Source organism: Mustela erminea, chromosome X, assembly GCF_009829155.1.
Source record: "Mustela erminea isolate mMusErm1 chromosome X, mMusErm1.Pri, whole genome shotgun sequence".
NCBI lineage: Eukaryota > Metazoa > Chordata > Mammalia > Carnivora > Mustelidae > Mustela > Mustela erminea.
Genome location: NC_045635.1, coordinates 18,876,381 through 19,020,559, shown reverse-complemented (window position 1 = coordinate 19,020,559; position 144,179 = coordinate 18,876,381). Strand labels below are relative to the sequence as shown.

Here is a 144,179-nt window from a genome sequence, read left to right as displayed (position 1 = left end):
GGGATGATACAGGTTTGTAGTTAAGAGTTGTAGACTCTCAGGGGCACCTGGGTGGCTCAGTCAGTTAAGCATTTGCCTTCTGCTCAGGTCATGATCCTGGGGTCCTGAGTTTGAGCCCTGTGTTGAACGTTGCTCAGTGGAGAGCCTGTCTCTCTCTCTCCCTCTGCCTGCTGCTCCCTCTGCTTGTGTGCTACACATTAGAATCACCCGAGGAGGGCAGGATCAAACCCCTCACTGGACTCCGTGCTCAGAGGGAAGCCTGCCTCTCCATCTCCCACTTCTCCTGCTTGTGTTCCCTCTTTTGCTGTGTCTTACTCTGTCAAATAAATAAATAAAATCTTAAAAAAGAATCACCTGAGGAGTGTTAGGAATAGTCCTTGCCTAAGATCTATGCCAGAGGTACTTGATTGTGTTGGGGCCTGGGCAATGGAATTTTTAAAAAGCTCTCCAGGAATTCTGGTGTGTAGCTAGGAGTGAAGAGCACTAACAGAAACCAACTATAACTTTTCTGAAATGTAGAGTTGTTAAAATGGATTTCCTTTTTTTTTAAAAAAATATTTTATTTATTTGACGAGAGATCACAAATAGGCAGAGAAGCATGCAGGTGTGGGGGGGGGGCAGGGAAGGAGGCTTCCTGCTAGCAGAGAGCCTGATGCAGGGCTCAGTCCCAGGACCCTGAGATCATGACCCGAGCTGAGGCAGAGGCTTAACCCACTGAGCCACCCAGGCGCCCCTAAAATGAATTCCCTAAGGGTATGCAGCTAATAAGTGGTGATGCTCGTACTAAGCCTAGTGCTTTTTCTATTACCCATCCTTTCCTGCTTCATTACCTTGGCAAATTCTCTGTCTCTCTTACCCTCCACCCTCATTCACAATCCTCCCATTTGACAAGGTAAATAGTCTTCTTGTAGTGAAATGGTGTGTTTGGCTCCAAGAGGTAAATTACTTCTTATAGGCAAGCACTTTTTCTCCAAGGGGAGCATATTTTCCTTGCCCTACTTTACAGCATCATGGGGTTCCACAGAGATGTTTAGCAACAGGAATTCTTTAGGGGATAAAGAAGGTATTGTATTAAGAGGGCATGACAGCTCTTTGGAAATACAAAGAGAAAACAAGTTTAGGAGCCTCCTAAATCTTGTACATTTTAGTCCAGAAATGAATTCTGAGTTGTTGGGGTTTTTTTCTGGACAATATGAGTTATTTCTAAGATAAAAGTCAAAACACTCAACTTTGCAGGACTTCTAGGCCTCTGATGAGATTTTAAAGAGTGGTATTGCAGAAATATTTCTGAGACTAGTAAGGGTTACATGGGGAAGATGTGGAATTTTCTTTCTAATGAATATTTAAAATAAAGATTTTATTTATTTATTTGACAGAGAAAGATCACAAGTAGGCAGAGAGGCAGGCAGAGAGAGAGAGAGGAGGAAGCAGGCTCCCTGCTGAGCAGAGAGCCTGATGCGGGGCTTGAACCCAGGACCCTGGGATCATGACCTGAGCCAAAGGTAGAGCCTTTTAACCCACTGAGCCACCCAGCCGCCCCTGAATATTTTTTTTAATTAAACAATATTTCACACATACAGAAAAAAGTAGAAGAAAACATAATGAATAACAGTCTACATGCCTCTACCTTTTTAAAATCTATATAATATAAAATAATTATAATATAATACAGTGTAATATATAATTTGGTAAAAAACCCTTTTTACTATAAAAAATTTCAAAAATATACTAATATAAAATACATAGTGCATCATATAGTATAGTACACTGTACATTATGATGAATGCTCATTGCCAACATTTTGTCAATCTGTTTTTATCTGTTCCCCTCCTTTTTTCTTTTTTGCTAGACTATTTTAAAGAAAATCTTTGAGGGGCATCTGGGTGGCTCAGTCATTGTCTGCCTTCGGCTCAGGTCCTGATTCCACGGTCCTGAGATTGAGCCCTGCATCAGGCTCCCTGCTTGGCGGGAAGCCTGCTTCTCCCTCTCCCACTCCCTCTGCTTGTATTCCCTCTCTCACTGTGTCTCTCTCTGTCAAATTAAAAAAAATCTTTGACATCAGTTAATTTTAGTTGTATGTATTTTGGTATGGATCACTGAGAAGGTAATTTTTTTACATGACCACCATACAATTATTATATCTAAGAGACTTAGTGAAAATTTCTTAATATTATCTAATGCTTTTAGTCCATAATCAAATTTCCCCAGTTGTCTTTAAAAGTTTTTTAAAATTTTTTTTATTTTTTAAAGTATTAGTTCAAGTGACTTTTTAAAAAAAATTAAATTTATTTATTTTCAGCATAACAGTATTCATTATTTTTTCACCACACCCAGTTGCTCCATGCAATCCGAGCCCTCTATAATACCCACCACCTGGTACCCCAACCTCCCACCCCCCCCGCCACTTCAAACCCCTCAGATTGTTTTTCAGAGTCCATAGTCTTTCATGATTCACCTCCCCTTCCAATTTCCCCCAACTCCCTTCTCCTCTCTAACTCCCCATGTCCTCCATGCTATTTGTTATGCTCCACAAATAAGTGAAACCATATGATAATTGACTCTCTCTGCTTGACTTATTTCGCTCAGCATAATCAAGTGAGTTTTTTATTTTTTTATTTTTTATTTTTTTTAAAGATTCCATTCATTCATTTGACAGACAGAGATCACAAGTAGGCAGAGAGGCAGGCAGAGAGAGAGGGGGAAGCAGGCTCCCCACTGAGCAGAGAGCCCGATGTGGGGCTTGATCCCAGAACCCTGGGATCATGACCTGAGCCGAAGGCAGAGGCTTTAACCTACTGAGCCACCCAGGTGCCCCTCAAGTGACTTTTTAAAAAAAATATTTTATTTATTTATTTGACATACAGAGATCACAAGTAGGCAGAGAGACAGGCAGAGAGAGAGAGGGGGAATCAGGCTCCCCGCCAAGTAGAGAGCCCAATGTTGGGCTCGATCCCAGGACCCTGGGATCATGACTGGAGACGATGGCAGAGGCTTTAACCCACTGAGCCATGCAGGCACCCCTAAAACTTTTTTTAAAAAAGATTTCTTTATTTATTTGAGAGAGAAAGAGAGAGAGAGGAGGGGCAGAGGGAGAGGGAGAGAGAGTCTTAAGCAGACTTCCTGCTGAGTGCAGGTCCTGTTGCAGGATACTATCTCACAACTCTGAGGTAATGCCCTGAGCTGAAACCAAGTCAGACACTTAATCAGCTGTGCCGACTAGGTGTCCCCAAACTTTTTTTGACCACTTGTTTGGTATAGTAACTTTTTATCCTCAACATTTTCAAATGTAAGCCAAAATGAAGAGAATAGTATAATGTACTCACTATGCCATTGCCAAACTTCAACAATCAAACACATACAGTTTTTAAAGAGCTAAAATATTATCATACTCTTCTGCTGTATTAGGTGTGTTTCATTTTTGAGAATGCTTTTAATTTATTTCATGTAGGTCCTGTATGGTGCAAACAATATATTGTGTTTGCGTACTTTGAGCCTTACTTGAATATTATACGTGTTCTTTGGTAATATGTCTTTTTCATTTGGTATTGTATATTTTTAGATTTATTTTTTAATGCTTTTTCTGTGGTTCAGCAATTTTGCCTTGGCTCAGGCTTTTCTGCATCAATTGAGATAATCATATATATTTTCCCCTTCATTCAGTTAATGTGGTATATTACATTGATTAATTTTTGTATGTTGAATTGTGTTGCCTTCCAGGAATAAATCTCACTTAGTCATGATGTATAATCCTTTTAATATGCCACTAAATTCAGTTTGCTAGTATTTTCTTGAGGATTTTTACATCAGTATTCATAAGGGATATTGGTCTGTACTTTTATTTTCTTGTAATGTCTTTGTCTTGCTTTAGTATCAGGGCAATTCTGGCCTCAAGGAATGAGTTAAAAGTATTCCCACATCTCCAGTTTTATAGAAGATTTTGAGAGACTGGTGTTTGTCCTTTAGAATATTGGTGTTAATTCACCAGTGAAACCATCAGGTGTAGGTTTTTCTTGGGAGATTTTTTTTTATTCCTGATTCAGTCTCCTTACTAGTTATAGTTTTATTTGGATTTTATGTTCCTTTGTGATTCAGTTTTCATAGATTTTGTCCCTCTAGGAACTTTTCTGTTTTGTTTGGGTTGTCTAGTTTATTGGCTTACAGTTGTTCATAATATTTTCTTATAATTCTCTTAATTCTGTAAGGTTAGTAGTAATGTCCCCACTTTAATTTTTTATTCTTTTTATTTGTGTCTTCTTTCCTTTTCTTTGTCAGTCTAACTAATGGTTTGTCCTTTCTGTTCATCTCTTGAAAGATCAAACTTTTTTTTTTAAAGTAGGGTCCATGCCAAGCATAGGGCCCAATGTGGGACTTGAACTCAGTACCCTGAGATCAAGACCTGAACTGAAATCAAGAGTTGGATGCTTAACTGACTGAGCCAGCTGGGTGCCACAAAGATCAAACTTTTGGTTTCATTTAATTTCTGTTTTAAAAATTTTCTATTTTATTTTTCTCTCCCTAATACTTACTATTTTCTTCATTTTATTAGCTTTGGGTTTATTTTGCCCATCCTTTTCTAGTTCTTTAAGCTTAAATTTAGATTTTGATTTGAGATCTTTCTTCTTTTTTAATATATGCATTTATAGCTATAAATATGCATATATGGCTATAGCCATATAGGTTCCCTGTATGACTTTCTGTCTCCCATAATCTGTGGAGCTCAGTTGGAAACTTGAACCATCCTCAGAGGCCTCCATAACTACTCAGACTTTTAGAAAATGTGTATGAATCACCTTCCTAACATGGATTATATTTCTCTTACAAGGCCACCAATCATAATAGAAAGGAAAACATCAGATTAAATGTCTCCAATGAAATCAACTCATGTGAAAAATCGTCCAAGACTCCAGATATGACTGGAGTCATTTATCCTTAAAAAATAAGCAGTTACCTTCTGTGGTTTTCATTTAGCCAAATTCAAAGACTGGTAGAAATTTGATCATATCTTTAGAACATGTATATCCCTCCTTTCCTTATATTGGAATATCAGTGGAAAGGCTCTGTATGACATGATATTAGGTGCATCTTAGGCGAGCTTGTTCCAAAAAGAGTACAACTGTATTTACTCAAAGGAAGCATGTAAAAGCACATATGAAGGGAGACAACTGCCTCCTCATAGGATATCAGAGACAGAAAGCAAAATAGGCGGTAAGTCAGATAGTTGTTCTGTTTGTTTTTTGAGTATAAGAGGGAAATGTGTTTAGAGCAGCTGTATAATACTGAGAGTGAGTAATTATACTGTCTACAAAGCCTCTGCTAGTGCTGTTATAAGAAGCTTCTAAAATGAATGAGACACTAGATCTAGTCTGCCTGCTTCCATGCTGAGTCAAAAAAATGGAAAATCCCTTAGGGAGATTTGAGCACTTGGTTGGTTCTAACGGAAGTGCTACTGATTGAAAAGTGGCAAGTGTCAGTGGCATGTTCTCATTGGGACAAATGCCTTTTGAGTCCACCGGCAGGCCTTCGGGACCCATGTTTTAATCAATGTGAAGGGACCCAAGTGGCATATTGCTCTTTCCTTATTACAAGTATAGGTAAATAACTGGAGTAGTATTTCTCAATCATCTTTTTCAACCTGTTTCACTTTTTAACAAGCATAAAAATCTCATGTTTTCCATTAATGTTATTTGAAATTTCTAAATAAATTAAAATGTTATTTAAACTAGATCAGTGTAATGACATAAAGGACTAATTTATTTTCAAACATGGACTAATCCTTTTAATGTCATGAAAAAACTCCTTCCAAATTTCCTCTTGTGATTCAGTTCAAGTTTCAAAGCATTCTGGTCTGAACACATGTAGGGAATAATCCCAATCTTATGGTACCTGTTGAGACCAGATTTGTGACCCAATATGTTATCTCTTCTGGAAAATGTTCCATGTGCACTCAAGAAGAATGTGTATTCTGTTGCTTTAGGATGGAATGTTCTGTATATAGTTGTGAAGTCCATCTGGTCCACTGTATCCTGCAAAGCCCTTGTTTCCTTGCTGATCTTCTGCTCGGATGATCCGTTCATTGCTGGGAGCAATGTTGAGGTCCCCTACTATTATTGTATTATTATCAGTGTGATTCTTTAATTTTGTTATTAATTGGTTTATGTAACTGGCTGCTCTCAAGTTAGGAGCATAAATATTTAGAATTGTTAGATCTTCTTGTTGGATAGACCCTTTAAGTATGATATAGTGTCCTTCTTCATCCCTTACTACAGTCTTTGCTTTAAACTCAGTTGTTGCAGAAAAAACATTTGACCATATACAACATTCTTTCTTGATTGAAACTCTCCACAGTGTAGGGATAGAGGGAACATACCTGAATATCATGAAAGCCATCTAGAAAAAGTCCACAATGAATATCATTCTCAGTGAGGAAACACTGAAAGCTTCTCCTCAAAGGTCAGGAACACGACAGGGATGCCCATTCTCACCACTGTTGTTCAACAGAGTACTAGAAGTCCTAGCCTCAGCAGTCAGACCACAAAAAGAAATAAAGGGCATTCAAATTGAAAAAGAAGAAGTCAAACTCTCACTCTTTGCAGATGACATGGTACTTTTTCTGGAAAACCCAAAAGACTCCACCCCCAAATTGCTAGAACTCATATAGGAATTCAGCAACATGGCAGGATATAAAACCAAGGCACAGAAATCAGTTGCATTTCTGTACACCAACAATGAGACAGAAGAAAGAGAAGTTAAGGAATCAGTCCTGTTAGCAATTAAACTGAAAACCATAAGATACCCAAGAATAAACCTAACCAAAGAGGTAAAGGATCTGTAATCTAAAAATTATAGAACACTAATGAAAGAAATTGAGGAGGTACAAAGAAATGGAAAAACATTCTATGTTTGTGGATTGGAAGAATGAATATTGTTAAAATGTCTATGCTGCCCAGAGCAATCTACATATTCAGTGCAATCCTTATCAAAGTACCATGGACATTTTTCACAGAGCTAGGATAAAATAAAATAAATAAAATTTGTATGGAACCAGAAAAGACCCTGAATAGCCAGAGGAATGTTGAAAAAGAAAACCAAAGCTAGTTGTATCACAATGCCAGACTTAATTTCTATTACAAAACTGTAATCATCAAGACAATATGGTAATGGAACAAAAACAGGCACACTGATCAATGAAACAGAATAGGGAACCCAGAAATGGACCCTCAACTTTATGGGCAACTAGTCTTTGACAAAGCAGGAAAGAATATCCAATGGAAAAAAGACAGTGTCTTCAATAAATGGTGCTGGGGGAATTGGACAGCCACATGTAGAGGAATGAAACTGGACCATTCTCTTATACTATATACAAAGATAAACTCAAACTGGATGAAAGACCTGAATGTGAGACAGGAATTCATCAAAAGCCTAGAGAAGAACACAGCAGCAACCTCTGACCTTGGCCACAGCAACATCTTGCTAGACACGTCTCCAAAAGGAAGGGAAACAAAAGCAAAAATGAACTATTGAGACTTCATCAAGATAAAAGCTTCTGCACAGCAAAGGATACATCAACAAAACTAAAAAGCAACGTACGGAATGGGAGAAGATACTTGCACATGACTTCTCAGATAAAGGACCACTATCCAAGATCTATAAAGGACTTCTCAAACTCAGCACCCAAAACTCAAATAATTCAATCAAGAAATGGGCAGAAGACATGAACAGACCATTTCTCCAAAGAAGACATCTATTGGTGAACAGACACATGAAGAAATGCTCCACATCACTTGGCATCAGGGAAATACAAATTAAAACCATGATGAGATAGCACCTCACACCAGTCAAAATGGCTAAAATTAGGAAGTCAGGAAACAACAGATATTGCTGAGGATGTGGAGAATGGGGAATCGAATCCTTTGAAGTGAGTTGGGAGAATTCGGAGGGGGAGACAAACCATGAGAGACTGTGGACTCTGGGAAACAAACTGAGGGTTTTGGAAGAGAGGGTGGTGGGGGGTTGGGAGAGCCTGGTAGTGAGTATTGAGGGCATGTATTATATGGCACACTCGGTGTGGTGTATAAACAATGAAACTCGGGACACTGAAAACATTAAATTAAAAAAAAATTAAAATAAATAAATAAATAACGTCACTAAATAGGATAACAAAATTACTAAGTTTCAGTTTGAACATGAATGTCATTATCAAGTTACTTAAGGTTCTTGAATGCCTTAGACATATTCTGTAGCCTTCATGTTTATTTATCTCTTGTGCCCCTCTATATATAGAGAGACAGACATAGAGATAGAAAACTATATTACATCTCTCTCTATATTGTATATATCTACAAAGACTTATCTCTTTATCTATCACATATATATTTCTCTGTATCTCTCTACTGAGAGAGAAAAAGAGTTATAAAGGAACACAAAATAATTGTTAATACATTTGTGAGATCAGACTTTCACATCTAGGTTAGCTCTCATTACAGAGTTATGAGTCTATGTTGAATCATAGAAAAGATGATGTAAGTATCAGAAAAAAATGCTTATTATATGCACTGTTGGGAGGGGAAAATAATTATAAGTTGTTTAGGCCAGAAAAGCTGTCTCAAAGATGGCTCAGAGTTGTCCTGGCCTTGAAAAATGAATAAAAATTAGATAGGGAAAGAATAGGGTGAAGTTTTTCAGTCTTGTAGTATCTTGTGGTTTTTTTTTTTTCCCCAGAGAATGCGGTGACTCTGAAAACCTTATGCTGAATAACTACTCACTCTAGTGAGTGAGTATGAGAGAGAGTAGTGAGAGAGTATGAGAGAGTATGAGAGAGAGAGTAGTGAGTATGAGAGAGAGTAGTGAGAAAGAATGCGGTGACTCTGAAAACCTTGTGCTGAATAGCTACTCACTCTAAAACTTTATTGTGATCCTTGTAAAACACTCTCTTAAATGTCAGTTGGCAGTGTTGGGGACTCACAGGAGGACACATAATTTTTTCACTTTGGCCAAGACACAGCCAGTGACATATTTAAAAGAATGTGGAAAGAGTGATGGCAAAGTTGATACATGGTGAGCATTGTTCCAAAGAGGGGAGAATTCTCTAGCGCAAGTGGTAATTAGCCTGTCGTTGAACTTCATTATAGTCTGTGTTGATTCTGGGCAGCCAAGTTGAAGTCCTCTCTTGCTATTACACAGAAAGCCTATGTAATGTGCCTTCTAACATGGTTTGTAGAATCTTTCTCTCACCAAGATACTGTCTTCTAAGTAGTATGGATAGACATTTTAAGAAAGTTTCAGCTTTTCAAATATAATTACTATCTAATATGCCAAGAAAACCCAACAAGATGTCTCAATTCAGTGGGCAAAACTTGGTGAGAATAGACAGTTTTAAAGACTCAGATTATTTTTTTTAAAGAAATAAAATAGAACAAGAAAAGAAAAGAACAAGAAAAGAAAGAACTGTTAAGGCCTGGCATGCAGAACAAGCTTCTTTTTACTGAGCCTGTCAGCCACTTTACTCTTTTCCCATCCTGCCCTGTATTTATTTTCTTCCTTTGCTCTGTATTCAGAGCTAAGTCTGGATGTTTTGAAAGATCATTGTGTACCCTGGAGCTCTTCTCTCTGGAAATGGTATAATACTGGCCACTTAGTATTGTTATCCTCAACTGTTTTTCTCTTTTGACCTGAGTTAAGTGTCCTACAAGTCTTTTTGGGCTCCATTTCCACCTCCATTATTCTATAGGTATGTCACTTATCCCCCTCTCAGTTTAAGAGGTTCTAATTTTGAGGGAACAAAAACCCCTTTAGATGTTTCCTTTGTAACATTCAGTTGACTTTGACCTGATTTTGGCTGCAGACTAAATCATTCAAACATGATCAATGTTGGCTTGCTCTCTTGCTCTCCCCCTTGTCCCACCTCTAATCCCAGGACCCCATGGAGTTATCTCTGTCCATGCTAGTCATTCCCTACAGAATTACATATAAAAGCATCAAAAGATAACCAAGGCTTTATGTTTAGAATCCTTAAAAACTCTTCCATGGCTCTTAAAATGCAGCAGGGTAAAATTTGTACTATTTGGCATGACCAATATGTCTATAATTTTTGACTGTAGAGTACCTTTTACGATCCATTGTAGTGGGTAACTAAGATATCCTATATACTTTCACACCACCAGGTCTTTGTTCACAGCAGTACTTCTTCCCTGAAAATCCTTTTCTTTACCTATTCCTATAGCCTTCAAGGATTAATTGAATATGTCACTTCCTCTATACATTTGACTTATACCCACCCCCCAATTAATTTATTTTTAACAGTAGTTTCAATTAAGATAGGCCAGGTTATACTACAGTAACAAATGGCTCCAAACTTCAGTGACTTAAGGTTATTTCTCATTTACTTTACATATCTGTCTCATGTCAGCTGTGCCTCTGCCTCTCCTTCACCCTGGGGCCCAGGTTGGCAGAGCAGTCTTTATCTGGAATACTGCTGGTCAGCAGGCATTGGGTAAAGAACATACAGTGAAACCAAACAATGGCTCTTACCTCAGAAAAGGAACGTGTCAATTCTGTTTATATTTCATTGGCCACAAGAAATCCTGTCATTAGTCAATGGGATGAGGAGATATAATATACACCCAGATAGGAGCAACTGGTATTTTGCAGTCAAATGCTCTACCCCTGAGCTATATATACCCCCAGGTATTTTGTATATTAATACAATTAACCCTACAATACTTTGACCGTGTCATTGTTGTGTTTATTATATAGTATTACTGTTTATATATCTTGTCCATCTGAACCATTAATTCATTAACAGCAGGTAATGCATTTTATTCATCTCTTTATTTCTGCAGTTTGCACTTGTACCATCAAGACATATAAAAACTACTTAATAATTGTTTGTTGACTAGCTGAGTAGGTAAATGAATAAATAATTTTTGGTTTGACTCCAGTTGAGACCTTTGTAAAAAAACAAAACAAAGCAAAAACAAAACAAACCAAAACAAAACCCTACTCTATTTAAAATTGCTCAGCGTCTTAGAAAAATATATTTTTTGGTGAAATATCCTTATGGTGTCTTTTGGACCTTATGCCTCTGAATTATTTTCACAAAATATGAAATTTTTGGGAGCCAGTTGGCATCACCATTAGTCACTGGAAATCATCCATTTGACACCATCAAAAACACAGGCATGCTGCATTTCTCACAAGGGCTCTAAGTTAGTGAAACACCCACAGTGAGAATATATCATTGTCCTTTCTTTTCGAGATGACACAGATGATGCTCGACCCTTCAGTTTGGTTGCAGAGGAGCAGTCTTATACAAATGAACCTTGGAGTACTAAATCAAATTTATTCATAGGACAGGGCTAGCCTCACACAAGTGACTGTGTAAATGATGTTGCTTCAAGTGATTCAAAAAGTTTTCCCTACTCCCAAATGATCTTTCCTGCAGTGTATCAGGGTCCTGAATTTCCCCATAAGAACTACTACCCTATTTGATTCAGTGTTCTGTAGGTCCACCTTGCTTTTGCTTCTTTCTCTGTGCCCCTACTTAAAGGCAGCAGTTACTGGTTGGCTCTTTTTTGCCATTATGAAATGCAGACATCTTCCATTTGTATAATTTAATTTTGGCTGCAAAATGTAATCTATGCAACAAAAATGTATCAAGTGTGTACTGGGTTGGTATTGTGCCTTCTAATAAGTTCACAGTCTAGTGGGGATGATAGATGAGTAAACTAAAAATTACGATGTGGTGTGATAAATGCTATGACAGAGGTCTCCTGGAGTGCACAGAAACAGACCACCTATACGGTAGAGTGGTCAGAAGATGATAATGTGTGAGTTTTAAAGGATAAATGGATATTGTGTAACTTGGCAATATATGTTTGAGACTGAAGAAACACTAGGTATCTCCATGTGATATGTAACATGGAGGTGAGGAAAATTACTTGAACCTTTCATGAGCTGGCTGGAGCCTAGGGTGATAATTCTAGAAAATAATACTGGAGAAGTGAGTGGGGCCAGTTCATGGAGGGCCTTATTTAAGACATTATTGGAGGCACTGGGGTTTTAGATTTGAGTTTTAGTGTGTTTATTTCAGGTAGAAGAATAAAAGAATGAATGTAAGTGGGCAGGGGGCATCCCTAATGGTGAAAACGATGAGGACTACAACCTTAACAATTAACAATTAGAAGTCAGTGTAATAGGAGGAAGTAGAAATAGTAGGATGTGACTGCAAGCATGTAGTGGGGGGGGCTGAATGGAAGGAAGGAAATACGAGAGTGTAGGAAACTTAGCAGGTTTTGCATTTGGATAAGTAACTGGACGGTAGTGTCATCTATCCAGATAAAGCAGAGTACCTGGTTAAGGAGCTGAAGAGGAAGGGAGATTAAGATGGGAGATAAAAAGACAGGTTTTAAAATATTGAATTTAAGGAGCTCATATGACACTTAAATGGTGATATGATGATGTCTAATAGGTAATTGAGCTAACAGGAAACTTATAGTAGAGAAAACGATTTGGTAAGTATCAGTGCATAGATTTCAGTTACATTCAGTGGAGGTGGGGAAGGGGAATATGAATAAAACTATGATCTGAGAAAAGAAAACAAGAGAGCTGTATCAGTCAGGGCTTTAGTTCCAAATAATAGAATTTGAGACTGAACACTGGTTGATTTAACTAGATCTCCAGGAAGGCAGGAGAACCAAGCATGGAGGTTATACAGTTAGGGTAAGTGCTCCCAATCATGCCAAGTCCTGGAGTGCTGCAGATCCCATTGCTGGTGGTAGTATAGATTGCACCAATCCTGTGCTACTTTTTTTTTTTTTTTAACTAGGATGGATTTAGCAAGGTTCTTGCTTCTATCTGTTAGTAATTTCTGTATTAGGCATGGTTCTGACAGGAAATAGATGGCACATTCAAATGGGTCGCCAAAATGAATTCAAATAAGAGACTTTTCTTTTTCACAAATTTTTAAAAAAAGAGTTTATTGATTTATTTGACACACAAAGAGAGATCACAAGTATGCAGAGAGGCAGGCAGAGAAAGAGGGGGAAGCAGGCTCCCTGCCAAGCAGAGATCCCTGATGTGGGGCTTGAGCCCAGGACTCTGAGACCATGACCCAAGCCAAAGGCAGAGGTTTAACACACTGAGCCACCAGCGCCCTTAAATAAGAGACTTTTCAAAGGAACAAGAGAGGATGATGAATCATACAGAAGCTAGCTACAGAGGGGAGACTTTACCACTCCTAGGTCTGAATGGGCAGGGAAAGGAGCAATTACAGGAACACATCAAGATCTAGTACCATAGGAGAGAGGCTGTGGCCTTACCTAAAGGGATATAACCATTGCCAAATTGCCCCCTAGCAAGGAGGAAGCAAGGAGAATAAATAACATCAGCCTCACTCTCTCCTGGTTCTCTGATTTCTGCTTGTGTCTGCCATTGTCCAAACACAATGCAAAGGCATCTGGTAAAGGAAACCCAGGAGATGTTCTGTCTAGAGGTCAGGTTTTTAGTTACAGAGCACTCTGGGAAAGGGTACAAAATGGATCCAGAAGGGGTAAATGGGAATATCCAGCACAACTTCCAATTTAAATCATATTTAACAGAGCCTAGATTATATGACCATGGCTGGGTTTCCAGATAACTTGGGGGAAGCAAGCCACTGGCATTTTCAGAATGCATACTGGAAAGCAGGCTATGTTTGAATGATAGGGGAGAAAGTTCAGCCATAAAGAATGACAAGTATGTCCTCAATGTTCAAGGGTAGGACTCTTAGAAAAATCAACATTTAAGATAGAGGCATATAGAGAGCCCTCTTTTCCTTTCCTTTTTTTAGTTGAAGTATTATTAATATACAACATTAAATTCATTTCAGATGTATAATATAATGATTCAGCAATTCTGTACATTGCTTTTTGCTCATCAAGACAAGTATACTTTTGATCCCCTTTATCTATTTCCCACCTCCCACCACCTACCTCCCTTCTGGCAACCACCAGTTTGTTCTCTGTATTTAAGAGTGTGTTTTTTTGTTTGTCCCCATTTTTCTTGGTTAGTTCATTTGTTTTGTTTCTTAAATTTCACCTAATGAATGAAATCATATGGTATTTGTCTTTCTCTGATTGACTTACTTCTCTTAGCATAATACTCTTGGGGGTCCATCATATTGTTGCAAATGGCAAGATCTCATTCTTTCTTATGGCTGAATAATATTCCATTGTATATATTGACCACATCTTTTTATACATTTGTCCATCAATGAACATTTGAATTGCTTCCTTATCTTGGCTATTGGAAATAATGCTATAATAAATCTAGGAGTGTATGGATCTTTTGAATTAGAGTTTTTTATTTTCTTTGGATAAATACTCAGTAGTGGAATTCCTAGATCATATGGTATTTCTATTTTTTAATTTTTAAAATTTTTTTTTTTTTAAAGATTTTATTTATTTTTCAGAGACAGAGGGAGAGAGCGCGAGCGAGCACAGGCAGACAGAGAGGCAGGCAGAGGCAGAGGGAGAAGCAGGCTCCCTGCCGAGCAAGGAGCCCGATGTGGGACTCGATCCCAGGACCCTGGGATCATGACCTGAGCCGAAGGCATCATGCTGTTTTTCACAATGGCTTCACCAATTTACATTCTCACCAACAGTGCATAAGGGTTCCTTTTCTTCCACATTCTCGTCAAAATTTGTTATTTCATGTGTTTTTGATACTAGCTATTCTGACAGGTGTAAGGTGTTATCTTATTGTGTTTTTGATTGGCATTTCCCTCAGTATTAGTGGAGTTGAGCATCTCTTCATATGTATGTTTTCCATCTGCATATCTTCTTTGGAAAAATGTTTATTCAGTCTCACATTAAGTTTTCAACCCATTTTGGATTAATTTTTTTGAGTAGTATAAGATAGGTATTCTATTTCATTCTTTTACATATAAATATCCAGTTTTCCCAGTACCATTTATTAAAGAGACTGTCCTTTTCCTACTGTATGTTCTTGGTGCACTTGTCAAAATCAGTTGACAGTATATGCATGGGTTTATTTCTGGGCTCTCTATTCTGTTCCATTGGTTTCCATGTCTGTTTTTATGTTCCTACTATACTGTTTTGATCACCATAGCTTTATAATCTAGTTTTTAATCAGGAAGTTTGGTCCTGCAAATGAGTATGAACATTAGTACTGGGTAGATCTGTGACTTTTCTGATCGAGATCTTTATTGTTTCATTGTGGTTGACCTAAACTTGGGGAGGAAGTGAATGAAGTAGGAATGGGGGTGGGTAAGGTATTATTTAATAAAGTTTAAAATATTATTAAAATGAAGAGACATGACAGCTCTTATCCAGAAGTTAGTGTATGTGGGTAGATTAAAGTGGTCTCTAATTCTATGAATTTCCAGTCAAGAGTTGGGGTCTGTGAATCTTGAATCTAGGCAGTTTTTATGATTGATAGACAAATAGGATATGGCCTCAGTGACACTGTGCTAGTTTCAGTTCCAGGCTTTAGAAGCCTATCTTTTGGAGCACTCTCCCTGGGAGCTCTGAGCCACCTTGTATGAAGTCCACCCACGATATGACCGCCAGGCTAGAAAAGTTGCATGTGGGCACTCTAGTTGACAGCTCCTACTGAACCCAGCCTTCAGGGCATCCCTGCCAGAGTGCCATGTATGTGAGTGAAGGTAGCTTGGACTCTCTAGACCAGCACATTTGCCAGTTGCATATCACCATGTGACCCAAGATGACATCGAGTAAGGCAGAAGATTTCCAGGTGAACCTGAGTTGAAAATTTGGAGACCCAGAAAATTTGGAGACATGAAAAAAAGTTACTGTTTTAGACAGCTAAATTTTTAGGTAATTTGTCATACAGCAATAGCAACTGATTTTGACAAGTGCACCAAGAACATACAGTAGGAAAAGGACAGTCTCTTTAATAAATGGTACTGGGGAAACTGGATATTTATATGTAAAAGTATTTCAGTGGACTGAAATACTGTGTATCAGACTTCGGTGAAACTCTTTTTTCAAAATTTTAATTCCAGTACAGTTAACATACAGTGCTATATTTGTTTCAGGTATACCATATAGTGATTGAAAAGTTTTGTGTATTACTTATTCCTCATCAAAATAAGTGTACTTCTAATTCCTATCACCTATTTCACCCATTCCCCCACGCATCTCTCTGGTAACCATCAGTTTGTTTTCTGGAGTTAAGAGTCTATTTTTTGGTTTGTCTCTTTTTTTCCCTTTGCTCATTTGTTTGTTTCTTAAATTCCATATATCAATAAAGATATGTCTTCTGAGACAAGGGAAGCAACATTAAAGATAAAGTATTGGGACTACATCAAAATAAAAAGCTTTTGCACAACAGTGGAAACAACCAACAAAGCTAAAAGGTAACCTACTGAATGGGAGAAGATGTTTGCAAACGACATACCTGTTAAAGGGTTAGTATCCAAAATATATAAAGAACTTACACAACTCAACACAAAATAACCCAAATAATCCAATTTAAAAATGGGGGGAAGATATGAAGAGATAGTTCTCCAAAGAAGATATCCAGGTGGCCAAAAGACACATGAAAAGATGCTCATCATCACTTACCATTAGGAAAATGCAAACCAAAATCACAATGAGTGAAACTCATTTTTAAAATATATTAACACTTTTGGGGCACCTGGGTGGCTCAGTGGGTTGAGCCGCTGCCTTCGGCTCAGGTCATGATCTCAGGGTCCTGGGATCGAGTCCCGCATCGGGCTCTCTGCTCAGCAGGGAGCCTGCTTCCTCCTCTCTCTCTCTGCCTGCCTCTCTGCCTACTTGTGATCTCTCTCTGTCAAATAAATAAATAAAATCTTAAAATATATTAACACTTTCAACATTAAAAAACCATTTTAATCTATTAATTAAAAAATTTCTAATGCTCAAAACTACCACAATTTCACAATTGCTCTAAAATGAATATGAATTTTATTAATGAAACAGTATCTACATATATCTGAAAAAATAGTAGTATCTATATATATAAGACATATGAAAGTATTTGGATTTGTGAAGCCTCATACTTATTCCCCAGAACATCAGAGATCTATGGCCCATTGTTCTTAGAGACCAAAATAATCTATTTGTAATAATAGATCTAAAAAAATTTTGATATGATTCAGGAGCTAGTGAAACCACTTTTCTGAAACCCATTACTGATTTGTCATTGAAAGAGTTTCTTGTAGGCCTGAGTTCATAAACTGACTGAAGATTGGTATTTAGGGTTGCTAGGATGGTTCAATTGGTTAAGTGTCCAACTCTTGATTTTGTCTTAGGTTATGATCTCAGGGTTGTGACACTGAGATTCCTTTCTGGCTCTGTGTTGGGCATGGAGGCTGCTTAAGATTCTCTCTCTCTCTCCCTCTTTCTCTATCCCTCTCCCCCTCTATAAAAAAAATTGGTATGGAATAAATAAATAAATAACTCATATATACAGATATTTCATGGTGGTCAAAAATTAGTATTGTGATCATTTTCATTTTTGTATATTTTTGGGAATTATTTTCTAAAATATCCTACTTGACCACTGAATACATGAATAGGTATCTATAGATTCTTATAGTTTCATCTGGCGTTTGACACTTGCTCTGATCAAATATTGCTTTAAATGTCTTATACTGGAGAATGGAAAGCCTTCTCTAGAAAAGTAGGTAAGGGAAAAATATTAGTTTTTTTCCCCCTTAAAGGTAGAATGTCTGATTTTAAGCTAGTTCAACATTGCAATTGCATCCACTATCAATGTAATTTCTTTCATATTACTTGGTATTATGTGCCTGCTATATTTTCAGAGTAGTTTGAGAACCAATTGAATAGACTATGTAAGTGTTCTTTCTCCTGAGTATTAGGGCCCAGATTACCTGGTACAAATGGATTATATAATAAGACCGATTACCTGTGGAATTTGGTGGAACTGTGGAATTCATTTAGATGTACTAAATTTACTCCTGGCCTCCCACAGCCCGAAGGGTATAAGCCTAAAACTAGCAAAAAAAAAAAAAAAAACAAAAAACCCAAACAAACCCAAAAAACAAATATCTGAGATTAAATCCACTGATGTTGAATGTTGAATATTTACTTATATGATGAATGTAGCTAAACATATGAACCTATCTGAAACTAAAAGGATAATTCATAAAATAATGTTGGTACATTTGAATATTTATATGGAAAGGAAAAAGTTGTTTTCTTTCCCATACTACTAACAAAAATAAGTTCCAGAAGGATAAATATTTGCATGTGAAAAATAATAATCATACAATTATTAAAGGAAAAGGAGGAAAACCATTTTGAATTTTTAGAGAAGGTGAAAGGATTTCTTAGCTTGGCCTTAAGGTTTTATCATATTAAAGAAAAACTGGATCAGTTTGACTATACAGAAATCATCATCATCATTGACATGACAAAACGCAAACAAATTTTAAAAGCATATAACAAATAAAGATGCCATAGGGTAGGAACATAGCCTTATAATGTAACGATATTTTTTTTTACAAATTAATAAAACAGATAAACACTTACACAGAAAAATGGACAGACAATTTTCAGAAAAGGAAATTCATATAAAGTCCAGTAAGCAAGAGAAGATGCATAATTTTACAATAATTAGAGAAGTATAAATTAAAATGACAACATGGTGGTTTTTTTTCTTTTTTTTTTAAGCTACCGTACTGTCAAAGATGAAAAACATAGCTAATAGCCAGAGGGTATTCAAGGAATAGGCCGTCTCCTGTGCTGTTTAAATCAGTTGACCTCTGCAGTCTAAATCAACTTACCTTTCTGGAAAGCAAAGTTGGATTAAAATGTGTTTACCATTTTTAATCCAAGAATTTACTTCTATTTAATTAGTCTAAAGAAGTAATAATGTAAGTATCTGAAGGGTGTTTTATTTCAGTGTTGTATATAATGGCGAAACTAGCATGAACCCAGAAGTTCATCCATACAGTAGAAAAAAATAGGTATTTATTTTTAAAAAACAGACTAAATATCCAATAATGGATGAGTGCATAAAGAAATTGTGGTTTAGGGTGCCTCGGTGGCTCAGTGGGTTAAGCTTCTGCCTTCAACTCAGGTCATGATCCCAGCGTCCTGGAATTGAGGCCCGCATGGGGCTCTCTGCTCGGCGGGGAGCCTGCTTCCCCCCTCTCTCTGCCAGCCTCTCTGCCTGCTTGTAATCTCTCTTTCTGTCAAATAAATAAAAATAAAATCTTTAATAAAAAAAAGAAATTGTGGTATGTGCATACAAGGGATTATTATTCAGCCTTTTAAAAGCAGTTCCTGCCATTGATGACAACATGGATGAGCCGGCAGGACATCATGCTAAATGAAATAAACCAGATACAGGTAGAAAATACCTCATGATCTCACTGATATGTGGAATCTAAAAAAAAGTCAAATACACGGAACTAGAGAGTAGAAAGGTGGTCACCAGGAGTTGAGAGGTGGAGGAAATGGAGAGATGTTGGTTAAAGGCTACAAAGCTAAGGTTATATAGGATGAGTAAGTCTAGAGATCTGATGTATGGCATGATGACCATAGTTGATAATCCTACATTGAAGACTAGAGATCGGCTAAGAGAGGTTTCAGGTGCTCTCATACATATACAAAATGGGTAACAGTGCGGGGTGATTATATGGTAATTAGCTTGACTGTAGTAATCATTTCACTGTGTATATACATCAAACCTTCACATTGTGCACCTTAAATATATTCAATTTTATTAAAAAATAAAAGATTAAAAATATAGTTGTATGAAAGTGTTGAATCACTACATTGTACTCCTGAAACTAATATTACACTATAGGCTAACTAAGTAGAATTCAAATAAAAACTTAAAAAAGGGCAGGCTATATTTAGAGTCATTGACACAGGCATCCTTACCACAGTCTAAAAACTTTTTTAGAAGGCCACAAAATGGTATGTATGGAGCAAGCACATTTAGTTTACATGCATATTAAAGTTAGTAAGACTAACACCAGATAAATAGCAGAGAGGTTTCTCTTGGAGGTGAGTGGGACTTTGCTTTCATTTGTTAAAAAATACTTTTGGGACTGGGAGGGAGACAAACCATAAGTGACTCTTAATCTCACAAAACAAACTGAGAGTTGCTAGGGGGAGGGGGTTTGGGAGAAGGGGGTGGGATTATGGACACTGGGGAGGGTATGTGCTTTGGTGAGTGCTGTGAAGTGTGTAAACCTGGTGATTCACAGACCTGTACCCCTGGGGATAAAAACATATGTTTATAAAAAATAAAAAAATTAAAAAAAAATACTTTGTGTTTTGAAAAAAATACTTTGTGTTGTTTAATTTTTTTCACAGTGAATTTGTATTACTTTGAACTATGAAAAGACTGAAGGTTTGCATTTTGAATAAAATTGAAAATTAATGGTGACTTTTCAATGAAGTACCAGAATTTCATATAGTCATCTCTGATCCCTTGGCATTTGTTTAAATTACTGTCCAATAACTGAGGTAGATAAGAAATCCTTGGCCTAAAGAGTCTTCACAGAGAGCAAAAATGGGGAAGATAAAAACCTGTCTTTTCAAAGACATTCATAGCTTTTCTCCAGATTAGATTGGAATGTTGTACAAAACACCTCAACAGTGGCCATTTTGGGGGGTGGGAGTGTAATTTAATTCTTCCTTCCTTACTTCCTCCCTACCCCCCCATTTTTCCACTTCTTTCTTTGTCCCCTGTTAAACAGTAACATTATAACAAGAACAGATCCTTGATACCTTCCTCTCAAGGACCTCTGGACAATACCTGTTTTGTGTATTCAGAGGACCCAAATTGACTATCCACACTAACTTTAGTTTAAGACAGTTGTAATGATAACAGGCCTCACCCAAAATATTAGTGGGTGGAGGGCTTTAGCAAGTTAGCTTCAGGGAGGATCTGCAAATAGCTGCCTTTAGAGAAGGGAATCACCAAAATGTTGGTTTTGCCAAGTTCCTCTGTCTTTCTTTCCTTCTCTTCTCAATAAGTAATCACAACGCTGCTTTTGCTTACAGATATAAGTTCTGTGCATTTCTAAATCAGGGTTGTGTATCAGAACTTTGGGAAGATTTTTATAAATAAAAATGCCTTGGAAGTACCTCTAACTGATGTGGTTATGTGGCCAAAATCCATTTCCTTTTATATTTTCCTTCAGTGATTCTCAGGATCAGCTGACATTGGAGATCATTGGAAACATAGTTCATTGCATAAATCTGCAAATCTTTGAAGACCTGGAGACTCAGTAGGCCTTTAGAGGTGTCTTTCAGGACTCATTTCTTTATAAATTATCTTATGAAAGTATGTTTTTGGTCTTTTCTCCAATAAGCATTGGGCTCTGCCTTCTCTGAATACTTGCAATTCTTGTATGTACTACATTACCCAAATGGTAAAACTAATCAGGCATTATGTCACTAATTCACGTATTTAACGAATACTTATTTAGCATCTACCCATTCCAGGTTCTATTATAGGGTTTGGTTGGTATTTACTGTTTCTGATTATGTGTTGTATTCATCCCTGTAGGTACTGGGTTCATCTCAAGCCATTGTAATGAGTTTACATGTCTGTCTGCCCATCCCACTATTGCTGAGTTCAGGAATTGTGTCTTACTTATATTTGTGTTCCTAGTGCTTAGCACCTTCCCTGGCATTTAGTTAGGACTCAATGAATATGTGTTTATGCTCTTGTCTTTGAGGGAGTGGAGGGAGGGACACTTGGTATGTGTTCTGGGACTTACAGGTCAGTGATGACTATTCAAGATGGTTAGTACATAGTAGGCATGGGAGGCAGAGGTGGGAGTTGAGGTTCAACAGGCGGGCAAGGCCTGACTGTGAAGAGCTTAGGAGCTATACTGAGGAGTTTGATTTTATATGATGGCGAATGCTATGGTCTGAATGTTTGTGTCCCTGCCAAAATTCATATGTTTAAAACCTGCTGCTCAAAGTAGTGGTATCAGGAGGTGGAGTCTGTGGGAGGTGATTAGGTCATGAGGGCAGAACTGTCACAAATGGGGTTAGTTCCCTTATAAAAGAGACCTGAGAGAGATCACTTGCCCCCTTCCAGAACTGTGAGCAGACAGTGAGAAGTCAACAAATTGGAATGAGGCCTTCACTAGAACCCAATCATGCTGGCACTCTGATCTCAGACTTCTAGCCTCCAGGACTATTACAAATAAATTTCTGTTGTTTATAAGCTACCCCTTCTATGGCATTTTGTTATGACTAGCCAAACAGACTAAAACAGTGAGTCACTCAAAATTTTATCTATAGAATGAGCATGATGGGAGTATAGCTGGCAGGGTATTAGGAGAAGAGCCAGGAATCAGCCATCGTTGGCCAATTGGGATTTATTGCAATAATCTAGATGGTATAGGCTTAAACACAGCCTTTGGTAGAGGGATAAGGAAGAGAGGATAAAACAATTCATGAGGCATTTCCAGTGGTTTCCTGGAGCTGGCTTTTACCAGTTTGTGAGAGCTGATTCTATACCTCGCTTCCCAACTCCATGTTCAGTGATGTCACATTAGTACCTTAAAATTGGCCATAGTGACAGTACTTAATACTACAAAAATTAGCAAACACTGCAAATCAGGGTTTTTTTTTCCCAAAGATTTTATTTATTTATTTGACAGAGATCACAAGTAGACAGAGAGGTTGGCAGAGAGAGAGGGGGAAGCAGGCTCCCCGCTGAGCAGAGCCCGATGTGGGACCCAATCCCAGGACCCTGGGATCATGACCCGAGCTGAAGGCAGAGGCTTTAACCCACTGAGCCACCCAGGCGCCCCCAAATCAGGGTTTTGCTTGTTTCCTGCAAAGGTATTTTACCAGCACATCAATGCATTTACCTTAGTTTGAACGTCATTTCGCCTAGAATGCCTTATCTTATTGCCATGCCTGGATAAGGTTCATCCTCTGTGTGTTTTCATAGAATCTTGTTCTGTCCACATTACAATACTCAACACTCTGTATTTTAAAAATCTGTTTACTTGTTTGCATATCATGCCGAGTTGTAAGCAGCAATGTGTCTGCCATGTTCACAGCTGTATCCATGCTTACCATATATAGAAGTGTTGAAAGATATTTAATGACTCTGTGAATGAATAATGTTTTATTCCAGTAGTTTGTGTGGCAGATATATTTCTGCTAGAATTCCAGAAGTAATGTATGTATGCGGATTGTAGTTTTTATTCTTTAGGATAAATTGAGTGAATCAAAATTATAATGCAATTATCAGAAAGCCGTATGTCCTCAGCTCTTAAAAGAGAATAGAAAGAATAGATAATTCTGTGATCAGAACATAAAAGAAATATTTTAAGAAATTATTTCTTGTTTTGTTTTAATTTTTCCTCCTTGCAGATATAAAGACTGCAATTTTCTTTGCATTTTAAGTGTAGCATGAGAGGAAAGAGACTAAGCAAGCATCTTATAATAGCTGGAAAGTACCTTTTCAGTATTTTGATTTAAAGAAGAAACAAAAGGTATTAGGGGGAAAAAATGAGACATTAACTTTTTTATGTTGTTGACATTACACCTGTCAAAATAGATAACTTCCTGTACAAATTGATATGTATACCTACATGTACCTGTAAAACATATATAAGGCACAGTTATTAAAATAGTGTCTGTGAAAAATTAAATAACAGAGGACACCTGGGTGGCTCAGTGGGTTAAGCCTCTGCCTTCAGCTCAGGTCATGATCCCAAGGTCCTGGGATTGAGCCCCGCATCGGGCTCTCTGCTCAGCAGGGAGCCTGCTTCCTCCTCTCTCTCTTTGCCTGCCTCTCTGCCTGCTTGTGATCTCTGTCTGTCAAATAAATAAATAAAATCTTTAAAGAAATCTATAACACAGCTGTGTTCATTATCTACGGCTGAATAACAGAACGCTCTAAAACTTAGTGTCTTAAGCCAGTGCACATTTATTGTTGGATCCAGTTTCTGGGGCCAGAAATCTGGCAGCATCATAGCTGGGTACTTCTGACTTAGGGTCTGTCTTGAGGTTGAAGTCAATATACTGGCCTGGGCTACCATCATCTAAAGACCTGAAAGGTGCTAGAGGATGTGCTTTGAAAAGAGTTCACTTGCATGCCTGGCAAGTTAATGCTGGCTGTTTTAAAAATTCATTTATTGAATTAAGTATAATCAATATATTGTGTTATGTTAGTTGTAAGTGTACAGTATAGTTATCCATTCTATACATTACTCAGTGCTTAAGTACTCTCTTATTCCTGTTTACCTATTTCACTATCCCCCTACCCCAGCAACCACCAGTTTATTCTCTATTGCTAAGAATCTGGGTTTTTTGCCCCTTATTTTTATTTTATTCATTTGTTTTGTTTCCTAATTTTCACATGTAGATGAAGTCATATGGTATTTATCTTTCTCTGATGTATTTTACTTAGCATTATACCCTCTAGATCTATGCATGTTGTGGCAAATGGCAAGATTTCATTCTTGAATTATGGCAGAGCAGTATTCCATTGTGTGTGCATGTATAAATATACATATATATGTACCACACCTTCTTTATCCATTCATTTATTGATGGACAGGTTGCTTCAATATTTTGGATATTGTAATTAATGCTGAAAAATATATGTAAAGGCATGTATCTTTTTAAATTAGTATTCTTATTTTCTTTGGGTAAATACTTAGTGTTTTCTACAATGGCTACACAAATTTACATTTCCACCAATATACACCAAGGGTTCCTTTTTCCCCACATCCTTCACAACATTTGCTATTTCTTGTGTTTTTTACTCCAGCTTTTCTGACAGGTGTGAGGTGACATCTCATTGTGGCTTTGATTTGCATTCCCCTGATGATTAGTGATGATGAGCATCTTTTCACATGTCTGCTGACCATCTGGATGTCTTCTTTGGAAAAATGTCTATTCATGTCTTTTCCCCATTTTTAATTGGATTATTTGGGGGGGTTGACGTTGAGTTGTATAAGTTCTTTATATATTTTGGATATTAACCCCTTATTGGATGTACCATATGCAAATATGTTCTCTCATGTTGTAGGTTGTAAGTTAGTGCTGGTTATTGTCAGTAGACTTCTCCATTGCGCTACTTCAGTGGCTTTAAGACATGGCAGTTGACTCTTTCCAGAGCAAGTAATGTAAAAGAATGAGCAAAGAGGAAGTCACAATGCCTTTTATTGACCTAGTCTGAGAAGTCATGTGCCTTTTTGGTGGTGGCGAGACCATGCTCTATTCCTTGGAGGCAAGTCCATGAGTATAACCTCTACTCTAGAGAGGTGGGTGGTTAGGCTATACCCTTTGAATGAAATATTATCAAAGAATTTGTGCACATACTTTAAAACCATCATAATGGCAAAATGCTTACATTATAATTCTGAGTGAAAAACATTAAGAGCACATATTGCATGGAACTAGGTGTTATACGCAAACAATGAATCATGGAACGCTACATCAAAAACGAATGAGGTACTGTACGGTGACTAACATAACATAATAAACAATTATTTTAAAAAGTTAAATTCGAAATTACTTATTTAATATGACTAAAATTGGGTTGGGGAAATAGCAGAACAAGGTTAAAGAGAAGAAAATATAGAAAATATGGATGGATCAATAAACACATAAGAGGTTTTTGAAAAGAGAATCAAAAACTGACTAAGAACGCAAAATAATTGAAGCACAGGAATTTATAAATAGTTCTTACCAAAAAAGTAAAGAAGAATTTAACAGTGACTTTGAATAGCAATCAGGGAATGGAGAATGAACAGGATCCAGAGAAGGAGGCAAGCAAGGTGTCAAGACTGAAACTTCAAACTATGGTAAGGAGATCGTAAAACGAAGGCATATTTTGCCCTGGCCAGAAACCTGTATGTTCTTTCTTAAAGGAAAAAGCCAGTTTTAGGGCAAACCAAATGAGGTTCTGTAGGAGAAAACCAGGTGAGTTAATTAGCATGGCAGAAGGACCCTGAGTGAGACAGGAGGAAGCTTGGAATACCGGTGTTAATGGCTTGTCATTGAACAAGATATCTTTCTTCCATGTTTGACCTGCCTTATCCACTCTATCTTTATATTTATGAGTATTTATTTATTTATTTTTAAAGATTTTATTTATTTATTTGACAGACAGAGATCACAAGTAGACAGAGAGGCAGGCAGAGAGAGAGGAGGAAGCAGGCTCCCTGCTGAGCAGAGAGCCTGATGTGGGGCTTGATCCCAGAACCCTGGGATCACGACCTGAACCAAAGGCAGAGGCTTTAACCCACTGAGCCACCCATGGGCCCCTATTTTGTGAGTATTTATTGCATCATATTTCCATCTGTTCTTCTGCTATACTGAGTGTTGATTTTCTGCTTTAACCACTTGGTAATTAAGTCTCTAGTTTTTCTTTTTTTTTTTTTTTTGAGAAATATTTATTTATTTTTTTTTCCAGCATAACAGTATTCATTATTTTTGCACCACACCCTGTGCTCCATGCAATCCGTGCCCTCTATAATACCCACCACCTGGTACCCCAACCTCCCACCCCCCGTCCCTTCAAAACCCTCAGATTGTTTTTCAGAGTCCATAGTCTCTCATGGTTCACCTCCCCTTCCAATTTCCCCCAACTCCCTTCTCCACTATAAGTCCCCATGTCCTCCATGCTATTTGTTATGCTCCACAAATAAGTGAAACCATATGATAATTGACTCTCTCTGCTTGACTTATTTCACTCAGCATAATCTCTTCCAGTCCCGTCCATGTTGCTACAAAAGTTGGGTATTCATCCTTTCTGATGGAGGCATAATACTCTATCCCCAGGGGTACAGGTCTGTGAATCACCAGGTTTACACACTTCACAGCACTCACCAAAGCACATACCCTCCCCAATGTCCATAATCCCACCCCCTTCTCCCAAACCCCCTCCCCCCAGCAACCCTCAGTTTGTTTTGTGAGATTAAAAGTCACTTATGGTTTGTCTCCCTCCCAATCCCATCTTGTTTCATTTATTCTTCTCCTACCCACTTAAGCCCCCATGTTGCATCACCACTTCCTCATATCAAGGAGATCATATGATAGTTGTCTTTCTCTGCTTGACTTATTTCGCTAAGCATGATACTCTCTAGTTCCATCCATGTTGTCGCAAATGGCAAGATTTCATTTCTTTTGATGGCTGCATAGTATTCCATTGTGTATACATACCACTTCTCCTTTATCCATTCATCTGTTGATGGACATCTAGGTTCTTTCCATAGTTTGGCTATTGTGGACATTGCTGCTATAAACATTCGGGTGCATGTGCCCCTTTGGATCACTACGTTTGTATCCTTAGGGTAAATACCCAATAGTGCAATTGCTGGGTCATAGGGCAGTTCTATTTTCAACATTTTGAGGAACCTCCATGCTGTTTTCCAGAGTGGCTGCACCAGCTTGCATTCCCACCAACAGTGTAGGAGGGTTCCCCTTTCTCCGCATCCTCGCCAGCATCTGTCATTTCCTGACTTGTTTATTTTAGCCATTCTGACTGGTGTGAGGTGATATCTCATTGTGGTTTTGATTTGTATTTCCCTGATGCCGAGTGATATGGAGCACTTTTTCATGTGTCTGTTGGCCATCTGGATGTCTTCTTTGCAGAAATGTCTGTTCATGTCCTCTGCCCATTTCTTGATTGGATTATTTGTTCTTTGGGTGTTGAGTTTGCTAAGTTCTTTATAGATTCTGGACACTAGTCCTTTATCTGATATGTCATTTGCAAATATCTTCTCCCATTCTGTCAGTTGTCTTTTGATTTTGTTAACTGTTTCCTTTGCTGTGCAAAAGCTTTTGATCTTGATGAAATCCCAATAGTTCATTTTTGCCCTTGCTTCCCTTGCCTTTTGCGTTGTTCCTAGGAAGATGTTGCTGCGGTTGAGGTCAAAGAGGTTGCTGCCTGTGTTCTCCTCAAGGATTTTGATGGATTCCTTTCGCACATTGAGGTCCTTCATCCATTTTGAGTCTATTTTTGTGTGTGGTGTAAGGAAATGGTCCAATTTCATTTTTCTGCATGTGGCTGTCCAATTTTCCCAGCACCATTTATTGAAGAGGCTGTCTTTTTGCCATTGGACATTCTTTCCTGCTTTGTCGAAGATTAGTTGACCATAGAGTTGAGGGTCTATTTCTGGGCTCTCTATTCTGTTCCATTGATCTATGTGTCTGTTTTTGTGCCAGTACCATGCTGTCTTGATGACGACAGCTTTGTAATAGAGCTTGAAGTCCGGAATTGTGATGCCACCAACGTTGGCTTTCTTTTTCAATATACCTTTGGCTATTCGAGGTCTTTTCTGGTTCCATATAAATTTTAGCATTATTTGTTCCATTTCTTTGAAAAAGATGGATGGTACTTTGATAGGAATTGCATTAAATGTGTAGATTGCTTTAGGTAGCATAGACATTTTCACAATATTTATTCTTCCAATCCAGGAGCATGGAACATTTTTCCATTTCTTTGTGTCTTCCTCAATTTCTTTCATGAGTACTTTATAGTTTTCTGAGTATAGATTCTGTGTCTCTTTGGTTAGGTTTATTCCTAGGTATCTTATGGTTTTGGGTGCAATTGTAAATAGGATTGACTCCTTAATTTCTCTTTCTTCTGTCTTGCTGTTGGTGTAGAGAAATGCAACTGATTTCTGTGCATTGATTTTATATCCTGACACTTTACTGAATTCCTGTATAAGTTCTAGCAGTTTTGGAGTGGAGTCTTTTGGGTTTTCCACATATAGCATCATATCATCTGCAAAGAGTGATAATTTGACTTCTTCTTTGCCGATTTGGATGCCTTTAATTTCCTTTTGTTGTCTGATTGCTGAGGCTAGGACCTCTAGTACTATGTTGAATAGCAGTGGTGATAATGGACATCCCTGCCGTGTTCCTGACCTTAGCGGAAAAGCTTTCAGTTTTTCTCCATTGAGAATGATATTTGCGGTGGGTTTTTCATAGATGGCTTTGATGATATTGAGGTATGTGCCCTCTATCCCTACACTTTGAAGAGTTTTGATCAGGAAGGGATGCTGTACTTTGTCAAATGCTTTTTCAGCATCTATTGAGAGTATCATATGGTTCTTGTTCTTTCTTTTATTGATGTGTTGTATCACATTGACTGATTTGCGGATGTTGAACCAACCTTGCAGCCCTGGAATAAATCCCACTTGGTCGTGGTGAATAATCTTTTTAATGTACTGTTGAATCCTATTGGCTAGTATTTTGTTGAGTATTTTCGCATCTGTGTTCATCAAGGATATCGGTCTATAGCTCTCTTTTTTGGTGGGATCCTTGTCTGGTTTTAGGATCAAGGTGATGCTGGCCTCATAAAATGAGTTTGGAAGTTTTCCTTCCATTTCTATTTTTTGGAACAGTTTCAGGAGAATAGGAATTAGTTCTTCTTTAAATGTTTGGTAGAATTCCCCCGGGAAGCCATCTGGCCCTGGGCTTTTGTTTGTTTGGAGATTTTTAATGACTGTTTCAATCTCCTTACTGGTTATGGGTCTGTTCAGGCTTTCTATTTCTTCCTGGTTGAGTTGTGGTAGTTTATATGTTTCTAGGAATGCATCCATTTCTTCCAGATTGTCAAATTTATTGGCGTAGAGTTGCTCATAGTATGTTCTTATAATAGTTTGTATTTCTTTGGTGTTAGTTGTGATCTCTCCTCTTTCATTCATGATTTTATTTATTTGGGTCCTTTCTCTTTTCTTTTTGATAAGTCGGGCCAGGGGTTTATCAATTTTATTAATTCTTTCAAAGAACCAGCTCCTAGTTTCGTTGATTTGTTCTATTGTTTTTTTGGTTTCTATTTCATTGATTTCTGCTCTGATCTTTATGATTTCTCTTCTCCTGCTGGGCTTAGGGCTTCTTTCTTGTTCTTTCTCCAGCTCCTTTAGGTGTAGGGTTAGGTTGTGTACCTGAGACCTTTCTTGTTTCTTGAGAAAGGCTTGTACCGCTATATATTTTCCTCTCAGGACTGCCTTTGTTGTGTCCCACAGATTTTGAACCGTTGTATTTTCATTATCATTTGTTTCCATGATTTTTTTCAATTCTTCTTTAATTTCCCGGTTGACCCATTCATTCTTTAGAAGGATGCTGTTTAGTCTCCATGTATTTGGGTTCTTTCCAAACTTCCTTTTGTGGTTGAGTTCTAGCTTTAGAGCATTGTGGTCTGAAAATATGCAGGGAATGATCCCAATCTTTTGATACCGGTTGAGTCCTGATTTAGGACCGAGGATGTGATCTATTCTGGAGAATGTTCCATGTGCACTAGAGAAGAATGTGTATTCTGTTGCTTTGGGATGAAATATTCTGAATATATCTGTGATGTCCATCTGGTCCAGTGTGTCGTTTAAGGCCTTTATTTCCTTGCTGATCTTTTGCTTGGATGATCTGTCCATTTCAGTGAGGGGAGTGTTAAAGTCCCCTACTATTATTGTATTATTGTTGATGTGTTTCTTTGATTTTGTTATTAATTGGTTTATATAGTTGGCTGCTCCCACGTTGGGGGCATAGATATTTAAAATTGTTAAATCTTCTTGTTGGACAGACCCTTTGAGTATGATATAGTGTCCTTCCTCATCTCTTATTATAGTCTTTGGCTTAAAATCTAATTGATCTGATATAAGGATTGCCACTCCTGCTTTCTTCTGATGTCCATTAGCATGGTAAATTCTTTTCCACCCCCTCACTTTAAATCTGGAGGTGTCTTTGGGTTTAAAATGAGTTTCTTGTAGGCACCATATAGACCTTTTTTTTGTTTTGTTTTGTTTTTTATCCATTCTGATACCCTGTGTCTTTTGACAGGGGCATTTAGCCCATTAAATTTCCGGGTAACTATTGAGAGATATGAATTTCGTGCCATTGTATTGCCTGTAAGGTGCTGTTACTGTATATGGTCTCTGTTCCTTTCTGATCTACCACTTGTAGGCTCTCTCTTTGCTTAGAGGACCCCTTTCAATATTTCCTGTAGAGCTGGTTTGGTGTTTGCAAATTCTTTCAGTTTTTGTTTGTCCTGGAAGCTTTTAATCTCTCCTTCTATTTTCAATGATAGCCTAGCTGGATATAGTATTCTTGGCTGCATGTTTTTCTCGTTTAGTGCTCTGAAAATATCATGCCAGCTCTTTCTGGCCTGCCAGGTCTCTGTGGATAAGTCAGCTGCCAATCTAATATTTTTACCATTGTATGTTACAGACTTCTTTTCCCGGGCTGCTTTCAGGATTTTCTCTTTGTCACTGAGACTTGTAAATTTTACTATTAGGTGACGGGGTGTGGGCCTATTCCTATTGATTTTGAGGGGCGTTCTCTGAACCTCCTGAATTTTGATGCTCGTTCCCTTTGCCATATTGGGGAAATTCTCCCCAATAATTCTCTCCAGTATACCTTCTGCTCCCCTCTCTCTTTCTTCTTCTTCTGGAATCCCAATTATTCTAATGTTGTTTCGTCTTATGGTGTCACTTATCTCTCGAATTCTCCCCTCGTGGTCCAGTAGCTGTTTGTCCCTCTTTTGCTCAGCTTCTTTATTCTCTGTCATTTGGTCTTCTATATCACTAATTCTTTCTTCTGCTTCATTTATCCTAGCAGTGAGAGCCTCCATTTTTGATTGCACTTCATTAATAGCTTTTTTTATTTCAACTTGGTTAGATTTTAGTTCTTTTATTTCTCCAGAAAGGGCTTTTATATCTCTCGAGAGGGTTTCTCTAATATCTTCCATGCCTTTTTCGAGCCCAGCTAGAACCTTGAGAATTGTCATTCTGAACTCTAGATCTGACATATTACCAATGTCTGTATTGATTAGGTCCCTAGCCTTCGGTACTGCCTCTTGTTCTTTTTTTTGTGTTGAATTTTTCCGTCTTGTCATTTTGTCCAGATAAGAGTATATGAAGGGGCAAGTAAAATACTAAAAGGGTGGCAACAACCCCAGGAAAAAATGCTTTAACCAAATTAGAAGAGATCCAAAATCGTGAGGGGGGAGAAAGGGGATAAAAAGAGGTTCAAAACGGAAGAAAGAAAAAAAAGGAAAAAAGAAAAAAAAAAAAGAAAAAGAAAAAAGAAAAGAAAAGAATTAAAAAAAAAGGAAAACACCTAAGAAAAATGTAAAAAAGAAAAAATATATATATTAGATAAACTAGTAAAAAATCGTTAAAAAAGAAAAAGGTAACAGTTAAAAAAAAAAAATTTTACCCGAAGGCGAGGAAAAAAAAAAAAAAATGAAAAAGAAAAAAATTAAATTAACTGCAAGACTAAAAAAAAAATCACAGGGAAAAAGCCATGAGTTCCGTGCTTGGCTTTCTCCTCCTCTGGAATTCTGCTGCTCTCCTTGGTATTGAAACCGCACTCCTTGGTAGGTGAACTTGGTCTCGGCTGGATTTCTTGTTGATCTTCTGGGGGAGGGGCCTGTTGTAGTGATTCTCAAGTGTCTTTGCCCCAGGCGGAATGACATCGCCCTTACCCGGGGCCGGGCTGAGTAATCCGCTCGGGTTTGCTTTCAGGAGCTTTTGTTCCCTGAGCGCTTTCCGTAGAGTTCCGGAGGACGGGAATACAAATGGCGGCCTCCTGGTCTCCGGCCCGGAGGAGCCGCGAACCCAGGGCCGCACTCCTCAGTGCGCCCTCAGAGAACAGCGCCCAGTTACTCCCGTCTGCCTGACCTCCGGCCGCGCTCCGAGCTCTCCGAGCCTGCGACCAGTTCAAGGTAACACCGAGCTGTGAGCTTACTGTCGGCTCTGTCTCTGTAGCCGGCTTTCCCGTTCCAATACCCGCAAGGTCTGCGACACTCAGACACCCCTGATCCTTCTGTGACCCTGCGGGACCTGAGGCCACGCTGAACCCACGTGGGCTTCGCCCTGGTTTAGCCTCTGGAGCGATGTCCCTCAGCGGAACAGACTTTTAAAAGTCCTGATTTTGTGCGCCGTTGCTCCGCCGCTTGCCGGGAGCCGGCCCCTCCCCCCGGGGTCTATCTTCCCGTCGCTTTGGATTCACTTCTCCGCCGGTCCTACCTTTCAGAAAGTGGTTGTTTTTCTGTTTCCAGAATTGCTGTTCTTCTTCTCTTCGATCTGCCGATGGATTTTCAGGTGTTTGCAATCTTTAGATAAGCTATCTAGCTGATCTCCGGCTAGCTGAAGCAGTCTCAGCCTGCTACTTCTCCGCCATCTTGACTCCTCCCCCAAGTCTCTAGTTTTTCAAAGCTGGACATTCCAGGTGAAAACATGCAAATATTGCAGGTGAAGGTAAAAGATAATTGTCCCACAAGGACCCAAATGAAATTAGAGACCACCTTCCCAAGGTGTAAATTGGACACTGATGGAAAACTGGAATAAAATGACTTGGGGAAATTAGAAATCAGTGCTCCTCAACAGTCAAAACATAGGTCCCAAACATAGACAATGACTCTTGATGCTCTTTCTGATAAATTGTTTTTCAGGTTTGAACATTTAGTGTGAGTCTACTTTTGTCAAGTCATACACAGAATGTGGCACATTCTTAACATGTGCAGACTCATCTAAGCCCCCTTAGGAAAAGAGAGAAAAAGAGTCTCTAAAAAGACAAGTTGAGTGGTATCTTTCCCAGTAATGCTTATATTGGAAAGTAACTTTTCAGTGTAGAAAGTGGCAGTATCTCAATGGAATGGATGCAAAATATCGCCCCGTCCCCCCACCCTGTGAATTGGTAGTCCTAAAATATTTCCTTCCTAGATACTGCAATAATGTATTTTAGTTCACTCTGTACCGTTCTGATGTAGCAAAGATGCCCTTCAGAATTGTCTTCCCTCTATAACCATGGTTTCTTACTTTGTCAGTATCCCTCCAAATATGATGTACTCCATCCTCTGCTTTTGGGCCTTGTCTCATCCCACCACGTCTTTCTGTTATCTCACAACCTGGCCAGAAACTTACCTCTTCAGAAAGTCTACCAGGATTAATCCCTTCTCTCTTCTATCACTGCCAAACCTAGAGTTGTCCTAAGTCTCAAATCTTTAGTTGATGGTATATTATTGATAAATGGTTATTTGTAACATTTCCCAAGCCATGCCTTTTCTATTGTCCAGTGTGGCCTGAATAAAAAGAGGTTCTTTTGTCCATGAGCCTGAATCTGATGGCTCAGGATCAAATCCCAGCTCTACCTCTCATTCGCTGTGTGAGTGAGTGAGTAAGTTAACTTCTGAGTGTTTCAATTCTCAGTTATTTCATCTTTAAGATGAGAATAATATTAGTGCCTACCTTACAGGGTTTTTGCGAGTATTAGAACACAATATATATCAAGTGCTCAGAAAATATTCAGTAAGTGTTAGTTACTGGTAGTAAGATAAGCCTTGTTAGCAAGACTAGTATGTGTATAAGAAAATATATGATTTTGTTGCAACCAGATCTGTAATTTGGTAGCATAATGACTTTGGGCATATTGTTTAAACTTTCTGAGCCTTAATTTCCTTATAGTAAATGGAGGGGGAGATAATAAATATACCAACTTTTAGGATGAACTGCTTATGGAAGGAATGCAAGGCTGGTGCATGGAGTTGTTGACAAAAGTTTGCCTCCTTCCTCCGTAACTTGTCAGCAAAAAACAGGTATTACTTATTTTAATCAAGTTAATACCATCTTTCCTTATCACCTTCTTACTCCTGTTAATCAGTTAATTTAGTGTAACTTAGCTAAAGAAAAAAATTAATCAATTTGTATATTCAGTATCTTGGAGATTGAACACACAGCTGGTTGAATTTTTCATGCTGTAAACACCTGGGTTCACTTTGCTTGCATTATTGTCTAAATTTGTTTACTTCTTCCTAGGGACCATTCACATTCTCAGGTAATATTCTGGTGTCTACAGAATTTTCTGCCCTAATTTAAAGAATAGGTATTTGTGGGACACCTAGGTGGCTCAGTTGGTTGAGCATCCCAACTCTTGATTTTGGCTCAGGTCATGATCTCAGGGCCCTAGAATTGAGCCCTATGCCTGTCTCAGTGCTCATTGGGGAGTCTGTCCTTCTCCGTCTCCCTCTGCCCTTCCCCTGCTCATTCTCTCTCTCTCTCTCTCTCTCTCTCAAATAAATAAATATGTCTTTAAAGTAAAATGAAAAGAACAGGTGTTTGTGAATTGGAGGCAGAAAAGTAGGTAGTCAAAATTGATCAGAACAAAATGATCAACTATTTCATGGGACTATGGCATTAACCTAAATGGCTGATTATGGAACCTGGTTTTACTTTTGTCTTGGTTCTTTCATCTTTAGTGTGGTATGGTCATTGTGTCTAGCTGCATCCCAATAAATCTCATGATAATGATGATGCCGAGTCCAAATACTGAGATTGCTTTTTTAGTCCTTATTATATCCCATGAAAAAAGGTAAGGAGTTTGGATATTTATCTTTGCCTCATAATGTAGACCTCTGGTTTATGAACAATCCTTTGCTGAAAGTTTGTGATCCATGCACTGTCTGCAGCAACATCAACTGGGAGGTTATTAGAAATGCAGATTCCTGCTCTCTACCCCAGACCTACTAAAGAATCTCTGGGGGTAAGGCCAACTCATCTGTGTTTTCCTGAACCCTCTGGGTGATTCTTGTGGCAAAGTTTGAGAGGCCCAATCCTCTAGAATCTTGTCAAAGGATGACTTATTTAAAAAAAAAAAAAAGCTTTAAGAAAAGAGGAAAGCACTTTTTTTTAGCCATGGAAACTTAAAGAATGTTGGCTTAGTCTAACTTTGTATTGTTTAATTCTTAAAACCCTGGATCATTGATTCTTTACTTGAGATTTTATTGCAGCCCTGGAACTATCTTTCGGTGACCTCGAAGGTTGTCATGGGATTCTAAAGAAGATAAAACCCTCAAAACAAAATAAATTTTAATATAATTAAAAATAAACACTCTTGGACAGAATACGGAAGCATTAGAGACAGACAAAAGGATGCCATAACTGTGTAAGCCTGAGAATCACTCTCCTCAATATTGGCCAGATGTATTTTATGATTATATCACTAATTGTACTAATAAGCATAACTTGGGCTGTTGTTTTCTCTTTAAATACATGTTTAGTTATAATCTGGAAATTATAGTTCTTCATGTAAAAATGTTTCCTCATATACTGGAAACGATAAATAAGTTCAAGGGATACCAAATGAATACACTGTGTGCTGGACTTCCAAGGTGCATATCCCTTTTGAATTAACTTTCACTCCTTTGTTGGAATATGTAATGTCAGGGCAGCCTTCCGTAATGCAGCCAAAACAAAACAACACATCAGCTGCCAAGCACACCTCTGTTGCAGAGGTGAATGATTCAGGCAGACTTCAGCATTTAATGAAGCCTGTTGTTTCTTATAAATAAACTGAATGCTATTATATTTTGCTGATAGCAATAACTATTTTGATCCTGAGCCCCTCCATTTATCAAATTTGAAAGGAGAGCTAGGATCTGGAGTGACACAGACAAGTAAACATAGGGGGAAAAAATCCCCTAAAGATAGTCATCTTTTATGACCTTGTAACATGTTGTCCTCCACATAGAAAGATACTCTTGGTGATCCACTCAGTGCCCCAGGACAGGACATTTGAGTAGTTTTCACAGTGTTAGGGCACAGAGTTAAAGGCACAGATATGGCTTAGACATTCACTACCAACTGGCTTAACTCCTTTTAGAGGGAAGTGTTTCAGAAGCAAGGCCTGGTATGTGTTGTGAGACCTGGAAAAAATGACAGAGCAGAAACCACAAGAGATTCACCCCTCTTGCTAATGAGATACTCCTATGACTGTTTTATAGCTTCTTGCTCCTTAGTCACTTCATTGGTCAGTAAAGTAGGACACCTGGAGGTCCTTCATTTTTCCTTAAAAATAAGTACTAGGAATAAAAATCTAGAGTAGAGCCATGCCTGATGAGAGAGCAGAGGAACAGTAGGGAGATGTAAATTCTGTTGATGTGGGTGCTCTTTTCCTCCTTGCTGCTGAAAGGTAAAGCCTAAGGAGCAGGAAGAAGTGAGGATGAAAGGGAAATGGAGAAAGATCAAGGTCACAGAGGAAAGTGTGGGGTTCCTAGACAAGCAATGCATTTTGCCAGTTAATTCTCAAGGGTGTTCTTTTCTGTCCTTGACTATGATCCTTGATTATAGTAGTCCTTGACCACTATATGTTGGCTAACTGAACATAATAAAAAAAAAGAAAAAGAAAAGAACTAACTATCCTATGTTTGAGTCCTTTGATGGCCCATTTTATTGGTCAGCTCCTTTCTGTGTACTGATACTCTCCAAATCACTGGTGTGTAGAATTGTCTGGTGTGTGTGGGATGTGTCAGTTGTACTCCTGTTGTAGCTACAGCCCCTGCTGACACTGTCTGGTCTGTGGCCCACTGTTGGCGAGAATCATCCAGCTTTAAAAGTGGCTCATTTTTTAAGAGGAAAAGAGCATTTCTGAACTCGGGCATAGATGTGCCATGTCCTCATGTATTTCTTATCTCTCTAAACAGAGAACACCTAGTCTGGGCTTCCCTGATGCTTAGGGTATGAGGAAAGCAACGAGGAGGGACAGGATATGGATGGCAGCTTATCCTTGTAGGGAAAGATTGCTTCTCTTCAGTCCTCTCTAGCCCAGTAACCTAGTAAGATCATTTCTGCATAGCTTTTCCTCAACCTGGAGAATTTTGGTTCATTTACTTCAATTGCTTTTGGGGAAACACTACCCTTGGCACTAGAGGTGAGATCTCTCACTTAGGCCTGGACTCTTCAGAGTAATTCCATTCCTTAGCCACAGATACTGGTTCAGGGATGGATTTGTGACACAGTACTACAAATTCCTGGGTAAGAAGCTCTTAGGTTCTTTAGAGCTAGATCAGTTGTCTCCCTGTCTTAAAAAGAATGTAGCTCTGGAAGTCACTAGAGCTATTTTGAGACCACATAGGGGACACAGCCTGAGAATAATGTTGATACATAAAGGAATGAATCTAGGGCTTCAATCTCACTGTTGAACTGCTGAATCAGACATGCTCTGAAACCTGCATAACCCGGACAGTGGACTTTCAAATTACATAAGTCTTTTATTGTTTGAGCTATTTTGAGTTAGCTTTTCAATTACTTGCAGCCTAAATCATCCTAATAATACAGTGAGTGGAAATAGTATTTGAGCAGTATGGTTAAATTAAGTTAAATTTCCACTATGTTTCCCAATTAGCAGAGGTGAGTCGGAGTGGTAGAATTCAGAGGTGGATGTAAGATACCTCAGAGAAAGAATAAATCTCTTGGGTGTTAGAATTGATGTGCATATCTTCTTTTTCTATCTAGGTATAGGTTCCCCTGAAGGCTAAGCTTCTCCCAAAGCTGCCTATAATTGAGCAGATGTTCAATGACTGTCAGATACAGTGAAAGGAAACCAGTGCTGTGCTGCTGAGAAAGCGAGTACACCTCCTCCATTCGCTTCTTGGTTAATTTAGTAGGGCCATAAGGAGGTCATAGTTCCACAGTCCATCAGATCCTGAGTCATTTGGGCTTTTTGGTGAAGAGTGGATCTTTGGGATTATGGGTGATGACCCCTTGCAGGACACAGAAAACAGATAGTGCCATAGAGCAGAGGAAGGGCAGGCAGCACAAATTAAGCCTTCATTCTTGCTGCAGTTGCCTCCAAAATGTTTTGTCACTCTCTTGCCCTCTTTAATTCTTTTCTAAGCTATACTGACCCCTGCATCTTTCAGTGTCAGTTGTAGTATATACTCATTATTCCTGAATGAGTGTGTGTCAGGGAACTTTCACTTTCTGTAAAAGCAGTCAAGAACCAAAGACATACTGTTCAGTCCTATATGCTGACAGTACATACTTGCTGCCATGAAGGGGACTGGGATGTGTTTATCATGGTGAAGGTGGTCCTATGTTACCCTTTATGCCCTCTTGTTCTCAGCATGGGTCCCATCAAAATTCATGCCCATCACAAGGGAAGGCCATCAGTTGATCTTAGAACACTTACCTGTTAAAATACTCTATGTAGTATCTGTTTTATGGAATTATCAGGTTAGATGTAATCAGTTATTTTAAGACTTTCATTATATAGGTATCCAAAAAAATCTCTTTGTGGTTTGAATTTTTAATATATTTACTTCTGGGGCACCTGGGTAGCTCAGTGGGTTAGAGTCTCTGCCTTCAGCTCAGGTCATGATCCCAGGGTCCTGGGATGGAGCCCCACATTGGGCTCTCTGCTCCGCAGGGGGCCTGCTTCCCCCTCTTGCTCTCTGCCTGCCTATCTGCCTACTTGTGATCTCTGTCAAATAAATAAGTAAAATCTTTTAAAAAATTTAATATATTTACTTCTATATAAGACAAATGATTTTCAAAATGTAACAGAGAAAGGGTTTACATAGGATTTAAATAAAATTGTTAATGATTCATTTGTCTTAACATTTATTTTGATTTCTTGTGTTAGATTCATAGGTATATACAAATGGGTTAAAAATGATGGCAGAGGTGCCATCACCAGAGGTGCCTGGGTGGCTCAGTGGGTTAAGCCTCTGCCTTTGGCTCAGGTCCTGGGAGCCACGTCGGGCTCTCTGCTCAGCAGGGAACCTGTTTACCCCTCTCTCTGCCTGCCTCTCTGCCTGCTTGTGATCTCTCTATCTGTCAAATAAATAAAATCTTCCAAAAAAAAATGATGGGAAACATGAAAGCTAACCTATTGCAATTAAATGAGCTAAATCTCAAGTTTTCCAGCAGTGGCAAAAATTTACAAATATCTATTTTCAGGAGATACCGAAATTCCTTTGATTTCAAAGAATTATTTCTCACTTTTCATCATCTGAAGTACCTTATTACCTTAGCAGTGAATTAGAAGCGAGTATGGGCAAGAGAAGTATTTAAATCCCCTGTTGCGTTTCTCCACCTATGTCATAGATTCTGAGCATGCTCTGTGTTTTCTTTGTAGGTGATCTGAGGGAAATTTAGGTGACTATTATGTAGGAGGTAGGAATATTTGATGGGTGAGTGGATGCGAAGAGTTTAAGAAGAGTTTTAAATAATAGTAGTAGAAAATTATGGTTCATGTGTAACAACTAATAATTATTTTCATTCCTAACAATGGACCACTTTGCCAGAGATGTCATTTTTCACATGGACCATTTAAGTATATAAAACTTATAATAAGATCAACAAATTATTTATTTACTTATTTATTCAATCAAGCTCTGATTGGGGGAATTAACCTTACTCTATAGGTCTTCTCTTATGGTGTTACATATTGGTTTCATTTAACCAAGAGGTTCTTTGATACAGCAGTTTCCTTCGTTCATTAAGGAATTTGTTTGGCACTTACTACTTGAAAGGCTGGTAGGCAGAACAATTCAAACCCAAGAGTAACTTAATTGAAAATTAATTTGTAGTTAAGAAAAAAAATTTCTGGAATGATAACATAAATCATCAGGGTTACAAAAGAAAAATCCATTTAGATATATTTTTATAATAGTATGATTTTTTTTTTAAAAAGGCATGCTTCCAGCATTGACCAGTTCTAGGATAGCAAGAAAAGAGCTCCAAATAGCCAAGCACTGATAAGAATAAATACTCTAAAAAATACTGTGTTAAGGAAATGAATTTTATTTAAATACAGATGAGGCTCTCCACTCTCCCTCTTGCCCCTCCCACCCTGTATGTCATAGTACTTTGCATATCCAGGTCTTTAAGCCAGTGGTGCTTCCTAAGTGACAGCCTGCCATCTTGAATCCTGTCACTGTCACTGGAACTCAGTTTAGTTTTGAGATGAAGCTGAGAATTTAGAAATGTTGCCTTGGGACTTAAGATGCTGGTATAGGTTAAAGCTGACACATTCTTGCTACCAGGAATGAAGAGTAAGTACTTGGAAAAACACATATCAGGCAGTATTCCTAATTGTTCAATGGCCAGTTGTTCTTGTCTGATTATTTCTTCCACTAATAAGAAGTACCATCTGGCTGCTGTAGATAGAAGGATGGGAGAGATGTGGTAGAAAATGAAATATTTTGTAGATCACAATTTCTCCAAAGGAAAATCTGCCAGAGAACAGTAAAGAAATGTCTCTATTTGAATAGAAATACTGGAAATATTTGAACTATATTGAAAAACTTTGTTACTCACATTGCTATTTTCCGCAGCTAGGCATCAGATGGGAGCAGAAAATTATAAAAGGGGCTTGAAAATCATAGCCTTGTTTAGACCCTAGAGGCAGCTACCATGAAAAAAAACCCTAGAAAGAGAGAATTGTGAGCTTCTGGTTAGTTCCTTCCTTTAGATGCCTTTTGGACACTAGAACATGCAGAGCAGCCAGGTACAAATAATCGGAACTTTGTATTCTTTTATCCTCTGATACTCCAATGGACATAATTAAGAGGGGTTTTTATGCCATAAAACATGGGAACAAAAGAATTCGACTTCAGTTTGGCACATTAGCAGCAAAGAGGTATAGGGAGAATTTACTGAAATGCAGAGAAATCTAAAGAGTACATGAGAGGTGTCTTAGTAACTTTGAACTTATGTAAGACCAGAGAAAGAGAGGGAAGGGGAATATTTACTTTGAAAATAGATCTGTATTTCTTTTTGAACACAGAAGAAACAACCAAGAAATTGGGACACAATTCAGCATGAATCCAGAGTAGAACTTGTGTAGCTATCAGGGAGTTTATAAAAATGTAGAACTTAATAGTTAAAGACACACAGGGTTTAGGTGATATAAATCACTTGGGAGGCAGTAATTATTTTAAAAATAGGAAGGTTATGGTGAATGCCAGGTAGTTGAGTGCAGCTATTTGAGCCATTTCTTATAGAAAAGAGGTGGCTTCTGATAGGTTTGGTTGACAGTGACTTCTGTTAGGATGTGATGGGGAAAGGGATCCCTGAACTCTGGGTGGGAGAAAGCTACATATTGTATGAACTGAACATGCTTCTCTATTTAATTGCATGTGTAACTTTTTGTTCATGGTTGAGGCAAACAAAGTCTGCATTAAATATAGTATCTATGGGCTTGAGCCACAGGGCTTTGCTACAATGAATATTCATTAACTTCAGTACTCATGACATTTCCAGGTTCTGCTTTTGGGTACGAGTATACTTTGATTTTACTTGTATGTACTGCGAATATTAGTTGGAAAGACATGGAATGGAATAGACACATTATAGAGGTATGCCAATGTGCAAGTACAAGTAAAGGACTGACAAAGTCTGACGCAGAGGCACTTCTGCCAGAATCACCAGTCCAGACACAAAGGGCTTCAAAGGCTCTAAAGAAGATGACAATGAAGGAGAATCAGAGGGTCTCAAAAGGCCATAGCCTCTACTGAGTATCCCCAAGACCCAAATCAACAACATCATCCACCCATACATGTACTGAGATCATTTCAGGCATAACCCCCAACATCAAGAACTAGATATATTTGAGTGGTTAGCCATTAGCCCTTTGAACCTCAAAAACGTGACTGAATGTTGGGTGGAGAGCTACTGGCAGTGGTATGCTGGAGTCAGCTCATGCCATTTTGTGAGAGAAAATTATTAATTTTTTAGGAATTCTGTTAACCAGTTATTAAACTGTGAATAGTTTGGAATTGGCTATGCCTCCTGTTCCCAAGAAAGCTAGTTGTTAAGGTTTATGAGCACAGCATTGGATACAAAGCTTCTTCTATATATGAAGATAAACCTGGGTGGCTCAGTTGGTTAAGTATCTGACTCTTGGTTTTAGCTCAGGTCATGATCTCAAGGTCATGAGATGGAGCCCTGTTTTGGGCTCCATGCTCAGTGCAGAGTCTGCTTGAGATTCTCTCTCTCCCTCTGCCTCCTCTCCTGTTCTCTCTCTCTCTAACAAAATAAATAAAATCTTTTTAAAAACCCCAAAACCCACAAAGATAAACCTAGAATTGGAACTCTTCTTGGTTCTAACACTAGATCTGATTTTTCTGGAATCATTTGGTTTCTTAATCCTGTTCATATCTCAGAAAGACCTAGCTTCCAGAGCACCTGATTGGCCATCATCTTTATCTGTACTGAGCACACCTAGAACCTTCATTCTTCTGTATCCTTCATCAGTTTTTAGTTTTCCCTTGGTGGTGTTTCTCTACTAGAGACCTTCACCTTAATTTTCTTCAGTTCTAGCATGGTCCTGAAACTCCAACATCCATGATCTCTCAAAGAATTAAATAAGATTCTGTTCATTATCTGTACATATCTTGAAGAATATTTCTAATTGCAGCAGACACTGCTGGTGCTCTGTCCATATCCTTTGACACTCACCATTTTAGCATATGCCAAAGCACCTACAGAACACCTGCAGTTTGCTCCTAAAGGCTGTTTATTCCTCAGGTCACAGATGGAGCAAGCTGGAGGGGCTAGTAAGTTAATGCCCCATAAGAAACCCTTATCCAATGTCTGATGGAAGTTGGAAGTTAAATACCCCAAATTTCTCATTCCTAATGTGGACCAGCTCTGAAGCATTTCCCACAGTTATTTCCCAGAAGTCTCCAAGGGGATTGGGCCCTGGTTGTCCAGAGGTAACCTGTTTATCAATACCCACTCCCCTGTCTTCCTTCTTGTCCATGTTCACTTTTCCTGTGCTCCTGGAGTCACCTCCTAAATAAACTACTTACACATGTAATCCTTGTCTCTGGGTCTGATTCTGGGGGAGACCCAGCCAAAGATATTCATCACTGTCATTTTTAAATTTTTTTTATTTTTTATAAACATATAATGTATTTTTATTTCATGGGTACAGGTCTGTGAATCACCAGGTTTACACACTTCACAGCACTCACCATAGCACATACCCTTCCAATGTCCAAACCCTACCCCCCCTCTCCCAAACCCCCTCCCCCCAGCAACCCTCAGTTTGTTTTGTGAGATTAAGAGTCACTTAAGGTTTGTCTCCCTCCCAATCCCATCTTGTTTCATTGATTCTTCTCCTACCCCCTTAACCCCCCCATGTTGCATCTCCACTTCCTCATATCAGGGAGATCATATGATAGTTGTCTTTCTCCGATTGACTTATTTCACTAAGCATGATACCCTCTAGTTCCATACACATCGTCACAAATGGCAAGATTTCATTTCTTTTGATGGCTGCATAGTATTCCATTGTGTATATATACCACTTCTTCTTTATCCATTCATCTGTTGATGGACATCTAGGTTCTTTCCATAGTTTGGCTATTGTAGACATTGCTGCTATAAACATTCGGGTGCACATGCCCCTTCGGATCACTACATTTGTATCTTTAGGGTAAATACCCAGTAGTGCAATTGCTGGGTCGTAGGGTAGTTCTATTTTCAACATTTTGAGGAACCTCCAAGCTGTTTTCCAGAGTGGTTGCACCAGCTTGCGTTCCTACCAACAGTGTAGGAGGGTTTCCTTTCTCCACATCCTCACCAGCATCTGTCATTTCCTGACTTGTTAATATTAGCCATTCTGACTGGTGTGAGGTGATATTTCATTGTGGTTTTGATTTGTATTTCCGTGATGCCGAGTGATGTGGAGCACTTTCCCATGTGTCTGTTGGCCATCTGGATGTCTTCTTTGCAGAAATGTCTGTTCATGTCTTTTGCCCATTTCTTGATTGGATTATTTGTTCTTTGGGGGTTGAGTTTGCTAAGTTCTTTATAGATTTTGAACACTAGCCCTTTATCTGATATGTCGTTTGCAAATATCTTCTCCCATTCTGTCAGTTGTCTTTTGGTTTTGTTAACTGTTTCCTTTGCTGTGCAAAAGCTTTTGATCTTGATGAAATCCCAATAGTTCATTTTTGCCCTTGCTTCCCTTGCCTTTGGAGATGTTCCTAGGAAGATGTTGCTTTGGCTGAGGTCGAAGAGGTTGCTGCCTGTGTTCTCCTCAAGGATTTTGATGGATTCCTTTCTCACATTGAGGTCCTTTATCCATTTTGAGTCTATTTTCTTTCTTTCTTTCTTTCTTTTTTTTAAGATTCCATTTATTTATTTGACAGATAGATATCACAAGTAGGCAGAGAGGCAGGCAGAGAGAGAGGAGAAAGCAGGCTCCCTGCTGAGCAAAGAGCCTGATGTGGGGCTTGATCCCAGGACCCTGGGATCATGACCTGAGCCGAAGGCAGAGGCCTTAACCCACTGAGCCACCCAGGTGCCCTGAGTCTATTTTCTTGTGTGGTGTAAGGAAATGATCCAATTTCATTTTTCTGCATGTGGCCGTCCAATTTTCCCAACACCATTTATTGAAGAGGCTGTCTTTTTACAATTGGACATTCTTTTTTGCTTTGTCGAAGATTATTTGACCACAGAGTTGAGGGTATATTTCCTGGGCTCTCTATTCTGTTCCATTGATCTATTTGTCTGTTTTTGTGCCAGTATCATGCTGTCTTGATGATGACAGTTTGTAATAGAGCTTGAAGTCCGGAATTGTGATACCACCAACTTTGGCTTTCCTTTTCAATATTTCTTTGGCTATTCGAGGTCTTTTATGGTTCCATATAAATTTTAGGGTTATTTGTTCCATTTCTTTGAAAAAGAATGGATGGTATTTTGATAGGAATTGCATTAAATGTGTAGATTCCTTTAGGTAGCATAGACATTTTCACAATGTTTGTTCTTCCAATCCAGGAGCATGGAAAATTTTTCCATTTCTTTGTGTCTTCCTCAATTTCTTTTATGAGTACTTTATAGTTTTCTGAGTATAGATTCTTAGCCTCTTTGGTTAGGTTTATTCCTAGGTATCTTATAGTTTTGGGTGCAATTGTAAATGGGATTGACTCCTTAATTTCTCTTTCTTCTGTCTTGTTGGTGTAGAGAAATGCAACTGATTTCTGTGCATTGATTTTATATCCTGACACTTAACTGAATTCCTTTATAAGTTCTAGCAGTTTTGGAGTGGAGTCTTTTGGGTTTTCCACATATAGTATAATCTCATCTGTGAAGAGTGATAGTTTGACTTCTTCTTTGCCGATTTGGATGCCTTTAATTTCCTTTTGTTGTCTGGTTGCTGAGGCTAGGACTTCTAGTACTATGTTGAATAGCAGTGGTGATAATGGTCATCCCTGCCGTGTTCCTGACCTTAGCGGAAAAGCTTTCAGTTCTTCTCCATTGAGAATGATATTTGCAGTGGGTTTTTCATAGATGGCTTTGATAATATTGAGGTATGTGCCCTCTATCCCTACACTTTGAAGAGTTTTGATCAGGAAGGGATGCTGTACTTTGTCAAATGCTTTTTCAGCATCTACTGAGAGTATCATTTGGTTCTTGTTCTTTCTTTTATTAATGTATTGTATCACATTGATTGATTTGCAGATGTTGAACCAACCTTGCAGCCCTGGAATAAATCCCACTTAGTCTTGGTGAATAATCCTTTTAATGTAGTGTTGAATACTATTGGCTAGTATTTTGGTGAGAATTTTCGCATCTGTTCATCAAGGATATTGGTCTGTGTTCTCTTTTTTGATGGGATCCTTGTCTGGTTTTGGGATCAAAGTGATGCTGGCCTCATAAAATGAGTTTGGAAGTTTTCCTTCCATTTCTATTTTTTGGAACAGTTTCAGGAGAATAGGAATTAGTTCTTCTTTAAACTTTTTGTAGAATTCCCCCGGGAAGCCGTCTGGCCCTGGGCTTTTGTTTGTTTGGAGATTTTTGATGACTGTTTCAATCTCCTTACTGGCTATGGGTCTGTTCAGGTTTTCTATTTCTTCCTGGTTCAGTTGTGGTAGTTTATATGTCTCTAGGAATGCATCCATTTCTTCCAGATTGTCAAACTTGTTGGCGTAGAGTTGCTCATAGTATGTTCTTATAATTGTTTCTATTTCTTTGGTGTTAGTTTTGATCTCTCCTCTTCATTCATGATTTTATTTATTTGGGTCCTTTCTCTTTTCTTTTTGGTAAGTTTGGCCAGGGGTTTATCAATCTTATTAATTCTTTCAAAGAACCAGCTCCTAGTTTCGTTGATTTGTTCTATTGTTTTTTGGGTTTCTATTTCATTGATTTCTGCTCTGGTCTTTATGATTTCTCTTCTCTTGCTGGGTTTAGGCTTTCTTTCTTGTTCTTTCTCCAGCTCCTTTAGGTGTAGGGTTAGGTTGTGTATTTGAGACCTTTCTTGTTTCTTGAGAAAGGCTTGTACCACTATATATTTTTATCTCAGGACTGCCTTTGCTGTGTCCCACAGATTTTGAACCATTATGTTTTCATTATCATTTGTTTCCATGAATTTTTTCAATTCTTCTTTAATATCCTGGTTGACCCATTCATTCTTTAGAAGGATGCTGTTTAGTCTCCATGTATTTGGGTTCTTTCTAAATTTCCTCTTGTGATTTGAGTTCTAGCTTCAGAGCATTGTGGTCTGAAAATATGCAGGGAATGATCCCAATGTTTTGATACCAGTTGAGACCTGATTTAGGACCAAGGATGTGATCTATTCTGGAGAATGTTCCATGTGCACCAGAGAAGAATGTGTATTCTGTTGCTTTGGGATGAAATGTTCTGAATATATCTGTGATGTCCATCTGGTCCAGTGTGTCATTTAAGGCCTTTATTTCCTTGTTGATCTTTTGCTTGGATGATCTGTCCATTTCCGTGAGGGGAGTGTTAAAGTCCCCTACTATTATTGTATTATTGTTGATGTGTTTCTTTGATTTTGTTATTAATTGTTTTATATAGTTGGCTGCTCCCATATTGGGGGCATAGATATTTAAAATTGTTAGATCTTCTTGTTGGACAGACCCTTTGAGTATGATATAGTGTCCTTCCTCATCTCTTATTATAGTCTTTGGCTTAAAATCTAATTTATCTGATATAAGGATTGCCACCCCAGCTTTCTTCTGATGTCCATTAGCATGGTAAATTGTTTTCCACCCCCTTACTTTAAATCTGGAGATGTCTTTGGGTCTAAAATGAGTTTCTTGGAGGCAACATATAGATGGATTTTGTTTTTCTATCCATTCTGAGTGGGGCATTTAGCCCATTAACATTCAGGGTAACTATTGAGAGATATAAATTTAGTGCCATTGTATTGCCTGTAAGGTGACTGTTACTGTATATTGTCTCTGTTTTTTTCTGATCTATTACTTTTAGGCTCTCTCTTTGCTTAGAGGACCCCTTTCAATATTTCCTGTAGAGCTGGTTTGGTGTTTGCAAATTCTTTCAGTTTTTGTTTGTCCTAGAAGCTTTTTAACTCTCTTTCTATTTTCAATGATAGCCTAGCTGGATATGGTATTTGTGGCTGCATGTTTTCCCTTGTTTAGTGCTCTGAATATATCATGCCAGCTCTTTCTGGCCTGCCAGGTCTCTGTGGATAAGTCCGCTGCCAATCTAATATTTTTACCATTGTATGTTACAGACTTCTTTTCCTGGGCTGCTTTCAGGATTTTCTCTTTGTCACTAAGACTTGTAAATTTTACTATTAGGTGACGGGGTGTGGACCTATTCTTGTTGATTTTGAGGGGTGTTCTCTGCGCCTCCTGGATTTTGATGCTTTTCCCCTTTGCCATATTAGGGAAATTCTATCCAATAAATCTCTCCAATATACCTTCTGCTCCCCTCTCTTTTTCTTCTTCTGGAATCCCAATTATTCTAATGTTGTTTCATCTTATGGTGTCACTTATCTCTCGACTTCTCCCCTCATGGTCCAGTAGCTGTTTGTCCCTCTTTTGCTCAGCTCCTTTATTCTCTGTCATTTGGTCTTCTATATCACTAATTCTTTCTTCTGCCTCATTTATCCTAGCAGTGAGAGCCTCCATTTTTTGTTGCATTTCATTAATAGCTTTTTTTATTTCAACTTGGTTAGATTTTAGTTCTTTTATTTCTCCAGAAAGGGTTTTTATATCTCCTGAGAGGGTTTCTCTAATATCTTCCATGCCTTTTTTGAGCCTGGCTAGAACCTTGAGAATCGTCATTCTGAACTCTATATCTGACATATTACCAATGTCTGTATTGATTAGGTCCCTAGCCTTCAGTACTGCCTCTTGTTCTTTTTTTTGTGGTGAATTTTTCCATCTTGTCATTTTGTCCAGATAAGAGTATATGAAGGAGCAAGTAAAATACTAAAAGGGTGGCAAAGACGCCAGGAAAATATGCTTTAACCAAATCAGAAGAGACCCCAAGTCGTGGGGGGGAGAAAGAGGATAAAAAGAGGTTCAGAAAAAAAAAGAAACAATTAAAAAAAGAAAACGAATAAAGAAAAAAATATAAAAAAGAAAAAATATATATATATTAGATAAACTAGTTAAAAAAACGTTAAAAAAGAAAAGGGTAAAAGTTAAAAAATTAGCAGAAGAAGAAAAAAAAATTGAAGAAGAAGAACAACAACAACAAATTAAATTAACTGCAAGACTAATGAATCATGGGGAGAAAGCCATGAGTTCAGTGCTTTGCTTTCTCCTCCTCTGGAATTCTGTTGCTCTCCTTGGTATTGAACCTGCACTCCTTGGTAGGTGAACTTGGTCCTGGCTGGATTTCTTGTTGATCTTCTGGGGGAGGGGCCTTGTTGTAGTGATTCTCAAGTGTCTTTGCCACAGGTGGAATTGCAGTGCCCTTACCAGGGTCTGCACTGAGTAATCCGCTAGGGTTCACTTTTAGGAGCTTTTGTTCCCTGAATGCTTTCTGCAGAGTTCCAGAGGACGGGAATGAAAATGGCAGCCTCCCAGTCTCCGGCCTAGAGGAGCCGAGAGCTCGGGGCCCCACTCCTCAGTGCGCCCTCAGAGAAAAGCGCTAAATCACTCACTCCCGTCTCCCTGGCCTCCAGCCATGCTCCGAGCTCACCGAGCCTGTGACGGGTTCAAGGTAACTCCAAGCTGAGAGCTTGCTCCTCAGCTCTGTCTGTAGCCGGCTTCCCCACTCTAATACCTGTAAGCTCTGCGACACTCAGACACCTCCGATCCTTCTGTGACCCTGCGGGACTTGGGGCCACGCTGACCCCGTATGGGCTTCACCCCGGTTTAGCCTCTGGAGCGATGTCCGTCAGTGGAACAGACTTTTAAAAGTCCCAATTTTGTCCTCCCATTGCTCTGCCGCTTGCCGGGAGCCGGCCCCTCCCCCTGTGGTCTATCTTCCTGTTACTTTGGATTTACTTCTCTGCCAGTACTACCTTTTAGAAAGTGGTTGATTTTCTGTTTCTAGAATTGCTATTGTTCTTCTCTTCAATCTCCTGTTGGATTTGTAGGTGTTTGCAATGTTTAGATAAGCTATCTAGCTGATCTCCTACCACCTGATGTAGCCTCAGCCTGCTACTTCTCTGCCATCTTGACCCAGCCCCCCATCACTGTCATTTTTATGCCAGTAACAAACTGGAAGACATGAGCCATATTCTAAAAAACACTTGAATTCTAAAACCTGAATAGAAGGATTCTTGGTTGGCAGCCCACATACTAATAAATGTTCAGCTTGGCATCTACTTTACTTTTTTTTTATTTTTTTAAAATTTTTTATTTTTTATAAACCTTGCCATTTGCGACAACATGGATGGAACTAGAGCGTATCATGCTTAGCGAAATAAGTCAAGCAGAGAAAGACAACTATCATATGATCTCCCTGATATGAGGAAGTGGTGATGCAACATGGGGGCTTAAGTGGGTAGGAGAAGAATAAATGAAACAAGATGGGATTGGGAGGGAGACAAACCATAAGTGACTCTTAATCTCTACTTTACTTTTAATGCTGTGTGAGGGTCATACATTTTGTAGTGGTGCTTGTTGTGTTTTCCCTTTACCATTATAAGAGTAATGCAAAAGGGACACATATATATTTGTTTTTAGTCCTGTGCTTTATTTTTAATTCTGTATAAACAAATACAAAATGACAAAAATGTATGTTTACTAAACATTGCGTTTGATTGTATGACATCACACAATGTGTCACAGTATTTTAGTTTGTAACTGTGTCCTTTAGTTGTTGGTACTTATTTCTATAACTTTTAAGATACAGATCATCAAGAATCTGTATCAGCCACCCTTTTGTAGAACCCCTGCATGCTTACACTTGAAAAAGTTTGTTTGGAGAGCTTCTGAGCCACTCTATCTGAAGTCTAGGGATATTTTTGGAAACATCTAAAATAGTAAAAGTATAAGGGATGAAGAGGATTTTCTTTTTCACATTCATAAAAGGCATGCAGGGATACAAATCTCAGAATGCCATAACTATAGTTATTTCAAGTTTAAGCATTGGACTCAGTATGTATTTTTATAAAAATTACTCAACAGCACTGATTCTAAAATTTACTTTTTAACCATGGAATGTCAGTTGTCATGGCCTGACAACATTCAGTACTACTTCTAGGGTTTTGGGGTGTTTTTTTAAATCACTTTCTACAATACAAGGTCAATTGAAGTGAAAAAAGGTACACACTTTACAACCTAACATTTTTTAATTCATGTAAGTGCAGACAGGATAGGATCTTTTGTTTGATGGTCTCAAGTTCGTGAGACTCAACATTCTTACAGATTCAATATCTATATTCCTGTTCAAGCTGTTGTGGTGGGTATTTATTACACATTTTTAGGGCTCCCTCTCCTAAATGATGTTTTTGATTTGTGTGACTTAAGTCCTGTGACTCAAGGGAATTTTTTGTTTTCATGTTCTTGTGAACCAGTGATGCTCCCTGAAGAAATGAGGATTTTCATGTAGATGATGAAATGTCATCTTGATGTAATACCCTTGGGAAGATAAAATAACACTTGAACCTGAGAGGGAGAAGCCTGGCATCTTGAACCATGCCTTTGTGATAAGAAATTTTGGTTTTGAAAAGTCCACAATGAATATCTTTCTCTATGGGGAAAAACTGAGAACTTTTCCCTTAAGGTAAGGAATATGACAGAGATGCCCACTCTTACCACTGTTGTTCAACATAGTTCTAGAAGTCCTAGCCTCAGCAGTTAGACCACAGAAAGAAATGAAGGGCATTCAAAATGAAAAAGAAGAAGTGAAACTCTACTCTTTGCAGATGACATGGTACTTTTTCTGGAGAACCAAAAGACTCCACCCCAAAATTGCTAGAACTCATACAGGAATTTAGCAACATCGTATAAAATCAACACACAGAAATCACTTGCATTTCTATACACTAAAAATGAGACAGAAGAAAGAGAAACTAAGGAGTCAGTCCCATTTGCAATTGAACCAAAACCATAAGACACCTAGGAATAAACCCAACCAAAAAGGTAAAGGATCTGTACTCTGAAAACTACAGAAAGCTTATGAAAGAAATTGAGGAAGACATAAAGAAATGGAAAATTATTCCATGCTCATGGATTAGAAGAATGAATATTGTTAAAATGTGTGTGTTACCCAGAGCAATCTACACATTCAGTGCAATCCATACCAAAGTACCATGGACATTTTTCACAGAGCTAGAATAAGTAACCCTAAAATTGTATGGAACCAGAAAAGACCCCGAATATCCAGAGGAATGTTGAAAAAGAAAACCAAAACTGGTTGTATCACAATGCCGGAGTTCAATTTCTATTACAAAACTGTAATCATCAAGACAATATGGTAATGGCACAAAAACAGGCACACTGATCAATGGAACAGAATAGAAAACCCAGAAATGGACCCTCAACTTTATGGGCAACTAGTCTTCAACAAAGCAGGAAAGAATATCCAATGGAAAAAAGACAGTGTCTTCAATAAATGGTGCTGGGGGAATTGGACAGCCACTGTAGAGGAATGAAACTGGACCATTCTCTTACACCATATACAAAGATAAACTCAAAATGGATGAACGACCTCCATCTGAGAGGAATTCATCAAAATCCTGGAGGAGAACATAGGCAGCAACCTCTGACCTCGGCTGCAGCAACTTGTTGCTAGACATGTCTCCAAAGGCAAGGGAAGCAAGGGCAAAAATGTACTGGTGGGACCTCATCAAGATAAAAACTTCTGCACAGTGAAGGACACAGTCAACAAAACTAAAAGGCAACCTATGGAATGGGAGAAGATACTTGCACATGACTTCTCAGATAAAGGACTAATATCCAAGATCTATAAAGAACTTCTCAAATTCAGCAGCCAAAACTCAAATAATCCAATCAAGAAATGGGCAGAAGACATTTACAGAGCATTTCCCCAAAGAAGACATCTAAATGGCGAACAGACACATGAAGAAATGCTCCACATCACTTGGCATCAGGGAAATACAAATCATGATGTGATAGCACCTCACACCAGTCAGAATGGCTAAAATTAGGAAGTCAGGAATCAAAAGATGTTGACAAAGATGCAGAGAAAGGAGATCCTCTTACTGTGTTGGTGGAAATGCAAGCTGGTGCAGCCGCTCTGGAAAACAGTATGGAGGTTCTTCAAGATGTTAAAAATAGTGCTACCCTACCACCCAGCAATTGCATTAGTAGGTATTCACCCCAGAGATAGAAATGTTATGATCTAAAGGACCACCTGCACCCCAATGTTTATAGCAGCATTGTCCACAGTAGCCAAAGTGTGGAAAGAGCCGAGATGTCCATTAATAGATGAATGGATAAAGAAGATATGGTATATATGTATGATGGAATATTACTCAGCTATCAGAAAGGAGGAATACATCAGTCTGGATGGAACTGGAAGGTACTGTGCTAAGTAAAATAAGTCAATCAGAGAAAGACAATTATCATATGGTTTCACTCATATGTGGACTAAAAGAAACGGTGCAGAGGATCATAAGGGAAGGGAGGGAAAACTGAATGGGATGTCATTAGAAGGGAGACAAACCATGAGAGTCACTTAACTATAGGAAACAAACTGAAGGTTGCTGGAGGGGGAAGTAGGTGGGAGCTGAGTAATTGGATGATGGGTATTAAGGAGAGCACATGATATGGTGAGCACTGAGTGTTGTATCCAACTGATGAACTGTTGAAAATAATGATGTACTAAATGTTGGCAAATTTTATTTAAATAAAAGGAATTTTGTTTTTTCCACCCCTTACTCTTCGTCCTTATTTTTTTAATGCTAAGAAGTGACTTTTCCATTTTATCAAGTAAAATTATTGCCCTTCCCCAGGTGTTGAATACAGACTGTACCCTTGTAAGCCTACCCATCCAAGTATGAAGCACAAATGAGAATATGTTGCAGCAATGTTTAAAACAAAAATCTCATGTTTAAGATCAAACATGAGTTTTGTCCTGTTGCCCTGTTGATCTTTGCCAGCTGAAATGTATAGCTCGTCATTCTGTTTTGGATTCTAGCAAAAGCTAAATACTTCATGAGTTGCAAAACTCACCAACATTGCTGAAGAGTATGGTAAGAGAATCTAATTTAAGATCCAAAATCATCATCTACTATTCATTCTAAAATGAAATTCTTTGAAAAGAAATCCCATTTTATCTTTTCTTATCTTTTCTTGTGGAAAAAAGGAACAGAAATAGAAAGTAAAGTATTTCCCCCATCAAAAACTGTCCGTGTATAGAAGGAAGGAAGTTGCCTGATGACATCATTCAAGAAATATGGAGGTGGGCAGTATTCATTCTTTTTCAAAGCTTACTATAGGTTTTAGCAGTGCCCTTTAATAGGTAGTAATTTGAATGCTGATCTATCTTCAAGGCAGTTGTGGACAATAATGGAATAATAGACTAAATATCTCTATAAGTCTGGAACATGTGCATATTATTTTGCCATAAGATTGGAAACTTAACCAAGTATATGTTGAAATATTAAAATGAACCCATTCATTTTCTCTTTTCCTTGGCCCTTATTTTTCTGGGCTATTTAGGGAAATGTCAAATGCTTGAGAGTAAAGCAAAGTGGGCAAAAGTCCAAGGGATTAAATTTAGTTCCTGCGGATGACTTTCTACCATAAAATATTCCTGAGTTAGTTAACTAAATTAAATGAACATGCAGTTACAAAATGGAATTCTCCACGGAATTGGTAAGAAAGGCTTGGGTGTGATATGCTTATTTTTCTGACCTGGGATTTTTATCTACATTACAGATTGGCTTCTGAAAAAGGAAGTCAGTCTGGCCTTTCTTCCACTGCTGGCATTTCTTCCATTTATGGAAAAGTTACCAAGGATGAGAGAATATCCCCACAGAAATTCTCCTGTGGATGCTTACATGGGCGCACACACACACAGACACAGACACATGTGTGCACACACCAAACTATATACAGGTTTCTCTCTCTCTCTCTCTCTCTCTCTGTGTGTGTGTGTGTGTGTGTGTGTGTGTGAGCGAGAGAGGGAGAGAGAGAGAGAGAGAGAGATCTGATTTCAGTTTCCATGGAAATGGGCTAAATAAGGATTTTAACAGACAGGAGTATAAGTGCAACTTCTTTGCTATTCCCAGCTCAGAACTATTGAGATAAAATCTGAAACCATTCCAATCCTTTACATTAGGAAGTCAATAGCATAATTTGGTACCTGTGACATGTAATTTTGGATTCAGACTTTGTCATAGTGATGACCATGGATCCATTTAGTTAGCCCTGTGAAATAAACTAAAAAATGAAAACCCACTTGCTACTCCCGCCAACAATTGATTTGACACCCCGTTCATATATACTGCTTGTTACCCCTGTCTCAGGCTTTTCTCATCCCTCTATGCACCAGTGTTGATGTACAACTATTACATACAGCATTTCCTCTCTCCTCAACCCCAAATGCCTGTAGTAGACCAGAATACTTCAGAAGGGAAAGGCTGAACATATTTTCTTAGGCCTCTACTGACATCCTTTAAGCTCAGGCATGTAGGTATATAGAATGCTTCCTGCTATGAGTTTTGTGTCCTGTTTATGATCATATATTAAACTAAGACCAGGAAATGGACTTTTCTTTCTCTAGAGACAGAGGTGTAACATGTGAACTTTAAACCAATATGCAAAGTTGTTTAAAAAGATATCTGCTGGCTAAACAAACCAAAAAAACAAATCTTTATCTCCTTTATCTGTAAGACATTAAGTTATATAAATGTTTTGACTGTTCATTTGAAAAAAAAATGATAAAACAAGAAAGAACACATACTAGTTGCTATCAAAGAGTATTGAAATAATCGGGATCTAAAAAAGAAAGAAAAGGAAAAAAGCAAAAGTGAAAATATTCCCCTGGCTCATTGCCATTTCATTCTTTGGTGTGTGTCTATCAGAGAATTAAAAACACGTATGAAAAAGTGAAAGCAATAAATATGAAATCTTCTTTACACTTGGAATTGGAGATCAAGATTAGAAACAAGATGCTTCATTGGCAGTTGGGAGTTTAATATGAAAGGACAGTCAACTAAGAACTCCAGTGATTTGGCATGAGCCTTTTTCAAGGTTTAATATGCTAAGTAGCTTAGGGCCTTTGGCAGTCTATGCTTTCCATGTGTAAGCCTGAAATATTGCCCTCTGGTGAAAGCTGGTCAGATGGAGAGGAGCTGTGGGATTGCCAATCATCAGAGGGACAGTTTTCCCTGCTGATTTTGTTTTTGTGTAGCTGTGGGATGATGTAAATACACATTTTAGGCATCAGAGAGACTCAAGTTATACAAAATAGAGGATATCATTTTTTTTTTCCAGGAAGAGCTGGTCACTTGTTACATTGACTTTCCTTAAACATCTTTAGAATATCTTGACTTTAAGTAAAAAGTACAGTTTATTAATGTTTCTTATTAGACAAGTGTTTTAACTCTTTGTGGGAAATTTTTCTATGCAAGTTTTCAATTGATTCCACCCAAGCGGGTGTGCCTGTCATGGATCAGAGGTGGTGTGACCCATGTTTTGTCAAGGTGGGGATGCCACTGTGCTATTTTCCCCAGTAGGTTTTGATGCTGATCTCTCTCAAAACGGACCAACCTGAACTGATTGTGTACTCTAGGATTTGGATATGCTTTCTTAGTTTAAAAACAGGTTACTAGGGGCACCTAGGTGGCTCAGTTGGTTAAGCTGCTGCCTTCAGCTCAGCTCATGGTCTCAGAGTCCTGGGATAGAGCCCAGCATTGGGATCCCTGCTCAGTGGCGAGTCTGCTTCTCCCTGTGCCCCTCACCCTACTCTTGCATTCTCTCTCACTCTCTGTCTCAAATAAATAAAATCTTTTTAAAAACAGGTTATTACTTCCCAAATCACCTACTTGCTCTATATGAAGAAACACAGCTAGAAAACTGGGAAACATAACATAATGCTGGGGGGTTGCTTTTGGAGAAAAAGATCAGATTACCAAATGCTGTATTAGTGATTAATCTGACAAGATGTGATCTTATGCCTAATCACCATGGATACAGCTTAAAAGTTCATTGTGATTTAGCTCAAAACTGTACAAAATAATACGCAATTTCAGGAACTTCTTTCATCAGTGATGACAATAAGAGAAGGACCACATTTTGCTACTTAAACTATTTTATATCTAAAGTGAGGATCTTTTCTAACATCACTAGATATTTTATAGGGACTCGCTTCCTTGTTGTCACTCACTAAAATTGGACTAAAGGAAATTTAACTGTTATGACTATGTCATTGTTAATAATTATTGGGAGGGGATATCTTTGATGTTAAAAAAGTTAAATGCATTGGGTGTCTAGACACAAGTTTTTACAGCTTTGAAACATTTGCACATTCAGAGAAGTGAGAGAGATTTGACCAAGGAGCTATTAAACCAAAGCTGTAACTTTCCTTGTTTGGGCCTAGCATTCAATAATTCTGCTCACAGGCTCTACGCTGGAGTGTGAATACACAAGCAGGAGTGGGTGGTTGAACATAGGATCATAGACAATAGAAATAGAACCTGAATGTGTCCTTACCAAGTTACTAAAGAGAAATTATGGGCTGTGAATGCAAAAGAAAATGTGGAGTCCTTTGACTTTATTCAAAAAGTACAGATTCAGGCTCCATATTTTTATCTTACAGAGATTCCTGAACAACTCCATGATTTGCAGCTTATATTCTCAGTCCTTCTGCACAGATTTGATTTGTTTCATATTCCCAATCACTACTTTTTTCCTTCTACATTCTGTATAAATTTTAGGAACTCTGCTAGGGTTCCGCTCCCCAGCTCTTCTTAATGTCCACTTCCCAAGTGTGTGCATATGTGCACTGTAAGTCTTGGATAGTTTTGTTACTTTGGTGACTTTTCTCCCAAACTGAAGTTTCCTACTACCAGGTTTCCCTGGATGGCACCTTCTTTCCTTGAAGTGGATGAAAGGTACTGGCTTTCCTATCAAACTAATGGTAGGGATAAATGTAAAATTCCTAGTCCTTCTTAAGTTTGGGAATTGCTAAGATGGGGAGACCACCTGGTATGTCCTTCCTCTTTCCTCCCAAGTCCTTTTCCCCTTGTCTTGATTACAAAGAAAAATTTTAGATATATTTCCACAATTCTAGACATTGGGAGTAATTTCTGTGGTTTTGGGTCTCTGCTGTTCTCACCTATGACTTAGGGAATTCCATCAGCAGTTTCCTGCTATAGAACTGTAATTTGTAAATTCTAAGAAACATTCACTTCCCTGGATTTCTTTTTTTAAGTGTACTGTATGGCTGGTCTCAAACATACTCATGCACAGGAAACCGAGAATGGGAAGATAATTTTTTTTATGGTTTCCTGCAGATAGCTGAAGACCTTGGCTTGCCAAGCCCCACAGAACCACAGGGCTGGGGCTGCTAAAGCATTTTAATGTATCTTAAGATGTGTCAGGTATGTTGTAAAAGGCAGTGTGCATGCATTATGTGTGTGCATGAATGTATGTGTGTTTATGTTGTACATGTGTTATGGGTGTGTTGAGTGTACACATACTGTGTGTGTGTGTGTGTGTGTGTGTGTGTGTGTGTACGAAGCAGACCTAACAGGTGATTATCAGTTTCGAGTAGTTATCCATGGTCCTAGGAGGCATCATGGGATCTGACTTGGTGATTTTGGATAGGATGCAAAGTCAATTTTGGCAGGATGTTAAAGAATAAAGATCTGAAATTCCGAGTTAAACATGTTGAAGGCTCACCCTGGAAATTAAGTACATTGTTTGGCCAAAGAGAATCCTGGTTTCCCAATGATGAACTGGGATGGGAAATGGAAATGGGCTGAGTCGTTGCCATTTTGTAGAAAGTAAACAAAGCACTTTAGATGTCTCAATGAATGAAGTTTTCTAACTTCACATCAGATGCTACAAAGTGGAATGAATATTCTTCCATCTTCCTAGAAGGCTTCCCTTGTCATGGCTGGGCAGGGTGTCATATAAATGGACTGTTTGGCTGCCTTCTATGTGCTTCAGGGAAGACCAAGTGGTGATTCCCCAAGCAATGCCATTAGGACAACCCAGGTATGTTCCACTGTGCCCAAAGTTATACCAGAGAAAGCACAACCAACAGGTACAAATAGAGTCATTTCTTTTCCAGCTTCCTCCATCAATGTGCACTATATCTAGCTTATGGCTAGGAGTCAAGAAAACTGGGCTTCTATTTGCCTATCTGTGTCCAAGACACACCTGTCCTTAAATGTAACCATATGTCCATGGCCATGATTTCCTATTGGCCTGCTACAGATAATCATGATGAATGAGACACATGCTCTCCCTGTTTGTTGGTGAGGCAGCTGCTCCAAGTGTGTGCATGCATGCCTCGTGTAGACATCTCAGAATTGCCTGGGAGCAGCCCTTCTAAGTATGTGGTATATTGCTGCCCCACAGCTGGTACCTATATAACTTGGAAGTAGGTTCTTCTGACCCTGGTTCGTTGACAGGACCTACTTTCATATGGTGGTTTCGTTGGATGCCCCCTCTGTATATGTATGCATGTGGGCTGTGCTTACTGTAATTTTGAGGCTACATATACGTTGTTGCAATAGTGAGAATGTAGTAGCAACCTGATATTCTTTCTGTCAAGAAGAGCAGAGGCAGAAGGGTCCTTTCCCCAGTTCTTCCCTGGAGAGTACATTTAGCTGCTGCTGGAACATAAATATGCAAAATAAATAAACAGATGAATGAATGAAGAATAAATGAATGGAAGTAGGCACTTGGATGGGCATGAAGGTACCAATATTTGAAGAAGTTTTGGCTTCTTGGAGAAAAAGTGGTTGAGGAACTCTTGATTGCCCATTAGCCAAAATGAGGACACCAGAATCACACTCCCATTGAGGTCTTTATTAATTTAGGACAGTGGTTCTTCACCCTTTTTGGGTCACGGACATCTTTTAGAATCTGATGACAACTATGAACTCTCCTTTTAAGAAAATGCACATATTAAACATATACACACATTTTTGCATATAATTTAATTTTAGGGAGTTCAGAGTCCTGCCCTCCCACCAACTCATTCATGGCCCCCAGGTTAAGACCCCATAATTTAGATACATAGAATTTGGCAGTAAAGTGGCAGAATGGAAAAAGGACTGAGGCTAGGAAACTTGAATTATAGTCCTGTATCTGCTTCTAACTAGCTCTGTGCACGTCATTTCACTTCTCTGGGTTTCGGTTTTCTCAGGTGAAAAATGAGGGAGTAAGTGTAATTCTATCCAAAGATTCAACTGGTGTCAACATTCTGGAGGGGGAAGAGGCTGGCACATTCCACAGCAACAGCATTCCTTCCACCAAGGTTCCTCTGTGGGCTGCCTCCTTGGTATACACTGCTTTTATTGTACTTTGAGAAGAAGCCCTCTTTTCCTACCCAGTAAGCTCTTCTGATTGCTTGTGGTGCTAATTTTAATCTAACTTGAAAATCTGCACAGAGGCCATAGCTCTCTGGTTGCCTCACTTCCTCTTCCTTGCATGGTACCCTTGTAGATAGCAAAGAGGACTTCAAACAGATCACCTGGGCAGAAGGGGGGCAGGGGAGGGGCAAGACTGGGGAAGACATCCTGACACTGCCTATTCAGGTGAACGGATTCTAGCTCATTCACTTTTCCTATTTGCTAGCTCGTGGACTGGCAGGAAACAGAAATCAACAGTTGTAACCACCACGGGGAGGAACTCTGCCATGTGCTGGCTGCAGCCATCCTCAGGTCTTTGCCAGAGAATCCACTAATACTAATTTAATATTTTCCTCCATGTCACAGCTTTACCATGCTTTTAAAAAGTGGGAAATTTTTCTTCAGCTACCTGGTGCTTTTTGTGGAGAACAAACTTAAAAGCAAATTTCCCAGCAGGAGTGTTCAAATATCTTCAAGTCAGGCATAGTAATTAAATAGCAAGTGGCCTTCCCTCCCGACTTTCATCCCCAAGTGCCTATATCCCATTTTTTTAAAGGATTACAATCCAACCCCAACATCCAGAGCTTGTGCCCTCATGACAGTTGCCCCACCGAATGGTGATCCAGCCAAATTTTGAATGTCCTGAAATGACCAGGAGAACTAATTACATCTTCATATAGCCCTAATTCTGTGCCCAAATCTGCAAAAATTTACTTCTCTGAGCTTTATTTACATCATGAACCCTAGTGCTACTGTATGGGATAGAGAAATTATAAATAATGTCTTGAGTTTCTTCTCTACACCAGTCCTTGCCATGAGCACTTTCTCAACATCATCTCCCTTGACCCTCACAGTAAATCAAATGTAGACTCTCTGAGGGCAGGTTTACTTTATCTGTTCACTGCTCTATCCCCAGTCTCTAGAATAGTATCTGGGTGGTATTAGCACTCAGTATATATCTGCTGAATTTAGAGACAGTTCCTGTTATTATCCCCATTTTACAGATGAGAAAACAGATTCACAGAGTTCAAACACTATTACAAGCTGCAGGGTTACTTTAATAGGATCCAAAGGAATAAAGCCATTATGAGGAGGATATCATTTGTGTTCAAGAGGCTCTGCCTCTGCCACACCCCCAGTGTGGCTGTCCAACCCACCTGTTCTTGAGATAGACACAGCCACGCTCCACTGCTGGGGCTGGAGGAGAGTGGTACTGGGGTCCCGGAGTGCCACTTAGAACAATTGGGTGGTGGTTAGTTAAAATAACAGGGTTATTAAGGGCCTCATTTAGAGCAGCATTTTGCATAAATAACCATAGCCATGGAGGATGGCATCTGATTATCTCTCTTCTGAGTGAAGATTGAGGGGGTGAAAATGGTAGGAAAGACGGGAGCAAAACAAGGAAACACAAACAAACACTACAAACCAAACCAATGCAGAACAAAATCCAAAACTCCAAAACCAAACCAAACCAAACCAAACCAAAACTTAGGAGCTGGAACAATAAAGAGGGAGTTTCATGAGGGTTTTTGTCTTATTTTTTTTCTGTGGAGAAAATGGCCTTCTTTTAGCACAAGGAGCCCTCGTGGTATTTGTTGGACCATTGGTATGGGGTTAAACAATAATGCCATGTTTCAGTATCATTTTCTTTGTTGCAAACCCCAAGCTTCTTGTAAATTTACATATTCTGCAGAGCTCTATTCAATGAAAGAATATCACCCTGACCCTTTCCTTTTCTTCGTTATGACTGGTCAAGAACACCCAAGTATCACAGTTTTTTAGTTGACCAGGAGAAATGTTTTTGATGAATGGAATATTTTCTTTGGTAAACAAACACCAACTCAAAACCAACCAATAAGTTTCTTTGGTAAAGTGAACATTAATGTCTTGGTTGGAATTAATTGAAACTAAAACTTTTGCAAGTGTTTGCTAGGCTTGTTCCTTCCCTCTTTATAGCAATTGAAAAAGAAAAACTTGATGAAGTAAAGATAAAGACTTAAATTTTACGGGGATGTGATTTGGAGTTGCTTCTCAAGTGTCTTCTCCATGATGGGGTTAACCCAATGCTGTCAGAGCAGTAATCATTAACGAGTAAATAATAATTAATGATTAAATAATAATGATCTAACAATAAACAATAAATCTTGGCATGCAGAGTCCCCTAGTAAAAAAAAAAAATCATTCCATAGTCAGAATTCCATAAGCCTTGATTTCAAGTGCTGAAAAGGGAAGTCGACAAGGTTGAAAATGCCCTTCGTCTAAAAATACAGTATTCCAAGGTATACAGAGACTCAATCAAGTTGGGAAACTACTATCTGTCATAAAACAAAGTTCCACAGCAAGTCATTCTGGTTGATCAAATTGAATGATTAAATTCTCAGCAAAATCCATTTAATTGGTGTGTGTATTGTATCAGTGTTTGTGGAGTCGCTTTAACCCGAGGTGCTCCACGTGGCCGACACTAAATCAATGGCTGATTTAGAACACACTGCTCAGAAAATGATTTAGCAACATATGATTTAAGAATAAAACCAATCCCCTCTTCAGCTGTGTTTTATAAATAATAGCCTAGTTGCAGGCCCCTTGGAGAGAGAATTGATCGCAGATCTATTATGCGAACTTGCCCTTTTTCGAGGACCATACTTGTCCTCAGATTAAAGCTCATTATCTTCTAGTTGAGTGCATAACACGTTGGTATGATCGCTTAGTGTGTCTGCAGGAGAGACTGAACAAATGTGTAACGCACTAGCTACGTATTGAGAACTGAGTGAACGACAGTACAGGAAATAGAAAGCACAGGTTTGCACTTGGTGCATTTACACTGGAATCATTTGGGCATTTTTGCTGTTTGGAAAGACAATGGCAAACCAAAATCCCAAACATTACCCAGACATTAAAAAAAATATATATATATCTGCCATGTGGCCAATAAAGTCCTATGTTCTTTTCCTTGGAAATGTACTTTGAAGGGAGTAATAGCCCTCTTAAGGGAAAATCTTAAAGTGGCTTGCCCTGTCTTAGGCATGCTAAAATGATGGAAACCCTCTAGTGGTGTGACCCTGGCTGAGTCACTTTACTCTCCTAGGTCTCAGTTTCCTTCTGTGCGGAGGATGGGGAAGTTGCACAGTACAGAGAGCAAAGGTGCTTTTGGGAAATGCTTCCCACTATAGATGTCTAAATAAGCTACATCTCTAAAAGGGAAAAATACTGTAGACATTTGCCTCAAATGTGACCAGGAAATAGTGTCATTTTTATAGACATAAAGAAATGCAGAGGTCTGGGGCAACATACACAGCCTCTTCAGTCAAAGTTGTTTCTGTTTAGAGCCTGTAAATACTGTGACCAACAGTATAAACATCTAGGCTCGTTAATGTACAGAAGGGCCGCGCAGTGCATTGGACGGGCACCAGCAAAGGTATGGGGGGCGGGGTGGGGGGCACCAGGATGATGAAAGTGCAGCCAGCTTAGCAGAAACGTTTGACCACCATCACTGATAAACGTGTATTGGTGATTACGTCTTCCAGTCATTTCCATCTGTCTCCCCTTCAGTCCTTCATCTCCCTGCCTGCACTTCTATGAAGCTTCTCAGTTTCAGGACTTAGAACTCACCAAAGAACTTCCTTTTCTCCTCTGTGTCTCTGAGCAGCCATGACTTGAAATGTTATGGCAGATGACCATGTCAGTGTTCATTTCTCCTTCCTCAGCTATGCACAGGCAGATGTTGCTTCTGGGCAGCCACGCAAACACTGCATGTAGGGTCAGACCACAAACAGCTGTACCAGTTGGCCATATTTTTTGTTAAAATGGAGACACTGCCTCTGGGTTCAAGTAGACACCTGCTTTTCCTTCATCCTGCCAGGTATTTGGGATTGGCTCTGCAGCTTTCGGTACCCGGAGCCTCCTGCCAAGAGCTGTAACTAATAGAGCAGATCCATTTGGTGACAAGCAACAAGATATTCCAAAATAGAATCGCTCCAACTCTGCAGTGCTGGAGCTGTCATTGGTTTAAAGGTGTATTCACCAAATCATACACATGGTCAAAGTATGCTGATGGGGGGCTATGATTTCTTCATTCTGCACAACAAAACTGCCTCACCTGGGCGAATTTGGGAATCACTCAATTTCATTCCATGGGTGATGGCCACTCTACCATGGGTCACTTCCAAGGTTGTGGCTTGCTTTTGCTGCCTAGAACTTTTGAAAGCATCTCCTTGGGGTGCTGGGGAGCTAGATGAGACAGCTAAGACCTCAAACCACAGACTTTGCCCGGAGCTACTGCTCTGCAGAAGTTCTGGAAGCTTTATTGTTTGAACAATGCTTAAAGCTATTTCTGCTTTGGCAGCTGACCTTTCAATCAGTAGGTTTTTGTCACAATACCAGCAACATCTGCAGTGTGAATAAAATAGGATTCTGCTTGCTAATAAGCTTTCTTCTATTTGATCTTAGTTTAAGAGATGTGTCTGTGTGTGTATGTGTGTGTAAATTCTTTCTGGTAGCAGTCCTTTTGTTTAAAAGACTGAAAATATGCAATGCCCATTTCCCCCCTTGTCCTTTACTTTGGCAATGTCTGTTTCTTAAAAAAGAAAGAACAACTTTGAATTTGTTTCATTAACATAATCTCTTTGCTCTCGATAAGACCTAGGGTGAAAATATAACAAGCAGACTCTATCACACTGTTGTAATTTGGTCAACCACTCGGGTACTGTCAATATCCACCATTTCCACACATTCGATTTCCTCCCGGTTTTCAGGATTTTTCTTCTCTTTCCTTTTTTTCTTAGAGGGTGGCAGGAAAGTCAGTATCACAGGTAAAATGGCAAAGCAGTGAAAGAAGGTGACAAATGCTATTAAAAACAAGCACCTGAACAGTGTACAGGTCAGATTTGAAGGCACAGCTGCGAGAGGAATCAGACCAACGATATAGCAGAGGTAGCTCTGTAAAATCGCTACCCCGTGCACTTCCAGGGCATTCTTTACCCATTTAGTTCTTGTGAAATCCTTGCCCAGAACAAAGGTGGATAACAGTGGAGCACAATTGTCAATTGTGTAGTTAATTCCATAAATTAAGCATAGCACAGAAATGCAGTCCAGTTCTACTTTCCATAAGGTCATGAAACCTATAACTCCAAACTCCACGGACACAACCGTTAGAGTGAGCCAGACATTAATCAGAGAGTCTGCCACCAGGAATGCCGAGAAGAAGAGCAGGAACAAAGCACTGATGCAGGAGTTGTGCAGGGGGGCTCCCAGAGAGGAGGCATATCTATCCATATACACGAAGGACGGGTTGAAGACAATGAACTTCACCTTAGAGGTGACAGAAAGTCTCCTGAGGGTCTCCAGGAGATCATAGAGTTCTTCTCTGTTAGTTTCCATGGTCTTGGCCACCAGAAACATTCTGGAGGCCACTACATCAACCTCATCATTGTACTTTTTAGAGAAGATGATGTCCTCTTGAAAATGTGAAAATTGGGGAGCTTTCAGGAAGGAATTCCTCAACATGTCTGTGAAGTTTTTCTTAGGCAAACCAGTGGACACATTGAGTTTCCGAAGGTAATTTAAATAGCTCTCAAACCAGGATATCCGCACGAACCCCTTGGTGTATTCTAGCACATCTTCTTGGACACTAGTGTTCCAGTATTCTATGGACTCGTATATGTAAAACCCAATCACCGGACTGTAGTTACTAAAGTACTTTTGCTGGGCAGTAGTGTACTCAATGGTTTGCGTCGCAGTTGCTACGATGTTACTAAGGTCTGACCCTTCACTGACCTGCAGATAGCCCATTAAGGCAAAGGAAATATAAATAAGGTAAAAGAGAACTACAAAAGGCTTGACATAGGTGTTGGTTATCCAGTCACAGTAATAGCGTTTGAGGAAACATACCAATAGGTGACTCTCGTAAGTGTTCGCTTCCTCGCCGTCGGTTGTGTCCTCACTGAATCTGGCTGTCAGGAGAAACCTGTACCATGCCGGCTTCTCCTGCAATGCCTCGGGCTTTGGGACTTTCCTACAGAAGATACTATGCTGGTAATTGTTTTCTATGTAGCCAGTGAATACCAGGCTGGAACCATAAAACGAGAGTACATAGAGGTAGTTGAAGAAGATTGCAATACAGGAATTGCAGCAGAAAATCCTGGCTGCCTCAATGTTCGTGAAAGGGCTGGCCCCTATGCCAAAGGTGACCAGGTACATGGCAGTGGTGAGAGAAAAGGAGAGCATGGAGTCTGCATAGACTGCTGCAGTTCTCTCTTTAACATGTTGGTCTTCTCTAGTTTTCCTCCAGGAGGATAACATTTCAAAAGTCCCATACAATCCATGACCTGAGGGGGCAGAAAAAGACCAGATCAAAAAGTTGAAAAGACTAACCTCTTTCAAGAGAGGAACCGACTTGGTCACGGGCAACTACCGGGTCAAGGGGAGTACAACCAGCCTTGGTGGTGACAGATTGTGAATGCCAAGAATTTCTTCCGTGGAAGAGAGCCCTGTCTTTTAGTGAATCCTAAATGTTAATGGCAAGTGAAAGGTAAGATCGAGGAGCTAAGATCTCCATTGCTCCCTTCTGGCTCAAGAATGTGGGCTAGACTTTTGCCTATGGAAAACCGAGTAGACTGGCATCTGTCTCTTGGGGATTATATACAGTGAGAGGTTAGGGCTGTTGGGGCAGCTTGCAGAGTTTTGTTTCCCTTGCTTGGTGGAACACTCCAGAGAAAGCTCCTGGCCACTCATCACTTGGCTTGGCATCCCCATAAGTCTGGCTGGAGGTCAGCACAGAGGAAGGCTGTGGGCAGAGGGTTCTGAGTTAATGTCTCATCATCTCGTCTATGTTTGGCCAAATGGAGGGCGTTAGGAAGAGAAAGAGGCACTGTATTTAATTTGAGTCTTGACAGGAACCTAAATCACAGCCTCTTCCCCCCTCCCCCACCCCCAAGTATCAGTCCAGGGAACAAGAAATCTGAGACACAGAGGGAAGCACAATAAGTAGCACTGGGTTTCAGTGAATAGGAAAGACAGAAACTGCAACACGGTTCACATGATCTCTCCCTGCCACTGATAAAAATTAAATTTCTGCTTGTAGATGTATAGTTTGCGTTTTGTCTTCAGGGACCTGTTTGACCAATTTTGCTTGTTTGTAGATGACGTATCAAGCAGGGGCTGACCCTGCTGGCTTCTCTGCACTATTTGGCAATGGCCTCTGAGGAAGAGACCCAGATCAATAACCTTTTCCTTAACTACTTAGTGCCTTGGCCTCCTTGGTTAGTACTCCAGAAGCACGGGCATAGCAGAGGTATGGGAAGTGCCCATGTTTTGATTCCATTCTCCTGCTTGAGACTAGATCTAGCTTGCCTTCCCCCACCTCTCCTGGTTGGAGGTAGACACTCTCCCGATGGTTCTCCCTGGGTTTCCAGGCTCTCGTGACACTGAAAAGCCACTGGAAGTGACTTGTTGTAGCTTTCAGTCACCCCTATCTTGGCACTAGGATCAGCAGATCTAATTTTCTGCTTCTATGTCTTGGCATATTCAATCCCATTATTGAGGAGAATAAAATCTTTACCCACTGGTACAATAGTTTTGTTTTTAACGAGGTATTAAAAATCTCTGGCCAAGCATAATGCTGAGTGAAGTGAGTCACTGTTATCTTGTGTGTTCAGTAACTGGGTGAACACCTTCCCTCATGCCCAGGCTGGCATTTACATCCTTATTGTGAAGTCTTGTTTGCTCTCACACCCGATGTCCGTTTTGTAGTCGTGATACAGGCCTGTTTTCTCAGAAGGATTTGGCTATCTGCATTTATAGGCATCATTTTGCAGCCACTTTGAGAGGGCAGGTTGGGACTGTCAACCCGATAACTAGCACTGTGCCCCCCCCCCAAATTGGAGGCACCTGAACTCCCCAGACATGCAGCCAAAAGTGCACTCATTGACTGGCATCCTGTTAATTATGCTTTAGAAAGTCAATGTCTAGTCTCAGAAGGGAAGACTATTTATTAAGTCTGTTTCCACATTGTTCTCAGGAAGGATTGACCGACCTTTGCTCCAGGACAATGAGAGTAAAAAGAGGATTAATCCCTCCAAGGCATCTGCACCCTGGGCAGACAATACTGACCATTTCATCTGCGGCCACGTAGACTAAGTTCTCTTGGACTTAAAACACACTTTAAAATTTCACTGAAAATGGCAAATGGAGTGGGTTTTTTTTTTTAAACAGTGTTTATATGCTAGAAACAAGAAAAATGTTTTAAAACAGGGCTTTAGTACTGAGTCATTAAATATGTTAAGAATATAAGAATGCATATAGCAGGATTACAATTAGTCATATAGTAGAATTTAAATTAAATCTAAGTCAATGTGATGTTTTATAACATTATCTGATTCCGACTCTTGTTGAAAAATACCCTAAGAATCCCATTTCTTACAATGTTGTTGGAGTAGTCTTAGAGGCTAAGTGAGGAAAGGAATTGGAATTAACAAAACTATTACGTGAAGAGTGAGGCTCGAGGGTCCAGAATGAAAATAATCAGACTCAAGGAAAGTTGGAAATAGACTGTGAGCTTGTCTCCTGAGTTCTGTTGCTGCATTTTAAATGCCTTGTCCTTCTACAGTTTGATCATTTTTATTGAGTCCTGACTCTCTTTGCATATGATGTTGTTTCTTGGGGCAGCTCCAGGGAGAATTTTCCTTTTATTCTTAGGGGCTTTTTGGAAACTATACGTTTCCTTCTTTCCTCTCGCTACAGGGGTATGCATGTAAACATTCGCAGAGGCAAGAAGAGGAGGCCCCAAGAAAGAATCTGTTCCACTTGATCACTCAGAATTTGTTGCTAGTTATTGTTGTTCTTGCCTCTAAAGGCCCCCACCATCCTTCCTGATAGGCCAGATTCTTGTTTCTCAAGCCATACCTTTCTGGCAGATGCTTACACCCTAAATTCCAAATTGGAAGTATGCAGTGTCTTTGAAGAGCTCTTTGGATTTCAGGGACAACTGTGTACACCATAACTGGGCCTCCTTCCTGAAATTCAGTCCGTCAAGAGGAAGATGAGTGCCAGCATAGCTGGAGGTGCCCCCCAGGGATTACCAGCCTGGAGCACCTCGCTGTGCCTAGACCTGATTCACAGCAGGTAATTATGTTGAAGAGGTCAGTCTGTGACCCTAAAAGAAAGCTGAATGATGGGGTATCTGTTTCCTGGCCTGGACTCAAGGGGAGTCATAGTCTAGGAGTCCTAGGACACGAGGAATACCCTGCCTGCTCCCGCAGCCCCCCAGAATGCCTACTCTGCCCATAATTATAGCTGAATTCCCTTTGGTTTTGGCCTTTGAGGGTGTTCTTACAAATGCAGACAGACCCCTCCGGGACAGTGTACTGTGTCCTGAAGCAGCTTCCCTTCAGTCTGGGGGGTGGGGAGGCAAGAAAGAGGAAATTAGAGGTGGGTGGATTTCACAGAGACTAAATCCTTGGCAGTTTTTCTTCCAGCTAGCCCTGGCCTTATCTTTTGTAGCCCATTTCAGAAATGGGCTGGTGAAATCAAGGAAAGGCAGGGAAGAAAGGTTTTGGTAGGTTCCTTTCCTCTTCACTTTCCTCTCTCAGCAGGTGCCTCCCTACTTTAGTGTCACCATCATCCATCACCCTCTTAGCTTTGGGGCTGGGGTCCAGCAAGCAGGACTCTGAGGCCAGATCGCACAGATGTAGGCAAACAGATACTGCATGTGGACTGAAGATACTTTTCAGAGGTTTGGCTGTCATTTCCCCTATTTTTAAAATAGCACCTTTTAAAAGGTGCTTTAAAAGCAAAAATATTGCTGTCTTCTTAGCATTGTAGTTTTAAAATTTTTCTCTATGAAGTCCGAACTCTGTAAGCCTCTCTATCAAATCTGACCAAGGGGTGTATGTCATTGGTGCCAAGCATCATTCTAGCAAGGGACCATTATCCATCTCCCGAGTTGCAAGCCTGTTCACGAGCACTCTCTCGTAGCAGCACTCATGTAGGGAGCTACCCAAACCTGAAGTTCCAAACAGACTTCGCCTTTGGTGACCAGAGGGCCTGTGGTGGTTAAAGGAGGCGGGGCTCAACGTCACAATGGCAGGTCCATGGCCCAAGACCTGGAAGTAAAGACTATCCTGGTGAGCACGCCAGAAACCAATTGATACCCCACGGGATTCCCTCTCTTACAGTCACAGTGTTTAAGGCTGAGGAGTTGCCAAATGGAACTGTTAAACCACACATATTGATTCTACCAAATTCTTAAGATAAAGAGACTTCTAAAGTATTCACTTGTCTTTTAAAAGCACATGCAAGATGTTTGTTTCTATTTCGGTACACTGCAAGTCTGTATACTTCCATGGGTGTCAGTATGTGTCACACGTACAGGCCCAAGTTCTGATTATTCATGAGGAACACTTTGAAGCAGTGGGGGCTTTTAGCCAGGTCCTGGGGTGAGGACAGTGGAGTTCTTTGCCAACATTCAGATATAATTTGTACCAGGAGTGCAATTTATGTTTTATTAGCAGTAGACTTTGGGATTATCATCTAGTAAAATCAAATACTAGAGGACTTAGGCTAATCATTTTTCTGCTTTTCCAAGTGATTTTATATCTGTATGTACACATGACTCTCAGGCTTTGGAGCCATGAGGAGAGAAAGCAGCACAAGTGATAAATAGCACTAATGGTGGAAAAACCCCAACTGGCTAATCTTCCAGTCACTTAGGGTGAGGCTCAGGAACACTCGCAGATCAAATCTCATCCTTACCCAGACCCTTTTCTGGGGCCTGACCAAGGCCTTCAGGGTTGTTTATAATCCACTAATGCAGGAATTTACCAACGAATAGTTGAGAGCTAATCCAACTTTACCCAGTAGTCGTGCTTTGGGAAAGCTATTCATAAAACAAATATTTTCAGTGTATGTAATGGTTTTGCTATCAGAGGCAGTCTGGGTGATTTGTTTATTTTTTTGCCAATGAATAATTGCAAGCAAATTGATCTATTTTGTGCATCTGGATTCTGTAGGGCAGATTTTTCTCCAAGCCCAGACTCTCCTGCCTTCCCCGACACACACAGACATAGCACAGAGGCTGATGCCTTTGGGCACTACTCACATTTTAATCCTTTCCATACTAGCAGGATTTCCTCATCTGGAGTTCCAGAACACAAGGAGTAGCTGAGAAGATGAGGAGGTGAAATGGGACGACTTGCTGGTGGATGATCTCTTAGTTTCAGTGTAAAAACATTTAATATCAAGAGACAATGAAGCCATTTATAGCATGCCTGGGCAGTGCCAAATTTCTTACGTGAAAATAAAATTACTACATTTTTCTAGAAGACCCAGAGTATGATGAATACAGAATATGATGATTTTGTGTGAGCAAAATCTGCTTAAAACATATTTTACTCTTAGATGAGCCTCACTAAGTAGCTCACGTTCATAAAATACTTTTCTTTCAGTGACATCCCCATAAATTCATGATTTGAGGGGTTTTTTGAGAAGAAATTTAAGATGTATGAATGTCAGGGTTGAGTAACATCAATTTTCAGGGGGAAGTTCATTAATTGGGTTACATTTACACTTTGCCAGTTACAAACATTTACTTTCTATGCTGAATTATTTGGTTTATCCCAGGCTGTTTTGTGTCACAGTTAAGAGTGAGAGTTAAGGAAGGTATACTATGCTTAAGTTAAGAAGGATGTACACATCAGGGCAAACACACTCATCCTATGCTTTCTACCAGAGACTTGTCACAGTTTGGCAATTCTAATCACAGCATTGGATTTTAATCTGAGAAATGCTTTTCCTTCATTAGAGAGCTGCAAATAAGAGTCCAAGAAATGAATATGCAAATAGCTTTTCCTTGTTGAAAGAAAGGTATTTAGATACTGAGTGTGTGTGTGTGTGTGTGTGCACTATATGAAATCATGTCTGCAAATGGGGTCCGCGGTATATGCTATGGTCATTGTGTAATATATTTACATATAGGTGACATATGTAATATATAAATACATGCATATATGTCATATCCTATTCAAATGTTTTATATATTTACATATAAAATGTGTGAATATATACTATATAATAGGGAAATATATAGTATTTATATTCAAATATTCAAAAAATATATGCTACATAATGTTATAAACATGTGAAATGCACATGTATGCACATGAACTTATTGCATAATGTATCATATTACATATGACATATAATATAGCTGATGTGGTATATACCATGCACACACACACACACACACATGATGGATAGTACGTTGATTTGAAAGTTATTTTGCTGGTGAGGAAGAGAAATGCTAGTGCTACTATACCATCAGTGCAGAGAAGAGGCTAGAATCTCTCTCTTATGTTCCATCTACATTTTGGTTCTTGGCTACTGAAGTAGCCTAGGTGAAATTCAGAATTTCCTTGACAATGACTGTGTATCTTCTTGCACTGTGAGCTCCTATAGACCCTTTTGGTCACTACTACTTGGTCCCAGCAGTGACTTCCTGAGATGCTGGCCCAGTGCAACACCAAACTAGGTATTTTTCTCCATAGCCTATTATTAACAGCTCATTGTCCTGCTGTTGCCTCTCCTTTGTAAAATCTGCCATTTCCCCAGTCCCTAGACTAGGTGGGGCTAGACCACCTAGACTGTACCAAGACCAGGGTCAGAGAGGAGGAGTCACTGCATTCCTCTGCCTTACTGAGCTCTGCATTCCTCGACGGGACCCATCAATCCTGTTCTCATCCTCCTTTATGGTTAAGAATAGAACAATAGAACACGTTTTGTACCATTTTCCCCAGAACCATTTCTCCCCACTCACCCTTTAATGGAATATGATTGGTGAGGCATAATAAAAGGGTGAGAACTACCCACAAAACTAGATTGCACAATCTCCTTGTAAATTGGTTCCCAAATAGCCACTGGACATTATAAAAAAGATACCCAGGGAAAAAACTTTGAAATTATTATATGGAATTACTGTCTTATTTTAAATCACATGTAAACAAAACTGAGAATAATAAAACCCCTATCACCTAGGGTTTTTTCCCTCCAGAAATTACTGAACCAATTAGTGATTAATGTTCCAAGCAGAGCATTTCCACAGCATTCTACTCCGTCATGTAGACTGTCATATTGTTGCAGATAATGGACTTCTACAATAATGTATTAGGTTGAACCATAAGAAATTACTGCTTTTTAGTTCAAAAATGGCTGGTTATTTGTACCAATTTTGTAGGTCAAAAGCAGTTAAATATTGGCAATTTCCTATGGCTTGAACTTCATAATTATCTGGTTGATTTCCTCACCCCACATGTTTCACGGCTTTAGAAATATGCCAGAATATGGGGCGCCTGGCTGGCTCAGTCAGTAGAGCATGTGACTCTTGATCTTGGGGGTCCTGAGTTTCAAGCCCCATATTGGGCATAGGGATTACTTAAAAAAAAAAAAAAGAAGAAGAAGAAAAAAGAAATATGCCAGAATGCTCAACCAGAAAGCAAAACCTTTCAGGTCTGCTTGAGTTTAGAGCAAAAGTAATTAAGAATTCTGATTTCTCGGGCGCCTGGGTGGCTCAGTGGTTAAGCCACTGCCTTCGGCTCAGGTCATGATCTCAGGGTCCTGGGATCGAGTCCCGCATCGGGCTCTCTGCTCAGCAGGGAGCCTGCTTCCTCCTCTCTCTGCCTGCCTCTCTGCCTACTTGTGATCTCTCTCTCTGTCAAATAAATAAATAAATAAAATCTTTAAAAAAAAAAAAAAAGAATTCTGATTTCTCAGAACAAAATCTCCTGCACAAGAACTTTCACTTCTTCAAAGCCTAAACTCCTTATACTGCGTCATATTCCAGGTGGCATCAGATGAGAACAAATTCTCAGAAAACTGAGCCGATCTTCTGGTTTCTGTTAAATACAGATAATCTTGGAATATACTTGAAAAGAACCAAATGCCTCTGCTATTATTCTCCTCCTATCACTTAATTACATCCTTTCTTCCCTTCCCATCCTTGAATTTGAGTGGCCAGGCTTGAAAATTCAGAAGGAAGAGGGCACCCCGGATGTGGCATTTGACCTTCTCAAAAGTCCCAAACACTTGAAAGAGCTTTGAATCCCCAGTAGCTCACTGTGGTCATATAGTGGTTAGCAATCTGTTATGAAACGGCTTGAGGAATATTTTTTTGAAGAACATTTTTTTGTCTCATCTGATCTCCATGGCTTTTGTATCTTGGTAAATGCAAAGCAACCCTTATAAGTTAGATTACCACGTACAAACTAATACCAAAACTCTCTTTCACCACAACTTCCGTTCTCTCCTTTCAGCTGGTCAGAATATACATGAAGTCACAAACCTTCCACATTAAGAAGGAAGAAACCTTCCTTCGGTTCCCTCCTATATTCTCCAACACTCCATTCCCTTCCTGATTTGTATCTGACCAGGAAAACTGTGCAAATAGTAAGCCTGTAAGGAGAGCTTGCATGCACAAAATCTTTGCCAATTTCTTAAATCATAGCCAAGTGGAGGGCAATGGTGTAAAGTCTCATCCTTTAAAGGAAGTTCCATAACAGGTTAAAATGATGAGTGTTCGATGTTTACAAATGACAGTTCAAATACTTCAGTACCTGATACTAACATAGTTTGGAAAGAAAGGATAGTACTTTACGAATAATGGGTATGGATGAGATAAACTCTTCTCCAAGTTTATAGTAACTAAAAAAATGTCAATGGACATTTATAATGAGGTAGACCTTTAAGGATTTCAGCTCTGAATAAACTGATCTGACTCATACGGACAGGGGTTTTGGCAGAAGTGGGATTGTCTAATATGCATGACGCTGATTAAAAACATTCTAAATCATGATGTATCTATGCTTACATCATTGTCAAAATGATTCATCTGTGTAGGATATATTCTTATTGCCAGAGATGTCACGTATCGTTTTGGCTAGAAACGCACAGTCACATCCCATTATGGCGAACTCTCAGAGTTTATCCAAATTCTTTCCTATTCTGGAATTTTGTCAGGTTAATACTGCTTGACACACGTGGTCTTAAAATTTTCCATTCTAAGTCAGTCTACTGCCATTTTGGCATTTGGCTGGATCTGGCCTTATGTGACCGGCATCACACTGAGAATGTTTAGTTTGTTGAATTTTAAATATAATGTTTATTACGTTATAGACCTGTTGTTGGCCAAGGAAATCTGTATAGAGGCTTTTTTTTTTTCCTGAGATGCTTTTCCTTTTAAATGAGGCCACATAGTTTTACATTTTAATTTGATATTGTATTTATATAACATGGAAAATCAAGAAGTTTTGCTTAAATCTTAGCTTAGGCATAGCCATTTTATATTATAGACAGGCAGATTTTAAAACTGGGTGAACAGTTTATTGACTCATAATGCAAAACCCTTAGCACCGCATTTTTTTCTTGGTCATTTGAAATATTTATTGGTATTTTGGGACTGGTAATCAAAAATCCAGAATTAAACATGGGCTCTTAATGCAGCATTTATGAACATGCTCTTGCTTATATTTCATTTTACAATCAAATTCTGAGAATGAAGAGTTTATCTGTGAAACACAGGCACTGTTGGCTTTATGAACATATTAAGCACCCATTACATGGTGCAAACTATTTATTGCTGATGGGCCCCAGCTACTAAAATGCATAGCTTCTTTTGTTGTGATTAAGTAATTTGAGATCTCTTTGGGCTGAAAATGTACAGGAAGGTTGCATACTGACTGTCAGCAGGGAAAACTGCCACCAAATCAATGCATTTAACTTTCCTCACAAATTGCAAACAAGAGAGTATTGGGTACCTGCGGCGCTTGGTCTCTTTCACCACGAGCACCAGATTTTTCTGAATTGAACTCTGACGTCAAGTTCAGTGATCCTCTGTCTCTGTGGAGTTGCAGCGCTACTATTTCTGGATTTGTTTTCTAAGGCCATTTCTTGGCTAACCTTATCCACTCTCTTACGTCTTTCCTTGCACCGATTCTAGCTGGTATATTCCTTTTTGCGCTGGCTTTGATTTACCATGTTTAAAACTTCGTTAGGAAGTACCAAAAGAAGTTTGAAGAAATCTTAAATATCATAACTTAGTTTACTTAATAAAGTTAATTTATAGAAGTTTCAGATGTTCCATTTCATTTTACTTAGATGGATTTTTTTTTTTTTTTGGTGAGGTTAATGTTAAGAAGTTTTGACTATTGCTATGTTGTTTTACTTAGAAATAATTTTAAGAAGCTCTAAATATTGAAGTTTTATTTTACTTAATGAAATTAGTTTTTAGGAAGCTTTAAATATTGAATCATCCTTTGGTCTCAGCAATCACAACTTGAAGTGTCATCAAACCTGGGCCAATAGTCCTTTTTCTAGCTCTGACAGTCTTTCTTCTTGATCTTAAAAACCTACTTTCTTCAGTTCTCCCCTCTTTCCTTATTTCTGTTTTCTCTTCCTCCCGCCAAAAAAAAAAAAAAAAAAAAAAAAAAAAAATTACAACAAAAACCACTGCATTTTTCAAACAAAAAGCCGAAAGATAAAATCCAAGCATGGGACTAATCATGGGTATAACATGTTCATTTAAAGAAACCTTGACTCAAGCGTCCATGGAAGCTACTACCCAGTGACACTGAGTCTTCAAGGAACCAACATGGAGCCCACCATCAGCTCACATCGTCTTGGGGTTCAAGAGGCTAGTTATGCTGCCTTCTTAATGGACTGAATTCAGGAAGAAGTATGGCAGCCCTCTTCTGTGTTGTGTTTGACAGCGATGAGCAAAGCGACCTGGTGAATGTGCGACTTGGTCGGTCTCTGCAGTGCCCCCTTTCTCTTGAGCTACCATATACGTTTTTATTGTCCAGGTCTGTACTCCCACAGGCCTCAGAGCCTGGAGGGCAGCATGTTGTTTTGTGACCTTGCAGCCCCGCCACCTGCTTATCATTTAACTGTAAGGCAGCTGAGGTCTCCTGAGTAAATTCTTTACTTTCCTTCTGCTACCCCTGAACTGGGCATTAGGGATTCTAATGAACTCAACCATAGTTCTTTCTCATTCAATGAAAAATGCCACTTCATTTGTCATGTCAGTATCTGATTCCAAATGACATTTTAATTTTGCTAAAGGAATTGATGAGAAGTGGCCACAGAAAAGGGAGAAGCGAACCCCTGGAACCCTTGGCCTGCAGGAACCCTGCCATCAGGCTTGCTGGGCATGCCATCTTCAATACCAGATGAACAGAGCAACTGGTGTTGTACTAGAACCACTCTGGCTTTGTTTTCACTGTGATCTCTATCAGGAAATTCTCGCAGCCCCTAAGAGAGAATATACTGGGATTCTCACACCATCATTTTAAAACATTCTCCTGAGTTTATAGCAAGGACAGGGAAAAAAGATACCTTCTTATTTATTTCTCACTCGTTGCTTTCAAAGTTCTTGTACATTTATCATGTCCCTTTTTGTGATATTCCCCTCCATTCCATTACTAGGGTGGAGAAACTGAGGGTAGCAGACCCTGTCAGTGCCCAACCCATGTGCCCTCCGATTCACTATTCCGCAGCTCACGGAAGTCTTCTCGTGACAAACACCATCCACCTGAGGGGTTTTGGGGGCTGCAGGATTGTGCTCAGTCTTCCCTGGGGAGAGCTGTCAGTGACTCGTCCACAGGTTTCTGGGTACATGGGCCAGCTTGCAGCTTCCTCGCCCCTCAAGGAGGACCTCTCTGAGGTGCGTTCTGTTAAGTCTCCCAAAGGTCCCCTGAGGGATTGAGCCACTGGAGCCTAAAGCAGTAAGCGGCCCATGAACACAGCCCGAGTTGTCTTCCTTCCCTGACTTGTGTTCTCACTCCGACGCCGGGGCTTCCTGGGCTCACCTCCCAAATTAACGACTTCTATCTAAATCCTTATGTCAGGGTCTGCTTCTGGGGAAGCCCCACCGAAGACACTGCAGCACCAGAGAAGATTCATATCATCTAATTGCCACACCGCTACTTACTGGAGAACCAGGGCTGGGACCCATGGCTTGGGACTCCTGGCACCTTTACCCAATAAGGTTGCCCCTTGCCAATGGCCAGAACATTACAGAATTGGTCCCAGGACTTTGGGCAAAAGGAAGACACGATAAACAAAACAGAGTCATTAGGTGGCTACTCTTTGCCATTTAGGAACCCAGTCACCACCAGCAGCAGGAGGAAATAAAAAAACGAAGAGCGGTAATTACCTAGCATGACGAAAGGGACTCCCAGGAAGGTGGAATTGTATTTCCCACCGGTAAGATTGATGATCCCGGCCGCGGTGAGCGTGGCCAGGGTTATGGTCACCAGCCCGAGCAGACCGAGCCAGGGCTTGCTGCGGACGCAGTCCTGCATGGAGCAGCACAGGATGGCCATGGTGACCACCAGGATCAGGCTGGTGACCAGGTAACGTTCTGATACACGGCTGGTCTTCTGGAAATCTTCCCTCAGTGAGGAGGACGTGTAAGGGTACATTTTGACTTTGCTGTTGGATTTCTGGAACAGTCGGACAGTGTCACAGAAGCTGGACTCCCACCTCTCAGCCACCATGTCATTGAGACTGTTGATTGACTGCAGGTAGTAGGTGAGCTGGACGGCCTCTGCAGATTTTACCCGGTCCTTGCTGTGCACAGTGACGCCTCCAAGCTGGTGTCCATTGTACACTGCCCTCCCGTCCTTTAAGTGAGTTATCGGGTATGTGATAGCAAAATTGGTCCGGTTGGTGGCCCGAGCGTTCTTTAGTTCCTCCAGGACATGCACTATGTCATCCACGATGCAAGTCTTATCATTATTCAGGATACATATGTGGGCGAACGTGTAATTAAAACCAGGCCTTGGGACCTGGATCCTGGTCACAGCCGCATGCAACTATGGGAGAAAAAAATGAAAGTTAATTTATTACCAAAAATAAGACCTCGATGCATGACCTTAGCTCTGTGGATTCAAATATGTCCATTGGGGGGTGCGGAGTCACTTGTGTCATTTTCAAGCTGAACAGTTCAAATGAAATGTTATAGACTTAACAATAGAAACAGGTAGCAAGGATGCAAAACCAGAATCAACACAACCCAGGAACTTGTCAGAGGTGAAAACTGTCTGGTTCCACCTCCGACCCAGTAAATCAGAAATCTCTGGGCTAGGGCCTGGGAATCTGGGTTTTCACAAGCTCTCCAGAGGATTCTGGTAAAGGTACAGTTTGAGAAGCACTGGCGTAAAGCACCAGCATTATTTCCACGTGTTTTCTTCTTTATTTGTGACTCAGTTGGTCTGTAAGTGTCTGAAAATCTCACATACGACCACCGTCTTGAATATATAATGTACCAAGTGAACTAAGGCACAACTTCACGTGGAGGCCGATCCCTTGCTGCTGATCTCTAGGGCCCCTAAATGACTTCCCCATCCAATTCAGTCATTTGGTGCCATAAAAGACAAGAGGCTCACCTTGAGGGACCTCATATTCTCCGGCTTTCCTCATCTGCTTATATGGGAGGGGAGACAGAACTGCAAGAGTCTGGGGGGGATATACGGAGGTCATGCTAAGGAAGCACAGTGGGATTTATTCTGCACACCTTATCTCAAGTCGCATTTGCCATGTCCAAGCTCTATACACCTGTGATCAAAGTGGACACTGGGAACACAAGGGCTCATTTAAAAAAAATTCCTTATTTTTTAATTAACATATTATGTATTATTTGCTTCAGGGATACAGGTCTGTGATTCATCAGTCTTACACAATTCACAACACTCACCATAGCGCACACCCTCCCCAGTGTCCATCACCCAACCACTCCATCCCTCCCACCCCCTCCCCTCTAGCAGTCCTCAGTTTGTTTCCTGAGATTAAGAGTCTCTTATGGTTTGTCTCCCTACTGATCCCATCTTGTTTCACTTTTTCCTTCCCTACCCTCCACAGCCCCCCTGCTCTGCCTCTCAAATTCCTCATATCTGAGAGATCATATGATAATTGTCTTTCTCTGATGCACTTATTTCACTCAGCTTAATGCCCTCTAGTTCCATCCACGTCATTGCAAATGGCAAGATTTCATTTTTTGATGGCTGCATAGTATTCCATTATATACATATACACCACATCTTCTTTATCCATTCATCTGTTGATGGACATCTAGGTTCTTTCCATAGTTTGGCTGTTGTGGACATTGCTGCTATAAACATTTGGGTGCACGTGTCCCTTCAGATCACTACATTTGTATTACAAGCCTTCATTTAACAACTCCTACTATATGCCAGGCACAATTCTAGGCCTTTTACACAGATTAGCCCATTTCACCCTTATAAGAGACTATGATGTAGGTACAAGTACTAGGCTCATTTTACAGATGAGGAAACTGAGATGGTTGCTAGCCCAAGGTCACACACATAGTAAAAGAGAGAGCCAGGCAGCCTGGCTCCAGAATTTGTGCTCCTGGCCCACAACCTCAGACTTCTAGGTTAACAATGCCAGTAGTTGAATCAAAGTTCTTGCTAGCAACTAATGGTTGAATTGGTGCTTGCACTGCCCAAGTGCTAAGGTGGCCTAAAAAATCACGAGTGCTCAAGTTCAGATATGTAGGAGTATATGTATTTTACAGTCTAAGGTGAGAAAATTAGGCCTTTTCACTGTAAAATGAGCCCAGTCTGCAACACAAGGCCAGTGGTAGGCATGTAATTGAGTGTTAAGTAATGAGTGTGCCTGTGCCTAGCACTGAGTGGGACCTTGCAGGAGCAGAGATAGTCACTGTGTATCTAATGAACAAAGAAAAACATTTCATATGTAAAGGGAATCAAGTTTAACACCCAGTTGCCACACCGTGACTATGCCATTGGAAGTCATAACCTTCTGAGAGTCTCCATGACCCTGATATATTTTCTTTTAAATCTGCCCAAATGGATTATTTGTGAAGATATTTTGCTGTGCATGTGCCAGGGTGAGTGGGATATTTATTATGCTTTTTGAAAATGTCAGAGGGGTACCAGCTGTCAAAGTCCTTTAGTTAGCACAGAGAAAGAGTTGTTAATCCTAATTCTCAGTGTGCCCTCCCCCACATCTCCTCATGGGCACCAACCCTCCGGTTCAGGAAACACTTCACCATATTATGTTTGGCTGAAATAATTCTGAGTTCTTTCACACACACACACACACACACACACACACACACACACACGATCTCCCAGAGATACCTAAGATATTATTTTCACAAAACTCTTACCATCTGCTAAATTTTTGCTTTGGTGTTTTGGAATTAATGATGAGCAAAATGTCTTCAGTGATTTTTAAACTTTGAATGTGTCTTCTTATCCATTCTTCTCTAAGTATGGCCCACTGAATTTTGATTACAAGAACTTCTAACTACAAAAAAAAAAAAATCCCAAATACAAAGTTATTTTAGGGGAGAGAAGAACCAAGGGGGAATTTAAAGACAAGAGGGTTTTGATAAGTGTTGAAGAAAGACTTTGGGGAAAGATTCAGAATAGGCTAGAAAAGGAGTGGTATTGAAAGCATGTATATGTGTAATATTTAGTGCTTTGTTTGTTCCTATGAACAGTCTAATAAATCTCCCTTAGAATGATTACTAAATATGTCAAGAGGAAAAGATTGCCAAATAACATGGTGTTAAGCCACAGGGCTGGACCCAGTTATAACGAGGGGGATATTTTCCATCTAATCTCTAAGGCGACTGTGCCCTGCTGGGTGGGGAGTTAGAAACTATTTAGTGACCTGCCAACTCTGCAGATCTGCTACTCCCATCCCTGGGACCACATACTGAAGAAAGCAGACACTCTTAACTCCTATACCACCACATCGTAGGAGGGAGACTTGGGAAAGGAGACCTTAATGAAGTTTTTGAGAAGGAACGTTTCTGAATTCTCAGCACCAGAGCTGCTGTGAGATGTAGCTGCTTTGAATTTCCAATGGAGAGGTGGGTAGAGTATGTGTCACTCTTGCTTCTGAGTGGCAGGGAGCTGCTGAATGACAAAGCAGCCAGAGAGGGGGCGTTGGCTGAGCCCACCCACCTGGCTGGAGGCGTCTGTGGGATTCTACTGTGAGATAAGAGGTGAGAAGATAATAGGAGGGATGGAGAAAACCCAAAACACCTCAGTTCTGATCTCTGGTTCTTACGACTGCGTATCAAGCATACACATGTGTGTGTGCTTGGCCATGTGCGTAGCTGTCGGCAGGCACATTGCACATGCTACCTGGGTAGCACCTTGTTGGGGTTCTAGAATGCCCTGATTTACTTTCCTAAGGGAGCCCCACTGAGAACAGCATACACATTAATAGTTGTCCTTAGATATATTCCCAGGGCAAAAAGGAAGCCAGAGATTGAAGCTGTGCTCTTTTTTGCCCACCCCCCCCCCACCCCCCCGTATACTTACTTTAAATTTCTGCACTGGGAAAGGAAGGTGAAAATGATGACAGGTTAGTTTATAGTGACTTTATCTTTGCCTTTAAATTAATGTTTTCTCTTGGGGCCAGAAAGGGGAAAGCGAGCCAGGAAAACCTTAGGTGACTAAGGTGACTAAGACACCTCTGTCCATGACATGGACAACCTACAGCCATGCAATATTATTATTTAGTTCGGTAGGAGACCCTCAGGGGAAAAAAACAAAAAACAAAAAAACAAGGGAAAGTGACACGAAGTAATAGTTCTGACCTTAATATAGTCTGAATCTGTCATGTGAATCAACACATAATCCATGTTTCCGTAACTATGTATAGATTCTAGATTATTCACTCAACACACATTCAATAAATACTCATCAAATCTGCCATGTTGCCAATAATAGGATAATTTCCCTGAATTTAGTGTGCTTGTGCTCACACATGGAAAATCACTGAAGAGATACAACCTTCGAAACAAAGGGAATATTCTAACAGTAGACAATGCCAACCCTTTGTGCTAGTAAAGCCCAATCCAATGTCAATCCTGATCACAATATTTTCTATTCTGTATTTGCTGCCAAAGAGGCCAGAACTAAATGTTAGATTGAGATTCATTCCCAGACTCTGACCATACCATTTCAATTGTTAGCTTCTTTGCTCTCATTGCCCCTCAGGTTAAGAATGATAACAGTAATTGTGACTAGTCTGCTAAGTACTTTCTTTACAGTTTTTAAAAATTTATTCAAAATAAGACTCGGTGGGAATGATTAAATGATTATCCTCATTTTATAGCTGGAGCAGCTGAGGCCTCAAGGATGTCAATAGGTCACCTACGCTGACCCAGTGAGTCAAGGGCAGAGGTAGGAACTTGGGGGCAGCGAGATTCGTGGCCTTAGCCCAGCACAAGTTTGAATGAGGGATAAGAGGATTTGGGGAGGGGTGAAGCGCTTGGAGCTCATCCGGTTCATATGACTGGCCATGGCGGTGACTGAGCTGTGGGATGGCCATGCTTGAGGATCGGGAGCCTATGAAGAGAGACCAGACATAATCCTAACAGCCAAACCTCATCTGTAGATGGCAGCATTACGTGGCCATATTAACAGGTAGTGAAGGGGACGGGCTTGGAGCTTACTGCCTTTTCTTATTTTCCTTCCAGACTCCGTAGCTGCCAAATAAAACTTTTCACAGACAGACTTACCAAGAAGAAAGGCTAAGGGACAGAGTGGAATCCAGTAATAAGAAGTTTTGGCTTCAAGTCTGGCTTCTGCTGCTTCCGTGGGAGTGCCAGAGACCCTAGGAATGTCATTCCTTCAGGTCTCAGATTTATCAGTAAAAAACAGGAGGCTGGTTTAGCTAATCTTTATGGACAGACCCTTTTGGTTCCAACACGACATAATTCTTGGATGAGTGACATCCACATATACTATACAATCAGATGTGGGGTGAGAGAAAGTTAACTTCATAAATATCAATTTGAGATTTATTGTAGCTGCTTGAAGTATGCTTTTTCAACACACCAAAGTTCTTTTTAGGTCAATGACAGATCTCATAGTAGATGAAACCCAGAAAAAAAACCACAGGGTAGGGAAAATAGGTTTACTGGAAAAAAAAAAAAAGGCAAAACAAGACTCCGTTCTCTGAGTGATTTCCCGTTCTGGGGAGGCACTGGCTCTTCTAATCCCCTTCTGCCAGAGCCTGGGACAAAGCCAGTGTGGGCTGCCGGTCACGACAGGCCAGAGTCTAATTTCCTCTCTGCCTCTCCTTGGCACACTGAGATCTTCCTCAGAAGACAGCAGGGGCACCTTGTAGAGAGTACAGAAGGGATCTAGGAGGAAGGAAGTGTCTGGTCCTGAGTGGTGATTAACATAGGAAAAATACCTGTGGGTTCACAGGATCTTCTACGATACCTTTCAGCTCCTCTTTGTATTTGTTTTTTATTGAGAAGGGGGAGGATCAAGGCCAGAAAGCCACTCTGCCAAGCAGGGCAATTAACGGGCTCTAGGAGCTGCGTCAAGCTGTTCCCAGCATCCTTGCCTATGAGGAGAGACTGGCAGGTGGTGAGGGTCCCCAGCTCCCTAGGGAGAGTCAGTCTGATAGTCCACCTTGATCAGTTGTCTTCCTTTCCTTGCCTCACCTTCCTACCCCTTCCTTCTGAGGGTTACAAATGAGCTGTGCTCATTAAAACAATTTTTTTAAAAAGATTTCATTTTTAAGTAATCTCTACACCTAACTTGGAGCTTGAATTTAGAACCCTGAGATCAAGAGTCGCCTGCTCTGCCAGCTGAGCCAGCCAGCCGGGCACCCCCATTAAAACACTTTAAAAAGGGAGGTTGTTAGCTTTTCTAACTTACATCATTTGCCTCCAAGTACTTACCTTCAAAGTGACACTAAATCAAAACTGCTTTAAAAATGCTTTCAAGGAATATCTGCTTTTCACCCCCAAATGAAATCTTTCCTTCGTTGAATCCCTCCAAGTTCCATGTCTTAATCTGGGTCTATATTTTGCAACTGTAAATGGGTAGGAACTGACTGGCAAGGGATCCTCACCCAGGACACGAGAAAGCACCTCAAAGTGGATGGACTTGGTCTCAGCAGTTCATCAATTACACTAGCTCCCTCGGTGTTATGTTCTGTCTTTGCATGATCTCACCCTCACCCACTCTCTTTCCTCTTCTTTTAATAGAAATGCATTACATCAGAACACCAGAAGTCGCAAGTTGGGGATTGTTACCGTGATTCATTTGTAGTGCAGCCAAAAGCAAGTTAGTCATCCCTTAATAAGTGAACAGAAATATCATTCTGCCTTTGAAACATTTCATGTTTGGAGGACACCAAATTTAAGCTGTGGATGTAGCCAAACAAGTGACTATCTGTCTACACGCTTCTTCTATACATGTGTGCCCGCTGTTGGCCTGGCCTGCTCTAGTGTCAAAAGACAAATGGGTACCTCTATGGGTACTATCATGCCAGTGGAACTCTGGGAGAGTGGGATGTGTCTGTTGTTCTTCTTCTTCTAACACCAGGGGGTAAACACTCTTGTTGCTGGTGTTGACACTAAGGCAGCCAAGAGAGCCCCACATTGTAATTGCCCAAACAGGCTGTTTGTCTTTGCAGCCTTGGCTGAAAAAGCAATGCAGCTTTTGATCTACAGCAAATAAGTCTGAGATTTTAGAAACAAAAAACAGTAATGATGAAGGAAAAGGCAAGTATAATATCTCCTTGCAGATTTGGCCCAATTCCATGTTGGTCTGGAGGAGAAAGACAATGTGGTGAGGCAGAGGTCTGGTACCCTCTATTTCCGAAGTCTGGGGGAAATTTTCAGGCGGTCTTAATTTAAAAAATTCCTTGGTATCATGCAGACCCCTGGAAATGTGTTGTGTTAAACTTTCTGATTAGAGGGCACCTGGTTGGCTCAGTGGGTTAAGCCTCTGCCTTCGGCTCAGGTCATGATCTCAGGGTCCTGGGATCAAGACCCGCATCGGGCTCTCTGCACAGCAGGGAGCCTGCTTCCCTTCCTCTCTCTCTGCCTACTTGTGATCTCTCTGTGTCAAATAAATAAATAAAATCTTTTAAAAAAAAAACCTTTCTGATTAGAGTGATTATCTTTTAATCCCAATGTCCTCACTTGACTTTCATGGTCAGGATTAAGCTCTGGTAGAGCAAATTTGTGGGTCATGAGTTTTGGTGAATATCTCTAAGAGGACAGGATGCTCTCAGAAGTGGTAGAACGTTAAAGGTGATTGGCCAAGAGATAAAGGGAAGTCCTAAAGAGCCACATGCCTGGGGAATGTGTAACAGCAGTGTTAAGATTTGGTCAGGAGAGCACAAGTAACTCTTCAAGGGACAGGAAAAACAGAGTACCAAGGACATCCAGGTCTGGAAAATGACCATGAATCTGAGTGGGAAGAGCCCTGGATCAGGAGTCGGAAGACTTGAATTTAAATCCTGGTTTTATGTCTTGCTGATCACATGAGTTAGAGAGAAATTTTTTAAAAATGAGCCTTCAAGAACATACATCATGCCATTTCCCTGCTCTAAATCCTCCAGTGGTCCCTCCCGGCAGTGAGAGCCAACACCTAAGTCCTGACTGTAGCCAACAAGATGGTACGCTGTCTTTGCTGACATCTTGGGACTCACGTGTCTTGCCATGTGCTAGTCACGTGGACTGTCTCTCTCTTAATTCTGCCAGGACTGTCCTGTTTCCACACGGCCTCACTTCCTTCCCTTCCCTGCTCAGATGTAATTGGGTTCCCTGACCCCACCCCCCCATTTTAAAAACCAGTATGCCTCATCATCACCATCATTTTTTCTCAGAGTTTTTCACGGCATTAACTGTGACATGACGTTGCATTACACATCTCTTTGTGTCCCTTTATTCTGCTGTCCCCACTAGAAGACGAGTTAAACCACACCAGCATGTCTCCATATTGGGTCTACTTCTACATCTCCACTACCTAAAACAGTTCCTACCACAGGTGTTCAGTAGCTCTGGAGTGGATATGCTTATAATAATCTTGTGAGTGACTGGATTTTATTCTGTCATGGGCAAGAGGCAGGCCAAACGAAGTCATAGAGTGCATGCATTTTGTAAACTCTAGAGGGCTCTGCAAAGGGGACTGCAGTGATTACGCAGCAGGGGAAGCCCGGGGTGGTATTTCTGCTGGTGAGCGTCTTACAGCTGTGCACATCTGACCTAGAGCTGATTCCTGATCATTCTGCAGGCCCTGATCTTTCCTGGGTTTTGACAGTATCTTGTGCATTCTTGGGAAGGACATGGGTTATGAGGTAAGGGTGCCACAGATGCAAATCCTGCCTCTGTGGGTGCTACCTCTGGGACCATAGCAGACATGGCTGGGCCCTGCCCCTGTCTTCTCATGACTTCAGTGTACACTGGCCCGCCTTCTGGCCCGCCTTCCAGGCTGATGTGGGAATGCTGGGGCAGTAACATACTGTCTTAATCCTAAGCAGCCTGGAGTTCTGACTAAAAACAATTCGTGTATAAGTACCCCAGCTCCCGATCCCCAAGGTGGGGTGACTCTGTGGCATGTGTTCCTCACCGGTTTGCAGAGTTTCCCAGGAGGATTAGGCTGCCATGCCTAGAGGGTAACTAGCTTGACAAGGGCCTGATAACTGACTGCTTGCCTTCCCTGTTGTATGTTGCCATTCTCTGACTGGTGCTTTCTGGGATTGTCTTCCAGGTAGATTCCTTGTACCGAGTCCTTGACTCTGGGTCAACTTTTGGAGGAACCCAAACTCAGACAATGACTTTATGCATTTAATTCCATTTCATTATATGTAAAGTGGGGTCACAAGGTCATTAGGAAGATGAAGTGTGGGAAGATAGAAAAGGTGTCTGCACTGGCATTTATTATTGAATTCAGCCATATGGAATTGCCGTTTATGTAGGAAACAAAGTGGTTGTGTGTTGTGGCAATTTTATGTAGTTCGCCTAACTGACCTTCAGTGAGGGGCCACTCTTCCCTGCCCTTTGGCCCCTCTTCCTTTCCAAGAGTCCTGAAGGAACCAGGGCTCCCCTCATTAGCACACTAGACAATCTTATTTAGATTCCAAGGTACAGTTTCATGGTACCAGGACATGCTTTTAGGAAGAAGACAGGAGTTCTGGGCTGGGAAAGGTCTCACACATCCACAAACAAGACTGCATGATGAGCCCCCCCATGTAGCCAGAAGTCACACTTAGAGCAGTTTCGGCTTAAGAAAAATAAAAAAGTGAAACACCATTTAACCTACATCCCTGAAATATTTGAACCTATAAATAATTAATAATGATGTTAAATCCACAAAATTATGAAAAAATGTCTCTGTTGGATGAATTCTTTGGTGATTTTTTTCCCTTCCAACAATTTACTAAGTTTATCATGAGCACTGAGTTTGAGAACAGTGTAAATTATAGCTTATAAAAGAAGACACAAGAAAAAAAGTTCCACCTGATGTCATGGTGATGGCACCCCTGAATGATGGACTACGAGCTTTCTGAGACTGATCACGAGAGATAGTTCATCAAGAAGTCTATTACCTGACACCGCATTGTTTCACTGCAAATTATATATATATATATATATATATATATATATATATATATATATATATATATAAAATATATATATATATAAATGTATGTATAGTAGTTGTTATCAAGCTTTTCTAACAAAACTACTGCCCTTAAGAATCACAGAAGTGATTCCGCTGCCCTCCTTTTCTGTATCTGCAAGGAGGTCTTTTGGAGCTAACAGTCAAGGCTGTGATGGTGTCTGTGATTCAGTTTCCCCGGGCCTTGACCCTTCTGCGAAGTGCTAACGTTGGTGGCCTAATTTGGGTTGGTGGACATAGTCTGCGTGGGCTCAAATGCTGGTCTGGCCACTTGAAAATTGGTCCTCCTGGACACTAAGCTGTACCAGCTCTCTGTGCCTCCCTTTCCTCATCGGTGAAGTGGGCCCTACAGGGCCTATGATGAGTGCCTGTCTAGTAGGATTGCTGGAGGATAAATGAGAAACTGAATGCGAACTGCTTGATATCATCCCTGACCTACGAGTGGCACCCTGTATAGGTTTGTTAGCAAAACCAAAATGCCCCATTTCTATCCTCCATTTTGCCTTGTCGCCCCCCCCACCCAATGTTTCTTTTTTCTTTAACTGAACAACTACCAAACAACTGTTTCTCAGTTATTCTTGAAAAGCATATTCAGTGGGATGTAAAGACGTATTTTTGCTCACATCGGCACTGAGAGACTAAGGGATAGATGCACCCAATACACAGATTTGAAGAGAACAGCTGGGTTGTATGTGTTTAAAAGCTGGCACTTCCAAATCCAGGATCTGCTACAGCTTGACACCATCCCACCTTTTCCAGGTGAGCTGCCTACTTCGATCACCATGCCCATCGGATCAGGCAGGGGACTGCGGTGGGGGGGAGGGGGAGGAGGAAACTAAAAGGGTTGAAGTGCCCACTACATGCTGGGTTTTATGCAGAGAATGCTGCATCTATTACTTCATTTAATCCTCGTGGCCACTCAGGGAGGTAGATGGTACATCCACATTCGCAGGTGGGGAAACTGAGCCACAAGGAGCTTAAATAACTTGCTCCTGGTCCAAGGTGTAGGTTGCAGATCAGCCCACATTTAAATCTTGGGCTTGGAACATTGTTCCCTCATGAGCGTTCCTTTAGCAGAGTAAAGACTTCACACCCTCATCTCTGTGCCTTGGCCATTTGGATAGCGATGAACCTGTGTTTGGGTATTAGGCTTTGGCACAGTCCAGCCACAGTGGGAGATGTTTAGAGAAGTTATGAGCTGAAAGGTGTAGTTGAAAGTTGAAAGGATGTAGCAAAGTCAAGGGGTCAGACAAGACAAAGCAGCCTAGCAGAAGCAGCGAGACTCAAGTACTGAACACGGAGGCCCAGCCAATGCCGGATATTTACAACAGAAACCTCAGGGAGAAGCCACAACCCCATTACCAATGACAGGCATGTACGACTGGCTGGAGATGAAGACAGATGTCTATAGAGATGAGACTTTCATCAGTCCAAATAAGCATCCTTTCTGTCTTGCGTGTTTCCTGTGTGACTGCCTGCCTCTTGCCCCGTATGCACACAGAAGGAAAAAGAGAAAAAAGTACTTTACAGAACATACTAGTGGAAAAGGCTGGCAATTTGAGAATTTCTTGTAAAACACTTAGACTAAAGTTGGGGATAACTACAGGATGTGGTAATCACCCCTCTCCCAAGGCTGTTTAATACCAGAATATATATGTTCCATGAAGGCAGACTCTCTTTCATTCCGTGCTGTGCCCCTGGCACAGAGGGGAAGTCCAACAAAGATGTACTGACTGAGCTTTCTGTGTTTGTTCCTTCTTGCTGATTTATATTTTCTCTGGTGACACTGAATGATACCTCATTTGTAGCCCAAAGGCTACTGTGCTACATGCATATCATTTCCATCTTAAATAAACAGATGACATTGAATTCAGTCCTGTCGCTTACACGAGCAGACAAATGGCTGATCTCATTAGATAAGTGGATATGGTTAGACTATAATCTAAAAAATATAAGAGCAGAAGCACTTTAGGTAAGAGATTGGGTACTGAAATAATTATATATTATACCTCATTCTAGAGTAGTTTGAATTTTTATTGTATAGCTGTTAGTTTTCTGTTTTTGGAGGGCATTCTTTTTAAATACAAGAAAGTTTAGAGACTAATATAAAAACTCTCATGTACCTACATCTAATGTCATGTCTATTTGAAGATTCTGTACCCCCTGCCTGATGTTAATGCTCTCGGTGGGTAGGGTTATCATATAATTTATCATCCAGACTGGAACACTTTTAAGAGTGCAGGAGGGCACTGTTAATTTCACAGAAACACCAGGCATAGTGTGGGACCATCACAAGAGATCCACTCTCCTTATCTTTGAGTGTCTCAGGGGATGTGAGCACTGATGTGATGTCATCGACTGATGCCTCCAGTGTGCAGAGAGGGCCATCCTTTGGTTTGCAGATCCATCCCTGCTGATGGAACCTGGACTTTTACTACAGGTAACACTAACCTGTCACCAGTCTTCCAGGAAAGGAATCTGGGAAAACTACTTCCGCCTCTAACTACTTCCTACCCTCCCACCACTGCAACTTCCTTCCATGGTGAGGCTCTGATGTTTTGCTGAATTCAGCTCTCATGTAGCCCAGTTCTGCTAATGCAGAGGTGGAGTGCATCTATAGCATCTTCAGAACATCCCATCTACGTTTCCTAAGCACACCAGCCCTGCTGGAATTGACAGATGGCTTCCACTCGGTTGTCTCGGTGACATGGTTTCACCCAGCCAGGAGCGAAGATTGCTTTCATGTCCAAAGATGTCACTCTGGGTGATTCTGTCTTGCTTTAATGCTGGCAATGGCTCACAGATTGGCTGATTAAATTTTTCAAGGCTTGCACATGTAAAGTCCGTGCTAGGCAGCAGGTGGGAGGCTGGAACATTTTTGTTTTGTTGGGAGAAAGTCTTTTCCATTTCATCACCAATTATAGCAACGAACCATTTACTCAACATGTATTAAGTGTCTACACTAAGTTGGATAATAATATAAGCCCCAGGAAGATTAAGAACATCAAGACAGTTTTACCCTCAAGAAACTTAAGAATCTAGCGGAAGGACTCCAGGCAGAGTCTCAGAATTTGTTAGCATATACAAACCACAAAAGTTCCATGATAGAAGCAGCTAAAGGGTGTTCAGGGGCTCTTAGGGAGACCAGTATGTTGGCGTGTGTGTGTGCAAGTGCATGCGCACAGCATGTGTGTAACAGTGGGAGGGGCGCAGTGAAATACAAAGCTGGAGAGGAAATGGGGCCAGATGGGGGAAGATCTTCCCATTCACCTATTCAAGGAATATTTCTTCGTAGCTATTAGTAAATCTTCTATCAAGCTGTGTGAACAAGACAGATAGGGCTCTGCCTTCTCAGAGCATTCAAACTCTGAGAGATAAAGACACCAACAAGAAATTTACAAGATTTGTGTGGAATTCTAAAGACAGGAGAAGTGGGAAAGGGCATCTATGGCAACCTTGCTGGCACCACAGAAGACTTCTTGGAGGAACTGACTTATAAATTAGCACCTGAAGAATGAGGAGAAATTAACTACAGGCAGAGGCTTGGCATAGTGGTATGGTACCAGTAGTGACAGTTTGGGCAAAGTCTGAAAGGCACAAAATGGATGTCAGGGGAAACAGAAGTGGTTCAAGCTGGTGGGAGAACACAGGACAGCTGGAGGCAAACCAAGTCCAAATCACACAGGGCCTTGTCTGCTAAACTTGAGAGACAGATTTTGTCCTACAGGCCAACTGGGAGCCAATGAAGAGTTTCAAGCAGGGGATGAGATGATCAGAACTGTGGGCAGATTATTCTCTCTGCGGTATGGTAGACAGCCAGTGGGAAAGCTGGAAAGCAGAGGCAGGGAGATGGAAAAAAAAAAAAAGAGGTCTGAACCACAGTGTACATATTGGCATGAAGGAGGCAGAACACTGACATCTCTACCTTTTTAGAGATCTGGACACCTTAGCCCAGGGAATAAGCCAGCATACTCAAATTTGATGACAGAATTTAGATCCATGATACTGATTCAACATTTGATTCCCATTTCCTAGGTCTGGGTATTAATGTGTCATCTGTCCACTGTGGATTTATTAATGTGCAGAGCCAGCTGATGTGTGGCCTTGTACTTTTCTGTATGTACACTTCTAAAATGCAGTCATGGACCACACAGGTTCAGAAGTTCTTGGCCAGTTGCTTCAAGTTCCTCTGGAGCAGAGGCACTTGGCCTCCTGCTTGTATCCTCTAGTGCTTACCTCTTGAGAGCACACCTGCCTGCCTGCTAATGCCGGCACCCATGCTTCTTTGTCAGAGAGCCCACTTTGCCATCTGCTCGGCAGACCAGAAGTTCTGGGGCATTAACACCCCCTGGGAACAGACTTCAACCAATGACAGATGGGAGTTGGCAGGGAAATACCCAGTTTCCCTCCCTATGGGTGGGACAATTCATGGGTGAGTGTGTTTTAAATTGGTTCCCAGAGCTTTCCCAGTGGGGTTATGCTCCATTTACTTCCAGCCATGGCCTACCTGATCACATACTCTTTTAGGTTCCTTCCCCTTTCTGTCTTTCTAGCCTGTTTCACCGCCACCACCCCCCACCCCTTTCTGGTTGACCTTCACTTCCGGAAGACACTACCTTTACTTGATTTCTTGTTTCAAGGTCAGCTTCTGTGGGAACCCAAGCTAAGATAATGTCTAACAATGGTTAAAGCCTCTAGAATTAGAGTTTCCTACTGTTCTCAAAACACTAAAGCATTCTAAAACCAACTGCTAATTTCCTGTGTATTGAAATAGGGTTATGTCCAAAGAAACAGACTCTTAACTCTAGAGAACAAACTGATGGTTGCCAGAGGGGAGGTGGGTGGGCAGGCTGCGTGAGACAGGTGAGGCGGATGAAGGAGAGCACTGGTCCTGGTGAGCACTGGGTGACGTTCGGAAGTGTTGAATCGCTATGTTGTCCATCTGAAGTGAAGAGTACACTGGTATGCAAATAACTAACAGAAATTTAAAATAAAAAAATATTTAGAGCCCCCCACCCAAAAACCTCTCAAAACCCAAATATGGTTATATCAAAATAAAACAACCCATGGGAAGTAAAGTCAGGATTTTTCGAGCTCCTCTTTGACGACGGACACATTTTGGGGGATGATCCCAGCTGCCTACAGTAGGTACGCAACAGTATTTCTCAGGTGGCTCTGAAAAGTTCACGAATGTAGATGCACTTCCCCCTCCTTTGGGATATAGTCCAGTCTTTTCATTCAAGTGTGAAGCCAATCACATGTTGGATCTAGGGTATGCTGATGACAAGAAGGCACCATAACTCCTCAAGAAGGGCTTAGGCCTGCATCCTGCTGGGAGCAGGGAAGTGTAAGATGACATGATCTCTCCTCTTTCTTCTTGCTGATGAGGAAGGAAGTAGGCACTGCTTTGACTTTTACTTTATTTGGGGGAAAAAAAAACCCACTCTGAGACACAGCAGGCTCTCTGCATCCTTCTGGGGTATGTCAGCAGGTAAGGTCCCAGGCTTCAGTGTTCTCTGTTGATGGCAAATGCTGGAATATTGCCCAAGTTGGATGAGAGTCCCTATCTTTACATTTCTGGATTTCTGCTGTGATGGCGGTCTCTGTGTGGGAGAGACAGCTGATGTGCTCACTGGATTCCTTCCCAGGCAGCGATGTGCCCGGGGAGTGTGTGCTGCTGGCGGCCAGCTTTTCACGCGTCGGCCCCGCTGTGGGACAGGTGCAGACAGGCTTCATGATGGCACTGTGTCGCATGTCAGGAAAACTGGGATGACCTGTCCAGCGAAATTCAGGCCCTCTTCTTTGTCATTCCCCACCATGGCTAGATGCTTTGCACTGCTGGGCTGGTAGTCTAACTCTTCGACCTCATTCACAGGATCACTGAGTAGAATGTGTGTGTGTACACTCTTCATCACTGAGATATAACAGAGTATACACATCAGAAGAGTACAGCTCAGTGAATTTTAGATGTGCATGCCTATGTAAGTATTACTCAGATCAGGACGGGACAGCTGCAGCTCCCTTCCCAGTCAATACTCTCACCACCCCCGCCCAGGGCACAATTGTTCTGAGTTCTAGGCACTTTGATTCGCTTTGATTTTTCTGGAGCTTCTGATCTGTGCAGCCGTCAGTGCTGTTTGCGTCTGCCACCTTTGACTCAACCCACAGCTCGTGAGATTCATCCGTGTTGTGTTCGTCAGTAGTTTGTTACTTCTTTTTGCCGTCTGGTATTTTATTGCATGAAGGATACCAGAGGTCATTGTTCTTTCCTGTTTGAGGACCTTTTGTGTTGTTTCCAGGTTGGGGTTTTTATAAATAAAAGTGCTGCGAACATTCTTGTGCACATCCTTTGGTGGACATGCACAGATGTTTCTTTCAGGTATATACAGTGGCACGTTGCTACATGTTTAACAGTGAATTCTCTAATAAAAACAGCTTTGATGGCCCAATTTCAAGCGCCCTAGGGCAAGTGAATTAGGAAGAGAAATGCCAGGGGCACCTGGGTGGCTCAGTGGGTTGAGCCTCTGCCTTCAGCTCCGGTCATGGTCCCAGGGTCCTGGATCAAGCCCTACATCCGGCTCTCCGCTGGGCGGGGAGCCTGCTCCCCCGCTCCCACCCCACCCTACTCTCTGCCTGCCTCTCTCCCTACTTGTAATCTCCATCAAATAAATAAATAAAATCTTTAAAAAAAAAAAAAAAAGGGAAGAGAAATGCCAGCCCCGCTCTCGGGAGCCAGTAGGGGGCGCCAGTCTCAGGCTAGCACAGGGTGGGTAGATAGACCCAGGAGTGGAATTTAGGGATCAAAGTAAGCCTGTATTTAAAGTTTTCCAAAGTGATTGTACCATTTTACATTCCCACCAGCAATGGGTGGAAGTCCTATTTGTCCCATATGTTCAGCACCGCTTTGTATATCAGCCTTTGAAATGTTTTCCGTTTTGGTGAGTGTGTGCTGGTATCTCATTTTGGTTTTGATTTGCGTTTCCACGATGCCTAAAGCGAAGCCCCTTTGCACAATCACATGAGCCCTGTGGTTGTCCTCTTTTGCAAAGGGCCTGTTCCAGCCTTTTGCCCCTTCAGAGAGCAGGTTGTTTTGTTTTTTCCTTGTTGATTTGTAAGAGAAGATCTACATCAAGACAATTAAGACTGACTGGAAAGACTTCCAGAAAGAAGAGCTCCAGAGGCAGCCTGGTATGCTAGAAAGAACCTGACATTGGGGTCCTACAGACTTGTGTTTATAGCGAACTAAGTTAGTGACCACCTGATAACCCTGAGCAGAGTCCCCTTCTTGAGCCTGTTTCCTCCTCATCAAAATGGCATTACTATCTAGAAGAGTCGGTGAGTTCTGAGTGAGACAGTGGAGAGAGAGCGCCTGGCAGAAGAGCACATCACGGGTTCTTAGTAAATGGTGGAACCTCTCCCCGCCTCAGTCAGAAAGAGCAGCTGGCACTTTCGCCCCTGGGTTGCTATTCATGAAACACGTGATAGTTTTCATTTAATGCCTGGAAATCCCATATTCTTCCTGCCTGACTAGTGGTATTCTCGTCATACGGCAACTGCCTATTTCTTGACATGAGGGTTTCGTTCTTTGTGAGAAGCAGCATGTGTCTTTTGGGGGGGGTGCGTGACGGCAAGGTTTGCTGTCACGATGTTCTGCCGTGCCTTATTTGACGTGAGGCAGGGAGGATCTGCAGTGCACCTTTCAGAGCCCCGTCCTCTATTTGAGGGAGGAGCGGCTGCAGCGCAGCAGCTGTAAGAAGCGGGCTGCGTTGGAAAGGGCTGCCGAGTGAGCAGTCAAGTCCCCGTCCCCAGCCCTCCCTTCCAGTTGTTAGCACTGGGAGGAGTGACGGCCTGACTCACGCATTACCTCCTCCAGGAAGCCTGCCCTGGAAAAGCAGATGAGGTCCTCACTGGTCCTCTGCATGGGGCCACATCTGTCATCACTTGCCACATCATAAGGACACCTTCTTTCAGCTCTTTGAGCTTTATTCTTTGTTACGTCCCTCCTCCCAGCACCACGCAGGCACACCGTACCCAAAGCAGAGACATTCTGGACAAGCCAACGAACTCTCGTTCCGTCGCCTTGCCGTCACCGGCATGCATTAAACAGGTGCCATGTCTGTGTCCTGAAACCTGCTTAAATACTGTGACTGACTGGACTGAGCAGAAGTACTAGCTAGTTCGCCAAGACTTGGTGGGCGGGGGTGGGGAGGAAGCAAAACAAAAAGGCAAACACACAAGGGGAAACGGAACAGGTTGGAAAAGATGCCGGCTACAATGAGCATATGTCCTGGTACGTGGAATGGTAAAGATGCAGCAATTTACACGGAAAACTAAATAGCATAGCAATGCTTTTCCAGCCCAGCCCTCAGGGGAATACACGGGCAGATATTAATATATGCAGCTCCTGAAAGAACAAGACATTAGAGTTAGGAATAAAGAGCTTTTTAAACTCTCAGTCTATCATTTCCACTCTTTTTCCAAGCTTTAGTAGCTTTATCAAAATCAATATAAACAAGCCTGCAGATTGCAAACTAGGTTTAGATTCATTTAAGAAATGGATGAGCTTAGGTGTTACTCTGTTACCTTGTAAATAACAAAGCTAGTAGAAAGCTGAGATGGACTAGAAGGACAAAGAAGTATCCCTGTATCTTAACATTTTTTTCACATTAACCATTTAAAAGAATAGTTAAACTCTGCAATGTGCTTCTATGCTTTTATAATGTTTACGAGTGGGTTCTGTAACTTCTCTTTTTAAGTTAAAAAATGGGAAAAGGGGCGCCTGGGTGGCTCAGTGGGTTAAAGCCTCTGCCTTCGGCTCAGGTCATGATCCGGGGTTCTGGGATCGAGCCCAGAGCCCTGCATCACATCGGGCTTTCTGCTCAGCGGGGAGCCTGCTTCCTCCTCTCTCTCTGACTGCTTCTCTGCCTACTTGTGATCTCTGTCTGTCAAATAAATAAATAAAATCTTTTTTAAAAAATGGGCAAAAGAAAAAGCCCTTAAACGGGAAAACTGAAATGCTAAAGAGCAGACCATTTTGAAATGGAAGCATTTCACGGCGCTTTGCACACAACTTTATAAAGACAGCTCCCAACAGGCAGCAAGCAACTCTCAGTAGGGAAACCTCAGATTGTTATAATGAGCAGAGACTGGTGGCTTTGGCAGGTCACCCTGTAAAAGACAGTCCGTTAGCCATCGGCTGCTTCCCACTTGCGGCTCTGAAAGTTTGGTGCATGCTCCCAGAACACCTTCCATGCAGTCTGGGGGTTTAGTAGCCCAGAGTGCTGACTTCAGAGGCTCCGTGAGCCTGAGGCCCCCAAGAGAGTGGGACCAACACCACACTCCACACCTGTTGCAGAGTTTGGATGGATTCCAAAACGCAGCCTCACAGGAGCAAAACCAACCCATCGGACATGAAAGACTTGGGTGGAGGAAGATGGAAGGAGTATCTGGGTGGATTTAGGAGAGAGGTTGGGAGGGCTTTTCTAGAGTCTGCAGGGGGACCAGGAGCAGTAAAAAACAAGGAATTTCACCTCTTTGCCAAAGCATTTAGCCAAGCCTCCTGAAGATTTCTTTGTATAAGTGTTTCAAAATTTGGGGTTAACAGAAAGTTGTTTTTAATAAGCGGAGGTGATGTTTAGATGACACAATTGAACTAAGGTTTTACTTTCAGTTAAAAATAGATTTGTTTATGTAAGGCACAAGAAGAGAGCTAGATTGCAAGGATTATGGAATTATACATTTTAACTCCCAAGTTTTACAATTTTACTCAACATAAAACAAGTGGAAGAGGAAGGGCTACCTCCCTAATTTATCCTGGCTGTCTCTTTGCTGCCTCCTCCTCCTCCTCTGCTGGTTAGCGGCAGGACTGGATTGAAAACCTGTGAGGTTTACCCTGCACTTCCCGCCTCCTCAGCCGGAGCCAGCTGCTCTCAACCCTGCTCATTTGGACCACCTGTAGAACGCTACAAACTCAGCTGCCTGGGCCCAGCCTCACCCCTTGGAATCTGAATCTCTTGGCGAGGGCTCAGGCATCTGTATTGTAAAAAGCTTCCTGGGGGCCTATACACACAGCCGGCATTGACAGTCTTTGAGTCACTCAACAAATCCTGTTGATTTCACCTCCCAAATCTCACAAATCCATCCTCTTGTGTTCCAGTGTTCCATTTCCTTTCCTCCTGATTTGGTTCTGGCCCTGATAATCTGGACGACAGACTCCGCTTCCTAACTCACTTTTTTTTTTTTTTTGCTTTTAGTCAGTCCTTCAAACTGCCACCAGATTTATTTTTCCAAAACACAAATTCAAACCTGTCATCCCTCTGCTTTAAATCCTCCAATGGCTCCCTTCCGAATGAATGACGGAGTCTGTTTATTTCTTAGAGGATGATGGAGAACAGCTGTTCCTTATCCCAGGCAGGCTCTCTCTTTGCTTAAAATGCTTTCTTCTTAACTTTTTATTTTAAAATAATTTAAGATTCACAAGAAGAAGTCAGTATACATCAGAGTTCCCATGTATCCATCACCCAGCTTCCCCCAATGATAACTTCTTATATAATGAAAGCACATGTTCGAAACCATGAAACTCACTTTGCTACACTGCTATTAACTACGGGTCTTACTTGGATTTCTCCAGGCTTGAATGGGTGGGCTTGCACATCGAATGCGCTGACATTTTATCACATGAGCTAAATACAGCTTTAAAAGTATCTCTTTTTCTGTGTAGCAGTGGTTCTCAACTGTGGTTGCACAGAAGTTCCCAGGGACCTTTAAAAAGTACCCATGTCTGATTGGGGAGCGTATGTGCTATGGTGAGTGCTATGAAGTGTTTAAATCTGGCGATTCACAGACCTGTACCCCTGGGGATAAAAATATATGTTTATAAAAAAAATACCCATGTCTGGCCCCACTCTAGACTATGCTTTAGTCCGGCATATATCAGATTCTCATGTGTACACAAATCAACTGGGGATCCTGTAAAAATGCAGACCCTGATCTAGTAGGTCTGGGTGGAACCTGGGATTCTGCCATTCTCACACCGTGCTGGGGATGTCGCTGCTTTTGCTGCCAATCTGGATGTGGAGGAGGCCACCCTGTTCCCAGACACATAGAATGAGAATCTATGGGAGTGAGACCGAGGCCTGGTATATGTGAATCCCTCCAGTGATTCTATCATGTAGTCAGGGCTGAGAACCACTTAGGTATGTGATGGAATTTGAAGACTGTCACCCTTGGAGGTCACAGCTCCAACCTCTGTTTGAACCATTCTAGGTCATGTCAGTCTCCTCTGATGAGTCATCCAAATACCAAGCAACTTTTAGAGTTAAGAAATCCTTCTTTCAGGCACCTGGGTGGCTCGGTCGGTTAAGCATCTGCCTTCGGCTCAGGTCATGATCGCAGGGTCCTGGGATGGAGTCTCTCATCTCTCAGAGTCTCACAGACTCTGCAGGGAGTCTGCTTCTCCCTCTGCTCCTCCTCCCACTCATTCTTTCAATCTCTCTCTCTCTCAAATAAATAAATAAAAATCTTAAAAAAAAAGAAAAGAAATCCTTCTTTCTACATAACCTGTGTTGTTTTTCTGAAATTTAGAGCTACCCAATGTGAATTTTCTTAACTTGCCTTGCACTTCAGTTTCTTCTCTATACTTTTTGCCCATCTTGAGACAAAAGGGAAAGTAAAACTCTTGGTTTTCAAACCCAAATTCTGCTCAAGAGATGGCTTCCAATTTACTACCTGTTACTACCTCATTGCCTTGTCAACTGGCTTCCAAGCACCTAGATATTAGACAAATACTCACTTTCCTTAGCACTTGACGAGATGCATTTTCCACTACCGACCTTATTTTCTGTCTTGCAGAGAAAACCCAAGCCATCACTTAGATATTACCTTCAACTTGCTGACACCACATCCGTTTCTGTCCTCTTGTCCTGTGGAAATCAAGACCATGACCCTCCCTCTAAGATCTGTTTCTTCCACTGGATTCTGGCTTTCCTTTCCTCTTCCTAGTCTTGTTAATCTCCTCTAATACATCCTCTGTTTCTACTAGTTCCTTCCCATGAGCTTTGAAATACACTCATGTCTCCCTCATGTTAAAAAAGAAAAAAGGCCTCAGTGACCCCACATCACTTCTAGCTTCTGCCACATCTCCCCTTCTGTAAGGAGCTCTTTACATTTTCTGTCTCCAGCTACACTTCAGAGAGTGATTCATGCTTGCTAACTTCATTTCCTCACCTCCCACTCACTTCTCAAACCACTCCAGACTAGACTCTATCCCAGCACTCAACCAAAACTCAACAATGACTTCTAAGCATGTACATCCAACGGCTACTTTTCAGTCCTCCCTTTCTTAACTCCTAGCAGATATTTACAGTTAAGGCAATAATATGGGGTCAAGTAATACTTAAAAAACATCTAAGATGATTAAGCATCTTGACCTTTTCAAAGGGAATCCTTTGTATTAAAGCGTGGGTGTGCTTTCTTCACTGCTGCATCATCTACCATATGCCTGGCAAACAAAGGTGCTCAGTAAATACATGTGGTTTGACCTGAACCCTACCTCTCTGCCATGAGGAATTTCATGACATGACTTTCTTCTCTCCTACTACCTCTTAACCTTGGTTTCCAGTATCTGTCTGACTCCTCTACCTTTGCCTACTTTTTAGATCTGATATTACTCAAGATTCTGTCTCTGGCACTTCTGATTTTTTTTTCACATTCAAATGCACTCTTCTTAGGCAATGAATTCCACAGCCATGGTTTGGTGTTTCACCTTTATGCTGTCCAATCACAGGTTCACATCAATACCTCACCTCTCTTCTAGACTCCAGATTTGAATTTCCAGTTGCCTCCTAAAGATTTGCAAATCCATATTATGGCACTATTTCAACTGGTATATATCCAACAGTTATATACCAGAATCTTTTCCTCCAGATTTTTCTCCCACCTGCTTCCTGTTATGGTTAACAGCATCCTCTTTCTACTTACCCAGGTGGGAAACCTCTAGGCCAATGTCACCTTTTCCCCTTTGTTTACTAACACATCCAATGAACATCAAGTCCTATTAATTGCACCTCCCTATTTTAGGGACAGTGTTTTCAGTGTGTTATGAAGCATCTTAGTTCCTTGGGATGTTAGTAATGGTCACCAAAAAAGTAAAAAGTACCCATGACCAAATAAACTTGAGAAATGCTGAGCTGGACAGAGTTAAATAGATTTCCTCTGAAAGCATTTTATATGCTAATTTGCATTAAGTATGGAGGATCTGATATGGAGATACCATAAACATTGTTTCCCAATGTTATTTTGTCACAGAATCCAGTTGTTATTGTCATTGTTGTTGTTGTTTTTGCAACATCAAAGGAAAATTTCCTGAAACACATTTTGGAAAATGGTGGTCTAGTCTAGGTCCTTTTTTCTCCTATAGCAATCCTATTCAAAACCTCTTGCTTACAGACTTGAAGCAAAAGTTCTCTAGGTGGAGGAGGGGGGATCTCCCTATCTCCAACATCTTGCTTTTCCAACTTAACTCCTATACTTCTAGAAGAGTTGTCCTTATAAAAATTGAGTCATGACTCTCCCCAGATTATTAAACATCCTGCCACTTCCTTCTGTCCAAGTCATCTGTATACTTACTGATTTTTTGCCTGCTTGCCCTGTCACTTACTAACAGAGGAATGTTGAGGGCTCCAACTCTAACAGTAGGCTTCTTTATCCTTTCAATTCTATCATTTTCTTGCCTCATGTATTTTAATGCCCTGTTGTTAGATGCATACATGTTTAGGATTTAATATCTTGGAGAATTGATCCCTTTATCTTTAATGTAATGCACTCTTTATTCCTAATAATTTTCCTTGTTCCAAAGTCTGCCACATCTGTAATTAATAGAGTTATTCCAGCTTTGTTTTGATAGTGTTAACATGGTATAGTTTCCTCTATCCACTTATTCTTAACCTGTCTCAGTCTTTATATTTAAAGTGGGTTTCTTATAGACAAGAAAGAGTTGGGTCTTGTTTTTTCTTGGTTTCCTCTGAGTCACTCTGTCTTTTAATTGGCATATTTAACACCATTCACATTTAAAGTAACTACTGATACACTTGGGTTAATATCTACCATAGTTGTAGTTATTCTTTATTTGTTGCATTTGTTCTTTGTTTCTTTTTCTCCCCTTCTTTTTCTGCCTCATCTGGTTTTAATTGAGAATTTTAAGTTATTCCACATTATCTATTCCCTTGGGATATCAATTTAACTTCTTTTAAAAAAATTTAGTGGTTGCTGTAGTACTTACAATATATATTTATATCTAAGTTCATCTTCAAATAATACTGTAATGCTTTATGTGTAGTACAGTTGGGTTATAATAGAGTATTTCCGATTCCTCCCTCCTGTCCGTGGTGACATGACTGACATTCATTCCACTTAATCTATATGTTATAATCACATAATACATTGTTACTATTATTGCTTTAGACAGTTACCTTTTAGATTAAGAAAAAGAAAACTTAAAAGACTTTATTTCACCTTTTATTCCTTCTCTAACACTCTTCTTTTGTAGATATGAGTTTTTAGATTTTATTTATTTATTTGACAGACAGAAATCACAAGTAGGCAGAGAGGCAGGCGGGATGGGGGGAGGGAGTAGCAGGCTCCCTGCTGAGCAGAAGGCCTGATGTGAGGCTCCATCCCAGGACCCTGAGATTATGACCTGAGCCAAAGGCAGAGGCTTTAACCCACTGAGCCACCCAGGCGCCCCTAGATATGAGTTTTTGACCCATATAATTTTTCTTCTGCCTGAAGAACAGGCAGGACAGGTCTGCCTGCAGGACAGGTCTGCAGGCAGTGAATTCTTTCAGTTTTTGTTTGAGAAATTTTTTCTATCTCCTGCTCTTTGAAGAATAGTTTTGCTGAATATAGAATTTTAGGTTGGTGAGATTTTTTTTCTTTCAACTCTTTATAAATATTTCACTCCACTGTCTTTCTACTTGTGTGGTTTTTGATGAGATGTTTGCTATAATTTTTATCTTTGTATGCCATATGCACAGTGTTCCTTCCCTTGCCCCCCACACCAGGCTTCTTTCAAGATTTCCTCTTTGTTTTTGTTTTTTTTCTAGTTTGAATATGATTTGCCTAAGTGGGGCTTTGTGGGTATTTATCCTTAGGGTTCTCTGAGCCGCCTGGACCTGTAATTTTGTATCCATTAATTTTGGAGAGTTCTTTGCCATTATTACTTCAGATACTTTTTCGGCTGGGTTCTCTCTTCTCCTGTTGACATTCTAATTGTTCATGTATTATAACTTTTGATACTATCCTACAATTCTTTTATGTTCTCAGGCATTTTCACTCTTGTATCTCTGTCCTTCAGTTTGTGAAGTTTCTATTACCTTGTACTCAAGGTCACTGATTCCTTCCTTGGTTGTGTTGAGTCTACTGATGAGTCTATCAGAACCATTCTTTATTCCTGCTACAGTTTCAATTTCTAGCATTTCCTTTTGATTCATCCTGAGGGTTTCCATCTGTCTACTTACATCATCTATTTGTTCTTAATGTCTACTTTTTCCATTAAAGCCCATAACATATTAATCATAGTTATTTTAAGTTTGCTATCTGATAATTCTAACATTTGTGTCATATCTGAGTATGGTACCAGTGTTTCCTTTGTCTCTTTAGACTATTTTTTTCTTTTATCATTCTTGTTTTCTTTTCCAAAGCTGTTCATGTTTTATCAATTAATACCAACGGAGGTAAACGGGCCTTTACAGTGAGGACTTACATTACTCTAGGGTCAGGATATATTTAATGTTTATTGTGGCTATATGTACCAGAAGTTTCAAATTCCTCAGTTGTCACAGTTTTTGTTTATACTGTTGACTTTGGACTTCCCTAAAGTACTCCCTCTCGAGAGAATTTATGTCTTGCAGCTGACATCTACTATTATTATACTGGAAACTTGTTGATATGGTGGTAAGATTTAGGGAGGGGAAATGCTATATAATAATCTCCTGATGCATTGTCAGTCTTTAATGGGCCTGTGTTTTGGGCATGACTTTCACAAATATTTCTTCAGTGGTATTGTACCCACCCCCCAACATCGTCCTCTGTTTCCTTCCCTGGATGTAGCACTTCTAGTCTATTTCCTTGCAGTCTTGACACATATGGACTCTCACACCGCCCCCCACCCCACGTAGGTGAGACAGAAAGGCTGAAGGAGGCTTCAGTGGGAAGGAACTTAGGACAAAATTTCAGAATTGTGCTCTAGCAAAATCCTCTTCTTTACAGAGCAGGCCTTTGTTATGGGGAAGATCAGGTGGATTTCACAGTGATTACTCGTCCACCTCTCCCTGCCAGATCTTCACCTTGGGAATCTGGTGGGGCTTCTGGAGATAAGGCCCAAGAAAATATGAGCCTCCTGATTCCTCCCCCTATAAAGACAGTGGCTGCAGCTCCCAGGAGTCTCTCACTTTCATGCTAGTTCATACTCAGGCTCCATCAATTTATCAAAATACCATTTAAGTGTTCATACTGGAGCCTTCTGCTTCAGGTAAGCAGATTGTGACTACATCTGTATGGATGTGCCTGCTTCTACAGATTTGGGGAAGACAGTTTCCCTGTTCTCTGTTGTGTCCAAGAGAAGTCACTGATTTTCAGGTTGTCTGTTTTTCTTAGTGTAAAGATGGGAGTGACAACTTCCAAACTCTTAACACGTTGAAGCAAAAACTGAAGAGAGGTTAAGTGACTTTGATCAAGGACATGTTAACAGTTCCAGCCTCAAACATGGAACTTGGGGGCTCTGAAGTTGTTATTCTACTATGCCCAAACCAGTACTTACTGAACTTCACTCCAGCTCTACTTTAACTCTCTTTAACAGCACTGACATCAGACAGTAGCTGAAACTGAACAGTAGCTGTCAGGGCCCTCCCGGCGGATACCTCGCCTCTGGCAACCACAGAGCTGGGTCCTTGCCTCAGAAACGCAACATGCAGCTCCTATTTGTACCCACTGTGCCTCTGGTTTGATGTAAAAGAAAGTTTCTGCAAAAGCAAATGGCAGGTGACCCTGTGTGGGAAGTCTCTGGAAAAAGGAAACTTGGGCAATCACACGGTGATGGTAGCAATAACATCTACAGCATATGCATGGGTAGGGGGGCTTTTGTGTCCTCCCCCACCCCCTGCTCCATCTCAGACTCTTTTTTCTTATTCTCAGCCCCATTCCCCCCAGACTCCAGCCCCTGCAGACAGGCAGCAGAGCAGGCCTCTCTGTCCAATACACTTGCCTTAATTTGAAAACTTAAAAGGTTCCTACTTACGAAGTAGCCTTTACATAGCATTCAGAATTAACTGCTGAGCAAATACATCTTGCACCTGCTTATACCTGTGGGCTGGGTTCTATAGACAGGGAAACTGTATTTTTGGAATTAGACCTGGCAGCTAATTACTAAGCAACTTTATAGAAGTGGCTCTTAGAGTATGTTCCCTGAACAAACAGGAACAGCATCACCTTGGGAACCTGTTAGGAATGCAAATTATCAGGCCCTAGCTCAGACCTACATCACCTTGGGAACCTGTTAGGAATGCAAATTATCAGGCCCTAGCTCAGACCTACAGAATCAGAAACTCGGGTGAGACACAGAATCTGTGTTGGGACAGACGTTCCAGGGGCTTCTCTGCCTACTTGTGATCTCTGTCTGTCAAATAAATAAATAAATAAATAAATAAATAAATAAATGTGGAGGCAGTTAAATGGCACTGAGCGGAGCGGCTGGGTGGCTCAGTCATCAAGCATCTGCTTTCAGCTCAAGTCATGATCCCAGCATCCTGGGATCAAGCCCCATATCAGGCTCCCTGCTTAGCTCGAAGCCTGCTTCTCCCTCTGCTGCTCCTCCTGCTTGTGTTTCCTTTCTTGCTGTCTCTCTCTTTCATAAATAAATAAAATCTAATAAATAAATAAATAAATGGCACTGAGTAATAAGTCAGGATACACAAAGATTCCTTGGGTCCACGAAGCATGGGTCTCAAACCAGCAGCAGCAGCAGCCCTGAGAGCTTGTCAGAAGTTTAGGATCTTAGGCCTGCTGTCTCAGACGGATACTACATCAGAATATGCATGTTAATAAAATTCCCAGGGAATTAGAAAGCATATTCAAATTTGAGAAGATGTACTAATCCTCACTTACACTGAGGTTAGTTCCATTTGAAGAGTTCAGGCTGTAGAGAACCAGGTAGGCAAGGGAATTTTCCTTGGTGGATTTGATTTTGATCCTAAATAATTATAGATTTCTTTTATAATCCCATAAAAGAAATTTTAGAAAGGGGAAGGTAGGGAAATGCACTGACCTAAATGAATAAAAACCCCAGTCAGCAAAATTTTACATTTCACAGTTTCAAAGGGCTTTACAATTATCACTTTGCCTGGTTCTCCTGATCTCTGGCAATTCTGACGACACCTTTCCCTTTGAAGTGCTTGCAGATCTACTTATGTGGGCAAGATTTCGCAGGGAAACACTGTAGTCATGTAAATTAAGTGAGAGAGGAGAGTTATCAACTGTCTCACCTAGAGAGCTGGAGAATCCCTGTCTGGCATGCTGTGAGGAGTGCTGAAGGGAGCACTGAAGCGGGAGCCCACAGCCTCCCAGAGCTTTTAATTCCAGACATTTCCCTGGGCAGGAAGTGAAGGCTTCCTTTGCGTGTGAAGCCCTGTCAAGCATGAAGATGAGGTTCTGAACCCCAGGGAAGCACCTCAAGGGGGCAAAATGCAATCCACCCATCCCCACTGACAGCTCTGCCTGCCCAAGAAGTTAGGAGCTGCGTGTTCAGCAGTAGGATGAATCCGGTCTTCTGTTACGACTCAGATGGAGTCATTAAAAACCAACAAATTGCCAATCTGAGTATTAAGAATGGAGACCGCGCACCCATTATGGCCTGCTGGATCAAAGGGAAATAAATGCTTACATGTATTATTTACTCAATGGACGACGGTGGCTCTGGAGGAGTTGGCACTTAGGAAGGAATAACAGACATTTTCAAGGCCAAGAGCCATAATGATAACATAGGCTCCAGAAGGCTGTGGTTACACAGTGCCGTCATATACCTTATCTCAGTGTGTCCTTACCGTGAGTTGGTGCAGAGGACGCTATTGAGGATGAGGAACCTGCTTCTCAGGGAGTGTCAGCAGCTTGTTCAAAGTCTGAAAGTTAGGGAAATTGGGACTTGAGCTTGGCTCCCCTGACTCGAAATCCAGTGTTCTGTTCACAAGGACTAAGTCTGAGCCTTGCTACTCAGCCTGCACTCTACCGACTAGCAGCATCGCCTGAGAGCTTGTTAGAAATCCAGAGTTGCAGGTCCCACCCCGGGGCTGAAGCGGAATCTGTGTTTTCCCAAGGTGTCCAGGTGACTGGCCTCTTAAAGAGTCCAAGAGCAATTCATCTTTTACTCCACATGACCACTGGCCTAGATGCCAAGCCAAAACAAGAACAAAGACAAGAGGCAATGATGGGAACCTCACAAAAGTAAGGTTATTGAATGTTACAAAGATTTTTTTTTTGAGTACTTATAATAATGATGCTATAGCAGAGATGCATTTTTTTCCCTTGAGACAATTAGGATTTGGCGCAGCTGTGGTATTTGGCAAAGTTGTGGTGCCCATGGAAAACTGGGCAAAAGAATTTCACTTTCAGTGTTGAAAAATTAGCAGTTCTAGTGTGACCAAAATAAATCAACATGGAAGGGAGAGCACCTTTTCCATCCTATAAAGCATGAACTGGCAATATTTTATTAACTACCTGCGGCATACTCTAGGTTCCAGGAGAAATTTGGGAATAGGAGACATTGTTCCTGCCCTTGACGAGCTTATGATCTTATTTAAGAGAGAGTATCAGGTGACAATACAGCACATTATGTAATAACGGTATAGTTAAGCGTTAAGGAATGTGGAGATGACTGAAAGCCAGATAGACTTGAGGGAGGGAAGGAGCCATGAATGTGGGAAGTCCTCGCAAAGTAGGAAGCACGCCAGCTGGACCCAAAGTAAGGAGTGAATGCGATTCTAGGGAGGAGAGCAACTTGCGTCCACGGGTGGAGGTGGAGCCCTGAGAAGAAGCCTGTGGACTTTTCTTGTATTCATGAAAAGTGGCTGGATCTGGGCCACTCACTCCTGGGGGTTTGGCATAGAAACCCCCAGTCATGGTGGTGTCCAAGCCCTGTTGGGAATCATCTTTACCACCATCCAGGGGCAGAACTAAAAATGAAAATGGGTTTTCGGATTCGAGAATAACGAAACAGCTCTGCTGGATCATTCTTGCCTGTAGCTTCGTGGAGATGTGGTCATGGCCATTTTGTTGAGTGAAAGGATGAACATGGCCTAGGAATGCGGGCCCTGAGTTCCAAGACGTGTAACCCTAGATGGGCTGAGACCCTGGGGGCAGACAGCCGCTGTCAGGGCCCCACTTGCACGCTCTCAGCTCCCCCTTCCCTCTGCATGCCAAGTCCTCTTACTGTAAACACCTGCAGCTCTTTGCCTGAGGCTTTCAGAAAGCAACAAGGAGAATTCTGATTCTAGGGAGCACATACAGCATCTGGAACTGTCGGGCTCATTTAGTGCCCCCAGATGCAGCTGGACCAACTGATGATGGCTGGAGAATTGGGGAATAAATATCTGGCGTTTTCACCCACCAGTGGGGTAACTTGGACATGTGTTCTACAGTGTCTCTCATGCATCCCCAGACACACCAAGCCCCAGGTGCCCGCAGTGGACCCCTGGCTCCCCTGACTGGCTGCCCGCCACTCCCTTGTTTCATGTCCCCACTTTCTTACTAGGATTTTTGGATATCACCTCCTAAGCTATCCGCTTGCATGGAAATCCTCCTCTCGACTCTACTTGGAACCCACAAGTCAAACTTAAAGTGTAAGACCTAACAATGGGGATCTTTCAAAATACCAGAAACAATATTCTCAGGAGGATTTCTTAGAGAGCAAGAAGATAAAAATAGCTTCCCTCATCCCTCATTGCATCCTTTTGTTCAAAATATGAATTCTGAAGTTGAAGGCACGACACATTATTCAGGGCTTCCCGTATGAAATAACAACTGGTGTTGATTTCCCTTTTTTTTTTTTTTTTCATCTTCTAAAGGTTAGAGATTACTCACCTCCCCTGCTGGTCATTAAATCAGTCTGGCAGGAGTCCTCGGAAGTTCTGCGGCCTTCCGGGCCTGTGGCAGCGGCACAGGCGGCACAGCAGACAGGCCTGCTTGCTGAGATGTGCTACCAAGCAGCTGACTTCAAAGGGCTGCTTCGAGCCTATCTCAAGTATCACTTGGGGCTCACACTGAGCCCCAAAGTCAGGTACCAGATGGCGCATCTCACAAAGTCAGAGTTGATCACGTTCCCTGGTCCCTTGTGCCTTCCTGGCTCCCGTGCAGGGAGAGGGGATGCTGTGCCCTCTCGGGCAGAAAACAGACAGCTTCTTTTAGCTTCCTTCTCCTCTTAGTGGAAGGAGTCACCCCTTAAAGGCTCAGCTGTTCTTTCTCTGAGGTTTGTAAGTCTGGTGACTTCTGAGAGGTTCTGTTTTTGTGTAAATTTTTTAGGATCACGCTTCTCTCACTCTAATAGGCATCTATCAAGATACTGTGTGGCATCAAAAAGGTGGGCTTCGTCTCCTGCTACGGCTTTATTTGTACATTTCAGCGTGAAGGAATGGTTTACCCAAATTTGCACCCAGTGCTCATCTGCCTGGGGAGGTAAGAGATTGCTCCCCAAATCTAAAGGAGACAAGCCTGACGAGCATTCAAGGCTACTACTCACGCCATGGAAATGTGTTTAGAAGGCAGACTGCCCTAGAAGGATACAGTGCTTGGATCACTGGGATGCACCTCCTGTGAGAGAAAAGGAGAGTGAAGAGTCATTTCAGTCTCTCCTTAATTTTTCCCCTAGTGCCAAAATAAAGGGCAAAGGGCATGTGGCTGGCCCAGGAGCTCCACACACGCTGGCCCTTCAGGCTCAGACTCCATCTTTTCTCAGAGTACCTGCCGCTCCCAGAGCTCACCGAGTGCTCCAATGGCCATGGCACCTGTCACCAGGAAAAGCACCTTGAGATGCTAAGAGCAGATCCAGTGTCAGCATTGGCAGAGGTGACCTTTAAGGCGGCCTCCAAACCCATGGGCCTTTGGTCCACTGTTCCTTGGATACAAGCTCGCTCCTTTGTCATTTTGTGTTTGGAAAGCCAAGCACTTGGACCAGGCAATAAAGCACTGCTTCCTGCCTCCTCAGGAGGTCACTGCTCCAGGGGGTGGGGGATTACACGCTGTCAGGAGGAGCCCCGCCTAGTGCGCTAGGACGACTGCTACAGCTCGTCCATCTGGCCTGCCAGCCAGGGCCACTCAGACAGGTCTCAAGGCCAGTGTCAATGGAGCAGCTTTGCCTTTCGGGCGGCTCTTGGCTTTAGACTATAAAGAACAGAGGTGTGAGGGAGAGCAAGAAAATAGCATCTTGGGGAAGATAACACGGGAGAATCTGATCTCTGCCCGACCGCGCCTGAAAGCATCTCCTCAAGAGGTCCTAGTATTTGTCTCCAGCCAAAGTCCTGTAAGATGTAAGATTTCTCTTCGGCAATTTTACATTTGACGTAATCCATGCAGCAGAAAAAGTTTAAACCCTAACAAAGCCAGAGAAACATGGAGGAACCCCTTCAAGCAGTGTTTGGGGCCGGATAATTCTCTGCTATGGGGTGCAGCCTTGTGTGTGCGGGATGTTTAACGGCATCCCTGACTTCTACCCACCAGATGCCCACAGCAGCCCCCCCGCCCCCCGCCATCGTGACAGTGAAAAATGTGTCCTACCGTTGTTAAGTGTTCCCTGGGGAGCAAAACTACCCCCTGGGTGAGAACCGCTGCCTTCCACGTGACTTAACAGTATTCACTTCTGGAAATTGCTCCAGTAAAGGGGTTTGGAAGACAGTACAGGAACTTCTCAATGTAAAGAACCACAGAGTAAATAGTTTAAGGCTTTGAGAGCCATATGCCATCTCTGCCTCATATTCTTTGTTTTTGTTTTGTTTTGTTACAATATTTTGAAAATATAAAAACGCCTTCTTGTGGAGCATAAGGAATAACATGGAGGGCATAGGGAGAAGGAGAGAAGTGAGTTCGGGGAAATTGGAGGGGGAGAGGAACCATGAGACTGTGGACAGGAGTTGGGGGGTTGGGTGAGCCTGGTGGTGGGTATTATGGAGGGCACGGACTGCATAGAGCACTGGGTGTGGTGCATAAACAATGAATTTTGGAACACTGAAAAAAATTAAATTAAATTAAATTAAAAAAAAAAAAAACCTCCTTCTGAACTCAAAAGTCAGCTGGAATTGCCCATTCTTAGACTGTAGAGAGAGGAACAATGGCTCTTCCGGTAGAGACTACTAGTGTTGAGACAGTATTTGAAGACAACTGGAATCTGGATCCAGCTTCCAGGTCTTCATGACCCCAAGCGAGCAGTTCTGCTGCCCTTCTTGGAAAGCCTGAGTTAATTAATTCCAAGTTAAATGCTGTTAATCTCATTTTGCCACTTAGTTCTATTTAATGTATTTAAACGTAAAAAGTTTTTTTTTAATTGAAACTCAATATTTGAATTTAATAAGATTCCTCTGTAAGCGGGAGAATGTCTGCACAGTGAGGATGTGTCCTTCCATTGGTTTGGAGTAAAATATCCCAGGAGGTTCCTTCGAAGAAGAAGAAGTTGTACAAAGGAAATGCCCCCACACAATTTGAAAACTGACATACGTTTTAATAGGACTACAGAGGTTATTGAGGAAAGAAGAAGGGTATTATGGAAAAAGAGAAGCCTAGAAACTGCAAAAATAAAAACAAGTCATTTTGAAAATACATTTCAAGGTAGTTTCTATGGAGTCTTCTTACCCATCACATAAATGTCTGAATGAACTAAGGCAGGTCCCTTTGACAAGTACTGAGGGTTTACAATGTGCCAGGGACTGTGTGAGGCACTGGAGTTGAATCTCCCCGGAGAGTGAACTGTGCTCAGATAGGGAATAGCTTCATCCAATCATCCAGAGATTCTGCCAGTAAAACATTTATCTTTCTATCTTTGTGTATTGTTACTTCCAAGTATCTTATGCTTTACTTCGGGCATCTAGAGTTTCTCTATGGGGATTTTCCCTGACACCAGACAGAATCAGTCAAGAAAATGTCTTCACCATCCAGTTACCACTGCTAAGATGACACTGGGAGATAGGAATGAGACTTTAGTCAAGTATACTTCATTTGGATTTAAAAAATGTACATTTTAATCATTCAAGTAGTTTATCATATGGGAGGCAGTAAATTGTAGTGAAGAGTACTGGACCGGGAATCAAAACCCCGTCCTGTCCTGTTTCTGTCCTTGTCTTCTTTCTGTGGACAATTCAGTGAATTTTGTAAGGAACAGATTTCTCCTCTGTAAAATGGGATCGCAGCACTTTTACCCTGAGGTTTTTGCTCTATTTAAATATACTGTGTGTTTCTAATGTACAGAGTGATATAAAGGTGATATTATTATTATGAGGACTGGGCTAAACTGGTCCTTCATTCTACCAGTGATGACTCTGGGATAAATCAAGTAGTGTCTTGGTCACAGCCTAGATCAATTACCAACAAGACCTTCTTACACTTCATTTTCGGTGATCAAGAACAAACAGATTTATAAAAGCTCATGAGGTACTACTCTGAAATTTGCTCTGAGATGAACATCCTGGATTTTCTGTTAAAATATAATAGTGAGCTAAATTTAATCTTCTAGTGAAATGAAGACTTTTAGAGATGTCCAGAAATTAGTGGTTGATCCTTTACTAGCAATATCAGGTCCCACCCCCCCTTAACCCCACATCACCTCTTTGCTTCATAGACCTCAGAGGAAACCATTGCTAGGGACAGTCACCCCTCTCATAGTTTGGGGTGGAAATCTATGCTGCACAGACTGAGCATGGCACCATGTCACCTGCACAAATTTGAGAAAGCGTCTCCAAATAAGATTAGTTTAGATTTTTTTTCTTGCTGATACTCTCAGTTGTATTTCAGAAAAATCAACCCGGACTTGTACTTTTTGTCATCATCCTTTCCCATTCTATTTTTCTCAGAAAGTAGCTGGACTAATATCCCAATGATCTCCTTCACAGAATGGGTCCAACCACAGAGAACCATTGGGAGTAAAGGACACAGCCCTGCAAGGTACTTCCTCTGGTTTCATAATGGGGCCCGAGAAAGCCTTCATAAAACCCTGCTTGTGTTTTGTTCACTTCGTTTCAAATGCGATGCCATCGAATAGGCAGGAGCTGGATGGTGCTGTATGCAATGTTAGCTGTCAGGGCTACCCTTCATGCCAGCAGCGAAGTATCAGAATAACACTAGAAAGGTCAGAAACAGTGACTCTTTGACTCTTAACACCTTTTGTAAAGGACACATCTTCATCTCATGGAAAGAAAGACAGATGACAATAAGTGATCGTTCCCCCACTTCATATTACCATGATTATTGGAGGTCCATTTTTTTGTCCCCCACCTCCAAACTGTCCAGATACAGGAGTTAGATGTAGAAAGAAAAAAATGGATATATAAAATTGAGGCAATTCCCTCAGTTTTCTAGGTTTCAGTTTTTATAAACTGTATGAATTCACTTGACCAGAAAGCCATCAGCTTGAAATGGCTTCTGACCACTATTTGACTTGGTTCTGATTTTCCCCAGACACCTAGCACATGAAAAACCATCTCGAATCTGAAAACAATTTACTGACAAGACCGCTGTCCTTTAAAGTTGCCCTTTAGCCACGGAGGCAAAGACAGCTTCCCTATTTCTCTCCAGTACCAACTTTCTCTGATAATACGGTTTTGTGTCCTGAACAGATCAAAATCAAATAGGAGAGAAACAATCCTGTTGAAAAGAGGTCTGATGTGCCTGTTGATGTCTCATTAACCTTGAGAGTGAATGTAACCGGTGACTGCCTGTCACAGTGGCGTGACGGTTTGTTGGGGCGGGGGGAAGCCAGTGGAAACATCACGTTGCGGGGAAGAATACAAAGAGAAACATCATTTAGTGGACCATCTATCAAAATATAGGGCACCTTTCCAGCTGTCAGGACTGGCTAAATTATAGTTTCCTTAAGCCAGCGAGGAAACTACTATGTGTTTTCTTGGGAAAGCATTTGGGGCAGTATTTTTCTGTGTGTCAGAATATGTTCACTGAAGTATTGGGACCAAAAAAACCAAAACAACCTCACTTCGATATTGGAAGCATAATCATGAGAAAATCAAATATTTCCAGACCACTGTTAATAAGGTTCTGTGATGATGTGTGTGCCATTTAAAATATCACAAGCCATCCAACGTGGGAAGGTCCTAATTCTACTGGGTCCCTGGTCGGATTCCCCTCATTACTAATTGCCGATAGGTAACACATCAACAGAGAGAGGGAGAGAAGTAACATAGGAAAATTAGTGGGTCTCCAGGGATATAGAAGGTTACCTGTAGAGGGAAAGAAGAGAGAGTTCCCTAGGTTCACTGGCTGACTCCCAGTGGCATAAGAGGACTAGAAATCTAACTGGCTTCTTCTAATCCCCGATCTGGACCAGAGACCCTCACAAAACCAGCCCTTTTTGTGCCTCTGCCCCAGGGCTCCAGCTGGGACTGGTTGTCATCACCCTCCGCACAGGGGCACCTTAAGTAATAAACAAGCCCCACAATTCCCACCAGGGACTTGGATGGAACATTCTCACCTATTTTTGCTTTTCTTTCTGAAGGTCTCCACTTTCCCATCTCTAGTCCTCACTCCTCTGCTTTTCTTAGGAACTTCCTGAAAGTTATCACCATTAACCTCACTTTTCACATCAAATTTCCACCTCGGGTTGACAGCACAACCTGTTTCCACAAGTGTCACCCTCTAACCAGCTGCTAGATTTCCTGTGCTCTTCTCAGGGCCACACAACCTGGCTTCTGTCCTCACCCTTTTGGCTCTGCCCCTCACCCTCACACCCAAATGCACCCAAACAAAAGTGGATTAATCGAATCCCTGTTTTCCCAAAGAAGTTTTTGCATTTCGGAAGAGGGGAGCTACTGTGCAAGACAAAATAACTGCGAATGACAGACATCATTTCCTACCCAGGAAGACAGAGATGGCCACCTCGCTCTGGGGAGAGGGCAGCAGGGCAGCCCCGCGTCCTCGCCAGGGACCACACTTATTCCTGGGTGGGTAGGAGGCATTTTCCTCACCATCCCGCCTCTCATTCCTTTGCCCCCTCCCGGCCCCTCAGGGCAGCCTTTCTGAAATCACTCCAAAGGTCAGAGGAAGAGAGTAAAGAATGGGGACAGGGGAGAGGGGTCTCTGAATACCGCCCCCCCCAAGCGTAATATTTTGTTTTCAAGTACCAGGACTTTCTAGAAGGTCTTCTCTTGTTCTGCTCCTTCTTGGCCCAGTTACCCCCAAGCCTCTCTACCCCCAAGACCACTGCGACCAAAACAAGCGCACCGACCACAGTACCGTGGCTGCTGCCGCCCCAACTGTTGCAGCAGCTGCCGGGGTGGCGGCGACAGCGGCCAGGGCAGGGCAGGGCCCGGACCCGGACGCTTCCCGCCAGGAGGCTAGGAGGCTCCGGGCGGCCTCCGAGGGGCGCGCGGTGCAGGGGAGCCCCTGCGGCAGCCGCCTGGGATGGGAGAGGCGGCGCTCTCAGACCGGACCCCCGCGCAGAGCTAGCCCAGCCGCGGCAGCGGCGCCAGCGGAGGCTGCCCGCGCCCGCCCCCCTCTCACCTTTAAGATCAGGTCGGTGTGATGCTGGTCCAGCATGTTAGCTTTCTGGAAGGAGGTGACGATGACCCGGCCGTAGCGCCCGGGGGTCTGCAGGTCCGAGTAGAGTCGGTGCTTGGAGCGGTTGACCGGGAAGAGGCTGTTGACGAGGTTGCGCTCGATCTTGGCGAGGCTGTGCTGGGGCGCCAGCAGGTGCTCCACGCTCTCCTCGACCTGGTAGCGGCTGAAGCTGGCGCCGAGCAGGATGGAGATGAGCACGGGCGCCGAGGCGAAGAAAACCGGGTGACTGGCAATGAAGTGGCCGAGCCGGGAGAAACACGTCCTCAAGCCCCTGTGCAGAACCTGCCGCAGCATCCTAGAGCAGAGCGGGCGCGGGAGGAGGGCGAGGCGCACGCTCGGCGCGGGCTCGGGCGGCGGCGGCGGCGGCGGCGGCGGTGGTGGCGCCCGCGGCGGCGACGGCGGCGGCGGCGGCGGCGGCGGAGGCGAGACCCGGAGCTCTCCCGGAGCCGCGGCACCACCATCGGGGAGTCCCGCGCCGCGCCTCGGGAGGGTCCCCTCGGGCCGGAGACACGCCCTCCTGCCCGCGGCCGCGCCGGCCCAGAGAGCCCCCCAGCCTGGCGGCCTCCGCGCCGCCCCCACCCCGCCCTACCCCGTGCGCCCTCCCCACCCCCCGCCGCCTCCCAGCCCGAGGGGCTCCGCGCGGCGGGGCCGCGTCCCGGCTCAGCGCGGGAGGGGCCCGGAGCAGCCCCCGCGGCGCGTCATGACCCCACTCACCCGACCCCCAAGGCCAACGACGGGGTGGCGCGGGGAGCGGCGGCGGCGCTATCTCGGGGAGACTCTGCGCGCCAGCCTAGGAACACGAGGACGGAGAATTCCAGGCTACACCCAGTCCCCTCCCCTGCCCGCGCTCCCCTCCCCCGGCCCGGCCCGCCTCGCACGCCCTCCCTTCCCCTGTCCTCCTCCGGGGAGACCCAGAGATGAATAAAGAAATGGCCCCGATTTTCCAAACAAAAAGTAAAGAGTTCTCCCGGGGGGCGTCGGGTGGACCCGCTCAGAGCCAAGTACCCCCAGAGGCGGAAAGGAGGAGGCTGAAGACTGCGTGCGCCCGGGCTCTCGCCAGGCTCAGGTGGTGGCGCGCACTGGCTGGTGCGGAGAGGGGGTGGGGAGCGAAGACGCTCGAACGTGGAAATCACGCCTCCTCTCAAGTAAGAGCCATTTAAATTATCCCCAACACTGCAGCTGCCGCGGGACCACGGGGTCCGAATGTGCGTCTGGGGCACGTCTACCCAAAAGGCGTCTGGGGAGACTCTTTCTTCTCGCCCTTATTTAGGGTCGCTCCAGAGTGTATTGGGGCTGGGCAGTTCTCCTGTGCGCCCCTCAACCTGCGCGCCCACCCCGTCCCCCAATAACAAAAGTGCGGGTCCTGATGGTCAGTCGGTGGAGCTCCCGGACTCCCGGCTCTCCGCCCTGCCTCCTCCTCCTGCCTCTGTCGTCACAGGCGGGTCTGGGGGACCTGGTGGCGGCGGGGCTGGAGCAGGCGCCCCTGCGGGCGGGCGTAGAGTGTTTGTGAACCGGGAATCCGTAGCGTTACTCCCCTTCTCTCCAACACCCCGCCCTCTCATTCTCAAAGACGCAAGCGTGGGAGTGGGGGACACCTTATCTCAGACCTGGAGAGATACTGGTCTCCGAGCATGCCGAGCCGCAGGGGGCGCGGGGGAGCCCGGGGGGCGCCGACGTCTCGGCAAAGTTGGGCGTGTGCGTGTGCGCGCCAGCCTTGAGCTACCAGGCAGCCACTATGGTTCCCCTCGCACTCCCCCTCCAGAGAATTTCCCGGGAAGGCGGGCGCCGGCTTCGGGCCGGGGATAGACCTGCGGCGGCGGCGGGAACGGCCACGCACAGGTACAATTTAGCGCGTTTCGTTGTGCGCTCTAAGCCCCGGGGTGCATCCATTGCAACTCAAACCGAGCCGGATCTCGGAGTCTGGGCCACTGAGGCGCTCGGTCCGGCTAAGGGGGGTGGGGACCGGTGCGCGGTGAGGGGGTCCCAAGGTTTTGCGCTCGTAACGCTCGGTTTTTCCGTTCCACGCCTCCTGTCGCTCCCACTTGGCTTCCCAGTGCCAAGGGTCAAAGAAGAGGCGGTGGCGACTGGAGGCGCGGTCCCTGGAGTGTAGTCCGCACTACGGAGCGTGGACAAGCATACTGAAGAAGAAGGAAGACGGAATAGGGAGAGGAGGAGGAGGACTGGAAGGAGGGGGGAAGAAGAGGAGAGGGAGAGAGAAATGGGTGGGAGAATGCGATTCGGGGAGGTATTCCCCTAACGTTCCCATTCCAGACTCCCCAATGCCAAACGGCCCTTCACTTCTCAAACTGAACTTGGGAACTTGCCTGTTAGAAACAGGAAGTCTTGGGCTGGGAAAGCCGCCGTTTTTGGTTTCTCTCCTCCCTTCCCCCACACCAGACCCTCCTTCCTACATTCCCTCATCAGCACCTGCAACTGCTGCGCTGCCCACCCCGGGGGCGCACCCGCTCTGCTCTGTCTGCTCCCTAGGTCCTTCTACCCATCTGTACTCTAGTCCACTTTCTCTCCTCACCCTTGTTTCCCCCACACCGATCTCCGTTTCCAGAGGCTCCCCCGGGCGCCTAGGTTCAAACAGCAGCTTCCAGTCAACACCTCCCCCACCCCTGCCCCAGTGCCGTCGTCCCGGGGAGGGACACGTTGGGAGGGGCTAGAAATCCCCCTGCAACACTACCCTTGTGCCCTTCCCCCAGCACCGTAATTTCTGCTTGAGGAGACGCCGCTGCTCTGCAGCGCTTTGCTGATTCACGATGATCGCGGAGGTAAAAGCCTCTTTGACTTGTGCCCCTGCAGCTGGCGAGGCAAGAGCAAGTGGCTGCGAGGGCACACGCTTTGGGAAACCACCCACCACTGCGCAGCCGAGGTGCTAAATGGCAGGGTGGATGCCCTGCGTGGCTCTCAGCCGGGGCAGAAGGAAAGGCGGAAAGGGCGGGGGGGGGGGGGTAGGGTGGGGTGCGGCAGCAGTGGGAAATACTGCGAGCCCAGTTCTTTGCCGCTGAGCGGGCGGCATCTGGTGGGTAGGCACCTCTCTGGAGGCCTGAAGTCGGTCTTGGCGCGGGGAGCGAACAGGGATGTTTCATATGCCCTGATGCCAGCGCAGCGACGAAAGTAAGAGAAGGGAAACCAACCGACAGGTCTCCTTGGGAGCCTTCAACATTTTGGCGAAGCTCTTTTTGTTCTGAAGTCTTTGTCCCTCCAAATGGTTCCCTCCTAAGCTTGGTTCACTCCGATCCCTAGAATTTTCGGCCTTTTAATGTGAGCGCTCACGCAGGCTGAAGAGTAGGCATCCCCTTTCTCAGAGCCTGGGCTGAATCTTAGAGCGGGGGAAGCCCAGCGATGCTCAGCTGGCCGGGAAGGGCGAAGGGGGGGGGCGGGTATGTTGTTCTCCCGCACCGAGAGGCCTTTCCTTTGAGACCAAGGCGTTTGCCTCTAGTCCTTCTTACTCTGTTCCTAATCCTCTTGATGTATATGTGGGGCAACTTCCACCCCGCCTGCTTTAATTCACAGACACCGAACGGCCTCAGAAGGGATCTTGCTGCCACTTTTTATTGCGGGAAATTCAGTTAGTATTACCTAACTTGAGCTGAAGCCAGAGGGTGGGGGTGTTGCCTCCTCCCGATTTGATCTTTCTTCTCTTGATTCAGAAGTTCAGGGGGAGCGTGGCCACCACCAAAGACCTGGGTTTGCATTTGGGACAATGACCTTGGGACTAGAGCTTCCGTTAGTACATTCGTTAATTAATTCCTTTTTCTGATTAAAAATTAATACATTTTAATTGTAGAAAATAAGAACTAGAAACAGAAAGAATCAAAACGACTCCGTAGCCCTGTTACTCGCACTGCCTCCCAAAGGTAGCCTCTGAGATCATTTATAGTACACAGAGACAGTCTAATGCAGAGGTTCAGGCTGTTGGTTGCATAGCCACTAAGTGGAATCCAGGCTCCACTACTTACTGTGATAGGTTGGGTAAGTAGTAACTTCTTATGCCATACTTCCCTGTTCTGGAAAATGGGAATAATTCATGGTACCTATCTCATAGAGTCGCTGTGGGGAGTAAATTGGTTAAAAGATGTAAGACACTTAAAACAGTGTCTGGAATACCACAAGTACCTAGTTAATGACATCTGTCATCATTCTAGTCTTTCTTGAATATGTGTGTGTGGAAAAGAAAATCATTCCCTGCCATCCCAAAGCTGGCCTGGTATTATCACTTGGGACTTTGTGTGGCTAGGAGCTGCCCTGGTACTCACAACTAAGTTTCCGTGTTCTCCTTTTGAATAAAAACTATTCTCCTGAACACTGTTGTCAGATAAGGTCATTCGGTGACTGACATGGATCCAGACAAAATTCGGACCATTCCATAATCATGTCTGGACACAGATAAAGCATGAGCATTGTCCAAATCTCAAAAATGACCAAACAAGCCCCTATTTTGGCTAATGGGAGTGATTATTGTCTTAATTTTTTTTTTAAAATTTCAGCTTTAGCTTTGGTCTAGTCTTCTCTCTTAGATACAGATTTGCTTAAACACCCAGTCACAAAACTACCCCTGCTTCCTGACAGCATCCAATCCACAGCAGACCCCACTGCCTTAAACTTTTCCCCAAATTACTTAACACAAACCCAATCCCTTCTTATTGAGATGTACTTCAGTTCCCCATGGTGCATGTTCTCCTTGGCTACAAGGAAAAATAAACCCAGCTCATTCAACTACTGGTGTGTTCGTGGTGGTCTTTGGCAGGAGGGCTTAGGCAATGTATATTAAGTATTTATACACTTTTCCTGAAACTGAAAGTCATAGTAAACATTCTGTTTTATAAGCATTTTTTCCTGTTAAATAGATCATAAGCTTTTCCTCATATTGATTAATATTGCTATAAAACACACTTTAATGGCTGCATAGAATTCCACCAAATGGCTAAAACTGGATTTATTTAACTTATATTCTATTTTGGGGCATTTAAAGAACTTTTTACTGTTGGGGGGGTGCTGGGTAGTTCAGTTAGTGAAGCGTCTGACTCTTGATTTTGGCTCAGGTCATGATCTCAGGGTTGTGAGTTCTAGCCCTGCATCTGGCTTGTGTGCTGGACGAGAAACCTGCCTAAGATTCTCTCTCTCCCTCTGCCCCTCTAAAAACAAATTTTTGCTGTTATAAATAAGACTGAGATGAACATCCTTTACATAAATCTCTGACTACATCTCTATTTTCTTAAGGTCAAATATCCACCACTACTTTTTAAGTAGACTGCTCCTTACAGATGACTTCATAATTATTGTTAAATTGGAAGGGACAAGGGCATTATTTCACCAGGATTAAATTTGTTGATAAAATTAATGAAATATTCTCACTTGGGAGGGGATTCTTATCATCTGTTATATTTGAAGTAAGTCTCTTGTAAGGGATTAATCATGGTGTGGAGGGAGTGTGGACTCAAAAAAAAATCGTATTTGCTTTGATAAGGTTAGAAACGTGGGTCTACTCTTGTATAACAAGTGTGTCACCCATCGCTTTCAATAATCATACTACCATTTTCTACCAGAGAAACAACACAATACCTTCATGCATATATGTTAAATCTAAACAGTTTGATGTCAACCATGACATCACTATACGTAGCAGGATCATGCAAAGGATATTTGGACAGTTGTAATTTAGGGTGGCACTTAGGATAGTGTGCTCATCACTTCTTTATGCTATTCCAATCTCAGTAACACTCATACTTTTTAAGTGTTGGGTGTTGTGCCATCCTAAAGGAAAGTGTGCTAATTGGATACCTGTGTTTTTCAGGGTATTCCGCCAACTCAGTCAATATCATCATGACTCTTTTAAAAAAGCGATTTATCATCACATAGTGAAAAAAAATGTCACGCAGAATCATTTTCCTGAATAAACATAGGACTCGGGACTCAGAGAGGGCTATTTCATGCACTCAGTCAGGGAGAAACATTTTTAATTTTGTTTTGTTTTTTTGTAGATGGGATTTTAAAGATTCCTTCCTCCCTCCCTCCCTTCCTTTCTTCCTTCTTTCTTACATTCATTTATTTGTTTATTTAAATTTTAGGTAGTTAAAATACAGTGTAATATTGGTTTCAGGAGTAGGATTCAGTGATTCATCACTTACAGACAACACTCATCATAACAAGTGCCCTCCTTAATGCCCATCACCCATTTAGTCCAATCCCCACTCATCTATCCTTAAGAGTTTCTTAGGACTTGTCTTCCTCTCAGAAAGAGACATTTTGGACCACACTAGCTGAGTGTCTGTGGTCATCCAGGTCCAAATCTGTGCTTCACTTTTTTCTCCTAACATAAAACATGGCCTTACCTTCTCTTCACTTTCCAAAATCTTTCCATCCTTCAGGGTTCTCTTAAAAATCTCAGCCCACATATCTAATAAGCTTTCTTTGACTGGCACACCAACATTGATTAATTTAACTAAATGGAGTAATTTTATTCCGATTAGCAGTAAGTTTCTACGGTAGTCAACAACTTGGAGAAATAGAACAAGGGATTCCCCGCCCTCGAGGAGTTTTTAGTTTAATAGGGTTGGATACATCTACTGAGGGTTAAAATATGAACCTGAGTAAGGGAAATGCCAGAGGAGAGAGGTCACAACAATGGTGTGGGGTCTTAAAAAAGGCACAGATGATATATGGTTAGTCTCTAGTTTTAGAATGCCTTTAGTCTAGAATTAGCATCTTGTTGACTTGAACATCTTTGTTATCTAATGTTATAGATATCTACATGTTAATGATATGTGTCAGGTTTATTTTTTTACAGCCTTTTGATCACTTGGCTGAACTGCTGGAGGACCCCTTCTCTCTTCCCTTGGGATCATCTTAAAGTTTTGAGAAGTCCTGAGTAATACCACTTTCTTGATATCAAACTAAGCGCAACTCAGGTTTTGTCATGAAGTTAAACTAGCTTTCCATCCACCACACCTAAATGAGGAGAGTTTAGGTATGTTTTTTTCAGTTTCAGCACCAGGGACAGGTCCATTTAACCCCAGCTACTCTTCCCCCTTCCAACCCTCATCACTTCTAAATTGTTTTTAGAGAAAAATTAGAGCTAAAAAAGATTCTTTAGAATAATATAATACAGGGTTTGATAATTTTTTTCCTAATCCAGGCCAATTAAAATGGAAAAATATTTAAATTAGTGGAACACTTAATCTAATAGGATCATATTTAAAATTGTGCCCAATACATTTATGCCTTGTGATGTGCTTGTATGGGGAGAGGGACATTTAAAGGGATACAAAAGAACTGACGTTAACAAATAATCTCTTGAATTTTCGGAGTAATTCAGCAGAAAACTTATAGAAAGAATAGAACATGGGGGAAAGAACATTTTAATGGATTTTATGTGCTAAATTTAGCCCTACGGGGCACGTGGGTGGCTCAGTGGGTTAAAGCCTCTGCCTTCAGCTCAGGTCATGATCCCAGGGTCCTGGAATCGAGCCCTGCTTCAGGTTCTCTGCTCAGTGGGGAACCCACTTCTCCCTCTCCCTCTGCCTGCCTATCAGCCTACTTGTGATCACTCTCTCTCTTTGTCAAATAAATAAATAAAATCTTCTAATAAATAAATAAATTTAACCCTAGGCATTTTCCCATATGTTAACTTTGTAATTTGCAAAATTACCATGGGCTATTAAGAATTGTCAAACCTATTTTAAAGAGAGAGGAGACTGAGGATTAAGGAGATTAAATATCTTGTGCAATATTTTACTTCAATAGAAGTATAAATAGAATCTAGGCCTATCTGATATCAAAATCTGTTTTTCTGTTCACTCATTCTTCTTCTCAGCACAATTGACTTATTCCTTTCCTAAAATGCCTTGACTGGGTATAATAATACATCAAACACTTCTTAATCAGATAATATAATATGCTATGAATATTATAAACAATTTTATGTTATTTCTGTATTTCCTATTCATATAATAGTGTTGTAGAGTGGCAATTTTGTGACCTCCTATCCATTAATCGGTTTTTCAGTGTTTGGATTCATGTCTGATGTTGGTATTCCTCAGAGGAGTTCTGTGGACCAACAAAAATATTGTAATGGAACCCAAAGTGTTTGCTGATCTAATCCAACCCACTCTTTTTGCAGATGGTAAAACTTCTGCAGTTCTTGTCTGGATTTTTCTACCAAGAAAAATCCCTCAAAGTGTTAAAATGGAAAACTGTTAAGTGGTTTGAAAATACATAATAAAATAAGCAACCAAATAGGCTGACCTTATGCCTGTTGAAATTCTTTCATTTTTTAGTGATAGTCACTATACTGCAGAGGGAAAAATTCTTTAATTGTCTTCCTTTACTTTACTGTGTAAAGTGAATAGACACCATTATAATCACCAGATCCATTGTCTTATGTTTGAACATAGGGGACATAAAAAAGCAGGGGGTTTCCTGATACAACTCTTAGCTTTAGGGCAGTCTTTCTTTGATGTTTATATATTTAATCCCTTTAAAAATTGTACTCCAGAGCATAACCTAAGAACAAAGCACTTCATCCCTTCTGTTATTAGATCTGTGTACTTCTTGCTTTGACTTTTAAAAATGACAGAGCTACAAGGCATTCTGTTCCCCATGGCTGATCACTTCCTTCCAGTGAATGGCATTATGTTGGTGAATTAATTAATAGTAAAATCTGATTTACATATTCACAAATATTAGAATTGTAGAAAAATTACATCGGGAGGCAGTTCCTCGGAGAGGCTAAGTGAGAGGAGAAAAAAAAAATCAAAAGTTCCTTTTTCAGATATAGCACAGGACTCAGCATTTCTAGGCCTGCTTTGCTTCCACCTTCAGGCATCTTCTGAACATTGTAAAAGTGGATTATTCTAGATATGGAAAAGTTTGTTCTACCATGGGTTGAAAGATTTAGCCTCAGGTGAATGCCATTACTCCCTGTAGTGTGCCAAGGAGCAGAAACTAAAGCAGTTTGGCTACTGGCCTCGCTATCAGCAAATGTGTTCCTTCACCTAGCTGTGTCTCATCACTGTATTTTAGCTTTCTGTCCATAAAATCAGAATGATAAAGATGATGATGCTTTCTCTCTGGTAAGGAGATTTGCAGGTGTAAAATATGATAATGAATATAAAGTGCTTTGAAACAACCTCGCATATTATTGGGCCAGGTAGGAGGTCCAAGGCACTTCCCTTAATGTGGAGCATGAAGGCATATAAAGGCCTTGCCTTTGAGGAGTCCAGTGTAGTGGACTGAGGCCAACAAATGAAACCACAAAGTTGCAGAGTGTGGCAAGGACATTGGTTCTATGGGACAGTGAGAATGTTCCCCTAGCCCAAACTGAAAAGTAGGAAAAGTCGGAAAAGCTTCGGAGAGCGCACATGGACATGCTGTCTGGTCCTCCATCCTCACCGTCTTGGCTTACAAGTTCATTCTAGTTGGTTCCTATATACACTAACGGCTTCCTGCCTTTCTCTGTTTGAGATATTCTTTGGCCATGGGGTAGGCTGGAAGTACCAGGGGGCCTAACAGCCCTGGGTGTGACTCTCAAATAATGAGGAATGGGAAAATAAGTACCCCAATTTCTTTGCCTCTCTGTGGGACAACTCAGAGATGTGTTTCACGCAGGTTCTAAAAGACTTCCCCGCAAAGCTGACCACCCTAGTTGCCCACAGCAGTAACCCACTCTCAAGCACACACTTTGTCGGCTTTTCTCTCCTTGCCATCTCCCGTCTCTATGCCCTCACTCTGTTTTCTGGGAACCCCCTCCTACATAAACCACTTCTACCCGCAGTTTGTTTCAAGATCTGTTTTTGAGGGAGCCCAATCAAAAACAAGAGATGACATCCAAATGGAGTCTGAAAGGTTAGTGGTCTAGCCTAGCGAATTTCATGGTGTGTAAATTAAGTATCAGTAAAGCTGTTTGAAAAAGAAGAGAATTAGCTACCCCCCGCCATGCAGGGAAAGAATATTCAAGGCTGCTTGGAGTATTCATGGCAGAGGAAATATCATTTTAAATTCTAAGGATGGGATAGATAGAGAGCTTAGCTTGTTTTGGGAACTACGAATAATTCAGGATGGATAGGCAAGAGTTGGGAACAGTAGACAGGAACTGGGTTAAAGGGGCTTGTAAGACTACATAAGGAGCTGGGTATTCACTCAGAAGGTGATGGGAAGCCATTCCAGGGCTTTAAATCAGGGGAGTTTATGGCCAAGCTTATGTTCTATAAAGTTATTCCAGTAGCCGCATGGAAGCTGGATAAAGGAAGGGCAAGACTAGAGACAAAGAGTTCAATTGGGAGGTTATGATAATAATCAGGATGAGAAGAGATTAGGGCCTGAAGCAAGGTAGAGACCAGTGTGATGGAAAAGGAAGGGTTGATAGGGTTTTCAGAAAATAGAATTGGCAGGACTTAGATGATTGCAGAATGGAGCTAAGATACTGCCTCATGATTTCTGAAGACACCGTGTTGTTCCAAAGAATTATGCTAAACCATACACAACCCTAGAGATATTAGTGTGTTTTATCAAATTCCACTGGAGAACAGAGCCTCTTGTCAGAGTGAGGAAAAAGCAATGGGGGGGGTGGGGACTGTGTTAAGCTCTAAGCTACAACAAAGGAGGGTTGAATGTAAAGGTTTAGGGATGAGAGCTGGACAAGAGAGGTCAGTGGCCTGGAGGAGTTTACAAGGTGGAGGTGAAAACTGATCAGGTCAAACCCATAATATGGTGATTCACATGGATTGATGAATGTCCTTGCTTCAAAGGGAATTGAGTTATAGCTTAGGGCTGTTGCTTACCAACGGCAATTTCATTTAGAGGATAAGGAAAGGAGATCAATGAGAAGTGGGGGTTGGGAAAATGAAATGTGTGGCTTTCGTGGGTGAGATTCCCCAGAAACCTCCCTCTTTGTTTCATCTCAATTCACTTCATCTTTATAATGCACACTGCGGTTTCCCCTCTGTTGATTCTCTGGAACCCATCCCTGGATGGGACCAAAGAACATACTCTATACATAGAGCCCCATTTCTGGTGACACCTTATACATTGTTAGGTCACACAGACACACACACACACAATTCACATGTGTGTACTTTAACTGATACAATTAGCAATCACATTGAAGGCACCGATATTTTATACTATTAGACACTCATTCTTTCACTGACACCTGTGTCGGGACACTGTAAATAGGAGACCTTATTAATGAAATATTTTTTAGTCCTATTATAAATAATGCTGCTGTTAACCTTTATGTGCAAGTGTTTGTGTGGGTCTATGTTTTTGTTTCTTTTGGCTATATAACTACTGCTGAAAGAGCTGGGTCCTGTGGTAACTCCAAGCTTCACGTTTTGAGGAACTGCCAAGTTTACAAAAGGACCTGAACCATTTTACATTCTTACCAGCAATGTTTTATGTTTGTTTGTTTGTTTGTTTTAATCATTATGATATAATCTTTTTTTCTCTACTTATTGTTATATGTTAGTTTCACAAAACCTTTGCAGTCTCTTTCTTCATTTGTCTTCCTTTTAAATTCTTTTTGGTGAAATACTTTTCTTTAACATCTTAGAATGTTAGTTGAAAATCCCCATAATAACCTAATAAGAATTAGGATAATGAGATTATCTAGAAATTATACTAGACTAGACGAGTGTATTACTTAGCTCATTGTTTGGGAATTCTCAATTTCAGATTGCAATGTCCACATCTTGCTGTGGAAAGCCAAATCTTCCATAAAGTCTCCAACTTGGGGGGATTCTTTTTTTTTTTAAAGTAGGCTCCACACCCAGTGTAGAGCCCAAAGTGGGGCTTGAAGTCATGACGCTGAGATCAAGAGTCAGATGTCCTGCCCCCTCCCAAGGGGAGATTCATTTAAGCCCTGGAACAGCAAAGATGGAATATGGGGACCATGTGCTGGTCTCTTATTTTACACTGAGAAGAGGAAAGAAAGGAGAGAGGGGCAAAAGGAGGTGAAAGACTCAGAGGGAATTGGGCAAGGCCACAAAGATGTAACGTGCTGAACATTGTTATAGCTTTGAACTTAGCAGGGGGCCAGCGCCCCAGGTACAATACTGGGTCTTGTTCTGACCACTTGGAAGCTTGCTCATTTCACTTCTTCTGCTTTCTCCAGTTCAGCCTACTCTCCCCAGTTTACTCCTTCTAGTTCCACCTTACATTTCTCCATCCATTCCACTCTGGCCAATGGCTGGTAAGGAAAACTGGGGAATGGGAAAAAGAAAATTGAAACGTTTGTGTTCATGACACTTCCCCCACTTCTTCAGCTCCCTATTTATTATCAGTCTAGTAGGCGTTCTGTTTAATTTGCCTAACCTGAAGCAGTAACACTTTGATCTCTATGAAGCAGTAGAGTCATTCAAGCCATGGTAATGAACTGCCCTATAGAACAATAAAGGTGAAATAAGGTGGTAACAAAATCCCACAGGAAAGACTATTAACTAATGTTATTAGGTGATACTTTCTTAGTGAAAATTCCCTTAACTGTAATATTTCATTATTAATAGTCCTTCGGAGTTTAAAGAAAAGAAATACCTTTCTTATTTCTCCAGCTTGATCTCCTGGTACTCATAAAGGAATCTAGGCTATGCTTTATGATGCCAAAATCACCGGTCAATCCAATTTCGTAATAGAACAACAATCAACCACATTATTTGGAGCTATGTAGACAAAACAGCTAATTGTTTGACTGAAATATTCACATGCAAATCAGTTATTTTGACATCATATGGGCACAGTCCAAGTCAATATTTAAATAGTAATTTGAAAAATCATTAATTGGAGCCATATTTGTTGATTATCTCATGTATACAGGAATCTTTCTCATTAAGCAGATGGCTTTGCATCAATCCCATCTTAGAAATGAGTAAACACAGATTTTTCTAATTGTAGAAAGGAAGTAAATACATAAGAAGAGGCCAAAGGCAGAAGGCAACCTAAAGATAACTCTGAAAACAGAGGCGGTGGTAATTCTCTAGCAGTGGTAAGACCCTCTCTGGAGGAGATGGCACTTGGCAATTTGCTCATTGGAGGCTGTAAAGATTAATCTGCTGTATTAGTTTCCTAGGGCTTCCTTAACAAAATTCCCAAGACTGAGGGGCTTAAGCAACAGAAGTTTATGGTCTCACAGTTTTGGAGGCTAGACATCCAAGATCAATGTGTCAGCAGGGTTGGTTCCTTTTGATGGCTGTGCGGGAGAATAGGTTCCATGCCTCTCTTCTAGCTTCTGGTCGTTTGCTGGCAACCTTTGGCTTTCCTTAACCAAGACTCATCATGTTCATGTGGTGTTCTCCTGTGTCTTTCTGTCTCCAACTTTCCCCTCTTCTATGAGGACATCAGTTACATTGAGTTAGTTACTGACCCACTCTTTTCCAGTATGACCTCATCTTAGCTAATTACATCTACAATGACCCTACTTCTACATAAGGTCCTGGGGGTTAGGACTTCAATATATGAATTTTGGAGGGGGGTGGCTACAATTCAGGCTATAACATCTGGTAAGTGATTAATACCACCTCTACAGAGGCCCAGAGGTCTCTGTGAGCTCTGGCAACAGTCATCTTTGATTTGATGCTTTTGGGTGAAAATAAGGACAAAGTAGAAATCCATTGTCACCATTTAATCATTTTTTTTTTCACTTAATGCCCTTCTATACTTCTTCTCCACATTTGAGAGGACTGGGACTAAAAGTTGCTTTTAGATTTGGGGTCCAAGAGAAGCTTGAATTTGGTGAATCTCTCACAATTTCTGAGTTTGCTTCAGGTCTCCCCTAGGCTTGAAGATCATAATCCAAGTATATTCTTCCTTAGCTTGTTTCATATGTTTTCCAGGCTAGCTTGAAGTTTTGAAAACTCATGGGTATTTTCTATTTTGACCTTTTATAAAATTACTCTCTCCCACAGGAGGTATTCTCCCCAACAATTTTCATATTCTTAATCTAACACGGGCTCTAAGTCCTTCCTTCTACTTTATTTGAGAACACGTGCCCCAGTTTCCCTACTGCGTCCCCTCCACCAGCCAACCCCATGGCTGGCTCCACCCCATCGTCACCCTTGTGGGGCTTTATCCTTGAATTTGGAAGAATCGCTTGGCTACTGTTTTCCACCTGGAAGAAAGGGGATGCTGAGAATCCTTTTAAATATCATAATCACTTTGGTTAGCACCATCATGTCTGAGAGGTCAGCCTTTGGTGTCCTGATGGGTTGTGGTTTACAAGGCTCTCTCTTTCCTGAGAACATGCCCAGCAATGCCTTGGACTTTCAGTGACTTTATGGAGGAGTGGGGATGGGGTTTGAGATAAACTGTGTAGGTGAAGGTCAAGAATTGTTCATACCTGGTCACTCTGCAGCTGTGCTTTGTGGAGACTGTATGGGGAGTTGGGTGGTGAGACAAGCCTGGGATGTTGTGCAGGTTGGAGCTAGGAGAGTTGGATTTGACAATGAATCTGAGCCCAGCTAGCAGCGATAGCCACGAACCGTCACCTGTGTCATCAGTATTTGTGTAGGTTCAAGGGTTGGTAGGGAAACTTAGGCCTCACAGCAGATGGGTTTGGGAATGGAACAGTGTGGTTACCTGGAGTAATGGATGAATATTGGAAGAAGGGGGCTATTGATTTTGGTGTATGAGTTAGGACTGCTTTTGTTTGCAAGTGACAAAACCCAACTAAGAATGACTTTAACAAGAAAGGGACTGATTTTTTTCCTGCATAATCCAGAATCTGGAATTAGCTCCTGGGACACCGATTTAGTGGTTCAGGAATGTCAGAGAGGGCATCTCTCCCATTCTCTCAGCCTTCTCGTCATGTTTGTTACCTCATGGTTGAGATATAACATTCACAATTCTAGACATCAGACATGCACTTCAGACAGGTAAAAGGGACGAAGTTACATCTGTTCCTTCAATAAGAAAAGTAATGTTTTCTATAGAAGCCCCCCAACAGATTCCCCCTTATGTCTTCATGGCTAGACCTGTAGCACATGGCCACTCCTAAAATCAGGAGAGGTTGAGAGAGTTTAGGACTTTTGGCCTCTCAGTAAGGGGAGAAGGGGATTGTAAATGAGTGTTGGGAGGACCAAGCAAGAACTAGGATATTTGTGTTGGGGGGCTGGGGGGCACATGGAGAACTGCTGGGGCTACTTCTGGCCTGAGCTGGGGTACAGGGACCAGGTGCAGTACCAGAAGCCGCCTCAAGGGGGAACCAAAGGGAAGGACACACAGCTGGGCCCCAACACTGCTCATTTCATGACTCTGGGTCTCTCCTCTCCACCATCATTGCTTCTTTACCTCCGCCCTGAATCCAGATCCTCGCCCTTTCTCTCAGATGTTGGCTTTCACTTCCATGCTGTCATTGGCCTCTTTCTCTTCTCACTCAGCACACACCTGGAGAGAAGTCAGGAAGCCGACATTAGCAGGGCCTGAGTCTCCTGCCAGGCCTAGAAGCTGTGCCAACCATAAGCTCCCTCTGGGTAAGGTTCAGATTTGCCAAGCCTCGCATCCCAGCCAGCCTGAGCGGAGGAAAATAACAGGGGCTCGAGTGCCCAGTGATTGGTGCCAGGCCAGTTAGTGGGAAGCCAGACTATAGTCACCTGGGATAAGAAATCTGTTCTCTGAAGACAAGTTGGATCTGGACTTAAGCATTTTCTTCATGGCTTCTGCCTTTCCCTTTAGTTTCTTGGCATACTTTTCCAGAAACCCCAACCTTATCATTTCAGGATGAAAAGAAAAAAGAAATTGCCCACATCACAACAATGGGACCCTCATCCTTCCCTCCCTGGCCAGGAATGAGAGAAGCCAAATTGTCCTAGCCTGAGAGTCAGGTAAGAATAACGTGGTTAGGGAAGTAAATACCTTGGAGAGGGTAGCCAAGGACAAGGGCGATTTCTACCGTCCTCTTATAAGGGCATTCCTTTAGAAGGGACTCTCAACCAGGGTCACTGGTGAGATTAGGGAATCAGAATTTCTGGCTAAGTTGGCATGTGATGGTTTAAAACAAAGCAGCACTTTGCCCCATGGAGTGGTTTTTAATCACAGTGTTTATTTTGCATTTCAGAGAATATTAAACGTGGGCATGAATGTTTATGAAGAGGTAGCGTGGCCCAGAAAGGCTGAGAAACACTGCTAGGGACAGTGACACAGAGTGGGGCATCACAGGGAGACAAGATAAACCTGATCTTTGTTGCAAAGTTGCTTTAGACAAAAGAGAAGATACCTTCTCTGAAGTATCTGTGAGAGGATTTGGCCACTTTACTGTGTGACCTAATAGGGGAGCTAGGCTTTGGAAGTCTGGTGAAGCCCATTAATTCCCTCTCAAAAACTGATTTTAACATGAGTAAAACAAAATACATAGGATAACAATGAAAAATCTACTATATTGAAATACAGATATCAAAAATTTTAAAAAAGTACCCAGGTCTGTGATAGACAGATGCATGTGCTTCTTTATTAACATGTTAAAGAGCAAGACTGAGCAACAGTTCTAACAACTGCTGTAATTTTGAAGCCGTGAAGAGTGTTAATAGTATTTTCAGATAGCCGCAACAACTGAGATGTGAAATATGAAAATAACTGTGAGCTTTATTGGGGACGAAGTCACAGACACTGTTAGGATTTCCGAGGTTTCCTGCCTATGTTGAATTGAAGGAAATGCCAAATTTCGGTTAGGGATTAAAACCCGAAAGGTAAAAATTTCCCTTCCAAGTCATGGGCCTCCTGAAATCTACCCTTAGACCTCATGGGGGGTCCACAGCTTTAGAACTCGTGACTACAGAGAGGAGGAAAGAGGAGAAGACCCAGTGGCTGGTTAATGCTACAATTAAGGAGGGTGTGCAGAAGACCACACCGAAGCCACGGGGGCTCTATCCATCCTTCCGTGAACGGCCTGGACTAGAAGCTGCACTCCATTTTCTGGGTCTGTTTGGACTCACAGATAATGCCAAGTCCAGGAAATGGTGTTGCTCATTTTTTATTGGCAGTGGACTTGGTTATCTTGAGGGAGATTAATGGACTTAACGTCTGCTCCAAGCCTGGGAGGGCTTCTGGTGAAGGTTTGCTCTCAGCCTTCCTGCCTTGACTGGATCTGAAGCGCTCACACAGTGTCAGCCGGTGTAATGTTTACTTGCCTCCTCCCTGAATGTGCTAAATGCAAATGAAAAGCCAACATCAAACACAAAGGGAAAGGTGCAAGAAAAAGATTTGGCTTTGGGTCGTCCTTCTTTCTGAATATGGCACTGGGAGTCTAATTGCTAATACACATCAAGTCCTCAGTCAGAAGGTCACCTCAAGACTCATGTTAATCATTATTCTCATTTTGCAAGCTGAGAACGAGGACTGGAGAAGAGTTCAAGGCTGAGGAGCATGACAAACAGAGTGTGATGAATAGAATTTCCAACCAAAGAATCACAATCCTTCTGGCCATGGATGCAGTTAGTTACACTTTTAAAAGCATGTCCACCAGTAAGCAAGTAATTACCGAATGCGTGACTCATGACCAGCAAAGTGGGGATGGGGGCCTCTTCAGCTGTGATGGTCAGGCACGGCCTCTCTGAGGAGGTGACATTGTCGTTGACAGCCCAGTGAGGAAAAGCAGCCGTACAGAGATCAGGGTAAAAGTGCTGCAAATAGAAGGAACGGCGTGTAGCAGTGCCCCAAGAGAGCAGACTGTGTTGGGGGACAGGGACACGTGGAAGGCCACTGTGAGTGAGAGAGAGCATTGCAGGAGTCACAGCCAGAGGGAGAGGCGGGCCCACAGCTGGCAAGGCTCCAAAGGTCACCATGAGGAGTGGGGACTGTGGCTGGCTTGAAATGGGAAGCCTCTGGAGGGTTTTTAAGCAGAGCAGCCTGCTTGATCAGCATGCTCTGACTTCTGTTTCTCTGTGTAGCTCTGGCCGCTGGGTAAGGACAGACTGTCAAAGTCAAGAGTGGGAAGGAGGCAGACACAGTCTCCTGATGGGGAGTCGGGCCCCTTGGATTGCCTTGTAGCTGTGGGGACAGTGAGAACTGCCCAGATTCTGGAGATATTTTAGAGGCTTAGATAGTAGGACTTAGCATTGAATTAGATTAGATGTATGAGAGGAAGAGCGTTATCAGGGAGGACTGCTCAGACACGCGGGGAGCAGTTGCCGGTAAGGGAAGGCGACCTAGAGGTCTGCCGTAACTGGCAGCACTGTCCATGGGGAAAATGGTGAGTTCTCTAGAGTTCCTCTTGTGTCCTCTGAGACTTGTCCTATGACCCATCTCAACACCACTACCTTCTAGGTCTCCATTTTCACTTTTGGCTTCTCAAGGTTTGTAACCATACACTCTTCCTTAGAAAGCCGTATGAGGCTCGAGGGCCATAGAGAGAGGGGAGGATGTGGAACACAAAAGGACTAGAGCTTGAATCCTGGCCCCCTCATTGATTTGTTGTGTCACCTGGGCAATTTGCTTCTGAGTGTCAGTTGTTTATCATCTATGAAAAGGGATGAGAAGAGTTATGTTGCAGAGTTCTTTGAAGACTGAACAGCACAATGAATGACAAGTGCCCAGCCCAGAGCAGGCTCTGAGCTCATTCGTCCCGACTTCAATTTCAATTTACTTCTCTTGTATTCTATTTGGGTCCTGGCTTGGTGACAGCCTGGCTAGGTGTTCACTAATAAACTAAATCATGTGAAGATGTTGCCCTGGTTCTCCAAGCTGGTCCCACAGAAAAGCAACTGGAGAGTTCTAAAAAGTACTCAAACCTACTCCCCACCTTCTTAGGGTTTCTATTTGATTGGTTGGGGGTGTCAAAGGTTCATTATTTTTAAAAGCTCCTTAGGTATTTCTAGTAAGCAGTTACGTTTGAGAACCCATGTGAAACTAATGTTCAGTTGTAATTTAATTAATAATCATCAAGTAGCCACTAGTGTTTCTAGAACAATGGTAGGGGATGTAAAGATTTACCCCTAAGCTGGAGCTTTCACTTGAGGAAGCAAGGGCTTTTCTATTAAGAGTCCCTCAACAGCTAATATTTGTTGCATACTCATGTGTCAGTGTGTCGGACAGTGTTCTAAATTCTCTCTCTCTCTCTTCTCTCCCCATTCTTTTGTCTCTGTGCTTGTGTGTACCATCTGCTAAAATTTTGGAAATCCATGGAATTATGATTCAGACTTATCTGCCCACTTCAGTCCTGTGGCTGGCCTTGGCAAGGACTCTTTCCTAGGTCTTGCATCATGAAAGTCCCAGGCTGAAGTCCTCTTCCAGTGGCTTCCTATAGCAATTAGGTTGAAGAGCACAAACTTGAACAAGGACCCTCTTTCTCTTTCCATCTGTTTCTGTCTTACTCTCACTTTAGCCACAGTGGCCTTTTTTCTATTCCCTGAAAGAATTCACCTTCTCTGCCCCCCTCAGGGCCTTCACACATGGTTACCTCCTCTAGCCAGCCCCTGCCACATCCCCTTTGCCTTGAAATTCTGATTCCTGGTATTGTTTTGATATTCCTTTTGTAGGTGTCTATCTACCTACATGCCTGCTTGTTGAATATCTATCTCCCACACTCTACCATAAGTTCACAAAGGCAGGGGTAGGTCTGTTTTGCTCTCCCTCACGTCCTCGGTGCCTAGCAGTACAACAAGATTTGTGGAAAGCGCAGGGGTGAACAATATCCCTCAGTGTTCGACTCAATCAGGAGTGCGCTGTAGGTGGAGACCCATTTCAGTGTCACCTTCCAAAGGGCTCTGAGACTGTCGTCTTCCAAACTGGGTCCTTGATGCCTGATCCAGTCAGTTGGTGACTCTCAGCCACCCTTGTGGTCTCTGTGCACTTTTCTGTTATCTGGCCTTGGCAGGGACCACCAAGTAGTTTTAATAATGTTGAACACCACACAGAAAGGGTTGGAATGTTGGACAGCCTTCCCTGCCTATCTTCTTTCCTTCCTTTCTTCCTTCCTTCCTCTTTTCCTTCCTTCCTTCCTAACATAGAATGTATTATTGGTTTCAGGGGTACAGGTCCGTGATTTGTCAGTCTTAAAGAAACAGTGCTCACCATAGCACACCCCCTCCCTAATGGACTGCTCTTTCTAAGAGACTATGCAGCTTCCATGTAGATTCCTGGCTCGGAATTGGCACAAGGGCGGAGGAGCTGGGGCCATTTGTGTAGGCAGCATTCCCAACGTCTGCGCTGGGGGCTTGACTCAGTGCTGCTGGCCCAAGCCCCGATTTAGTTGAGGTGTTTCATTATCAGAATACTTCGGTGGTCTATGGGTCAGAAGCAGGATTATATTAGTAGTTATACATAGTACGATTTTGGTGCCTGGCTACACTTCCTGTGGGGGAAATGAGTGGCATGTTTAGAAAACAAAGCTCCAAGGTCATTTTTATTTCCCTATTCTTAAATATGAAACCTTCCATCTTTTGTGTTTGTAGGGCTGAAAGGCCATGCATCTCACGGAAAGCATTTGCCCAGCGGTTTTAGTATGGGGTCCCTTATAAGCAGACCTTGAGATGATCTATGGATGCAACTACTCTCCTTGGGAGTGGGCCCAGGAAGCCCTGGTAGAGAAGGGGCAGAGTGCGACAGGGGAGAGGAGGGAGCCTACACAGACACACCTTAACGACAGCGTGACTGTTGTGGGTGGCTGCTGCTCAGTCCCATGGGCCTTTGGGAGACTGTGTGCACCCTGGTTTAGAGTTGTTCTACCTAAGCGGGGAGGGAGCGTGGGGGGGGTGTCCTCCCACTCACGTCCTTTATTGGTTGACTGACAGCCACTGGGGGACGTGTTAGCTCCTGGCCCTTCCAGCTTCCCCATGTGTGGACAGAGCAAGGCCACAGGGGCTTATTGGGAAAGCCATGGGCATGTAGAGAATAATGAATGGCAAGAGCACATGGGCGGGGTGCCCGCAGCTTCTGCTGTATCTGCTATCCTGAAGCTCGCTCCGTGTGCGCCACGTTGTTGGGAGGGGCAAAAAAAGTTAACTATTTTGCTGGACGCTTATGAGTTCAGATGGATGATGACTCCGATAGATAAGTAGGACACATAATATATAACAAATGTTCAGGACATAAACATATCTTCAGCAAATACAGACCCATAGGCCAACAGAGAAGGAACGTGCCTTGAATACAAATCAGTAGGTTACACCTGTCAACTCTAGCCCCATTCTCATTCTGTAGATAAACTTGCAGGGTCTTGGGTGTGAGGCAGATTTAAGAAATCTCCAAGACATTACAAAACAGTTGTCAGAGAAATACTCATCCTCACATTTATATATGCTCGGTACAACTTTCCACCGATTGTTAGGGAAAATATGAATGCATTTAATCTGGTAAACTTACCAAAAATATTTTTTCTGCCTGCTTCGTACAAGTCAAGGAGCTGTTACACTGAATGTCATCCTACAGATTAGGTTTATGATACTAAAAGACACATAACGAAGAAGAGTTGAGAGGAAGAGTAGTAAATAATGGAGAAAACGTTGATGTGCAGAGCTCTGGGTGTGTGCATGTTGGAGGCAGGTGGAAGTAAAGACAAGAACTGAAGTTGGGCTAGCAGCTAGCCTAAGCGACTGGTATATAAGGTAGAACCACTGAGAAACATTTGTCTTCTATTCTCTCGCCTTTATATGCTCTCCTGTATTTCTCCCCCCATGAAAAGGTAAGCTGAAGCAGGGCTGTTAATTCAAAAAATTATTTATCAGGGTAAGGCCTTATCCTGCCACACAAATGCCAACTGGAAGCGTACGGAAAAACAATATTTATTTTGGCTGGCTTGTTTTGTGCTTTGGGTTCGCCTGAAAACCATTAGCGTTTATTCCCAACTCCCCCCACTGCTCTAAATCACTGAGCCAAAGACTGGCTTCATTTTGTTGAGGTCATATTAGCTCTGGGCATGAGGGGCTCAGTGATGCTCAGAAAGGGAAGCTAAACGCTGCCGTCAGCGTCTGCCTGAGCTTAGTTTTTAAGTGCTCACCTCGATTCACTGCATTAATAATTTTTAGAGGGAATCTTTTTTAAAACCAAAGTTATTTATTTAGGGAATCATCTTCCTACATTGCTTGAAATATTTGTTGGTTCATATTTAATCAAAGTACAACATGATCAAAACACAGAAATAAAGAGATGCTACAGATATAACAACATAATTATGGCATTCGTGTGTAAAAACCAATACTCAAGCGTCTTCTTCAGCTTTCTAAACGATTCTTTCAGCTTGAATTCCTTTCTGGGCTCTGTTCTATGGCAGCATGGAAGGTGTTCTGTCTGTTTTGGAAAGTGCAGCTACTGATGGGGTTGTCAACTCTCAAGGGCAGGGAACGTTTTCCTAAGCCCCGTGCTGAGGCTCTGTTTCGTGTTCTTCTCTGTGGGGTCGACTGTGTCCTCGTGGCAGAGTATAGGTTTGATTACATGTGTGGCCTCTGATTTCTGTGAGGGTTAGTACCTCGTGTGCCCCTGCCGTAACTGGCAGTTGAGGACAGGGGAGGGAGTTATGGTCGTACACGGTCTAATGTCATTACAAATCTCCACTGTCCACACGTTTGCACTGGGTGGATTGACCGAGGGGGCTGTTGGACAAAGGGACTTCTTGAAGACTCGCATACATCTCTTCCATTGAAGCCACCTTTAGATGTCCACAGCACGCCCTTGTAAGATGGCCTGGAAACCACATTACAGTTGAAGGAGGAAGAAAGGCAGAGAGTATAATGGTAGGGATGGTGATACTATCAGAATCACCTCTACAGCTTCTAAAAATAACATATTGATCTTTCCCAAATCCTTCATCTGCAATGGAAAAATCCACTTTCTTCTTTCACTGACCGTTGCTGCCTTGATGAGAATATCACTGAGGGTCTACTTAGGAAAAAAGAAACTACACTTGGAACATAAGTGGAAGCTTTGCATTATAGGAACTCATCGCACAGGTGTCACAAGACCCAAGAGCAGAAAGGAGAGGTCTAGGGAAGCCATAGAAGAATAGTAGCAGGAAGCGGTTCCCAGCCGGGGCTGGGAGGACAAGAGTGAGAAGGACTGTGTGTGTGCTTGTGGGGGGGCATGCTTGGATCTCCATGGAGCAGGTGCCCCACTGCTGCGGCCCATAAGTAGGCGGTGTGATGGGTCCTGGGAACACTGAAGTGGCCCGGCCCTAGGAGTGAGGGAGCTTAGATGGCTGGTCCTCTGGCACCTTGGGGGTGCAAGGTGAGCCTGCTTTCAAAATGGCACTGACAGCGACTGGGCAAGAAGGACGAAGTCCCTCTCCCCCTCTCCCACCTTCTACTTTCCTTTGGGAGATACTCCATGTCCCATCTCCCACTGGTGGCATGGGAGGCCAGCTGGCATGGGCATTGGGGCACCTCGGCTTGCAGCGTGCTGGTCTGGGCTCATGGCAAGGTGGGACGGTAGGAGGGAAAGACCTGTCACAGTGAGCCTCTGTCACCAACAGGAGTGGGCCTTTGGCCTTTACTCCGCTTTGCGCTTTGCCTTCCTGCTTTCTGTCCTAGCTCTGAAGAACTCCCCAGCCTCACCTGGCCCTTGCTTGGCCTTCCAGAAGGATGTTGCACAAAATGAAGCTGGGGAGGCTTTGGTTCCGAACACATCAGAAAAGTTCAACCAAAGCAGTAGATGAATGCCTCTCCCTCATAATCCCTTAGAAAATTCTTGGCTGTTTACGAGTCAAAACACTCTTATTCTGATGAATTTGAGGGATTTAATAAGGTCTTAAAATCATCCCTGGTTCACTTTTAAATGAACCAGCAAGCTGCAAGGTTCCCTTTGATCCGCGTATGCAAATTGATCTTCGAGGCTGATGCAGGTGACAATGGAATTTTCCAACCGCACAGCAATATATGCTTAATTATACATGGTATTGTTAGAGACACCCATTTTTCATGGAGTTAGGAAGGTTTCATAACTTTGGCAAAGTCATTTAATGAAAGCAGTACTGAGATGGTAGCACTGATATTCTGAGTACCATCTCTAAGCATCAGTGATTGGCCTTTACAGAGGTTTTAAATTTGTGATGAATAACTCTGTTTACGTCTAAGGGTATGTGCTTTATTAAAAACATTTCCTATTTGTCAGGACAGTTTTTGATAAGATTAGCTGACTCAGTGGCTGATGTCATCTTGTACCTGCCAGCAATTAGCATGTTTTACTTTAGGAAGTTCTTGGGGGGAAGGAATGAAAGAAGTAGAGAAAAAGGTTATAGGGAGAAGGGGCAATATTTGGGTTGGTTATTTTTTGAAATGGTTGTGAAGTGGGGGCCCTGAAAACTGCTTTTTTATGTTCACATCTCACAGGGTTTGATTTCATAGCAAAGAAATTAGAACCAATTGCTAGAGGAGATCACTCCATACTTTAATTCCATTCGTTAGGTTTATGCCCTGAGTTCCCTCAGTCTATGGGATTTTTGAAATTTCTTCTCTTACTCCCTTTCCTGGATACATCTGTTTCTTCAGTCTTCTCTTGAATCCCCAAAGATTGTCACTTACCTGCTGAGCTGGCAAGCATCATGCTTCCCCCCCACCCCACCTTTTTTATTGGATTTTCTCAGAAAGATGGAAATGGTGGTGGCATATGGTTTTGGGTCAGGTTATTTCTCCATCGGCTTTAAATTGTCTCAGTACCACAGATTTCCTTGTAGATAAATTAGGCAGCTTCTGAAAACAGGATGAGGTCTTTGAGACCTACAGCTATGATTATAATACCTTATATTTGCATAATGTTGTAAAGTGTATTGTCTCCTATAAAGACTCTTACCTCATTATATTTTAATTGTATTGTTCACAGGTCTGTCACCTTTAATAGAAACTGAGCTCCTGGATGGCCAGAAATATATATATTTCTCATCTGGCAGGCCTAGTGCCTGGCATATAATTAGTGCTTTAATAACCATTTGTTGAATATGTGATAAATCTTGCACTAGTTTTGCTCACAATGTTATCGGGAGGGTTAGAGGAATCTTTAGATGGAAAAGCCCTGATCCCTGAGACTGATACAGACATGGCTCTCAGGAAGCGTCTTCGAATTAATTAACAATTTTGTGATGCAAACAGGATGATTACAGGGAGGAGCCTGGAATGCAGATCTTCAGCTTCCTAAAGGCTTTTCCATCCTACCTGAGGATTCTCAACATGGACCCATTTCCAATAGAGTGAAGAAGAGCTATTGGATTTGTTCTCTAAATAAATTCAGTTATTCATTTGAATGTATCTAATCAGAGGAGACCATCTTGACAATGTATGACAATACATGGGGAGCAGTGGTGAAAGGAGTTCAGAATAATAGATAATCCCTCAAAGCACTTATTCCTCCCGGAAATGCCACAAGGGACGGTAGACTTGCCTTCATTATTAAATTTTGGTTACAGTTGTAACAGGCTGCAGTGGAGTTCATGGGGGTGGAAGTTTAATCTTCAGGTGTTGAGTGTAAGCACCAGGAGGCCAGCTTCTGTGATGATCAGCGCTATATCCCCAGTGCCTGGCACAGCGCCTGGAATATGGTAGGTGGTGTTGTAGACTGCGTTAATGGGCCCAATCTCCATTCCTCCTGTAGCCACATCCTTTGGTCTCTGACTTTGTAGTTTGTCCCATTAAAGAGGCAGAATCTGTTTTTCTGCCCCTTGTCTTTGAGTTTGGCTATATGGCTTGCTTTGGCCAATGGAATATTAAGCAGCCAAAGGCTTGGAAAGCACTTGACAGTGAGGCTTAATCTCTCATACCTCTGCTATTGCTATTTGTGGCAACGACTAACTGATTCAGATGCTTGATGAATAGTTGCTCAAAGAATGAAGGCGTAAAGGACGTCCCATGGCCAACCGTTCTTAGGTGCCTATTTCTTTTTCCAGCATCACTTTTCTGAAGAAGCTATCAGGGAACGAAACCTGGAAGAAGTTCCCTGGGGCCGTTAGTTAGGAGACGCTGGTTTTAACAGTGGTTCTGTCAAACTTCAGTGGCTTCAGTGAGATGGATCTATAAAGCGAGGATAATTGTACCAAATACATATCCTGGTAATTTTGCAGGAAGGGTGTGAAGATGAAAAGCACTGGTGGACTCTGCAAAAGCTCCATGTCCTCTGCTAATGTTATTACCAAGTTTTACCATAATGACCAATAGATCTGACCTCATCAGAGAAAGATATTTTGCAAAAGCCCGTTTTGTTTGTTTGTTTGTTTGTTTGTTTAGAACATCTTGGTTTCTGTGTGTAAATGCCATTACATTGATTTTTACTTTTCGGTAGCATTCATCAACATAGGTTTTCGATAGAATCATTACTGCCTCTTAAAGACCCAGGGCTGTCATTACAAGCAGCGATAGTTTGTTACTTCATCAACTCAACTGTAAGATGAGGAGTCCAGCTGACCTCCGGTGACCCCCAGTGTCCTTTCTGCTTCTCATATTGGCTCTTTATCGCGCTGCTCCGAAGTGAGGTCTTCAGCGGCCATTGGAAGGGGGAGGACTCACAGGGTCCATTCACAGAATGCCCCCCCCCAGCTGCTCTCCCTCAGTGCTTCCCCCTGCAGTGTTGGTCTCATGTTCCTCACCCCAGTAGACACTCTTTGGCTACGGTGAGCGTGTTCTGTAACTAATCAGCGTGGTCTTCCACACACATGGTCATCTGGAGGAGGCCAGTAGTCTTTCCATACATTTATATTATTAATAAGCTCATAGCTTTGGGGGGCATCATTGTTCCCCCAAGTCCCTTAATTCGGGAGCCCCCTGGGTTACAACTGAGTGGCTGAGGCCGCTGCAAGTTGGACCTCGGTTTAGGTGAGGTTTTCCTGAATTGTTGGCTTCCTGTCCACAGCAGTGTTGTAGTGTAGTCTTGAGTGTGGACCCAAATCATTCATCTCCCTTCACTCCACATTGCTTGATATGCTTCGTAGGGGAACCAGAGCCAACTTTGCAGACACCTCGTTTGCGTCCTCTCTGCCCATCTCCTGTTCTGTCTTTGGGTGGAGCGCATGGTGTTTCATTTCACCGCATTAACATAAACCTGGACATGTAGATCCTGGTTGAGCCATTTCTGATCTGAGCTCCAACTAAAGTTCTCCCACATGGGTTATATCATATGGCAAAGTGACATGGCAAAATTTGAAACAGAACTCCACCACTCACAGAACTATATATGTGTGCGTATATACATATACACACACATATATACTGTGTGTGTGTGGGGGGGTGTTTGTCTAGCCCGTTATATGTTGCTCTACAAAATTGTTATTTCCCAAAGCAATTTCTGACTAGAACATCAAATCGTAGATCTCATTTGGGGTTTCTCAGAACTCATTTTGGAACAGTTTTAACACTTTTTTTTTCTTAGCAAGTATCTTCCCAAGGGATTAAAAGGAGGAGAGTTCCTAGTCAAATTACATTCAGCAATTAAAAGCTTCATTTCTTCCTAATAATTTGGGCCAATTCAGTGGCATTTTCTAAGCATGTGCTAGGTGGATTCACATAGATATTTCTGTGTT

At 41.9% G+C, this 144,179-nt stretch overlaps 1 protein-coding gene across 2 annotated transcripts; it reads right to left on the bottom strand.

The window, feature by feature from the left end:
* Positions 1-59,907: 59,907 nt before the first annotated feature.
* On the bottom strand, positions 59,908-118,242 carry PTCHD1 (patched domain containing 1). Of its 2 annotated transcripts, XM_032331330.1 has the most exons (5): positions 117,764-118,242; positions 117,473-117,548; positions 116,702-117,053; positions 78,661-79,321; positions 59,908-66,790 (listed from the first exon to the last, which is right to left on the bottom strand). In XM_032331330.1, exons 3-5 carry the CDS (start codon positions 117,050-117,052, stop codon positions 65,136-65,138), a joined length of 2,667 nt encoding a protein of 888 aa, XP_032187221.1. In that variant the 5' UTR covers position 117,053; positions 117,473-117,548; positions 117,764-118,242; the 3' UTR covers positions 59,908-65,135. The 2 variants fall into 2 exon arrangements, with proteins under 2 accessions (XP_032187221.1, XP_032187220.1); XM_032331329.1 differs by having other exon boundaries at positions 117,473-118,242.
* Between the last annotated feature and the right edge of the window lie 25,937 nt (positions 118,243-144,179).

What these genes read in the sequence shown, in the direction of transcription:
- PTCHD1 (XM_032331329.1), bottom strand. Translation starts at nt 117,052, where the DNA reads ATGCTGCGGCAGGTTCTGCACAGGGGCTTGAGGACGTGTTTCTCCCGG. An exon ending in ACACCGACCTGATCTTAAAG is followed by an intron (nt 79,322 to 116,701) that starts GTGAGAGGGGGG and finishes TTTCTCCCATAG; the next exon opens with TTGCATGCGGCTGTGACCAG. An exon ending in AGTCCCTTTCGTCATGCTAG is followed by an intron (nt 66,791 to 78,660) that starts GTAATTACCGCT and finishes CTGCCCCCTCAG; the next exon opens with GTCATGGATTGTATGGGACT.